This window comes from Ranitomeya variabilis, chromosome 6 (genome assembly GCF_051348905.1).
Source record: "Ranitomeya variabilis isolate aRanVar5 chromosome 6, aRanVar5.hap1, whole genome shotgun sequence".
NCBI lineage: Eukaryota > Metazoa > Chordata > Amphibia > Anura > Dendrobatidae > Ranitomeya > Ranitomeya variabilis.
The window spans coordinates 261,350,038-261,494,216 of NC_135237.1; positions in this window are offsets into that span (position 1 = coordinate 261,350,038).

Below are 144,179 nucleotides of genomic sequence, written 5' to 3' on the forward strand. Positions count from 1 at the left end.
GCTTGAATGGCATTTTGGCATTCAAGTCTCCCTGAATAATGACCTTGACCATAGAACTTGATCGTAGAATAGTTCAACGCCCTCCTCCTCACCATCTGTTGTTGGTGAGTAGACATGTACTGTATAACTGTGAAATTGATTGGTACTCTACTCCTTGCAGTCCTATCAAAATGACTATATCACTGACTGCTTTGTACTTCAGGGCAGTGGCTGCCAATTTTTGGTTAAGAATAAAAGCAGCAACGTCTTCATCTTCAGTTATTGATGCCAGAATACTTAACCCAATGTTTGACTGACTAGAAATATCTGAATTTTAATTTTCTAATTCCGTTTTGTCCATTTCAGCTCTGACCATTTCGAGTTTGCCTTACTTCATGGCTCGTACATTACAAGTTACAAACTAGCATTGTAGAGCAAAATACACTTCTGATGGCATGGCTTTCAACATCACTGATGCATGCAAATACACAATACACATAATAAGTTCAGCATTACTATATAGTAGTAATGCAAATTAAATTTCACAAATGTAATGTTTGTATATATCTTTGCGCATTCAGTGTGCTATAATCTTTGGCTTGCTTGTGTTATGTATGTGAAGTGAATAATAGGTATATGCATGTGTGTTATGTATGCGTAATGTTTATATTTATTTGTGTGTGTACATTTTACATATGCGCAAAGGATAAATTAGTGCATAATGTGCATTAAAAATGCAGGTGTTTATAAATACTTTTTATATGTATGCAAAATATGTATTTCCTTTTGTATCTTCGCGCAATTTGTGCGAGAATGTTATTTTGTGTATTTTATGAAAGTGTGAATATTGCGTGTATGCATGTGTATTGGTCCACTTTATATATGTATGTGTATATACAGTACTTGCGTAATATGCGCGTGCATATACTGTAGATGAGTATGTCAGTGTCTTCCAGGAATCCAGTGTTTGCAGTGTAAATTTTTAGTGTGTTGAATTTAATATAGATAATTGTGATATATTCTCTAGTGTGATTTCAGAATGAGAGGCTAGTATTTGATTTTTTGACAAGTATGTGTTTGTGTTGTTTCCTTTCATCACACTGTCAAGTTGTTAAAAAGACACCATTATAATTTTAAGTTGGTTTATTAAATGGTTCCTAATAAGATGTAATATATGAAAACAATTATTGAAAAGTGAAAGTCATTCTTCCTTGGTGTAACTCTATACCAGCAAATGTTGAAAGTCTTTATAACGGAAATATGAAAATCATAAAAAAACGGCTTTCATATCTCGCTTGAAGTCAGATTCCCATTATTTATAAATATAGAACTGTGCATCAAGGAGTTTTTCATCAAACTATTGTTTACCTTCAGCGTGTAGCATGTTGAATTCCCTGTTTATAAGTTACGACAAAGAAAAAAGGAGCTTCAGATGGTCAGAAATGGAAAAAAGAAGCAAGGTGTCTTGGTAAGTTTATGTCTCTGTCATCACCATCTCTGCATCTGACAATATATCCTTTTGATCTTGATGAGTGCATTCCACAGTGAGGAATTTTACACAGAAGTGCACCAGCAGAAGCTTTCTCATGTGAAGATGTCAAATCCAATGAATTTCCATCTATGTGCTGATAGAAAAACTTTGGTAATTGTTGCAGCTCTTTTCCCTACGGCTACATAAATTTTAGTGGCAACATTTCTTGTATCTAGTAATTTCAATAGTTTAGCATTAAAGTTGGTCTAATACACATAAAGAAATGTGTCTGAGAAAGTAATTGACATGATAAATATTATATATACTGTACATACAGCTCTGGCAAAAATTTTGAGACCACCACATCAAAACCCTGTCACGGGCAGCCCAATCTCCAGACCTGAATCCTGTTGTAAACCTCTGGAAAGTAATCAAGAGGATGATGGATAGTCACACGCTATCAAACAAAGAAGAGCTGCTTACATTTTTGTGCCAGAAGCAGAAGACTGGGAGAAAGCATGCCAAGACACATGAAAGCTGTGATTAAAAATCATGGTTATTCAACAAAATATTGATTTCTGAACTCTTCCTTGGTTAAAACATTAGTATTGTTGTTTCTAAATGATTATGAACTTGTTTTCTTTGCATTATTTGAGGTCCGAAAGCACTGGGCTTTTTTTTTTATTTTGACCATTTCTCCTTTTCAGAAAAAAATACAACATTCATTGCTTGGAAATTCGGAGACACGTCAGAAGTTTACAGAATAAAAGAACAATTTACATTTTACTCAAAAATATACCTATAAAGAGAAAAATCAGACAAGCTGAACATTTTGCAGCAGTCTCTTAATTTCTGTCAGAGCTGTATATATATATATATATATATATATATATATATATATATATATATATATATATACTAGCTGTTTCCAGCCAGCAAACGCTCGGCACGCTCATTGCTATCTAATGTGGTGGGGGGCGGGATTATGAGAAGTAATGTGGTGGGGGTGGGATTATGTGTGGTGATGTGGTGGGGGCAGGATTATGTGTGGTGATGTAGTGGGGGCAGGATTATCTGTGGTAATGTGGTGAGGGGCGGGATTATGTGTGGTAATGTGGTGGGGGGCAGGATTATGTGTGGTGATGGGGTGGGGGGTGGGATTATGTGTGGTGATGGAGTGGGGGGGTGGGATTATGTGTGGTGATGGGGTGGGGGGGTGGGATTATGTGTGGTGATTGGGTGGGGGGTGGGATTATATGTGGTGATGGGGTGGGGGGTGGGATTATGTGTGGTGATGGTTTGGGGGGCGGGATTATGTATGGTGATGGGGTGGGGGGCTGAATTATGTGTGGTGATGTGGTGGGCAGGCGGGATTATGTGTGGTGATGGGGTGGGGGGGTGGGATTATGTGTGGTGATGGGGTGGGGGGGTGGGATTATGTGTGGTGATGTGTTGGGGGGCGGAATTATGTGTGGTGATGTGTTGGGGGGCGGGATTATGTGTGATGATGTGGTGGGGGGCGGGATTATGTGTGGTAATGTGGTGGGAGGAGGGATTAAGTGTGGTAATGTGGTGGGGGCGGGATTATGTGTGGTAATGTGGGGGGGCAGGATTATGTGTGGTGATGTGTTGGGGAGCGGGATTATGTGTGGTGATGTTGGGGGAGGGATTATGTGTGGTGATGTGGTGGAGAGGCAGGATTATGTGTGGTACTGTGGTGGAGGGGCGGGATTATGTGTGGTAATGTGGGGGGGCAGGATGATGTGTGGTAATGTGGTGGGGGACAGGATTATGTGTGATAATGTGGTGGGGGGCGGGATTATGTGTGGTGATATGTTGGGGGAGCGGGATTATGTGTGGTGTTGGGGTGGAATTATGTGTGGTAAGGTGGTGGGGGGTAGAATTATGTGTGGTAATGTGGTTGGGGGGCGGGATTATGTGTGGTGATGGGGTGGGGGGGTGGGATTATGTGTGGTGATGGGGTGGGGGGGTGGGATTATGTGTGGTGATGGGGTGGGGGGTGGGATTATGTATGGTGATGGGGTGGGGGGTGGGATTATGTGTGGTGATGGAGTGGGGGGGTGGGATTATGTGTGGTGATGGGGTGGGGGGTAGAATTATGTGTGGTAATGTGGTGGGGGGCGGGATTATGTGTGGTGATGGGGTGGGGGGGTGGGATTATGTGTGGTGATGGGGTGGGGGGGTGGGATTATGTGTGGTGATGGGGTGGGGGTGGGATTATATGTGGTGATGGGGTGGGGGGTGGGATTATGTGTGGGGTGATGGTTTGGGGGGCGGGATTATGTATGGTGATGGGGTGGGGGCCTGAATTATGTGTGGTGATGTGGTGGGCAGGTGGGATTATGTGTGGTGATGGGGTGGGGGTTGGGATTATGTGTGGTGATGTGTTGGGGGGCGGAATTATGTGTGCTGATGTGTTGGGGGGCGGGATTATGTGTGATGATGTGGTGGGGGGCGGGATTATGTGTGGTAATGTGGTGGGGGGAGGGATTAAGTGTGGTAATGTGGTGGGGGCGGGATTATGTGTGGTAATGTGGGGGGCAGGATTATGTGTGGTGATGTGTTGGGGAGCGGGATTATGTGTGGTGATGTTGGGGGAGGGATTATGTGTGGTGATGTGGTGGAGAGGCAGGATTATGTGTGGTACTGTGGTGGAGGGGCGGGATTATGTGTGGCAATGTGGGGGGGCAGGATGATGTGTGGTAATGTGGTGGGGGACAGGATTATGTGTGATAATGTGGTGGGGGGCGGGATTATGTGTGGTGATATGTTGGGGGAGCGGGATTATGTGTGGTGTTGGGGTGGAATTATGTGTGGTAAGGTGGTGGGGGGTAGAATTATGTGTGGTAATGTGGTGGGGGGGCGGGATTATGTGTGGTGATGTGGTGGGGGTGGGATTATGTGTGGTGATGTGGTGGGGGGCAGGATTATGTGTGGTAATGGGGTGGGGAGCGGGATTATGTGAGGTAATGTAGTGGGGGGCGGGATTATGTGTGGTGATGTGGTGGGGGCGGGATTTTGTGTTGTAATGTGGTGGGGGGCGGGATTATGTGTGGTGATGTGGTGGGGGCGGGATTATGTGTGGTGATGTGGTGGGGGTGGGATTGTGTGTGGTAATGGGGTGGGGGGCGGGATTATGTGTGGTGATGTGTTGGGTTCGGGATTGTGTGTGATAATGGGGTGGGGGGCGGGATTATGTGTGGTGATGTGGTGGGGGCAGGATTGTGTGTGGTGATGTGGCGGGGGGCGGGATTATGTGTGGTGATGTGTTGGGGGATTGGGGGAGCGGGATTATGTGTGCTGATGTTGGGGGGTGGGATTATGTGTGGTGATGTGTTGGGGAGGCAGGATTATGTGTGGTACTGTGAGGGGCAGGAAGATGTGTGGTAATGTGGTGTGGGGCAGGAATATGTGTAGTAATGTGGTGGGGGGCAGGATTATGTGTGGTGATGTGGTGGGGGGCTGGATTATGTGTGGTAATGGGGTGGGGGGGCGGGATTTTTTGTGGCAATGGGGTGGGGTGGGATTATGTGTGGTAATGGGGTGGGGGGGGCGGGATTATGTGTGGTGATGTGTTGGGAAGAGGGATTATGTTTGGTGATGTGATGAGTGTTCGGGATTGTGTGGTAATGTGGTGGGGAGGCAGGATTATGTGTGGTAATGTGGGGGGGCCGAATTATGTGTAGTAATGTGGTGGAGGGCGGGACTATGTGTGGTGATGTGGTAGGGGGTGGGATTATGTGTAGTGATGTGGTGGGGGCAGGATTATGTGTGGTGATGTGGTGGGGTTATGTGTGGTAATGGAGTGGGGGGGCGGGATTATGTGTGGTGATGTGTTGGGGGCAGGATTATGTGTGGTAATGGGGTGGGTGAGCGGGTATAATGTGTGGTGATGTGGTGGGGGGCAGGATTATGTGTGATGATGTGGTGGGAGCATGATTATGTGTGGTAATGTGGTGGGGGGCGGGATTATGTGTGGTAATGTGGGGGGGCAGGATTATGTGTAGTAATGTGGTGGGGAGTGGAATTATGTGTGGTGATGTGTTGGGGGGATGGGATTATGTGTGGTGATGTGGTGGGGGCGGGATTATGTGTGGTGTTGGGGGTCGGGATTATGTGTGGTGATAGGGTGCGGGGCAGGATTGTGTGTGATAATGGGGTGGGGGGGCAGGTTTATGTGTGGTGATGTGGTGGGGGGCATGATTATGTGTGGTAATTTGGGGGGCGGGATTATGTGTGGTAATGTGGGGGGGCAGGATTATGTGTAGTAATGTGGTGGGGAGTGGAATTATGTGTGGTGATGTGGTGGGGGTGGGATTATGTGTGGTGATGTGGTGGGGGGCGGGATTATGTTTGGTGTTGGGGGTCGGGATTATGTATGGTAATGGGGTGCGGGGCAGGATTGTGTGTGGTAATGGGGTGGGGGGCAGGATTGTGTGTGGTAATGTGATGGGGGCGGGATTATGTGTGGTGATGTGGTGGAGGCAGGATTATGTGTGGTAATGTGGTGGGGGGCGGGATTATGTTTGGTGATGTGTTGGGGGTGGGATTATGTGTGGTGATGTGGGGGTCGGGATTGTGTGTGGTAATGGGGTGGGGGGTGGGATTATGTGTGGTGATGTGGTGGGGGCGGGATTGTGTGTGGTAATGGGGTGAGGGGTGGGATTATGTGTGGTGATGTGGTGGGGGCGGGATTGTGTGTGGTGATGTGGTGGGGGGCGGGATTATGTGTGGTGATGGGGTGGAGGCGAGATTATGTGTGGTAATGTGGGGGGCGGGATTATGTGTGGTAATGTGGTGGGGGGCGGGATTATGTGTGGTAATGTGGTGTGGGGGTTGGATTATGTGTGGTAATGTGGTGGGGGGCGGGATTATGTGTGGTGATGTGGTGGGGGGTGGGATTATGTGTGGTGATGTGGTGGGGGCAGGATTATGTGTGGTGTTGGGGGCTGCATTATGTGTGGTGATGGGGTGCGGGTCAGGATTGTGTGTGGTAATGTGTTGGGGGGCGGGATTATGTGTGGTGATGTGGTGGAGGCAGGATTATGTGTGGTAATGTGGTGGGGGCGGGATTATTTTGGTGATGTGTTGGGGGGGCGGGATTATGTGTGGAGATGTGGGGGGCGGGATTGTGTGTGTTAATGGGGTGGGGGGCAGGATTATGTGTGGTGATGTGGTGGGGGGTGGGATTGTGTGTGGTAATGGGGTGGGGGGCAGGATTGTGTGTGGTAATGTGATGGGGGGCGGGATTATGTGTGGTGATGTGGAGGCAGGATTATGTGTGGTAATGTGGTGGGGGGGCGGGATTATGTTTGGTGATGTGTTGGGGGGTGGGATTATGTGTGGTGATGTGGGGGTCGGGATTGTGTGTGGTAATGGGGTGGGGGTCGGGATTATGTGTGGTGATGTGGTGGGGGCGGGATTGTGTGTGGTAATGTGGTGGGGGCGGGATTATGTGTGGTGATGTGGTGGGGGTGGGATTATGTGTGGTGATGTGGTGGGGGCGGGATTATGTGTGGTGTTGGGGGGCGGGATTATGTGTGGTGATGGGGTGCGGGTCAGGATTGTGTGTGGTAATGTGGTGGGGGGCGGGATTATGTGTGGTGATGTGGTGGGGGCAGGATTATGTGTGGTAATGTGGTGGGGGCGGGATTATGTGTGGAGATGTGGGGGGCGGGATTGTGTGTGTTAATGGGGTGGGGGGCAGGATTATGTGTGGTGATGTGGTGGGGGGTGGGATTGTGTGTGGTAATGGGGTTGGGGGTGGGATTGTGTGTGGTAATGGGGTTGGGGGTGGGATTATGTGTGGTGATGTGGTGGGGGCGGGATTGTGTGTGGTGATGTGGGGGGGCAGGATTATTTGTGGTGATGTGGTGGAGCGAGATTATGTGTGGTAATGTGGGGGGCGGGATTATGTGTGGTAATGTGGTGGGGGGCAGGATTGTGTGTGGTAATGTGGTGGGGGGCGGGATTATGTGTGGTAATGGGGTGGAGAGCGGGATTGTGTGTGTTGATGTGGTGGGGGCCGGATTGTGTGTGGTGATGTGGTTGGGGGTGTGATTGTGTGTGGTGATGTGGTGGGGCGGAGCTACTGTGCAGGGGGCGGGATTAGCGAGTAATCACGATGCCTCTTATATATATATGTAGATATATATATATACTAGCTGTACTACCCGGCTTCGCCCGGGTTAATGACTGCTGTTAGCAAAATAGAATGTGTTAACAAAAATTTATTCTGCACACAAAAACCACAAAACAAATAGATAGAAATGTAATTATTAAAAGGCAAAAACTAAGCAAATAGAAGCATTTCACAACATATATTAGCTTTGTTATACTGAGAATGTCTTTGTTGCCTATATTAACCAATCAGAGCTCAGGTTAATTAACTGTAGCAAAATAGAAGCTGAGCTGTGATTGGTTGCTATTGGCAGCCTGATAAATCCCCAGCCAACAGGAAGCCCTCCCCCCTGGCAGTATATATTAGCTCACACATACACATAATAGACAGGTCATGTGACTGACAGCTGCCGTATTTCCTATATGGTACATTTGTTGCTCTTGTAGTTTGCTTATTAATCAGATTTTTATTTTTGAAGGACAATACCAGACTTGTGTGTGTTTTAGGGCGAGTTTTATGTGTCAAGTTGTGTGTGTTGAGTTGCGTGTGGCGACATGCATGTAGCGACTTTTGTGAGATGAGTTTTGTGTGGCGACATGCGTGTAGCAACATTTTGTGTGTTGAGTTGCATGTGACAGGTTAGTGTAGCAAGTTGTGTGCAGCAAGATTTGTGCATGGCGAGTTTTGCGCGTGGCGAGTTTTATGTGTGGTGCATTTTGAGTATGTGCAAGTTTTGTGTGAGGCAACTTTTGCATGTGGTGCAACTTTTGTACATGTGGCAATTTTTCTGTGTGTGCAAGTTTTGCATGAGGTGAGTTTTCCATGAGGTGAGTTTTGCACGTGTGGCGAGTTTTGCGTGAGCCTAGTTTTGCATATGGCGAGTTTTGCATGTAGCGAGTTTTGAGTGGTGACTTTTGTGTTTCGACTTTTATGTGGCGAGGTTGGTGTGTGTGTGTGGTGAAATGTGTGCTGAGGGTGGTATATGTGTTCAAGCACGTGGTAGTGTGTGGCGCATTTTGTGTTTGTGTTCATATCCCCGTGTGTGGTGAGTATCCCATGTCGGGGCCCCACCTTAGCAACTGTACGGTATATACTCTTTGTCGCCATCGCTCTCATTCTTTAAGTCCTCATTGTTCACATCTGGCAGCTGTCAATTTTCCTCCAACACTTTTCCCTTCACTTTTTCCCCATTATGTAGATAGGAGCAAAATTGTTTGGTGAATTGGAACGCGCGGGGTTAAAATTTCACCTCACAACATAGCCTATGACGCTCTCGGGGTCCAGACGTGTGACTGTGCAAAATTTTGTGGCTGTAGCTGCGACGGTACAGATGCCAATCCCGGACATACACACATACATACATACACACATTCAGCTTTATATATTAGATATACCTGTATGTAATCTCCTGTATATAGTATATACCTGTGTGTCATCTCACCTATATATAGTATATATCTGTGTGTCATCTCCTGTATATAGTATATACCTGTATGTCATCTCCTCCTATACATAGCATATACCTGTGTCATCTCCTCCTGTATATACTATATACCTGTAGGTAATCTGCTCCTGTATATAGTATATACCTGTGTGTCATCTCCTCCTGTATATAGTATATACCTGTATGTCATCTCCTCCTGTATGTAGTATGTACCTGTATGTCATCTCCTCCTCTATATAGTATATACCTGTGTGTCATCTCTCCTGTATATAGTATATATCTGTGTGTCATCTCCTCCTGTATATAGTATATACCTGTGTGTCATCTCCCCTGTAAATAGTATATACCTGTGTGTCATCTCCTGTATATAGTATATAGCTGTATGCCATCTCCTCCTGTATTAGCCCTCGTTCACACGTTATTTGGTCAGTATTTTTACCTCAGTATTTGTAAGCTAAAATGGCAGCCTGATAAATCCCCAGCCAACAGTAAGCCCACCCCCTGGCAGTATATATTAGCTCACACATACACATAATAGACTGGTCATGTGACTGACAGCTGCCGGATTCCTATATGGTACATTTGTTGCTCTTGTAGTTTGTCTGCTTATTAATCAGATTTTTATTTTTGAAGGATACCAGACTTGTGTGTGTTTTAGGGCGAGTTTCGTGTGTCAAGTTGTGTGTGTTGAGTTGCGTGTGGCGACATGCATGTAGGGACTTTTGTGAGATGAGTTTTGTGTGGCGACATGCGTGTAGCAACTTTTTGTGTGTCGAGTTGCATGTGACAGGTTAGTGTAGCAAGTTGTGTGCAGCAAGTTTTGCGCATGGCGAGTTTTGCGCGTGGCGAGTTTTATGTGTGGTGCCTTTTGAGTATGTGCAAGTTTTGTGTGAGGCAACTTTTGCATGTGTTGCAACTTTTGTGCATGTGGCAATTTTTCTGCGTGTGGCAATTTTTCTGCGTGTGCAAGTTTTGCGTGTGGCGAGTTTTGCACGTGTGGCGAGTTTTGCATGTGGAGAGTTTTGCGCGTGGCGAGTTTTGAGCGGCGACTTTTGTGTTTCGACTTTTATGTGGCGAGGTTGGTGTATGTGTGGTGAAATGTGCACTGAGGGTGGTATATGTGTTCGAGCACGTGGTAGTGTGTGGCGCATTTTGTGTGTGTGTTCATATCCCCGTGGTGGTGTGATTATCCCATGTTGGGGCCCCACCTTAGCAACTGTACAGTATATACTCTTTGGTGCCATCGCTGTCATTCTTTAAGTCCCCCTTGTTCACATCTGGCAGCTGTTAATTTGCCTCCAACACTTTTCCTTTCATTTTTTCCCCATTATGTAGATAGGGGCAAAATTGTTTGGTGACTTGGAAAGCGCGGGGTTAAAATTTCACCTCACAATATAGCTTTGACGCTCTCAGGGTCCAGACGTGTGACTGTGCAAAATTTTGTGCCTGTAGCTGCGACGCCTCCAACACTTTTCCTTTCACTTTTTCCCCATTATGTAGATAGGGGCAAAATTGTTTGGTGACTTGGAAAGCGCGGGGTTAAAATTTCACCTCACAATATAGCTTTGACGCTCTCAGGGTCCAGACGTGTGACTGTGCAAAATTTTGTGCCTGTAGCTGCGACGCCTCCAACACTTTTCCTTTCACTTTTTCCCCATTATGTAGATAGGGGCAAAATTGTTTGGTGAATTGGAAAGCGCGGGGTTAAAATTTCACCTCACAACATAGCCTATGACGCTCTCGGGGTCCAGACGTGTGACTGTGCAAAATTTTGTGGCTGTAGCTGCTACGGTTCAGATGCCAATCCCGGACATACATACATACATACATACATACACACACACACACATTCAGCTTTATATATTAGATATATATATATATACTGTATATATATATTTGTAAGAGATGATCTGCGGAGGATAGAGTTCAAGTTGAATGTCCTGAATCTTGTGGCTTCATACGAATTCAAACATTTTTGAGTTTTGATGTATACTTAAAAAAAAGAAACTTGCTTGACACCATTTCCCACACTGCTGAAAAAACGGATAGCATAGAGCTGGCTAGGATAATTTTATGCTGGTGCACTGGCCTCCCCGTAATGTCCTTCAGCTATGACATCTTACTGATTATCATACCTTTAACAGTGGTGGTCACACTGGCCAGTACTTTGGCCATCTGAGATCACTAGTTCCCAGTGGAGAACAGTATCGCAGACTCGCGTTCCATCTCACGTGTCACTGGTTAAGTCTTTCTCTCCTGTAGAGGGTAAATTCTTAAGGTTAACATGCTTTTTTATTATTATTATTATTATTATTATCATTTATTAAATAGCACCATTAATTCCTTGGTGCTGTACATGAGAAAGGGGTTACATACAGGGTTATAAATATTGTTTACAGTAAACAAGTTTACAGTGACAGACTGGTACAGAGGGGAGAGGACCCTGTCCTTGCAGACTTACATTCTAAAATACATTCTATTTTCTCTTTCTTTCTCCTGTAAGAGTGTAAGCTGTTATGGTTAACGAGGTTCTCTCTCCTGCCTGTAAAGTGTTAGCTCTTATAGTCAGGCTGGTTGTCTCTCTCTTTCATTCTCATCTCCCCATGTGTATTTTTCAAGCATATATACTGTATGATTTCTAGTATTGAGATTTTGCGCAACTCAATTTTTTTGAGAAAATTTGGCAGTCAATGATTTTGAATTTAAAAAAATCCACCTTTGTGTATATCTAAAAGTAAAAAAAAGGAGCAGCACAAAAAAGGTGTGGGTGCAAAGCCTCCCTGTCAAGAACCAAACAATCCAGATGAACGTTAACAACTAGAGGCAGCACTCTAAAATTTGTGGGGAAAAAGAGTAATTTATTTGGCTCATAGTAGTGACATTTACACTCCCTGACAGAAGTTATGTCGCTTATCCATGTTATGTAAATAAAAGCTTATAACCTGACGTTAAATTCATACATTGGTTGTATAAATTATTCTTTTGAAAGCTGAAACTCTCTGAAGTGTGGTTTAGGTTAAGAAAATAAATTGGCATCAATGCAGAAGTATTGTTCAGTTAATGGACACAGAATGGTCAGATTTTGGCAAGACAAAAGTTTTGTCGTCTTGTCATATAATGCACCCAATTGTAGCTTACATCCTCACCTGTGCTCAGTAAATGATCGGTTAATTAGTGTGTGTGTATAAAAAGAAACCCAGCACCCCAGACCTTCACTTGAACTGCAATTTGAGCCCTCACAACATGCCAAAAATCCACCCTGTGAACAAAGCCTGGATTATCAAGAGGCTGAAGACTAGATCCGCTGCAGAGGTGGCTGGCACCTTTAATGTGTCTCAGCGTCAAGTACAAAGAATTTAAAAAATGTTTGAAGAGACTGGAGATGTGTTTGACAAGCCCAGGTCCGGCAGACCCCGCAAGACAACTGCTCAGGAGGAACGTTTGCTGGTTAGAAAATCCAAAGCAAGCCCCTCTTCCACTGCAGCAGAGCTCCAACAGGCCTGGTCACCTCAAATCCCTGTGTCAACTAGAACAGTTTGTAGGATTCTGTCTCAAAATGGCCTCCATGCTCGAATCAGAGCCCAGGAGCCAGCACTAAACAAAAGGCAAATAAAAAACTGTGTGGCATTTGCAAAGTCCCACAGCCTGCTAAACAGATGGACGCTGGAAAAGTGGCAGAAGGTGGATTTCTCTGATGAATCTTCAGTATAATTACACCACAGCAGCCGCAAATACTGCAGGAGACCTACTGGAGCCCTTATGGATCAAAAATACACCCAGAAACAGTTAAATTTGGTAGTGGAAAGATAATGGTCTGGGGTTACATTTAGTATGGGGGTGTGCAAAACATTTGCAAGGTGGAAGGCAATGTCAATATCCTAAAATATCAAGAAGTATTAGCTACCTCTTATATTCCAAATCATAAAAGGGGTCAAATTCTGCAGCAGGATGGTGCTCCATCTCATACATCCATCTCTACAACAAAGTTCCTCCAGGCCAAAAAGTTCAAGGTGCTCAAGGACTGGCCAACCCATTCACCAGACATGAACATCATTCAGCATGTTTGAGGTAGGATGAAAGAGGAAGCTTGGAAGACTAAACCAAAGAATCTAGATGAACTCTGGGAGGCATGTAAGACTGTATTCTTTGCTAGGGTTGAGCGACTTTTATTTTTATAGGATCGGGTCGGGTTTCACGAAACCCGACTTTCTCAAAAGTCGGGTCGAGTGAAATCGGCCAATCCTATAAAAAAGTTGGGGTCGGCCGAAACACGAAACCCAATGCAGTGCAATGGGATACTATGGTTCCCAGGGTCTGAAGGAGAGGAAACTCTCCTTCAGGCCCTGGGATCCATATTAAAGTGTAAAATAAAGAATCAAAATAAAAAATATTGATATACTCACCCTCGGACGCGCCCTGGTACTAACTGGCAGCCTTCCTTCCTAAGAATGAGCGCATGAATGACCTGCGGTGACGTCACGGCTTGTGATTGGTCGCGTGAGCAGTCACATGGGCGGCCGCGACCAATCACAAGCCGTGACGTCATCTAAGGCCCTTCACGCGCTCATTCTTAAGAAGGAAGGCTGCCGGAAAGAAGCAGGGCGCGTCCGAGGGTGAGTATATACCTAATAGGAATATACTCACCCTCGGCTTATTTCCGGCAGCCTTCCTTCCTAAGAATGAGCGCGTGAAGGGCCTTAGATGACATCACGGCTTGTGATTGGTCGCGGCCGCCCATGTGACCGCTCAGGCGACCAATCACAAGCCGCGACGTCACCGCAGGTCATTCACGCGCTCATTCTTAGGAAGGAAGGCTGCCAGTTAGTACCAGGGCGCGCCCGAGGGTGAGTATATCAATATTTTTTATTTTGATTCTATATTTTACACTTAGATATGGATTCCGATACCCATTTCCGATATCGCAAACATATCGGAACTCGGTATCGGAATTCCGATACCAGATTCAGAAGATCGCCGACCTCATGTCCGACCCCACACAGGGGTCGGGTCGGGTTTCATGAAACCCGACTTTGCCAAAAGTCGGCGACTTCTGAAAATGGCCGACCCGTTTCGCTCAACCCTATTCTTTGCTACTCCTGATGACTTCATTAATAAATTGTATGAATCATTGTCAAACAGCATGGATGCAGTCCCTCAAGCTCATGGAAGTCACATAAAATATTAAATATGACTCTAATAGCACCACAACTTCATTCATCAATGTTATGCAACATATATTTGTATTTTAAGTTAATTATTTGTTTGAATATCACATTACTTTATGTGGGCGACAAAACTTTTGTCGTGCCAAAATCTGACCATTCTGCGTCCATTAACTGATCAATATTTCTGCATTGATGCCAATTTATTTTCTTAACCTAAACCACATTTCAGAGGGTTTCAGCTTTCAAAAGAATAAGTTATACAACCAATGGATGAATTTAACTTCAGGTTATAAACTTTTATTTACATAACATGGATATCGACATAACTTTTGTCAGGGAGTGTATGTGCAGAAGTCTGTGGCAACTGTCCTGGAAGTACCATATTTTTCACTTTATAAGAAGGTCCAGATTATAAGACGCACCCCAAATTTTGAGGAGAAAAATAGGATTTTTTTTAATAAAATGGTGGTGGTGCTACTTAAAACACATGCGTCTTATTGCTTACCTTGGGTGGTGGCTGCGGTGAAGCGGGGACCCAGGGTTGCTTCTGGAGGAGGCAAGAGTGGGATGATGCTGCAGGCCACAGGCTGGGATGTCTGGGGGTGCTACTGTGGGTGTTCGGCACTGCTGCCTGGTGCTTTGCTGGTGTCTCCGGTGCTGAGGGTGCCAGGACGGTGCTGCCCGGTGCTGATGCAGCAGTCTCTGGTGCTGCCGGGGCTTTGCAGAGATTTTGTGAAAGGCCAGAGCCCCGGCATTCCCATGATTTCCTGTGTGGTGGACTCCGGGAAAATGGCGGCGGGGCGAGCAACCCATGAGCAGATGGAAATCCTGGCACCAAGATCTCAGGAGATGAGATTTCAGCACTGAAATTTCATCTCCCGAGATCTCAGTGCCGAGATCTCCATCTGCTCATACGCTGCCCCGCCCAGCAGACCGGGCAGAACGGAGACTGCCGCAGCAGCATCGGGAAGCACCGTCCATGCACCCACAGCACTAGATACACCAACTGAGCACCGGGTAGCAAAGCCAGACACCCGCAGTAGCACCACCTGACACCTCTGCAGCGCCGTGGGGCACCAGAGACACGCACAGAGCACTGGGTAGCAATGCTGGACACCCGCAGCACTGCCGCACACCCCTTAATCCCAGCCTGCGGCCTGCGACCTCAAGCAATGGTACTGGTAAGGTATATTCGCATTAAAGATACACCCCCATTTTACTCCCAAATTTAGGGGAAAAAAGTGCATCTTATAATCTGAAAAATATGGTAGTTGTACAACACACAGGTTAAAGTTGGCCTACTTTGCCTCTTACCAACTTTAATTGTGGGGAAAAATCGGATGGCTTAGTGTACTTTGTACAATTTCCCTTGTCTCAGTCAAAAGATGATTGCCTCTGACAGTGACACTATCAGATTGTCCACAATAAAAAAGAAAGAACTGCACCCGGCACAGGATCAGCTGTCTACCAAAATACAATCCAACGTGTGATCTTGCTTGGAATGGATGCTCTTGGCCTCTGATAAGAATCAGGTGGTGCTCTGCGTACAATATTCAGAAGTCATACATTCAGTCAATATAAGAAAGAATTGCGGCACTCACCATCCATCTTCAGCTAAAAATCATCCTTTATTTAGCACTTAACATCTTTTCAGACATATTACAGCATCGGCAGGAATACACGAGGGAGCGGGGGAGTAAAAAGGAGGATGACGGCCGTTTCGCGCACAGGCGCTTCTACGGGTCCATGTGGGCCTGTGCGCGAAACGGCCGTCGTCCTCCTTTTCACTGCCCCGCTCCCTCGTGTATTCCTGCCGATGCCGTAATATGTCTGAGAAGATGTTAAGTGCTAAATAAAGGATAATTTTTAGCTGAAGATGGATGGTGAGTGCCGCAATTTTTTCTTATATTGACTATCAGATTGTGTCAGTGTTCTGCTCAGGACAGCTTCTGAGCTGCCACAACACTAACAATCTGTTAATTACATCTGTTTTTGTTCTGTTCCTTTAGTTACCTAGCCCACAGCACCCAAGGGTTAAGGAGAATAATACACCAACTTTATTTGTTGGGCAACAGGATATGGCGGAATCAATTCTAATGCCAAGCTGTCTTGCGAACTCTGCTAATCAATTATGATAGTAGTGACACTGCCAGTGGTAGTAGCACTCACAGCCATGAAAAATCATGTGATGGTAAATGGATGGGGAAAAAGAAGCTCATGCCATTTCCAACACAGGGGCAACTATCAGCTGAATTTGAGATAATGGTGATGATATTGTGCTGAGCAAGACCTGGCAACTAGTCAGTGATGCTGAGGAGATGAAAAAATCAGAAGAGGTGGGTGCTAGCCTGGGCAATTCACAGGCATATGAAGAAGCCTTAGCAGAGCCTGAAAATCTGTTGGTGCTATGGTTGTGTCGTACTTGTAGGCATTTCATTTAGGAAAATTAAAATGTTTAAAATGTTGCTGCCAGACAATTACTTGTTAGTAGTGTTGAGCGATACCTTCCGATATTTGAAAGTATCGGTATCGGATTGGATCAGCCAATATCCAAAAAATATCGGATATCGCCAATACCGATACCCGATACCAATACAAGTCAATGGGACACAAATATCGGAAGTGATCCTGGATGGTTCCCAGGGTCTGAAGGAGAGGAAACTCTCCTTCAGGCCCTGGGATCCATATTCATGTAAAAAATAAAGAATAAAAATAAAAAATATGGATATACTCACCCTCGGACGAGCCCTGGACCTCACCGCTGCAAGTGTATGCCTCCGTTCCTAAGAATGCAGAGTGAAGGACCTTCGATGACGTCGCGGCTTGTGATTGGTCGCATGACCGCTCATGTGACCGCTCACGCGACCAATCACAAGCCGCAACGTCATCGCAGGTCCTACACTCACTGCATTCTTAGGAACGGAGGCTGCCGGTTGCACCGCTGAGGTCCAGGGTCTGTCGGAGGGGTGAGTATATTCATATTTTTTATTTTTATTCTTTACATGAATATGGATCCCAGGGCCTGAAGGAGAGTCTCATCTCCTCCAGACCCTGGGAACCATACGCACCGCACACGCCTGGTAACTTATAGGAACTTCCGATTCCGATTTCCGATATCACAAAAATATCTGAACTTGGTATCGGAATTCCGATATAGTGAATATCGGCCGATACCCGATATTTGCAGTATCGGAATGCTCAACACTACTTGTTAGGCTTCAGAATATTCAGGAGGAGGAGAAAGAGCAGGAAGAGGATGATGATTAGTATGAGCAGCATCAGGTGGATGTGGAGGGGGACGTAGAGTTTGCTCAGGCAGGTGATGAGACTGACAGAGTGAAAATAGTGACAACATTGAAGAAGCTGGTCAGTCATTACAACCTATTGTCTCAGTGATGTGATGCACATTAACCAATAGGGCCCACACTAGTTCTCGTCAGCATGGCAATATGTATGCTGGTAAGTTGAGGATTCAAAAAGATGTAAATAAACTGGAGCTGTGGGCAGCAACTAACAGAATGGTTTTTAAAAGGGAAAAATGTAAAGTACTACATCTGGGTAGTGATGAGCGAGTATACTCGGTTTTCCCGAGCACGCTAGGGTGATCTCCGAGTATTTGTTATTGCTCGGAGATATAGTTTTCATCGTCTCAGTTGCATGATTTATGGCTGCCAGATATGCTGAATACATGTGAGGAATGCCTGTTTGTTAGGGAATTCCCACATGTATTCAGCCTGTCCAGCAGTCGTAAATCATGCTGCTGAGGTGATGAAAACTAAATCTCCGAACAGTAACAAATACTCAGAGATTACCCGAGTGTGCTCGGGAAAACCCGAGCAACGAGTATACTTGCTCATCACTACATCTGGGCAAGAAAAATGAAAAAAGCATATACAGAATGGGAGGAATAGTGCTAAGCAACAGCACATGTGAAAAAGACTTCGGTATATTAATAGATCATAAACTGAGCAGGAGCCAACAGTGTAATGCTGCAGCAAAAAAGGCAAATGCAATTCTGGGATGTATTAACAGAAGGATACAGTCTAGATCACATGAAGTAATTAATGCCCTCTACTCCTCTTTGGTCATACCTCATCTGGAATACTGTGTCCAGTTTTGGGCACCACATTTTAAAGAAAGACATCAAGAAACTCGAGCAAGTTCAGAGAAGAGTGGCCAGAATGGTGACCGGTCTGCAAACCATGTCCTATGAGGAACGGTTACAGGATTTGGGAATGTTTAGCTTGCAAAAAAGAAGACAGAGAGGAGACTTAATAGCTGTCTACAAATATCTCAAGGGCTGCCACATTGTAGAAGAATAATCTTTATTCTCATTTGCACAAGGAAAGACTAGAACCAATGGGGTGAAACTGAATGGGAGGAGACACAGATTAAATATTAGAAATAACTTTTTGACAGTTAGGGTGATCAATGGGTGTAACAGGCTGCTACAAGAGGTGGTGAGTTCTCCTTCAATGGAAGTCGTCAAACAGAGGCTGGACAGACATCTGTCTGGGATGATTTAGTGAATCCTGCTTTGAGAAGGGGGTTGGACCAGATGACCCAGGAGCACGGCCGGCTCCAGGTTTTTGAGGGCCCCGGGCAAAAGAGTCTCAGTGGCCCTCTCCTTTAACACACACCACGATTCATGATGCCCAGATACAGCAGAGAAATATAGGTATGGTACAATGCCAGATTTCACTTCTTACATGAGTGATAGCTATTGTAAATTCTGCAGTGTATATATACAGGACAGGAGGAGTGGTACTGTACAGTGTATATATACAGGGGAGTGGTACTGTGCAGTGTATATATACAGGGGAGTGGTACTGTGCAGTGTATATATACAGGGGAGAGGTACTGTGCAGTGTATATATAGAGGGGAGTGGTACTGTGCAGTGTATATATACAGGGGAGTAGTACTGTGCAGTGTATATATACAGGGGAGAGGTACTGTGCAGTGTATATATACAGGGGAGAGGTACTGTGAGGTGTATATATACAGGGGAGAGGTACTGTGCAGTGTATATATAGAGGGGAGTGGTACTGTGCAGTGTATATACAGGGGAGAGGTACTGTGCGGTGTATATATACAGGGGAGAGGTACTGTGCGGTGTATATATATAGGGGAGAGGTACTATGCAGTGTATATATACAGGGGAGAGGTACTATGCGGTGTATATATACAGGGGGAGGTACTGTGCAGTGTATATATAGAGGGGAGTGGTACTTTGCAGTGTATATATACAGGGGAGAGGTACTGTGCAGTGTATATATACAGGGGAGAGGTACTGTGCGGTGTATATATAGAGGGGAGAGGTACTGTACAGTGTATATATACAGGGGAGAGGTACTGTGCAGTGTATATATACAGGGGAGTGGTACTGTGCAGTGTATATATACAGGGGAGAGGTACTGTGCGGTGTATATATACAGGAGAGTGGTACTGTGCAGTGTATATATACAGGGGAGAGGTACTGTGCGGTGTATATATACAGGGGAGTGGTACTGTGCGGTGTATATATACAGGGGAGAGGTACTGTGCAGTGTATATATACAGGGGAGAGGTACTGTGCAGTGTATATATACAGGGGAGAGGTACTGTGCGGTGTATATATACAGGGGAGTGGTACTGTGCTGTGTATATTCTTCAACAGCCACCCAGCCCAGGCCCCCAGCACCTGTCCTGTATATATATTATTATATACACTGTATCTATACAGGCTGTGCTGGGGGCCTGGGCTGGGCGGCTGCTGTAGTATATATATATATATATATATATATATATATATATATATATATGTCAGCTGCAGCCGCCCAGCCCATGGCCACCCCAGGTCACCCAGACTGTCAGAATATACAGCAATAGCATGGCACTCACTCAGGCGCCGGTAGGAGCTCCTCCGGAATCTGCCTGTGCCTGAGAAGTTCAGCACCGCATGCAGCCAGGGGCGGGAGAGCAGAGCAGGAGAACGTGCTCTCTCCGCCCACAATATCACGCTGGCAGTGTCCTTAACCCCTATGTGCCTGGCCCTGCACTGACTGAGAAGATGCTTGTACCAGCGCAAATTGAAAGGATAAGCGGCCAGATGGATCTATGACTGCGTGAGTGGGCCCCCCGTCTCGTCAGGTCCCCGGCACTTGCCCGGGTGCGCCGGGTGCTGACGCCGGTCCTGCCCAGGAGGTCACTTTCAACTCTACTATTCTATGATTCTATGATTCTATAAGCAAAGTGATGATTATTAAATTTTGATACATTTAAAATCTTGCTATAAAAGATGCACTGGAGATTGTTTCTAGATTTTAGAGGGTAGTACAAATTGGTGTATTTCTAGGATAAGTTGTATTCCTGATTGGTAAACCTTTATCTGAATAGACGCTTGCTGACCACGTGACGAAACAGCAGACACCTTCTGCGATACTTGCTGATCTACCTTTCCCCAGCCTGTGCCAGAATAAGCCCTTCAACAAGTAGCCAAGTCAACAACAGCTACAGTATAATACACCAGATATTGTATCTGTCATTTCAACAGCCACGTCAGCAAACAGTTGAACCATCTGAACAGCCAGATTTAGCTATGCCTATGTAGATTGCATCCTTTCTCATAGGCCAGGGTCACACTTGCGAGTGTGATGTGAGAATCTCACGCGAGTCTCTCGCATAAATACCTGGCACTGCCGCCGGCACTCAGACTGGAGCATGAGGCTGCATTTATTTCTATGCAGCCGCACACTCCAGTCCTGAGTGCCGGTGGCAGTGACATGTATTGATGCAAGAGACTTGCGCGAGTTTCTCGCATCACACTCGCAAGTGTGACCCCAGCCATACCCTAAAGCCCAGATCTCCTTGACTTTTGGATTAGCATATTACACAACTGACAACAACTGTCCCAGTTTACTATCTGTGTACTGTAATGTTCAGCCTTCATTGTAGTGTTATGGAGCTTACTTGGCATGGCCAGTGGCTTTGCCACATCCAAGTAGATCAAGTATGTAAAACAATACATTTGTCAGAATGAATAAAACATGGATCATTGAGGACTTTCACTTACTGTTGATGCCAATGATTACATCAGCAATAGCATCTACCTGTCTGACTAGTGCTCCCAGAGTCTGTTAATGTCCCCTAAAAAATTGATACCGTTTGGATGGCTTAATAGAAAGTCTTTGTAATCGTTTTGAGAAAAAGAAAATCTGTTGGAGATCTGCATAAAATTATAGATTTTTCACTAAAGGTACCTTCACACGAAACGACATCGCTAGCGATCCGTGACGTTGCAGCGTCCTCGCTAGCGATATCGTTTCGTTTGACACGCAGCAGCGATCAGGATCCTGCTGTGATGTCGCTGGTCGCTGAATAAAGTCCAGAACTTTATTTGGTCGTCCGATCGCTGTGTATCGTTGTGTTTGAAAGCAAAAGCAACGATACCAGCGATGTTTTACGCTGGTAACCAGGGTAAACATCGGGTTACCAAGCGCAGGGCCGCGCTTAGTAACCCGATGTTTACCCTGGTTACCAGCGTAAAAGTAAAAAAACCAAACAGCACATACTTACATGCGTCCCCCAGCGTCTGCTTCCTGACACTTACTGAGCGCCGGCCCTAAAAGTGAAAGTGAAAGCACAGCGGTGACGTCACCGCTGTGATGTTAGGGCCGGAGCTCAGTCAGTGTCAGGAAGCAGACGCTGGGGGACGCATGTAAGTATGTGCTGTTTGTTTTTTTTACTTTTACGCTGGTAACCAGGATAAACATCGGGTTACTAAGCGCGGCCCTGCGCTTAGCAACCCGTTGTTTACCCTGGTTACCCGGGGACCTCGGCATCGTTGGTCGCTGGAGAGCAGTCTGTGTGACAGCTCTCCAGCGATCAAACAGCGACGCTGCAGCGATCGGCATCGTTGTCGCTATCGCTGCAGCGTCGCTTCGTGTGAAGGTACCTTAATACCAATTACTTTTTCTCTTTCGAAAGTGCTGAGGACAACTGTTTTTCTTTGAAATAAAGGAATAATTTTTGAATTTCAGGCATAAAAAAAGTTTGTTTTTTTCATTTATTAAAGAAAACAGTTATTGAAACTCCCCAAATAGGGTTCATTATTGTGCTACAAAAAAAACATGGCTTCTTCCATTTGCATCACCTGTGAATAAACATCAGGAAGACTGGTAACTTCCCCCACCAAGGAAAAATTTTGAGATCAATTTTATAATTTAATCCCTTCATGACATGTGCTGTGCTAGTATGGCGCATGTCGTGTCTCATCCCTTTGATGAGGGCTCCGGCAGTGAGCCAACATCTTTCCTGGCACATGTCAGCTGTTTTGAACAGCTGACATGTGCCCGGAACAGCCGCATGTGGAATCGCCCTCACCAAACCCGAGATCACAAAGAAAATGGAGACTCTACGGGTCTCGGAAAAAGGCACATTTTTTTTGTTTTAACAAACTTTGGAGTTTTTTTTCACCACTTAAATAAAAAAGAACCTAAACATGTTTGGTGTTTATGAACTCGAAATGACCTGGAGAATCATAATGGCAGGTCAGTTTTAGCATTTGGTGAGCATGGTAGAAAAAAAAAATCCCCAAAAAGTTGTGGAATTGCACTTTTTTTTGCAATTACACAGCGCTTGGAATTTTTTCCCCATTTTGAGTACACAACATGGTAAAAGCAATGGTGTCATTCAAATTACAATTTGTTCTGTAAAAATCAAGCCTTAACATGGCCATATTGATGAAAAAGTAAAAAAGTTATGGCTCTGGGAAGAAGAGGAGCTTAGAACAGAAATGCAAAAACGAAAATGGGCTGCTGTGTGAGGGGTTAAAGGGTACATGTCATGTCACATAATGCTATTTATCTGCAGATATTTCAGATGTAAGAATCTGCTGGTAAATAGAAATGTTCCCAGACATCAGACTAATGGCTCATTTCCACTTGCGAGAGAAAAAACGGTCCGTAATCTGGACCAAAAAAAGGGATGAAAAGTATGCGTTTGTAATGTGAGTTCAAAGCGATTTTTTAATCGCACCATCCGTTTTACATCCGTATGACATCCGTATGTAATCCGTTTTTTTTCTCTGCAACTATTTTTATACAGTCATTTACAGGACCATTTACAGAGTTCTATGCCACAGAATGGTAATGTATCCATAAAAAAATGGACGTCATACGCAGGGTGCGAGTGCTGTGCATTTTTTTTCTCCCACCCATTGACTTGCATTGGCGAGTCTCGTCCGAGAATGACAGCAATACGCAGCATGCTGCGATTTTTTTCTCAGTCCGATTTCGGCTGAGAAAAAAATAGCAAATGAAAAGACACCTATTGAATAACATTGGTCCGAGTGCAATCTGATTTTTGTATCGGATTGCACTCGCCCGTTTTCCTCACAAGTGGAAATGAGCCCTAAAGTGCAGTTCCCAGGAGAAAGAGAACTTTTTTCCTCCAGGGAGCCACTGGCTCTCAGTCATACATACAGCACTGTGAGTGGCAGCTGTAAGCAGGCTTTGGGACTTTGACAGCAGACTCTGCACTGATGCTCTCTCAGTAGAAATATAGCTCATTCTCTTCTGGAAGCCACACTATCACTACAGTGGCCAATAACCTTTCTTATGCTAGTTTTAATTTCCAGCTATTTTTACTGCTATTTACCTGCAGATTACTTCTATATCTGAAGGTAAATAGTATTATCCAACATCACAGGTTCCCTTTTAAGTAGTCTATCAAATCAGATACTGCAGTGTGTTGTTAAATAGCCTGTTTTTTATACCGGCTACAATACGTTTTCAAAAAGACAGATGGGTGGAGGTCACTTGGATATTAATAAGTCTGTGTTTGCATTAAGAGCTCAAAATGGGTTCAACACTGTCCCAGGAAACCTGGAATTTAAAATTTGTCGGCATTGCAGAATTTTTCTCCAAAATTCTACTAGTGTTGAATAAAGTTGATACAAATCACTAAACTGGAAAATTTCTAATGGAAAATACATGCAGAATTCTCTTAGTTTTTGTAATAGGTAGTGAAAAGAAAAGAGAGAGAGAGATAGATAAATTTCATTTTAATATGATTTGAATAATACACTTACCCAATGAACCTGGAGTCAGAATCCAACTCTGCCAAGCAATTGCCAGACCAGCACCTGGCTATGTACCACTTGTACTCACTGACCTCTGAAAAGCAAGGTACTGACCACCACCATACAAGGTATGATAATCAGCTAAATAATCTAATCAACCATGGGATTTCATAGCTTCAGAGATGGTAGTATGGCCACGCAAACATCATGACGTTATGAATAACTTCTCTGCAAATTGAATTTTCCTTAAATTTTACAGGGTTGAATAGTTAAATAAATTGTCAAAAGTACATATGATGTACCAGCCTGCCTCCAACTTGCTGAAATTCACAAAGAGTGAAGAACAAAAAAAATTGTATTCTGGAGAATTTTGCAAAATTTGAGTAGAATTAAATTCCATTCAAATAAATTTGCCTGACTCTAATAATTTCTAATAAGTGTGTGGTTTTCCAATAGGCATTACAATTTCAATAAAGGCGCAACATAACAGGAAATAATTAGCGAAGACTGTATAGAGAAAGATGAATAATCATAAAATGTTAATCATGATAATAATAACTGGAAGTGTGGATAATACTAATTGTTTTGATATGCAAATGAAGAAAGGATTGTAAATTAGGGAGGCAGCTGAGCTTCTTGAGAATACAATTCTGCTCAGAGCATCTGTAGATTTTCAACAGGTAGCCAAGCATAGCTCAAAGCACAAATAAAGCACTTGGGATATAGATGCAGTTGGGGAGCCTTTATGGCTTTAAGGCAGTGGAGTAGCAATATGATTATAAACAGGAACAATCATACCCAGTCTAAGGACTTTGGAGAGACATTCCCCAGCAAGCTACACTAAACCCTTTTGTTTTTTCCTAGTCTTCACAAATATTTCATTTAGCATTTGATCACCATATTATGCTTTGCCATAATGAGATTAGGTCCTTATTCTTTTAACTTTCCAAATTGATATTATTAATATAATTAATAATAATAATAGTCATAATAATATTAACACCTCAACATCCAATGACGGACACAGTCACTGGATGCCTCCCCCTTTTGGCGCGGATTCCAGCGGTGAGCCCTCACCTTTTCCAGTACATGACAGCTGATCTAATCAGCTAACATGTGCCCGGTACAGCCACGGGTGAAATCGCGATTTAACATGTTAAATGCCGTTGTCAAACTCTGACAGCTGCATTTAACAAGAACACGCAGGAAGTGCGTCCTTTCCTCCCCCCATCGGTGCCCGTGTCACACGAACGCGGGTCGCTGATGGGTTGGCATGACACCGTGGGGTCAGGAGAAGACCCCTGTGGTTGTCGTTGCTGAATTGCTATGAGCGCAATCTAGTGGTCGGTGTTCATAGCAAGTGAGCATTTCTGATACATAGATCAGGGCTGCAAGCCTGCTCTATGTATCAGAGGCGATCAGACAACTGCAGCTTCTAGCCTCCCATGGAGGCTATTGAAGCATGCAAAAAGTTAAAAAAAAGTTAAAAAAATATTAAAAAAATGAAAAAAAAATAAAAGTTCAAATCACCCCCCTTTTGCCCCATTCAAAATAAAACATTTTTTTAAAACATCAAATATACACATATTTGGTATCACTGCATTCAGAATCGCCCAATTTATCAATATAAAAAAATTATAATCAAATCGGTAAATGGCGCAGTGAGAAAAAAATTCAAAACGCCAGAATAATGTTTTTTTGGTTGCTGCAACATTGCAATAAAATGCAATAACAGGAGATCAAAACAACGTATCTGCACCAAAATGGTATCATTGAAAATGTCAGCTCGGCATACAAAAAATAAGCCCTCACTTGGCCTCAGATCCTGAAAATGGAGAAGCTACAGATCTCAGAATATGGCAACTTTTTTTTTACAATCTTTGGAAAATTTTTTCACCACTTAGACAAAAAAGAACCTAGACATGTTTGGTGTCTATGAACTGGTTTCACCAGTTTTACCATTTAGTGAACCTAGCAAAAAAGCCAACCAAAAAACAAATGTGGGATTGCACTTTTTTTGCAATTTTATCGCACTTGGAACTTTTTTTTTTCTGTTACATGACATGGTAAAACCAATGGTGTCGTTCAAAAGTACAACTCGTCCCATAAAAATAATCATGGCCATTTTGACCAAAAATAAAATAGTTATGGCTCTGGGAAGAACGAAAGCCAAAAAAGAAAATGCAAAATCAAAAATACCCCTGGTCATTAAGGGATTAATAATAATAATAATAATAATAATAATAATAATGGTAGTTTACTATACAGAGAAAGTAATGGGACCCACTTCTTGATCACTTAATTTAGGTCTTTCATTATTATTTGTTCATGAACCTAGCCATGCAGTGCTTACAGGAGTAATGTGTAGCCATCCCAATACTATTATCTATACATCATTAACATTTCCTTTACTATTGACTTGTTTTACTTGCCAAAATAATAATTCTGAATTTTCAAAGATCTCAATTTATTTTCTACAAGTGGTAAAGGCATTAAAGTGTTAGGATAAATTTACATGTAGGAAATTTGTAGCAGAATTTTTGGTCTGAAAACATCAGTTAGGCCCATTTCACGCATCAGTTGGCTTGATAGATCGACGGATCCGTCGCAGATTGTGAAAAACTGATGCGACGGATTCGGTTTTTTGACCGATCCAACTAGCGGATCTGGCTAATTGGATCCTAAATAAATCGGAGCATGCTCAGTTAAAAAAAAAGGAATCCATCGGTGGATTCCATCATTTGATGGATCCAGCTCCCATAGGCTTCTATTCGAGCAAACGATGGACGGCGACGGATCTGTCGCTGTCCGATTTTTCGAAGTACACAAAAAACGTTACTTTATCCGTCGTCTTCGGCTGCTGGACAAACACTTTTTGACATGTCCGGCGAACGACTGATGAAACGTGAGGCCATCTGTCTCAATTTGTCACTAATACAAGTCTATGAGAAAAAAACGGATCTGGCGGCATCAGTTGCCAGATTTGTTTTTTTTCAAAATTCGATGGATTGCGACTGATAGCAAAAAACTGATGTGTGAAATGGGCCTTACATTCATAATAATAATCTTTATTTTTATGTAGCGCTAACATATTCCGCAGCGCTTTACAGACTTTATCATCGCTGTCCCCAATGGGGCTCACAATCTAAATTCCCTATCAGTATGTCTTTGGAATGTGGCAAGACCGGAGACCCCGGAGAAAACACACGCAAACATGGAGAGAACATACAAACTCTTTGCAGATGCTGTCCTTGGTGGGAACCTAACACAATATGATGCCCTAACTGTGACCCCAGCACATACCTCCACACAATGTGGTGACCCCACACTGCCCTCCATGCAGTAAAGTGGTTACCACAAAGTATAATGGCTCCCACATAGCCCTCCACACAGTAGAATAGCCCCAATATAGCCCTCCAAACAGTATAACAGCCCCACATAGCCCTGTAGACAGAATACTTGCCTCCATATAGCTCTCCAAACAGTATAATGCCCCCACATAGCCCTTCAAACAGTATAATGGCCTCTACATAGCTTTTATATAATATAAGGAGCCACACATAGTTTTCTGTATAATATAATATGTCCTACATAGCCTTCCATATATTATAAAGGGCACCACATAGCCTTATATGTAATATAATGGCCCTACCTAACCCTCCATGTAGTATGATGGGCCCCATATAGCACTTCATGTAGTATAGTCAGCCCCACGTAGATCTCCATACAATATAATGGGCTCCACATAGCCTTTCATGTAATATAATGGGTCTCACATAGCCCTCCATATGATATAATGGGCCCCACATGTATTAAAGGCACTAAAATATTATAATACAGTCATATGAAGTCGATTTATTACAGAAATTGTGACAAAAAATCAAATACATTCTTATGGAATGTGGGGTGGGGGCGGAGATAGAGCACATGGATTTACAAATTTTGAATCTTATTCAGGCATAAGAGTGACCTGTCTGTCACAATTGTGAATATTTATTGGTACCCAGAATATAGGTGCTTGCACTATTTTTAATTTTGTTGTTTTGTTGTTATAATGGAGTAGAACAAGGAAAACAATAAGCGCTGATGTTAACAGAAGTAACTAATTTATAACTTCATTACATGGGGAGATGCATTTCCTTGGCATATAATATATTTATTTTTTAAATCAAATAATATGCTTTTTTTATAATAATACAACTTGTGAAAGCGTCTGATTGAACTACATTCAATGTCACTCAGTGAGAACTATAAATTATGCTTACCCAACAGAGTTAATAATAAGTAAATAATTTAATACAAAATTTTATGTGCCAAATATTAATATAGTTTTAGCATTGGAACCAATACAAAAATAATTTTAATTTTTTAAGTGACTTCCTATGTAAACACTAGCCAACACTTTTCTGTGGCAATACTAAATATATTTCAGGTTACAAGACATAAAAGTCAATTTGTATTTAGTGTGTGTGCCTATTCCCAGATACCAAAGGAGATGAAAGAGGTTCATAATGGAAATCACTGTTTGTTCTGCGTAAAACAAATAACTTTCTTGGTCCAGTCTGTATGAACAGGGAGTATTGTGCGACAACTCTTTAGATAAATGTAATAGTCATCTGTTGATCAATGCTTGAAGCATGGCACTGTGTAAAGATGTTATCAATTTTCAAACAGGCCGTCAACAAGTCGTATTAATTCACTACACTTCTACGTGCCATATTATTTTTCTCTTCTCCAGGGCTTAATGTGGTTGCTGGACAACATGATGCATTTCTGTAGTATTTCTCTTACCAACACAAAGACTAAAAACACATATGTTATAAAACCAACAAGCCTTTCTATATACTACACATAATGTCACATATTAAAAAGCTTCTAGCACTTTACGCATTTAAACAATTATTTCTGACTGCAAATATTAACTTATTGGATAAAGCAAATATCACTAGAAAAGCAAAATTAAAACGGAAAAAATCCCTTTTCTTATGTGTGTTTGCACAAGTTATCCTATAGGTGCAGTACTTCTATTTAGCACTTTTTAATATTGATGGTAAGTAGAAAAATATTAGCTTCCACGCTGATGATATGGAATATAGTTAAACAGGAAATAAATACTTATTTCTAACTAAACACTATTTAATTAAAGAAATGAATCTATCATTTTTCAAATATTACTTAATATTTGTATTCCAAGCACTGTTTGGGTATGTTATACATACATATGTCTTAAAAGTTTTTGATATTTTATGAATAAAGCAAGCATTTATAAAACATGTTTCAGAAGCACTGAAAGGTTATCTATAGCAAAGACGTTTTTAATTTGGAATAATAATTGGGAGCTTTGCGCAATGCTTAAAGAGGTTTTTCCAAAAGTGACAAGCATTTCCTATCCCCATCAATACAAAGGCGGTGTCCCGAGCCCCGGTGTTTCAACTTTGTACACAGAGATTAAATGGTGCGGCATTGAGAGTAAAGTAATGCAAGAAGGAACAGGAAGAGAAGTGCTAGACCCCTGAAAAATGTGGTTTAGCAGGCCACTAACATCCATGTGTCTGCCCAAACTGTCAGAAACAGACACCTTGAGGATGGTATGAGGGTCCGACGTCCACAAGTGGGTGTTGTGCTTACAGCCCAATGCTGTGCAAGGTGATTGGCATTTGCCAGAGAACACCAAGATTGGCAGATTCAATATTGGTGCCCTGTGTTTTTCATGGATGAGAGCTGGTTCACACTGATCACATGTGACAGATGAGATGAGTCTGGAGATCTTGTGAAGAACATTCTACTGCCTGCAACATCCTCCTGCATGATCGGTTTGGCAGTGGGTCAGTAATGGTGTGGGGAGGCATTTCTTTGGAGGGCCTACATGTGCTAGCCAGGGGTACCCTGACTGCTATTAGGTACTGGGATGAGAACCTCAGACCCATTGAGACACTATATGTAGGTGCACTGGGCCCTGGGTTCCTTTTGATGCATGACAATGCTAGGTCTCATGTGACAGAAGTGTGTCAGCAGTTCCTAGATGATGAAGGCTTTGATGCTATGAACAGGCCTGCCCGGTCCCCAGACCTGAATCCAATTGAGCACATCTGGGACATCACGTCTAATTCCATCCACAAGTAGTACAAAAAAAAAACGGCAGTCAACTTTGTATTGAGAAGGAGTGGATAATTTATTGTTTCCCAAGTCAGTAAACATTTCGGTCACATAAAGGGACCTTCATCAGTAACTGTAAAGAGTACATATACATATACCATAATCAATTACATGGTCAGGATACTATGACAAACAAAAAGAAAAAAATAAACAAAGTATATACAAAACATACGCAAAAAATCCTATGCATATGTGTATGGCAGCAAAAGCATATTGTGGAGAGTGTTGGTGCTGAAGAGAAATACTTATAGTGACACAGTAACTGTAGATTAGTGAAAAGCTACACACCGTATACTGGGATAAAGAGTGGATACAGGTGGCTATAAAGCCTGCCTAAGGGTAAAATGAGAAAGTCTAGTAAGAGTGAAGGTCAGGGTAATATAGTAAATAGAGAGATACTGGTGAATGTGCACCTACCAGAAATTCCTCCAGTATCACACTGGATATTATAGAAGATAGATTGCAGCCTAAAGAGAGTAAAAAATGCTGTAAAGGTACCGTCACACTAAGCAACGTCGCAGCGATATAGCCAGCGATCTGTGACGTTGCAGCGTCCTAGGTAGCGATATCGCTGTATTTGACACGCAGCAGCGATCTGGATCCCGCTGTGAAATTGCTGGTCGCTGCTAGAAGGTCTGAACTTTATTTGGTCGCTAGGTCGCCGTGTATCGCCGTGTTTGACAGCAAAAGCAATGATACCAGCGATATTTTACACTGGTAACCAGGGTAAACATCGGGTTACTAAGCGCAGGGCCGCGCTTAGTAACCCGATGTTTACCCTGGTTACCAGCGTAAAATGTAAAAAAAACAAACAGTACATACTTACATGCGTCCCCCGGCGTCCGCTTCCCACACTGACTGAGCGCCGTAAAGTGAAAGTGAAAGCACACGTCACCACTGTGCCCTGCTTCTGCCGGCGCTCAGTCATTGCAGGAAGCGGACGCCGGGGGACGCATGTAAGTATGTACTGTTTTTTTTTTTTACATTTTACGCTGGTAACCAGGGTAAACATCGGGTTACTAAGCGCGGCCCTGCGCTTAGCAACCCGATGTTTACCCTGGTTACCCGGGGACCTCGGCATCGTTGGTCGCTGGAGAGTGGTCTGTGTGACAGCTCTCCAGCGACCAAACAGCGACGCTGCAGCGATCGGCATCGCTGTCGCTATCGCTGCAGCGTCGCTTAGTGTGACGGTACCTTAATGAACCTTGGTATGGGAGTATATATGATAAGATAATAAGGAAGAACAGACTGAGTGAGTGGTTAGCTGTGGGGTGGCTGTTATCATGGTGTCCACCGCTGTAGTGCCGTTATGTCTAAAAGGAACCCCATCTTATAGTGGTAGAGGACGGGAGGGAGTAATCAGCCAGAAACAGCTGAGCTCCAGTAGCGCGTGTTTACCAGCGTTTGGCCGCAATGAATTATGGGCAGAAGTGATGTGCCGGACTTAGCCGTGCATGTCACAAGGGAACAAGCGTTCCACTGCTGTGTGAGGGAGGGGCGGAGACTGCCAGTGGGAGTGACAAGCCGGAAATGGCTGTATGTGTTACAGGAGCACGTACATTCGACCGCCATGTTGAAGGCGGCAAAATATAGAAGTCACTAAGGTGCACATCTTAGCTATTGTAGAATGAGAAAGTACAGCGATGCTGTGAGCGATGCGATGACATGCAAATGTGCGGGAATAAAGGCAAAATTAGCAGGCTAGTGTTTGCTGAGTATTTACCGGCAACAGTAGTACCGCCGCCATGTTGGGAAGGGCAAGCATGTAGGAATCCCTGTAATATACTAACTTACTCTGTAACAAGGAAACTATGTGGACATAAAGGAAAACCACATATTACAACATTGTAAAGCTGTGAAAAGTGGAACAAAGGACTTATATATGGATGAAAAGACCACAGCAAGTGGATGTGACTATCCAGAGCAAGGTGATAGCAGGCGGATAAGGTGGTGCTCGTGATCCGTTGTGCTGATAGATCAGTAAAGACGACTCTAGAAGAACAGAAAACGACACATTAGTAGCAATACAGGATAATGTCAACGTTTATCATACAAATGCCATCAATTCAAAATCACGATTAAGACCTTTGGGGGTGAGAGTTTCCAGGGTGTGAATCCAGAAGGCCTCTCTCTTTTTCAGTAGATTGATTCTATCACAGCCTCTCCTTGGTGGCGGTACGCTTTCTATAACCTGATATTTTAATTGGGAAACCATATGGCCCTGTATGTGGAAATGGTATGGAATTGGCAGGAGTAGATTCTTGCAACGAATAGTAGATTTGTGTTTGGAGATTCTATCTCTAACCGATTGAGTGGTTTCCCCTACGTAGAGTAGCCCACATGGGCATTTGTAAGAGTACTCACAGGTAAAGAAGTTATTGATGTGAAATGTTTTACCGGATCTGGGGTGTTGAAAGGTACTCCCTTTCTGTATGTTGTTACATTGTGCACAATGAAGGCACGGAAATGTACCTGGTTTTGGTCGTGATAGAAAAACTTGTTTTCGTTGGTTCTTAGACCCATTGTCTGCCTTCACTAAGTTGTCTCTTAAGTTAGGTGGTCTTTTGAAGCATGGCAAGAATGGTTCCTTAAGTTCGGATATATCAGGATGGGCTGTGGATAAAAGGTGCCAATGTTTCCTGATAGCTCTATGTAAGATGAAGGAGAGGGGGTGATACGAGTGTACAAAGGGAATCCATTTGCCTGGGTCCCTTTTAGAGGTTCTGGGTGGGGGTATTTGGATTGTGTCAAAACTGTGGGGGGATAACCTCTCTCCAGAAATTTAGTGGTCATACTCTGAAGACGTATATCGCACAATGATTTGTCAGGAACTATGCGCTTGACCCGTTAGAATTGCGATATGGGATATAGGGATATAGGTCTATCTTTTTGTCCATCTTACCAGTGCAAAACGTTTGATTTAGAGATGGACTTGCAATGCTTTTTTTGCCTACTTAGGCTAAAAGCTAATTTTTCTGCCTCTCCCACTATTTCCCTACCCCCCTTTAAAAAACCCCGTGTCCATCACCAAATTAGGCCTCCGTACTAAGAGCACTTTCCGCCCACCCCAGAGCTCCCATGCCATGGAGACCTTCATCAGCTTTATTCAGGAGTCCTTTCATACCATACGGGATGACATAGAGAAAGGTAGGCTGCATTATCCCTCCAATCTCTCCCCTGCAGAACACCAGGCATTAGTCACATTGCAGAAGGATACTAACCTGGTCATCAAACCGGCGGATAAGGGGGGCGCACTCATTGTAATGGATAAGGCACAATATATATCGGAGATACATTGACAATAAAATGATACATCAATCTATAACCAACTCCCGAGGGACCCTTCAGCAGACGTCAGGAGCAAAATAGAAACCATCATAACCAAATACTCACACTTGGGAATCATAGATCTCAAAACTAGTGATTTCCTTAGAAAGAAAAATACTATCACACCAGTATTCTACACCTTACCGAAAATACACAAAAATTTGTCAAACCCCCCAGGAAGGCTGATAGTGGCTTCTACTGACTCCATTCTTTCCCCACTATCAATATACCTCGAAAAGATCCTGACACCGATCACTCAAACATCACCTTCCTTTATCCTGGATACCGGTGAATTTCTACAATGTATTAGGAATCTGCATAGGGTACCCCCCGATACCTTTCTGGTAACATTCGATGTTAAGGACCTGTATACCTCTATTCCCCACCTTAATGGCATCAACTCGGTACATCACTCCCTTACCATCGCAGGTCTTGAAACCGATCAAATCAACCTATGTGTGGAATTATTGTCTACTGTACTTTACAACAACTTTTTTCTTTTCCAGGATACCTTCTATCTGCAGTCACGGGGGACCGCAATGGGCTCCAATGTAGCACCCCCTTCCCCAATACATACATGGCAGAGTTTGAAACCTCCATCATCTATAAACATTCCCTATTTATTAATAATGTCTCCCTGTGGAAACGATACATACATGATATATTCTGCGTCTGGGGTGGCTCATTGGAGCCCTTGCAGGAGTTCTTTCTCTTTCTTAATGAGGCCTGGCCCGGTTAAATTCACTATTAATCATGACCAACATGCCATCAATTTCCTGGACACCATGGTACTCAAAGACTCACAGGGATTACTGACTACTGACCTCTTTTCTAAGCCTACAGATAAAAACAGCCTGCTACATTATCAGAGCTTTCACCCCCCCTCCACTAAACGGACCATTCCCATATCGCAATTCCAACGGGTCAAGCGCATAGTTCCTGACAAATCATTGTGCGATATATGTCTTCAGAGTATGACCACTAAATTTCTGGAGAGGGGTTATCCCCCACAGTTTTGACACAATCCAAAGACCCCCCCACCCAGAACCTCTAAAAGGGACCCAGGCAAACGGATTCCCTTTGTACACTCGTATCACCCCCTCTCCTTCATCTTACATAGAGCTATCAGGAAACATTGGCACCTTTTATCCACAGCCCATCCTGATATACCCAAATTTAAGGAACCATTCTTGCCATGCTTCAAAAGACCACCTAACTTAAGAGACAACTTAGTGAAGGCAGACATTGGGTCTAAGGACCAACGAAAACAAGTTTTTCTATCACGACCAAAACCAGGTACATTTCTGTGCCTTCATTGTGCACAATGTAACAACAGACAGAAAGGGAGTACCTTTCAACACCCCAGATCCGGTAAAACATTTCACATCAATAACTTCTTTACCTGTGAGTCCTCTTACATTATGTATCTTATCAAATGCCCATGTGGGCTACTCTACGTAGGGGAAACCACTCAATCGGTTAGAGATATAATCTCCAAACACAAATCTACCATTCGTTGCAAGAATCTACTCCTGCCAATTCCATACCATTTCCACATACAGGACCATACGGTTTCCCAATTAAAATATCAGGTTACAGATAGCGTACTGCCACCAAGGAAAGGCGGTGATAGAATCAATCTACTGTAAAAGAGAGAGGCATTCTGGATTCACACCCTGGAAACTCTCGCCCCCAAAGGTCTTAATCGTGATTATGAATTGATGGCATTTGCATGATAAACATTGACATTATCCTGTATTGCTACTAATGTGTCTTTTTCTGTTCTTCTAGAGTCGTCTTTACTCGTGTAACATATTATCCCTTTAAAAATTTTTTAAATTTTTATTTCAAAATGTATTAAAAAACACCACTTCCCAGTGAGAACGAAAAAAGAAACTGATAATAGACAGATCTACTGGGTGCACCTGCCCTAGACCAATGACACTACGCTCCCCTACTTGTTGTGAATTTGGATTCTGGGCTCCCCCGGTGGCTACTGGTGGAATTGAACTGGTGTTGTCATCTTCTCTGTTCACCTGTTCCCATCAAGATGTGGGAGTCGCTATATAACCTTGCTGCTCTGTTAGTTGCTTGCCGGTCAACAATGTTATCAGAAGCCTCTCTGTGCTTGTTCCTGCTCCTAGACAACTACTAGATAAGTTGGACTCTTGTCCATGTTTGTTTTTGCATTTTTGTTCCAGTTCACAGCTGTAGTTTCGTTACTGTGTCTGGAAAGCTCTTGTGAACAGGAATTGCCTCTCTGGTGTTATGAGTTAATGCCAGAGTTTTAAAGTAATTTCTGGATGGTGTTTTGATAGGGTTTTCAGCTGACCATGAAAGTGCCCTTTCTGTCTTCTGCTATGTAGTAAGTGGACCTCAAATTTGCTAAACCTATTTTCATACTACGTTTGTTATTTCGTCTTGATTCACCGCCAATACATGTGGGGGGCCTCTGTCTCCTTTCGGGGTGTTTCTCTAGAGGTGAGCTGGGACTAATATTTCCCTCTGCTGGCATTATTTAGTCCTCCGGCTGGTGCTGGGCATCTAGAATCAACGTAGGCATGCTACCCGGCCACTGCTAGTTGTGTGTTAGGTTTAGTTCATGGTCAGCTCAGTTCCCATCTTCCAAGAGCTAGTTCCTATATATGCTTATGCTATGTTCTCTGGCCATTGAGAACATGACAGTTTGACCGGCCCACTAAAGGGTTAAAATCCTTGGCTGAGAAAGGAGAGAAATAAGAAGTCTGCTGAGAATTTTTTTTTTTTTTTTTTCTCCTTCTAATCTTTGAATGGCTCTGTGTCCACCTGTTTGTAATGGATCTTCAGAGTGTAACTGCAGGTTTGAATAATCTCGCCACGAAGGTACAAAATTTGCAGGACTTTGTTTGTCATGCACCTATATCTGAGCCGAGAATTCCTTTGCCGGAATTTTTCTCGGGGAATAGATCTGGGTTTCAGAATTTTCGAAATAATTGCAAATTATTTTTGTCCCTGAAATTTCGCTCTGCCGGAGACCCTGCACAGCAGGTCAGGATTGTGATTTCCTTGCTCCGGGGCGACCCTCAAGACTGGGCTTTTTCATTGACACCAGGGGATCCTGCGTTGCTCAATGTGGATGCGTTTTTTCTGGCCTTGGGGTTGCTTTATGACGAACCTCATTTGGAGCTTCAGGCAGAAAAAACTTTGATGTCCCTATCTCAGGGGCAAGATGAAGCGGAAATTTACTGTCAAAGATTCCGTAAATGGTCTGTGCTTACTCAGTGGAATGAGTGCGCCCTGGCGGCGACTTTCAGAGAGGGTCTCTCTGATGCCATTAAGGATGTTATGGTGGGGTTCCCTGTGCCTGCGGGTCTGAATGAGTCCATGACAATGGCTATTCAGATCGATAGGCGTTTGCGGGAGCGCAAACCAGTGCACCATCTGGCGGTGTCCACTGAGAAGTCGCCAGAGAGTATGCAGTGTGATAGAATTCTGCCCCGAAGCGAGCGGCAGAATTTTAGACGGAAAAATGGGTTGTGTTTCTATTGTGGTGATTCTACTCATGTTATATCAGCATGCTCTAAGCGCACTAAAAAGCTTGATAAATCTGTTTCCATTTGTACCTTACCGTCTAAGTTTATTCTATCTGTGACCCTGATTTGCTCTTTGTCATCTATTACCACGGACGCCTATGTCGACTCTGGCGCCGCTTTGAGTCTTATGGATTGGTCCTTTGCCAAACGCTGTGGGTATGATTTAGAGCCTTTGGAGACTCTTATTCCTCTGAAGGGGATTGACTCCACCCCATTGGCTATTAATAAACCACAATACTGGACACAAGTAACTATGCGTATTAATCCGGATCACCAGGAGATTATTCGCTTTCTGGTGCTGCATAATCTACATGATGATTTGGTGCTAGGATTGCCTTGGCTGCAATCTCACAACCCAGTCCTCGACTGGAAAGTCATGTCTGTGTTGAGCTGGGGATGTAAGGGGGCTCATGGGGATGTACCTGTGGTTTCCATTTCATCATCTATTCCCTCTGAAATTCCTGAGTTCCTGTCTGACTATCGTGACGTCTTTGAAGAATCCAAGCTTGGTTCATTACCTCCGCACCGAGAGTGCGATTGTGCCATAGATTTAATCCCGGGTAGTAAATACCCAAAGGGTCGTTTATTTAATCTGTCTGTGCCTGAACATGCTGCTATGCGAGAATATATAAAGGAGTCCTTGGAAAAGGGACATATTCGTCCATCGTCATCTCCCTTAGGAGCCGGTTTTTTCTTTGTGTCAAAAAAAGACGGCTCTTTGAGACCATGTATCGATTATCGGCTTTTGAATAAAATCACTGTAAAATATCAATACCCATTGCCGTTGCTGACTGATTTGTTTGCTCGCATAAAGGGGACCAAGTGGTTCTCTAAGATTGACCTTCGTGGGGCGTATAATTTGGTGCGAATCAGGCAGGGGGATGAGTGGAAAACCGCATTTAATACGCCCGAGGGCCACTTTGAGTATTTAGTGATGCCTTTTGGTCTTTCAAATGCTCCGTCAGTTTTCCAGTCCTTTATGCATGATATTTTTCGCGATTATTTGGATAAATTTATGATTGTGTATCTGGATGATATTCTGATTTTTTCGGATGACTGGGACTCTCATGTCCAGCAAGTCAGGAGGGTTTTCCAGGTTTTGCGGTCTAATTCTTTGTGTGTGAAGGGTTCTAAGTGTGTTTTTGGGGTACAGAGGATTTCCTTTTTGGGATATATTTTTTCTCCCTCTTCCATTGAAATGGATCCTGTCAAGGTTCAAGCTATTTGTGATTGGACGCAGCCCTCTTCTCTTAAGAGTCTTCAGAAATTTTTGGGCTTTGCTAACTTTTATCGTCGATTTATTGCTGGTTTTTCGGATATTGCTAAGCCATTGACCGATTTGACTAAGAAGGGTGCTGATGTTGCTGATTGGTCCCCTGATGCTGTGGAGGCCTTTCGGGAGCTTAAGCGCCGTTTTTCCTCTGCCCCTGTGTTGCGTCAGCCTGATGTTGCTCTACCTTTTCAGGTTGAGGTCGACGCTTCTGAGATCGGAGCTGGGGCAGTGTTGTCGCAGAAAAGTTCTGACTGCTCCGTGATGAGGCCTTGTGCCTTCTTTTCCCGTAAATTTTCGCCCGCTGAGCGGAATTATGATGTTGGGAATCGGGAGCTTTTGGCCATGAAGTGGGCTTTTGAGGAGTGGCGCCATTGGCTTGAGGGGGCCAGACATCAGGTGGTGGTATTGACTGACCACAAAAACTTGATTTATCTTGAGACCGCCAGGCGCCTGAATCCTAGACAGGCGCGCTGGTCATTATTTTTCTCTCGGTTTAATTTTGTGGTGTCATACCTACCGGGTTCTAAGAATGTTAAGGCGGATGCCCTTTCTAGGAGTTTTGAGCCTGACTCGCCTGGTAACTCTGAGCCCACAGGTATCCTTAAGGATGGAGTGGTATTGTCAGCCGTTTCTCCAGACCTGCGGCGGGCCTTGCAGGAGTTTCAGGCGGATAGACCGGATCGTTGCCCACCTGATAAACTATTTGTTCCTGATGATTGGACCAGTAGAGTCATCTCTGAGGTTCATTCTTCTGCGTTGGCAGGTCATCCTGGCATTTTTGGTACCAGGGATTTGGTGGCAAGGTCCTTCTGGTGGCCTTCCCTGTCACGAGATGTGCGAGGCTTTGTGCAGTCTTGTGACGTTTGTGCTCGGGCCAAGCCTTGTTGCTCTCGGGCTAGTGGATTATTGTTGCCCTTGCCTATTCCTAAGAGGCCTTGGACGCACATCTCGATGGATTTTATTTCAGATCTGCCTGTTTCTCAGAAGATGTCTGTCATCTGGGTGGTGTGTGACCGTTTCTCTAAGATGGTCCATTTGGTTCCTCTGCCCAAGTTGCCTTCTTCTTCCGAGTTGGTTCCTCTGTTTTTTCAAAATGTTGTTCGTTTGCATGGTATTCCTGAGAATATCATTTCTGACAGAGGGACCCAATTCGTGTCTAGATTTTGGCGGGCATTCTGTGCTAGGATGGGCATAGATTTATCTTTTTCGTCCGCTTTCCATCCTCAGACGAATGGCCAGACCGAGCGGACTAATCAGACCCTGGAGACATATCTGAGGTGTTTTGTGTCTGCTGACCAGGATGATTGGGTTGCTTTTTTGCCATTGGCGGAGTTCGCTCTCAATAATCGGGCCAGCTCTGCCACTTTGGTGTCCCCGTTTTTCTGTAATTCGGGGTTTCATCCTCGATTTTCCTCTGGTCAGGTGGAAACTTCGGATTGTCCTGGAGTGGATGCTGTGGTGGAGAGATTGCATCAGATCTGGGGGCAGGTGGTGGACAATTTGAGGTGGTCCCAGGAGAAGACTCAGCTTTTTGCCAACCGCCACCGTCGTGTTGGTCCTCGGCTTTGTGTTGGGGATTTGGTGTGGTTGTCTTCTCGTTTTGTCCCTATGAGGGTCTCTTCTCCTAAGTTTAAGCCTCGGTTCATCGGCCCGTATAAGATATTGGAGATTCTTAACCCTGTTTCCTTCCGTTTGGACCTCCCTGCATCCTTTTCTATTCATAACGTTTTTCATCGGTCATTATTGCGCAGATATGAGGTACCGGTTGTGCCTTCCGTTGAGCCTCCTGCTCCGGTGTTGGTTGAGGGTGAGTTGGAGTACGTTGTGGAGAAAATCTTGGACTCTCGTGTTTCCAGACGGAGACTCCAGTATCTGGTCAAGTGGAAGGGATACGGCCAGGAGGATAATTCTTGGGTGAATGCATCTGATGTTCATGCCTCTGATCTGGTTCGTGCCTTTCATAGGGCCCATCCTGATCGCCCTGGTGGTTCTGGTGAGGGTTCGGTGCCCCCTCCTTGAGGGGGGGGTACTGTTGTGAATTTGGATTCTGGGCTCCCCCGGTGGCTACTGGTGGAATTGAACTGGTGTTGTCATCTTCTCTGTTCACCTGTTCCCATCAAGATGTGGGAGTCGCTATATAACCTTGCTGCTCTGTTAGTTGCTTGCCGGTCAACAATGTTATCAGAAGCCTCTCTGTGCTTGTTCCTGCTCCTAGACAACTACTAGATAAGTTGGACTCTTGTCCATGTTTGTTTTTGCATTTTTGTTCCAGTTCACAGCTGTAGTTTCGTTACTGTGTCTGGAAAGCTCTTGTGAACAGGAATTGCCTCTCTGGTGTTATGAGTTAATGCCAGAGTTTTAAAGTAATTTCTGGATGGTGTTTTGATAGGGTTTTCAGCTGACCATGAAAGTGCCCTTTCTGTCTTCTGCTATGTAGTAAGTGGACCTCAAATTTGCTAAACCTATTTTCATACTACGTTTGTTATTTCGTCTTGATTCACCGCCAATACATGTGGGGGGCCTCTGTCTCCTTTCGGGGTGTTTCTCTAGAGGTGAGCTGGGACTAATATTTCCCTCTGCTGGCATTATTTAGTCCTCCGGCTGGTGCTGGGCATCTAGAATCAACGTAGGCATGCTACCCGGCCACTGCTAGTTGTGTGTTAGGTTTAGTTCATGGTCAGCTCAGTTCCCATCTTCCAAGAGCTAGTTCCTATATATGCTTATGCTATGTTCTCTGGCCATTGAGAACATGACACCTACTATCCCTTCCTGACAGTGGAGGTTGGCACCCTGATAGATAATTTGGCGCCCCCACTCAACGGCGGCTGATACCTACTGGCCCTATAAAGGCCCTAGCCGACTATAGGAGGGAAAACATAGAGCAATCAGTAGAAATGAAGAAAGCGTAGGAGAGCTAAACTACGGTGCACACCGGTAATATAAACTTTCCTAATAAAAGCCCAAATTTGGGGCAATAACACTACCATAGACATATAATAAAACATATACCACATTACACTCCAAAATGAATAATGTTTTTCTTTAGATAGATATGTCAATTCCATTGCACAGCCTGAACAAATAAACAGCTATGTGCATAGAGGGTAGATATTGAAAAAGGAAAGATATAAATCTCAAATGACCTGGTTCGGTCCAAATTCAAGCCTGTGTATAACAACACCTCCCTGTCAGCAGTGGGTTGGGATTAGAATAAATAAATAAGACCATGTCTCAACATTGTAACCATTTTCCATTACCCATACACACAATAATGGCCAGGGATAGGTATCTAAGTTAACACACAATGCCGGTGGACCATTAAATGATCTTATCTATCAGCACAACGGATCACGAGCACCACCTTATCCGCCTGCTATCACCTTGCTCTGGATAGTCACGTTCACTTGCTGTGGTCTTTTCATCTATATATAATTCCTTTGTTCCACTTTTCACAGCTTTACCATGTTGTAATATGTGGTTTTCCTTTATGTCCACATAGTTTCCTTGTTACAGAGTAAGTTAGTATATTACAGGGATTCCTACATGCTTGCCCTCCCCAACATGGCGGCGGTACTACTGTTGCCGGTAAACACTCAGCAAACACTAGCCTGCTAATTTCGCCTTTATTCCCGCACATTTGCATGCCAACACATCGCTCACAGCATCGCTGTACTTTTTCATTCTACAATAGCTAAGATGTGCACCTTAGTGACTTCTATATTTTGCCGCCTTCAACATGGCGGTCGAATGTACGTGCTCCTGTAACACATACAGCCATTTCCGGCTTGTCACTCCCACTGGCAGTCTCCACCCCTCCCTCACACAGCAGTGGAACGCTTGTTCCCTTGTGACATGCACGGCTAAGTCCGGCACATCACTTCCGCCCATAATTCATTGCGGCCAGACGCTGGTAAACACGCTGCTACTGGAGCTCAGCTGTTTCCGGCTGATTACTACCTCCCACCCTCTACCACTATAAGATGGGGTTCCTTTTAGACATAACGGCACTACAGCGGTGGATGCCGCGATAACAGCCACCTCACAGGTAACCACTCGCCCAGTCCATTCTTTCTTTATCTTATCATATATACTCCCATACCAGGGTTCATTACAGCATTTTTTACTCTTTTTAGGCTGCAATCTATCTTCTATAATATCCAGTGTGATACTGGAGGAATTTCTGGTAGGTGCACATTCACCAGTATCTCTCTATTTACTATATTACCCTGACCTTCACTCTTACTAGACTTTCTCATTTTACCCTTAGGCAGGCTTTATAGCCACCTGTATCCACTCTTTATCCCAGTTTACGGTATGTAGCTTTTCACTAATCTACAGTTACTGTGCCACTATAAGTATTTCTCTTCAGCACCAGCACTTTCCACACTATGCTTTTGATGCTATACACATATGCATAGGATTTTTTGCGTATGTTTTGTATATACTTTGTTTATTTTTTTCATTTTTTTTTTCTTTTTGTTTGTCATATTATCCTGACCATGTAATTAATTATGGTATTTGTACTCTTTACAGTTACTGATGAAGGTCCCTTTATGTGATCAAAATGTTTACTGACTTGGGATACAATAAATTATCCACTCCTTCTCATTACAAAGTTGAGTGCCTGTTTTTTTGTACTACTTGTGATTACGGTTTGGGAACCTCCCCTTGCACCTTCTCAGGTTGTGCACACGTTAATCTGTTATAATTCCATCCACAAACGCCACTTTGCACCACAGACTGCCAAGGATTTGACTGATGCTTTAATCCATGACTGGGTGTAGATACCTTAGGAGAACATCCAACGCTTCATCAGAACCATGCCCAGGTGATGTAGGGAGGTCATACAGACAAGTGGAGGTCACACACACTCACACACTACTGAGCATCATTTCCTTGTCTTTAGGCATTATTTCTGAAGTTAGATCAGCCTGTAATTTGATTTTTCACTTTGATTTTGAGTATCAAAATCCAGACCTCCATGGGTTATTAATTTTGATATACATTGAACATTTTATGTTGTATTGTTCTCAACCCATTCCAATATGTAATAAATAAATAAAAATTTGCAACTGGAATATTTAATTCAGTAATATCTAGGATATGGAATTTTAGTGTTCACTTTTTTTGAGCAGTGTATATCTGATTTCTTCTGTAACTGGGGCTGGTATATCAACCTCTTTCAAAGGGCAAGTTCAGCCTTCTGGCTGCACAGCAAAGCTGATCTGGGTCTCTTGGATCTCAGCAGCTCTTGCTTCCTCCTGGCACCTGGTGATCAGAGAGGCAAAAATGGTAATAATTCTCATCTGCCTTCTCTGTGGGGTGTCTGGCTATGTGTGACACCCAACTCACTGCTCTTGAAGCTGCATAGTTTTATTGAAGCTGCCTACTTTGCAGTGATATTTTAGAATGCCCAGACAATTAAACTCTATGGGCTGTCCAGAAATACCGTAGTTAAAGAAAACCTGTCAGCAGGATTTAGCCCTATAAACTAAAGACATGGCCATAATGATGCTGTGATGTTGATTAATATGATACCTGATGTAAAGAGATCCTCTCAGTGGCTGTAAATACTGACTTTGTGAAGTTTTCATAAAATTACATCTTCTGTGCTTTGGGGTGAGATTTTGGGGCAGGGTCTTCTTCATGTTCTCTGATCCCCCCCCAAGCCTCTGCTTTTTATACAGATCACTGACTATTTAGTAACCTGCCTACTTTTTAAAATTCTGCCCCATCACCGCCATCATTGTAAAGGAATTTTGTCAGGTTAAACTGATGGGTTAAAGTAAACCTTTGACCTTGAAAGGGATATTGTTCCTTTAAAAACATACCGTTTAGTTTATCTTTTTATTATACAGATAATGTTGTTTTGTCAAAATACTAATTAGGGTGCTTGGTGTGACCTTGGTGTAGCCCAGAGCCTCAGTGCTCAAGTAGGTTTCGCTTGAGCCTTCCTTCTTCCCTGCTGATAGACAGCACTAGTCTGAGCTTTTTTGCAGACTGCACTTACTCTCGGTAACCATAACATGTCAACCAAAAGATAGGGAGTAGGACACATGCAAATCTATGGGAAGAACAGTAAACTGAACATCCTAACTACGCTGTTATGGACTGGTAATTTAGGAGCGACATGCGACTAGCTCTGAGCAGGTGGTAACTATACAGACCACAGTTCCTGATCTTAACACAACACTAGAAGTAGCCGTGGGATGTTCCTGTCACTTCCTGGACACCTCGTCACAGCCGGAGCTGGCAGCACTCATACATCTATTTTGAAAAGACAACCTCTGCTGAGTACATTCACTCAACCTCTTTGGTCGACCATGGCTAGGCCTGCTCTGAGTAAAACCTGTCTTGTTAAACCGCTACATGGTTTTGGCCAACATGCTGCAGCTCAGTTTCATGTATTGGCAATCTTATAGCCTATGCCACCTTTCTTTAGAGTAACAATTATTTTTTTCAGACTCTCAGAGAGTTCTTTGCCATGAGGTGCCATGTTGAACGTCTAGTGACCAGTATGAGAGTGTGAGAGTGATAACACCAAAAGTTACACATCTGCTCCTCACTCACACCTGAGACCTTGTAGAACTAATGAGTCACATAGGGAAAACTGTAAACTTGGCACAATTTGGCCATTTTCACTTAAGGGTATACTCATTTTTTTTTGTCAGTGGTTTAGACATTAATTGCTGTGTGTTGAGCTATTTAGAGTGCACACCAAATTTACAGTGTTCTAAAAGCTGTACATTGACTACTTTTTATCAAAGGGTCATATCTTCTGTGTTGTCCCATGAAAAGATACAATAAAATATTTACAAAAATGTGAGAAGTGTACTCACTTTTCTGATATACTGTATGCGTGTGTGTGTTTTACTCCTTCTTTGAATTGCAAAACACTTATATTCTGGCAAATCTGGGAATTTTGATTTATCTTGAATTGATTTGTTCACCTCCAGTGATAATAAGACCTGCGGTTGAACTAAAGACCGCTGTCAAAATGCACTTGTTTTACACTCAAGTGTAATTTGCAAAAGGCATAAAGTGATGAAAATGACTAAATTTGAATGTTCTGGTAAAACTCATGTTAGCATCAAGATTGATGTTTTTGAGGGATATTTTGTTGGAGTAGAGAACTTTTACTGTTGTGTGGATACTGCAAAATGATAGTAAAATAATTGTGATGCCTTCATTTAGGGCCATGGCAGTAAAGCATGGGAAGATGTGGGTGGGATCAGCATGTGAATTGTCCAAGTTTTCCATAAGAAATAGGAATATAACCAGAAACGTTATTTTGAAACAATGTTTTGCCCAATTTTGGGTTCTATATTATTCCTGCCTTATTTATAAAAATGTATTGATAAGTAACAGCTATGTTTGCCATTATCCATCTCACTGAAACATATTACTAGACATAAGGTCACAGTCTCACTACCGTATAACACAGCTGAGTGCTATGCAATAAAATATTGCACGCATAGTACCCGGCCCAGTGTTATTTTATGGGGCAGCTTAGATCTGAGATTATTTTCTCATGTCGATTTGGCATGAGAAAACTGTCACAGCATGCTGCGATTGACAGCGAAATTCAGCTCACACGCACCCATACACGTCTATGGGTGTGAGCGAAAAATCGCACTGCACTCAGATATCACCTGAGTGCGGTGTGATATACACCGACGTTGGCAGCAGTGGCGATGGACAACTTACTTTCTCCGTCTCCTCCGCAGCTGTGCTCCGATCATGTCATGCAAGAGAATCGGAGCACAGACGCATGACACTCAGCTCCCGCTCGCAGCAGAACAGGAGGTGAGGGTCATTAGCATCAGATGCCATACGCTGGTGTGTCTCTGGCCAAAGAAGAATGGTAACTCCTACTTGTCAATTTATTTTTACATTTAGAGGAGGAATGACATACTATAGTTGTGGAAAAATACTGCTGAATTAATTTGAATTGTGTTTTTCCATTTTTTTAAATGGTAGATATACTGTAAGTATTTATTGAAACAGGCATGAAAGGAAAACTGACAAGATTTATTTAGGCTCCAGAGGAGTGAAGAGTGCATGGAAACAAGTCCTGCGTTGCCCATCTCTGTTTTAGATGTATTAACCTGACAGGCAGGCCTTCCAATGTGTCAGAAAGTTTTATTGTGTTTGGATCACCAAAGTTTGACTTATCTATTTCCATCATGTTGTATGTACAATAAATGCTTCACGTTGCTGTGATTACATATATGCTTTCATTATGCAAAAGAAAAATAGATACTAAAGGTAAAGCAGAACAATTATCCACCTTCCTTAAATATCCTGAATATCAAATACTCCAAAATTATAGTCTTTCCTTTCCATGTCCTATATGATAGCTGTCTGCTATTCTGGAACTGTTTAGTCACTTCATTACCTTGCCATAAGTAGATATATCGGAGCAGTATTTGATGTTTTCTAGAATCCCAATATGTTAGCAATCAATAAACATGGAATTTGTCTATATATTAGTTCTCTTACTGTTAATGAGATTGTATTGTGCGCTCGAAAGTGATAGTTGATTAATTTCACAAGTTCCAGAAAGGACTGTTTGATTTCTTTTTTAAATATAATATCACGTTATAGTTATAAGATTTATGCAAATGATTACTGATCTACAGATCTCACATGACTGTCATATATGGAGTCAGGAAGGAATTCCCCCATAACTTGAGTCAGTTATCATCTGCCACACTGGCTTTATGCCTTCTTGTCAAGCAACACATTAGGATTATATATATATAGAGGGACAGGGAATAGGAAAGTCAGCTCACTGTGTATATCACTTCTGCAGAAGAAGATGAAGTCCACGCAGGGAGTTGCCCGGGCTTTAGATGTGCAGAAGCCAACAATGTGAAACAGGTTCTCCAGCATGATCAGGAATAAAACTTCACGTTATTGTAGAAACATTAAAAGGACATATAGTGGATACACTTGTAAGCCCAGGATGGCTAGCGACCGACGCGTTTTGACCGTGAGGTCTTAATCATGATCTGTCTTTTACCCCTATGCAGTGATTTATATATCTAATGGACACCAGTAAGGTGTAACATAATCAGTCAATTACTACCAAGGGAGGAAACAAAGTATCCCTGCAGCATGATTGGTAGATAATATATAAAACAGACATCCTAGAAAGCATATATAGAATGGCAAAGAACATGCAATCACAATATAAAATATTGGAGAACATTTGAAAAATATAAATAAAACAAAAAAGTGGATGAGCAAGTCAGAAAAATCATACTATATTCAGCATTAATTATATTGTAGTATAGGACCCTCTCGTATGTTAAGTTCCTTCTGGGTTCTTGTCTGCAATTTAAAGATCCAATATGTTTCCCTGTTTAAGATTTTTCTCCTCATATCACCACCTGTGAACGGTTTGAAAACCTTTTCTATCCCTATAACTGTGAGTGTACCGCTATTTCCACCATGTGTAACTTTGCAGTGTTTGGAAACCGCTGAGATGTTTTGCGCAGTGGAACTACTCGTATCTGACAGGTGCCTTCTAATTCATTTTTTCAATTGACTTGTAGTCCATCCTATGTATTGCAAGGTGCACAATGTACACTCTGTCAAATAAACTAAACCTTCAGTGTTCCAATCAATAACACTCTCAATAGGAAACACCTGTCCTGTGGATTTTGAAGAAAAAGTTGTGGTTTTGTTTATGTGTAAACATGTTTTAGTGGGCAGCACCAGTAGCCACTTTATTGCTCAAAGAACAGCCAAAAAGTTCAGTGCATTGGTGATTAAATAAAACAAAAAATATTTGCTCATTTTGGTTTATCCACTCATCAATGGATATTTAACTCTATATTAACTTAAATACGCAGGTATAGTTATATTGCAATCCAATGAAAAACCTTACATAAGTTGAGTTGTCATTATATATAAATTGAGTTATTTAGTGTCCAGTAAGTTCAATGAAAGCAGAAAAATGTCAATCCTTTAGTATAAATGTGCGTTAACTTTGGGAATAGTCTTTCTTTTGTTGATCATTATTAAGAAAGTCTAAAATCTAATTTTTACATAAAAAAGAATAGGTCATTTGAATACTTTTGAAAATAACTATATAAATTGAGATTAAACTGAAAATGTCAATAAAACATTACTTTGGTCTTCGTTTGTACTCAGAATGACCCCTGATTTTATTAGTAATGGAATCTAATGACATCATTTTCTGACAGCCTTGATCTTTAACCTAGTTTGATCTAAACCAGACTCTTTTGGAATGATATCATTAAGGTAAATCCCTAAAAGACAGGATAGACCATTCTAGAATGAACAGTTTAATGATATTAAGTTACTGAGAATTATTTCACTAACCAAAGTTAACCTTATAGAGGAAAACATCAAATACTCTCTTAATAGCTGAACATCTTTTTTTAGTAATATGTTAAAAATCTCAGTGGATAAAATCGATTAATCTGTGTGGTGGCACAGACCCTTGACCTTTTAAAATAAGACCATATTTATCATACAAATAGTATGCTCATTGTAACAATGTTTGAGAGAATACCCCAAAAAAATTTTTAATCATATTGTAAAAAAAACATACAACTTCAGTGATGCTGTTGCCGTAAAAAACAGAACTTAGCACAGATAAACAAATTAGTAATCTATTTTATTAATAGACGTGCTAATTTTTGTTGAATTGTTTTTTTAAGTTTTAATTGAATTGTTGAAAAAAAAAATCTAAAAATTTAGAAGCAAAAAAATATTGTAGTGTACTTTTTTTTATAATGGTGGAGCGCACTGCTCTCGCAAGTGATTTGCAGGAAGTCTCTGACAGTGAAGTGCCCTAATCTCTCTGCATTGAGTTACAGCTGTGTAGGACTACTGGTTGGAAACTAAAGCCTTCACTCTAGAGCAAAGGGAAAGTCTTGAAGAGCCTTTTAGGCATATAGGAAAAAGCACATGAGCCTTAAGAGCCACCTTTTAATTTTACTTAGTTTAAAAAATAATATGTCAAAAAAAATTTAGACATTGGAGAAATTCAGGGAAAGGGGGCTCTCCTGTAACACTTCACAACTGCAGCAGATACACTACTGCTACCCCTGCTAATAGTAACTCCATTAATTTAACACTATTGGGTTCTACAAGGAAGGAAAAAAGGACATTTCTACAAAGATTTCTACCAGTGCCAAAATAAAGGACTAGGTACGTCTCCCCTGTTCAAGTGCTGTCATGATTCTGTCTAGTATTACAGCCTACAGATAAGTTCTATGAAGAATTACAGAGCTTGTCAGAGCTGAGCAGAGCAGAGAGGCCGCTGCATCTTCCCAATGCCTGGAAACTTGTATAAAAACACACATGTACCATGAATCTCTACTCCTACCATTTCTCATAGCCAAAGCTAGATTTTACTGCAATTGGGGCAAAAATTCAGTTTGGCACCCCCTTCTATACACTGCGTAAACGTTTTGAGTAGTTGTCATGTGTCCTTTTATATGTCATCTGTCTGCTTACAGTCACATGCCATCTTGCTTCTTTACTGATTCTCTCAGTGAAAAACTACAGCTACTGCTTCATTGAGAGAAGACGAATGAGAAGCTCGTTGGCACAAGACCAAAAGAATGAAAATTGCACATGAGTGGTCATGTGGTGCTCACAGAGCTGAATTCCTATAGTGAGTATATTTACTCACTGTTAGGATTGTGCATGCTATAGTACTTACAGAAAGTTTGTTCTGACACGGAAAACCCCTTTAACTTATATGTCCTGGATATACAGTATACAGAGGTCAGAAACTCCAATTAAACACAGGATTTCCCAGAGTTTGTTTTATTCAATTGGCTCACAGACATGAAGTATAAAACTCAGTTACACTCATTGTCTGCAGGTCTGACTCACAATTGCTGTTATAGTATTGCCGCCATGACTACAGCCCAGTTTGAGTGCTGAACCCAATCAAACAATATGTTTACACATACAAACTCAGTAAAAGCCACCCCATATAATACAGAAACACTGATACACACAATAACTACGTATTATTATTAGCATACATTTTTATAGCGCCATTTATTCTATGGCGCTTTACACGTGGAAGGGGCAAATATAGTCAAGTGCAATATACATGAGCAAAACAAGGCACACACAAGTATAGAGGGAGAGACGACCCTGCCCGTGAGGGCTTACAGTCTACAGGGGATGGGTGAGGATACACTAGGAGAGGGTAGAGCTTGTTGTGCGGCGGTTAAGCAGGCTAATGATCAGTGCAGGTTGTAGGCTTGTCGGAAGAGGTGGGTCTTCAGGTTTCCAATATACAACATATACATTAACACACACAATCACTGTGTTCCCCACCTCTCTACAGCAGGAGAATCTACAACTTGTAGTTTATCCTTAACAATGGTAACGATTTACTGACAGCTGTTGTTAATAGCCATCATCAGACTGTGGACTATATTGAAACAACAGTATTGATAAGACAAAATCTGTATAACAAATAAACAATTACACTCAGGTATCTTATAGGTGACATCTTTTCTGATTAGAGTCAATCTCATTCCTGTTGTCTCTATCTAGTCTAGACACCATGATGACCTTTCACATCCACAATTAATCTCTGCAGACCTTTGTCTTCTTCAGCCTTCTGCAGTATATCATGACAAAGTGCCAATAAAAAATAACATTGTCTTAATATAGTCCCTGAATAAAAATATTTGTCTGACAATATGCCTCTGAATAAATAATTGACTTTCACTGTACTTTTTGGAAAACATATATCCCCACACTGTTTTTCTCATGGTACATTGTTCTACACTGCTCTCTCCTTTAAAATATTTCCTCCACACCATCCCCCTTCTAAACTATAGCCACCACACTGTTTACTGTTCTGAACTATGACCACCATAATGTTTTGCTTTATTAGCTATAACCTTCACACTTTTCAACCTTTTGAACTATAACCACCACACTGTTACTTAACCCCTTAACCTCCAAGGGTGGTTTGCATGTTAATGACCAGGTTCAATCAGGCAGTCATTGTCAACAAAGGGTTTTCAACCAAGTACTAAAAATGAACTTTTTATTGAAAATTATTGAATCTGTCCAATTAATTTTGGTCCCTTTAAAAACAGGGTGGCACATGTTAAGGAGCTGAAACGCCTAAACCCTACATCCAATTTTAATGTGGATACCCTCAGCTGAAAGTCTGAACTTCAACTGCATCTGAATTGTTTTGTTTAAAATTCATTGTGGTAATGTCTATAACCAAAATTAGAAAAATGTTGTCTCTGTCCAAATATATATGGACCTAACTGTATGTCACACAAAATACTTAATAAGTAACATTTCCCACATGTCTACTGTACATCAGCACAATTTTGGAACTAAATTTTTTTTTGTTAGGAAGTTATAAGGGTTAAAAGTTGACCAGCAATTTCTCTTTTTTACAATACCATTTTCTTTTAGCGACCACATCACATTTGAAGTCATTTTGAGGGATCTATATGAAAGAAAATTACCAAAATTGACAACAGTCTAAAAACTACACCCCTCAAGGTTCTCAAAACCTCATTCAAGAAGTATTTTAACCCTTCAAGTGCTTCACAGGAATTTTTGGAATGTTTAATAAAAAATGAACATTTAACTTTTTTCACAATTTTTTTTAATTCAGATCCAATTTGTTTCATTTTACCAAGAGTGACAGGAGAAATTGGACCCCAAAAATTGTTGTCCATTTTGTCCTAAGTACACGGATATCCCATATGTTCTGTTAAGCTACTGTTTGGGCACATGGCAGAGCACGGAAGGGAACGAGCACTGTTTGAATTTTCAATGCAAAATTGGCTGGAATTGAGATAGGACGCCATGTCGCGTTTGGAGAGCCCCTGGTGTGCGTAAACAGTGGAAACTTCCCACAAGTGACACAATTTTGGAATGTAGACCCCCTAAGGAACTTCTATCGATGTGTGGTGAGTACTTTGAACCCCCAAGTGCTTCACAGAAGTTTATAATGTAGAGCGGTAAAAATAAAAAAATCATATTTTTTTCACAAAAATGATAGTTTTGACCTCAATTTTTTATTTTTCCAAGGGTAACAGGAGAAATTGGACTCCAAAGGTTGTTGTGCAATTTGCGCTGAGTATGCTGATACCCCATATGTGGGGGTAAACCACTGTTTGGGTGCTCGGAAGGGAAGGAACACCATTTGACATTTTCAAAGCAAAATTAGCTGGAAGTGAGATCAGACGTCGTTCCGCATTTGGAGAGCCCCTGATGTGCCTAAACAGTGGAAACCCCCCACAAGTTACTCCTTTTTGGAAAGTAGACCCCCTACTGAACTTATCTAGATGTGTGGTGAGCACTTTGAACAACAAAAAGGCTTCACAGAAGTTTATAGTGTAGAGCTGTAAAAATGAAAAATCATATTTTTTTCAAATGTTATTTTTGCCCCCAATTTTTTATTTTCCCAAGCTTAACAGGAGAAATTGGTGTTAGGAGTCAAGTTCCCGCCGCTGCACAGGGAGAATCTCAAACCATGTCTGCTGCAGTCTCCCATTCTGCATCAGCCGCAGTGGAGCCTGCTCAGTGGAGACGTCGGTCCCAGCGTGTCACTGAATCTGATACTGTGCAAAGGGTTACTGCTGCCTCTCGAGGCTCTGCTATTGTACCCTGCACTGGTCTGCGGCGAGCAGGCTTTTCTGGGACTAAGCCCTGCTTTGCACACACGGAGCATGCCCAGGGTAAGATCTCTCAATGGAGATCAAGGGTCACATGCTCAGGTACTGCAGCAACTTCAAGTTCTGTGGCAGCCTTCCATTGGTCCTTCTAGGAAAGTCCTGAAGTTGCTGCAGCTATAAAAGGTTCTCATGACCACACGGCTATGCACTAGTATCAAATATGTATCAGCTCAGCACCAGTGTGGTCGTGTGTGTGGTCAGGGACCCGGCTGAAATAAGCCCCTAGAATGCTGGCACCTCCGGTGAGGAGTTTTGTGTGTATGCAGTAAGGGACCCGGCTGAAATAAGCCCTTAGAATTCCGGCTCCACCGGAGAGGAGCTGCGTGTTTGGATTGGACTGTATGACCACTGTCAGCTCTACTCAGTAACTGTGTCCCCTGTGAGCTAAACAGGGCACATCATTTTATTTACTACGGGCTCTGTGAAGTAACAGAGTTAGTTTATACTAATTTACTTCACCGCCTTACTTAGCAGCAGTTTCTTCCCTGCACTGTGGATCCCGGGTTTCGAACGCACCTATCTCGCCTAATAAATATATTCGGTGCGTTCCGCCAACCCCAACAGTATACTAGCACCAGGATATGGCTAAGTAATGGTGGATGAACAGCGATTGCAGGGGTACATCCAGCTGCTGGAGGGCCGGTTGGCGTCTCTCGAGCATGCAACCTCGGCGGTGGATGTTACCACAATAGCTGTTCAGGCTGCTAGCATGGCTGCAGCATCTTTACCCACTGCCACCTCTGTTCTGACCTTATCTCACCTCTCGTTGCCTGAAAAATACTCTGGGGACAGTAAGTCCTGTGGGGGTTTCGTGAGCCAGTGTGGTATACATCTCGAGCTCCTGGCTGCACGTTTTCCCACAGAGCGGGCAAAAGTGGGATTCATAATCTCTCCTGTCAGACAGAGCTTTGGAGTGGGCTACACCGCTGTGGGAGAGCAGCGATCATGTGGTGCGGAGTGTTCCTCGCTTTCTGGGCACTCTGAAACAGGTCTTTGTAGGACCTCAAGTCACCCATGATACAGCGCTCCAACTGCTGGCATTGACTCAGGGTTCGACCATGGTCAGCCATTTTGCCGTCCACTTCTGGACATTAGCATCTGAGTTGGAGTGGCCAGATAAAGCCCTCATCCCTGTATTTTGGAGGGGGCTGGCTGACCATGTGAAGGACGCTTTGGCCACTAGGGAGATTCCCGCCACACTGGAGGAGCTCATAGCTGTATCAACTCACATAGACCTTCGTTTTCACGAGCAAAGGTTGGAGCGAGCCCAGTGTAGGCAGAGGTTTCGGCTGGCTCCCACCTTTGCCAGACCTTTGGAATCTCCAGGCCAGGTGCCCGAGTCACATGAGGCCATAGAGGTGTCACAAGCGGGGTCCAAGTCCCGGTCCGCTTGTGCACTTAAGGTCTGTCATGTTTGCCGGCAGTCAGGACATCTTGCCTCCAAGTGTCCTCAGCGGTCGGGGAAATGTCAGCGTCTAGTTGTTGTGAATTTGCTTTTTGCTCCCTCTAGTGGTTACTAGTTTTTTGACTCTGGTTTTTCTGTCATTCCTTTTATCCGCACCTGGGTCGTTAGTTAGGGGTGTTGCTATATAAGCTCCCTGGACCTTCAGTTCAATGCCTGGCAACGTAGTTATCAGAGCTAGTCTGCTGTGCTCTTGTCTACTGATCCTGGTTCCAGTTATATCAGCTAAGTCTGCCTTTTGCTTTTTGCTATTTGTTTTGGTTTTGTATTTTTGTCCAGCTTGTTCCAAATCTATATCCTGACCTTTGCTGGAAGCTCTAGGGGGCTGGTGTTCTCCCCCCGGACCGTTAGACGGTTCGGGGGTTCTTGAATTTCCAGTGTGGATTTTGATAGGGTTTTTGTTGACCATATAAGTTACCTTTCTTTATTCTGCTATCAGTAAGCGGGCCTCTCTGTGCTAAACCTGGTTCATTTCTGTGTTTGTCATTTCCTCTTACCTCACCGTCATTATTTGTGGGGGGCTTCTATCCAGCTTTGGGGTCCCCTTCTCTGGAGGCAAGAAAGGTCTTTGTTTTCCTCTACTAGGGGTAGCTAGATTCTCCGGCTGGCGCGTGTCATCTAGAATCAACGTAGGAATGATCCCCGGCTACTTCTAGTGTTGGCGTTAGGAGTAGATATATGGTCAACCCAGTTACCACTGCCCTATGAGCTGGATTTTTGTATTCTGCAGACTTCCACGTTCCTCTGAGACCCTCGCCATTGGGGTCATAACAGTTTGCCAGGCCAGTATTAAATGTTTAATGCATTGCAGAAGAGGGATTATAAGAAAGAAGATTCTGAGTTTTTTTTTTTTTCTTCTCCTTCCCCTTTACCTCAGAGTGGCTATGCTTGCTGCAGACATGAATGTCCAGACCTTGATTACAAGTGTGGACCAGCTGGCTACTCGTGTGCAGGGCATACAAGACTATGTTATCAGAAATCCTAGGTCAGAACCTAAAATACCGATTCCTGAACTGTTTTCCGGAGACAGGTTTAAGTTTAGGAATTTCGTGAATAATTGTAAATTGTTTTTGTCCCTGAGACCCTGTTCATCAGGAGATTCTGCTCAGCAAGTAAAAATTGTTATTTCGTTCTTATGGGGCGACCCTCAGGATTGGGCTTTTTCACTGGCGCCAGGAGATCCGGCATTGGCTGATCTTGATGCGTTTTTTCTGGCGCTCGGTTTACTTTATGAGGAACCCAATCTTGAGATTCAGGCAGAAAAGGCCTTGCTGTCTATGTCTCAGGGGCAGGACGAGGCTGAAGTGTATTGCCAAAAATTTCGGAAATGGTCCGTGCTGACACATTGGAACGAGTGTGCACTGGCCGCTAATTTTAGAAATGGCCTTTCTGAAGCCATTAAGAATGTTATGGTGGGTTTTCCCATTCCCACAGGTCTGAATGATACTATGGCACTGGCTATTCAAATTGACCGGCGGTTGCGGGAGCGCAAAACCGCAAATTCCCTCATGGTGTTGTCTGAACAGACACCTAATTCGGTGCAATGTGATAGAAAAACCGCAAATTCCCTCATGGTGTTGTCTGAACAGACACCTGATTTAATGCAATGTGATAGAATCCTGACTAGAAATGAGCGGAAAATTCATAGACGCCGGAATGGCTTGTGCTACTACTGTGGTGATTCTACACATGTTATCTCAGCATGCTCTAAACGTATAGCTAAGGTTGTTAGTCCTGTCACCGTTGGTAATTTGCAACCTAAATTTATTCTGTCTGTAACTTTGATTTGCTCACTGTCATCTTATCCTGTCATGGCGTTTGTAGATTCAGGTGCTGCCCTGAGTCTCATGGATCTCTCATTTGCTAAGCGCTGTGGATTTACTCTTGAACCATTAGAAAATCCTATTCCTCTTAGGGGTATTGATGCTACACCATTGGCAGCAAATAAACCGCAGTATTGGACTCAGGTTACCATGTGCATGACTCCTGAACACCGCGAGGTGATACGTTTCCTGGTTTTACATAAAATGCATGATTTGGTCGTTTTAGGGCTGCCATGGTTACAGACCCATAATCCAGTCCTGGACTGGAAGGCTATGTCAGTCTCAAGTTGGGGCTGTCGTGGTATTCATGAGGATTCCCTGCCTGTGTCTATTGCTTCTTCTACGCCTTCGGAAGTTCCGGAGTATTTGTCTGATTATCAGGATGTCTTCAGTGAGTCTGAGTCCAGTGCACTGCCTCCTCATAGGGACTGTGACTGTGCTATAGATTTGATCCCAGGCAGTAAATTTCCTAAGGGAAGACTGTTTAATCTGTCGGTACCTGAACATACCGCTATGCGTTCATATATCAAGGAGTCTCTGGAAAAAGGACATATCCGTCCGTCTTCTTCCCCTCTTGGTGCGGGATTCTTTTTTGTGGCAAAAAAGGACGGATCTTTGAGACCTTGTATTGATTATCGGCTTTTAAATAAGATCACTGTCAAATTTCAGTATCCTTTACCGCTGTTGTCTGACTTGTTTGCCCGGATTAAGGGTGCCAAGTGGTTCACCAAGATAGACCTTCGTGGTGCGTACAACCTTGTGCGCATTAAGCAAGGTGATGAATGGAAAACCGCATTCAATACGCCCGAAGGTCATTTTGAGTACTTGGTGATGCCTTTTGGGCTCTCCAATGCGCCTTCAGTTTTTCAGTCCTTTATGCATGACATTTTCCGGAAGTATCTGGATAAATTTTTGATTGTTTATCTGGATGATATTTTGGTTTTTTCTGATAATTGGGATTCGCATGTGGAGCAGGTCAGGTTGGTCTTTAAAATTTTGCGTGAAAATTCTTTGTTTGTCAAGGGCTCAAAGTGTCTCTTTGGTGTACAGAAGGTTCCCTTTTTGGGGTTCATTTTTTCCCCTTCTGCTGTGGAGATGGACCCAGTCAAGGTCCGAGCTATTCTTGATTGGACTCAGCCCTCGTCAGTTAAGAGTCTTCAGAAGTTCTTGGGCTTCGCTAACTTCTACCGTCATTTTATCGCTAATTTTTCTAGCATTGTGAAACCTTTGACGGATATGACCAAGAAGGGCTCCGATGTAGCTAACTGGGCTCCTGCTGCCGTGGAGGCTTTCCAGGAGTTGAAACGCCGGTTTACTTCGGCGCCTGTTTTGTGCCAGCCTGACGTCTCACTTCCCTTTCAGGTTGAGGTGGATGCTTCGGAGATTGGGGCAGGGGCCGTTTTGTCGCAGAGAGGCCCTGGTTGCTCTGTTATGAAGCCTTGTGCCTTTTTCTCTAGGAAATTTTCGCCTGCCGAGCGAAATTATGATGTGGGCAATCGGGAGTTGTTGGCCATGAAATGGGCATTTGAGGAGTGGCGTCATTGGCTCGAGGGTGCTAAGCATCGTGTGGTGGTCTTGACTGATCACAAAAATCTGATGTATCTCGAGTCTGCTAAACGCCTTAATCCGAGACAGGCCCGCTGGTCATTGTTTTTCTCCCGCTTTGATTTTGTTGTCTCGTATTTACCAGGTTCAAAGAATGTGAAGGCCGATGCTCTTTCTAGGAGCTTTGTGCCTGATGCTCCTGGAGTCGCTGATCCTGTTGGTATTCTTAAAGATGGAGTTATCTTGTCAGCTATTTCTCCGGATCTGCGACGTGTGTTGCAGAGATTTCAGGCTGATAGGCCTGAGTCTTGTCCACCTGACAGACTGTTTGTCCCGGATAAGTGGACCAGCAGAGTCATTTCCGAGGTTCATTCCTCGGTGTTGGCAGGTCACCCGGGAATTTTTGGCACCAGAGATCTGGTGGCCAGGTCCTTTTGGTGGCCTTCCTTGTCAAGGGATGTGCGGTCATTTGTGCAGTCCTGTGGGACTTGTGCTCGAGCTAAGCCTTGCTGTTCTCGTGCCAGCGGTTTGCTCTTGCCCTTGCCTGTCCCGAAGAGACCTTGGACACATATCTCCATGGATTTCATTTCTGATCTTCCGCTATCTCAGGGCATGTCTGTTATCTGGGTGATATGTGATCGCTTCTCCAAGATGGTCCATTTGGTTCCTTTGCCTAAGCTGCCTTCCTCTTCCGATCTGGTTCCTGTGTTTTTCCAGAACGTGGTTCGTTTGCACGGCATCCCTGAGAATATTGTGTCAGACAGAGGATCCCAGTTCGTTTCCAGGTTCTGGCGATCCTTTTGTAGTAGGATGGGCATTGATTTGTCGTTTTCGTCTGCTTTCCATCCTCAGACTAATGGACAGACGGAGCGAACCAATCAGACTTTGGAGGCTTATTTGAGGTGTTTTGTCTCTGCTGATCAGGACGATTGGGTGACATTCTTGCCGTTGGCTGAGTTTGCCCTTAATAATCGGGCTAGTTCCGCCACCTTGGTTTCGCCTTTTTTCTGCAACTCTGGTTTCCATCCTCGCTTTTCTTCGGGTCATGTGGAGCCTTCTGACTGTCCTGGGGTGGATTCTGTGGTGGATAGGTTGCAGCAGATCTGGAATCATGTGGTGGACAACTTGAAGTTGTCACAGGAGAAGGCTCAGCGTTTTGCCAACCGCCGCCGCGGTGTGGGTCCCCGACTACGCGTTGGGGATTTGGTGTGGCTTTCTTCCCGCTTTGTTCCTATGAAGGTCTCCTCTCCCAAATTTAAACCTCGTTTTATTGGGCCTTACAAGATATTGGAAATCCTTAATCCTGTATCTTTTCGTCTGGATCTTCCTGTGTCGTTTGCTATTCACAATGTATTTCATAGGTCCTTGTTGCGGCGGTACATTGTGCCTGTAGTTCCTTCTGCTGAGCCTCCTGCTCCGGTGTTGGTTGAGGGCGAGTTGGAGTACGTGGTGGAGAAGATCTTGGATTCTCGCCTCTCCAGGCGGAGGCTTCAGTACCTGGTCAAGTGGAAGGGCTATGGTCAGGAGGATAATTCCTGGGTGGTCGCCTCTGATGTTCATGCGGCCGATTTAGTTCGTGCCTTTCATGCCGCTCATCCTGATCGCCCTGGTGGTCGTGGTGAGGGTTCGGTGACCCCTCACTAAGGGGGGGGGTACTGTTGTGAATTTGCTTTTTGCTCCCTCTAGTGGTTACTAGTTTTTTGACTCTGGTTTTTCTGTCATTCCTTTTATCCGCACCTGGGTCGTTAGTTAGGGGTGTTGCTATATAAGCTCCCTGGACCTTCAGTTCAATGCCTGGCAACGTAGTTATCAGAGCTAGTCTGCTGTGCTCTTGTCTACTGATCCTGGTTCCAGTTATATCAGCTAAGTCTGCCTTTTGCTTTTTGCTATTTGTTTTGGTTTTGTATTTTTGTCCAGCTTGTTCCAAATCTATATCCTGACCTTTGCTGGAAGCTCTAGGGGGCTGGTGTTCTCCCCCCGGACCGTTAGACGGTTCGGGGGTTCTTGAATTTCCAGTGTGGATTTTGATAGGGTTTTTGTTGACCATATAAGTTACCTTTCTTTATTCTGCTATCAGTAAGCGGGCCTCTCTGTGCTAAACCTGGTTCATTTCTGTGTTTGTCATTTCCTCTTACCTCACCGTCATTATTTGTGGGGGGCTTCTATCCAGCTTTGGGGTCCCCTTCTCTGGAGGCAAGAAAGGTCTTTGTTTTCCTCTACTAGGGGTAGCTAGATTCTCCGGCTGGCGCGTGTCATCTAGAATCAACGTAGGAATGATCCCCGGCTACTTCTAGTGTTGGAGTTAGGAGTAGATATATGGTCAACCCAGTTACCACTGCCCTATGAGCTGGATTTTTGTATTCTGCAGACTTCCACGTTCCTCTGAGACCCTCGCCATTGGGGTCATAACACTAGTGGCAGTTGGAGAAGGCACACTAGACACGGCGACGTTTGCCTCTAAGTTGTCCTTCAAGGGGACAATTACCATAGGCCCATCCACTCTTATGGTAGAGCTATGCGTGGACTCTGGGGCAGAGGGTAATTTATGTCATCCGCTTTCGCCCAGCAACACGTAATACCCCTGGTGATGCTCGCCAAACCAGTAACAGTTCGAGTGGTAAATGGGTCGACACTACCCTCACAGATTACACACCAAACCATTCCTTTCACTCTTTCTGTGTCTCCATCAGATCAGGAGTTTATCTCTCTATTAGTCATTCCTGAGGGAATTGATGAGGTCCTGTTGGGGATACCATGGCTACTTGTTGTGAACTCTGTTTTTAGGCTCCCTCTTGTGGTCACAAGTGGTACTGTGTGAGTGCTGGCTTTGGGCTCCCTCTGGTGGCTCTTTGTGTCATTCTGCAGGTCTGAGGCTGGATCAGCTGTCTCGTTATCTGTTAGCTGGTTTCCTATTTAGCTCACCTGGACTATTAGTTGTTGCCTGCTGTCGATGTATTCAGTGCTATTTTGATCTCTCCTGAATTCCCTCGCTATCAGTCTCGCCAAGAGAAGCTAAGTTTCTCTTTGGTTATTTTTTGCTCATCAGAGTTCAATATGTTTCTTGGTTATTTATTTGTCCTTGTCCAGCTTGCTAATATGTGATTTCCTTGCTTGCTGGTAGCTCTAGGGGGCTGAGTTTCTCCCCTCACACCGTTAGTTGGTGTGGGGGTTCTTGTATTCTCAGCGTGGATATTTTGTATAGGGTTTTTTACTGACCGCACAGTTCCCTGTCTGTCTTCTGCTATCTAGTATTTGTGGGCCTCGTTTGCTGAATCTGTTTTCATTTCCGCGTTTGTAATTTCCCCTTACCTCACCGTTATTATTTGTTGGGGGCTTCCTATATCTTTGGGGTCATTTCTCTGAGGCAAGTGAGGTCTTACTTTCTCTATAGGGGTAGCAAGTTTCTTAGGCTGCGTCGAGACATCCAGGTATTTAGGCACGTTCACCGGCTACCTTTAGTGTGTTTGGTTAGGATCAGGTTTTGCGGTCAGTCCAGTTACCACCTCCCTAGAACTTGTTCTATGTTCAGTAACTTAGCTAGTCCAATCTGTGATCCTCAGCCACTAAGGATCATAACAGCTACTGTTGTGAATTCCATTTCTCGGACTCCCTCCTGCACCTGAATGGTACTTTGGTTAGTTCTGCTCTTGGGCTCCCTCTGGTGGCTTTGAGCGGAACTGCTGGTCTCTGAGGTTTGCTTTATCAGCTGCCCTCGTTTATTGTTATGCTGGCTTCCCTATTTAACTCTACTCAGATCGTTACTTCATGCCAGCTGTCAATGTTTCAGTATTGGTTCTGATCTCTCTTGGACTTCTCTGAGGACCTGTCTACTCCAGCAGAAGCTAAGTCCCTGCTAGTTCATTTGTTGTTACTGCTGCCTGAATATATTTCTTAGTACTGCTAATTTCTAGTTCAGCTTGCTATCATGATATTTCCTTGCTAGCTGGAAGCTCTGGGGGTGCAGTGTTGCACCTCCACATCGTGAGTCGGTGTGGGGGTCTTTTTGCATACTCTGTGTGGTTTTTGTAGTTTTTTGTGCTGACCGCATAGTTTCCTTTTCTATCCTCTGACTATTTAGTGAAGTCTGGCCTCTTTTGCTAAAACCTGTTTCATTCCTGTGTTTGTGACTTTCCTCTTAACTCACAGTCAATATATGTGGGGGGCTGCCTTTACCTTTGGGGAATTTCTCTGAGGCAAGAGTAGGCTGCTATTTCTATCTTAAGGGGTAGTTAGCTCTTAGGCTGTGAAGAGGCATCTAGGGAGAGTTAGGTACGCTCCACGGCTATTTCTAGTGTGTGTAATAGGAGTAGGGTTTGCAGTCAGCAGAGTTCCCACTTTCCCAGAGCTTGTTCCGATTACTAGTTTACTCATCAGGTCATTCCGGGTGCTCCTAACCACCAGGTCCATAACAGTAAAGCTGGCCACAAAGTGTTAATGCATCTCAAAAGAGGGATAAGAGAAGTTCTGAACCCATTTTTTTTTCTTTGCAGTGTGTTTTGTCTCTCTTTTCCCCTTAATCTCTGGGTGGTTCAGGACTCAGGTGTAGATATGGATATTCAAGGTCTGTCCTCTTGTGTGGATCAACTCGCTGCAAGGGTCCAGAGCATTCAGGATTATGTAGTTCAGAATCCGATGTTAGAGCCTAGAATTCCTATTCCTGATTTGTTTTCTGGGGATAGATCTAGGTTTTTGAATTTCAAAAATAATTGTAGACTGTTTCTTGCTTTGAAACCCCGCTCCTCTGGTGACCCCATTCAGCAAGTAAAAATTATTATTTCTTTGTTACGTGGCGACCCTCAAGACTGGGCATTCTCCCTTGCGCCAGGAGATCCTGCATTGCTTATTGCTGCATTGGGGAGGGCGCACGGACCCTGGATACATTTTCACCCGCTTTTCCCACTAGAGGTAATGTACACTTGTTATAACTATTTGAACTCGGACCTATGGCCTTGTTATGTGGATGTTGGGGTTAGTATTTTACCAGCATAGCAGGATGGGATTGAAGCTATTTTTACCCCTTGCTTATTACTACTTTCTGAATGGGTGTATATTCTTGTTCCCGGCTCCGTGCGGCCTTGGTATGCTCTTTAGTGGTGTCTATGCACACCCTGCAGTATTGTGCCTCACCTGTTTCTTATATGTGATGTATATGTACATTTTTTTAATAAATGTTGTGCAATAAAATTTAACATTTTTATATACATTATTATTTGGATTTTTTGGTCGTTTTTTTGGGTCCTTGTGAACCATAATTCTCTTTGTATATTTGATAGCGACTAATCCTGATATACAGGTCCTTCTCAAAAAATTAGCATATAGTGTTAAATTTCATTATTTACCATAATGTAATGATTACAATTAAACTTTCATATATTATAGATTCATTATCCACCAACTGAAATTTGTCAGGTCTTTTATTGTTTTAATACTGATGATTTTGGCATACAACTCCTGAAAACCCAAAAAACCTGTCTCAATAAATTAGCATATCAAGAAAAGGTTCTCTAAACGACCTATTACCCTAATCTTCTGAATCAACTAATTAACTCTAAACACATGCAAAAGATACCTGAGGCTTTTAAAAACTCCCTGCCTGGTTCATTACTCAAAACCCCCATCATGGGTAAGACTAGCGACCTGACAGATGTCAAGAAGGCCATCATTGACACCCTCAAGCAAGAGGGTAAGACCCAGAAAGAAATTTCTCAACAAATAGGCTGTTCCCAGAGTGCTGTATCAAGGCACCTCAATGGTAAGTCTGTTGGAAGGAAACGATGTGGCAGAAAACGCTGTACAACGAGAAGAGGTGACCGGACCCTGAGGAAGATTGTGGACTGAGTCTGGTGTGGAAACATCCAGAGCCACCGTGCACAGGCGTGTGCAGGAAATGGGCTACAGGTGCCGCATTCCCCAGGTAAAGCCACTTTTGAACCATAAACAGCGGCAGAAGCGCCTGACCTGGGCTACAGAGAAGCAGCACTGGACTGTTGCTAAGTGGTCCCAAGTACTTTTTTCTGATGAAAGCAAATTTTGCATGTCATTCGGAAATCAAGGTGCCAGAGTCTGGAGGAAGACTGGGGAGAAGGAAATGCCAAAATGCCTGAAGTCCAGTGTCAAGTACCCACAGTCAGTGATGGTGTGGGGTGCCATGTCAGCTGCTGGTGTTGGTCCACTGTGTTTCATCAAGGGCAGGGTCAATGCAGCTAGCTATCAGGAGATTTTGGAGCACTTCATGCTTCCATTGGCTGAAATGCTTTATGGAGATGAAAATTTCATTTTTCAGCACGACCTGGCACCTGCTCACAGTGCCAAAACCACTGGTAAATGGTTTACTGACCATGGTATTACTGTGCTCAATTGGCCTGCCAACTCTCCTGACCTGAACCCCATAGAGAATCTGTGGGATATTGTGAAGAGAAAGTTGAGAGACGCAAGACCCAACACTCTGGATGAGCTTAAGGCCGCTATTGAAGCATCCTGGGCCTCCATAACATCTCAGCAGTGTCACAGGCTGATTGCCTCCATGCCACGCCGCATTGAAGCAGTCATTTCTGCCAAAGGATTCCCGACCAAGTATTGAGTGCATAACTGAACATTATTATTTGATGGTTTTTTTGTTTGTTATTAAAAAACACTTTTATTTGATTGGACGGGTGAAATATGCTAATTTATTGAGACAGGTTTTTTGGGTTTTCAGGAGTTGTATGCCAAAATCATCAGTATTAAAACAATAAAAGACCTGACAAATTTCAGTTGGTGGATAATGAATCTATAATATATGAAAGTTTCATTGTAATCATTACATTATGGTAAATAATGAAATTTAACACTATATGCTAATTTTTTGAGAAGGACCTGTATAGTCCTTTTTTTGTATTATTTTCGGCATAGACAGTCTGATTATTTCTGATTATTGCGTTGGTAATACTTACCATCGGCTATGCTGCTCTTTGTTGTGTGGTTGGTTATTCACTGCATTGCTTAATGTAGATGCGTTTTTTCTGGCACTTGGATTGCTTTATGATGAACCGAATTCAGTGGATCAGGCAGAGAAAACCTTGCTGGCTTTGTGTCAGGGTCAGGATGAAGCGGAGGTATATTGTCAGAAGTTTAGAAAGTGGTCTGTGCTTACTCAATGGAATGAGTGTGCCCTGGCAGCAATTTTTAGAAAGGGTCTCTCTGAGGCCCTTAAGGATGTTATGGTGGGTTTCCCCACGCCTGCTGGTCTGAGTGAATCAATGTCCTTGGCCATTCAAATTGATCGGCGTTTGCGCGTGCGCAAAGTTGTGCACCATTTGGCGGTGTCCTCTGAGCAGAGGCCTGAGCTTATGCAATGTGATTGAACTTTGACCAGAACTGAACGGCAAGAACACAGATGTCAGAATCGGCTGTGTTTTTGCTGTGGTGACCCTACTCATGCTATCTCTGATTGTCCTAAGCGCACTAAGCAGTTCGCTAGGTCTGTCACCATTGCTACTGTACAGCCTAAATTTCTTTTGTCTGTTACTTTGATTTGCTCTCTGTCGTCCTACTCGGTTATGGCATTTGTGGATTCGGACGCTGCCCTGAATTTGATGGACTTGGAGTTTTCCAGGCGTTGTGGTTTTTTCCTGGAGCCTTTGCAGTATCCTATTCCATTAAGGGGAATTGATGCTACGCCTTTGGCCAGGAATAAACCTCAGTACTGGACTCAGTTGACCATGTGCATGGCTCCTGCACATCAGGAAGATATTCGCTTTTTGGTGTTGCATAATTTGCATGATGTGGTCGTGTTGGGTTTGCCATGGCTACAGGTTCATAATCCAGTATTGGATTGGAAATCAATGTCTGTGTCTAGTTGGGGTTGTCACGGGGTACATGGCGATGTTCAGATGATGTCAATTTCTTCAGCCACTCCTTCTGATGTCCCTGAGTTTCTGTCGTATTACCGGGATGTATTTGATGAGCCCAGATCCAGTATCTTACCCCCTCATAGGGATTGTGATTATGCTGTAAATTTGATCCCTGGTAGTAAGTTTCCTAAGGGCCGACTTTTCAATTTATCCGTGCCAGAACACGCCGCTATGCGGAATTATATAAAGGAGTGCTTGGAGAAAGGGCATATTCGCCCGTCTTCATCACCGTTGGGAGCAGGGTTCTTTTTTGTGGCCAAGAAGGATGGTTCTCTGAGACCCTGTATAGACTACCGCCTTCTCAATAAAATCACGGTCAAATTTCAGTACCCTTTGCCTCTGCTGTCTGATTTGTTTGCTCGGATTAAGGGGGCTAGTTGGTTCACCAAGATAGATCTTCGAGGGGCGTATAACCTTGTGCGTATTAAACAGGGCGATGAATGGAAAACAGCATTTAATACGCCCGAGGGCCATTTTGAGTACCTGGTGATGCCATTCGGGCTTTCTAATGCTCCATCTGTGTTTCAGTCCTTTATGCATGACATCTTCCGAAAATATCTGGATAGATTCATGATTGTATATTTGGATGATATTTTGGTCTTTTCAGATGATTGGGAGTCTCATGTGAAGCAGGTCAGAATGGTATTCCAGGTCCTTCGTGCTAATTCCTTGTTTGTGAAGGGGTCTAAATGTCTCTTCGGAGTTCAGAAGGTTTCCTTTTTGGGCTTCATTTTTTCCCCTTCTACTATCGAGATGGATCCTGTTAAAGTTCAGGCCATTTATGATTGGACTCAACCTACATCTGTGAAGAGTCTTCAGAAATTCCTGGGCTTTGCTAATTTTTACCGTCGCTTCATCGCTAATTTTTCTAGTGTGGTTAAGCCTTTGACTGATTTGACAAAGAAAGGTGCTGATGTGGTGAATTGGTCCTCTGCGGCCATGGAGGCTTTTCAGGAGCTGAAACGTCGTTTTTCTTCAGCCCCTGTGTTGCGTCAGCCAGATGTTTCGCTTCCTTTTCAGGTTGAGGTTGATGCTTCTGAGATTGGAGCAGGGGCTGTTTTGTCTCAAAGAAGTTCTGATGGCTCTGTGATGAAGCCATGTGCCTTCTTTTCTAGAAAGTTTTCGCCTGCTGAGCGTAATTATGATGTTGGCAATCGGGAGCTGCTGGCTATGAAGTGGGCATTCAAGGAGTGGCGACATTGGCTTGAGGGAGCCAAGCACCGCGTTGTGGTCTTGACGGATCACAAGAATTTGACTTATCTTGAGTCTGCCAAGCGGTTGAATCCTAGACAGGCTCGATGGTCACTGTTTTTCTCCCGTTTCGATTTTGTGGTCTCATACCTTCCGGGTTCTAAGAATGAGAAGGCTGATGCCCTTTCTAGGAGTTTTGTGCCTGATTCTCCGGGAGTCCCTGAGCCGGCTGGTATTCTCAAAGAGGGGGTAATTCTGTCTGCCATCTCCCCTGATTTGCGGCGGGTGCTGCAGGAGTTTCAGGCTGATAGACCTGACCGTTGTCCAGCGGAGAAACTGTTTGTCCCTGATAGATGGACTAGCAGAGTTATTTCTGAGGTGCATTGCTCGGTGTTGGCTGGTCATCCTGGGATTTTTGGTACCAGGGATTTGGAGGCTAGGTCCTTTTGGTGGCCTTCTTTGTCACGGGATGTGCGTTCTTTTGTCCAGTCTTGTGGGACTTGTGCTCGGACCAAACCCTGCTGTTCTCGTGCCAGTGGGTTGCTTTTGCCCTTGCCGGTCCCGAAAAGGCCCTGGACGCATGTTTCCATGGATTTTATTTCAGATCTTCCTGTCTCTCAAAGGATGTCTGTCATCTGGGTGGTTTGTGATCGCTTTTCTAAGATGGTCCATTTGGTACCCTTGCCTAAATTGCATTCCTCCTCTGATTTGGTACCATTATTCTTTCAGCATGTGGTTCGTTTGCATGGCATTCCGGAGAACATTGTGTCGGACAGAGGGTCCCAGTTTGTCTCTAGGTTTTGGCCGTCCTTTTGTGCTAGGATGGGCATTGATTTGTCTTTTTCTTCGGCTTTCCATCCTCAGACAAATGGCCAAACCGAACGAACCAACCAGACTTTGGAAACCTATCTGAGATGCTTTGTTTCTGATGATCAGGATGATTGGGTGACCTTTTTGCCATTGGCTGAGTTCGCCCTTAATAATCGGGCTAGTTCGGCTACTTTGGTTTCGCCTTTTTTTTGCAATTCTGGTTTTCATCCTCGTTTTTCTTCAGGGCAGGTTGAGCCTTCTGACTGTCCTGGTGTGGATTCTGTGGTGGACAGATTGCAGCAAATTTGGACTCATGTAGTGGACAATCTGACGTTGTCCCAGGAGAAGGCTCAACGTTTCGCTAACCGCCGTCGTTGTGTTGGTCCTCGACTTCGTGTTGGGGATTTGGTTTGGTTATCTTCTCGTTATGTTCCTATGAAGGTTTCTTCTCCTAAGTTTAAGCCTCGTTTCATTGGTCCTTATAGGATTTCTGAAATTCTCAACCCTGTGTCATTTTGTTTGGTCCTTCCAGCTTCCTTTGCCATCCATAATGTGTTCCATAGGTCGTTGTTGCGGAGGTATGTTGCGCCTATGGTTCCCTCCGTTGATCCTCCTGCTCCGGTGTTGGTTGAGGGGGAGTTGGAGTATGTGGTTGAAAAAATATTGGATTCTCGTATATCGAGACGGAAACTCCAGTACCTGGTTAAGTGGAAGGGCTATGGTCAGGAGGATAATTCCTGGGTTGTTGCCTCCGATGTCCATGCTGCTGATTTAGTTCGTGCCTTTCATTTGGCTCGTCCTGATCGGCCTGGGGGCCCTGGTGAGGGTTCGGTGACCCCTCCTCAAGGGAGGGTACTGTTGTGAATTCCATTTCTCGGACTCCCTCCTGTGGTCATGAATGGTGCTTTGGTTAGTTCTGCTCTTGGACTCCCTCTGGTGGCTTTGAGCGGAACTGCTGGTCTCTGAGGTTTGCTTTATCAGCTGCTCTCGTTTATTGTTATGCTGGCTTCCCTATTTAACTCTACTCAGATCGTTACTTCATGCCAGCTGTCAATGTTTCAGTATTGGTTCAGATCTCTCTTGGACTTCTCTGAGGACCTGTCTACTCCAGCAGAAGCTAAGTCCCTGCTAGTTCATTTGTTGTTACTGCTGCCTGAATATATTTCTTAGTACTGCTAATTTCTAGTCCAGCTTGCTATCAAGATATTTCCTTGCTAGCTGGAAGCTCTGGGGGTGCAGTGTTGCACCTCCACATCGTGAGTCGGTGTGGGGGTCTTTTTGCATACTCTGTGTGGTTTTTGTATTTTTTTGTGCTGACCGCATAGTTTCCTTTTCTATCCTCTGACTATTTAGTGAAGTCTGGCCTCTTTTGCTAAAACCTGTTTCATTCCTGTGTTTGTGACTTTCCTCTTAACTCACAGTCAATATATGTGGGGGGATGCCTTTACCTTTGGGGAATTTCTCTGAGGCAAGAGTAGGCTTCTATTTCTATCTTAAGGGGTAGTTAGCTCTTAGGCTGTGAAGAGGCATCTAGGGAGAGTTAGGTATGCTCCACGGCTATTTCTAGTGTGTGTGATAGGAGTAGGGTTTGCGGTCAGCAGAGTTCCCACTTTCCCAGAGCTTGTTCCGATTACTAGTTTACCCATCAGGTCATTCCGGGTGCTCCTAACCACCAGGTCCATAACAGGCTACGCTATCATTCTCCTCATATAGAGTGGTCCTCAGGGAGAATTTTGGGATGGAGTAAATCCTGTGAGGGTAGATGTCAGAGGGAGTGCATTCAGGTTGCTACAACAGAGGTACCCGCAGATCTTTCCTCTCTCCCCAAGCACTATAGGCCCTATGCGGACGTGTTCTCCAAAAGGGCTGCGGAGACCCTTCTGCCTCACCGACCCTATGACTGTCCTTTTGACCTCTTGCCTGGTGCTGAGCCTCCCCGGGGTCTAGTCTATCAGTTGTCTCTCCCGGAGAAGGAGGCAATGTCTCAGTACATCCAAGAGAATCTGGCAAGAGGATTCATTAGGAAGTCAGTGTCAACTGCAGGGGCTGGGTTCTTCTTTGTGCAGAAGAAGAGTAGAGAATTACGTCCATGCATAGACTACAGGGGTCTTAACGCCATCACTGTTAAGAACAAGTACCCACTACACCTGATATCTGAGCTATTTGAAAGGCTACGGGGAGCAAGGGTATTTACTAAATTAGATCTGCGGGGTGCTTACAACCTGATTCGCATCCGTGAGGGGGACGAATGGAAGACGGCTTTTAACACCAGGGATGGGCACTATGAATATCTGGTGATGCCCTTCGGGCTCTGTAATGCCCCAGCCGTTTTCCAAGACTTTGTGATTGACATCTTCCGGGATATGCTCACCACCTCGGTCATAGTCTATCTGGATGATATTCTCATCTATTATCCAGATATTGACTCCCATAGGAGAGATGTTCGCAAAGTCTTCGACCTCTTACGGGCAAACTCCCTCTACGCCAAGTTGGAGAAGAGTGTGTTTGAGCAGGAGTCCTTGCCTTTCCTTGGTTATATCATCTCTGCCCAGAGTTTGGCTATGGATCCTGCCAAGCTATAGGCTGTGATGGACTGGCAGGAACCCCATTCACTTAAAGCGGTGCAGCGCTTTATGGGGTTCATTAATTACTATTGCCAGTTCATTCCACACTTCTCAACTTTGGTAGCTCCCTTGGTTGCCCTCACCAAGAAGGGAGCAAATCCCAAGTTGTGGTCAGGGGATGTCTCCAAGGCCTTTCTCTTGATTAAGTCACACTTCGCTAGCAGTCCCATTCTTCATTGCCCCGATGTAGATAAGCCATTTATCATGGAGGTGGATGCCTCATCCGTTGGTGCTGGAGCAGTCATTTTCCAAAAGGATGCTCAAGATCGGAAGCATCCTTGCTTCTTCTTCTCCAAGACCTTCACACCAGTGGAGAGGAATTATTCCATCGGGGACAGGGAGTTGCTAGCCATGAAGTTGTCTTTCTCAGAGTGGAGACATCTCTTGGAGGGAGCTCACTTTCCCTTCCAGGTATTCACTGACCACAAGAACTTGGTATATCTACAGATGGCAGAGAGGCTGAATTCTCGCCAGGCTAGATGGTCCCTGTTCTTCTCCCGGTTTCATTTTACTCTCCATTTTCTCTCTGGGGAGAAGAACATTTGTGCGGATGCTCTCTCCCGCTCCGTAGTGTCTTCTGAGGAGGAGGAGGAGCGTCGGCTTATTGTCCCTTCTGAGAGCCTGAGAATTGTGGCTCCGGTTTCGCTAGAGTCCGTGCCCCCGAGCAAGACTTTTGTGCCAGCGAATTTGTGACTGGAGGTTCTCTCTTGGGCTCACTTGTCCAGAGTGGGTGGACATTTTGGGACCCAAAGGACATCTGAGCTTTTGGCGAGGACGTACTGGTGGCCGCATATGGCTTGTGACATCGGGGACTATATTCGGGCATGCGTTCCCTGCGCCCAGAATCGGTCTCCTTGGCAATGGCCTGCTGGGTTGCTTTACCCCCTGCCGGTGGCAGACAGGCCCTGGGAGATGGCCGGAATGGACTTTGTGGTGGGCTTACCCAAGTCTCGTAGCTGCACTGTTATCTGGGTTGTCACCGATCATTTCTCTAAGATGGTGCACTTGGTGCCGCTTCCACGGTTACCTTCTGCACGGGCCTTGGTGGCATTATTCATAAAGCATATTTTCTGTTTACATGGAATGCCTGATAAAATTGTCAGCAACCGGGGTCCCCAGTTTGCTTCTCGGTTTTGGAGAGAGCTCTGCTGTTTACTCAGCATAGAGTTGAATCTCTCCTCTGCATGTCATCCCGAGATGAATGGGTTGGTAGAGAGGACCAACCAGGCTCTGGTGACATACTTGCAACATTTTGTCTCAGCTAGGCAGGATGACTGGGCATCTTTGCTACCTTGGGTGGAATTTGCCTTGAACAATGCCGTAGCCGATTCCACTGGGCAGACTCCTTTTCTCCTTAACCCTTTCACCCCCAAGGGTGGTTTGCACGTTAATGACCGGGCCAATTTTTGTAATTCTGACTACTGTCTCTTTATGAGGTTATAACTCTGGAACGCTTCAACGGATCTTGCCGATTCTGACACTGTTTTCTCGAGACATATTGTACTTCATGATAGTGGTAAAATTTCTTCGATATAACTTGCGTTTATTTGTGAAAAAAACTAATATTTGGCGAAAATTTTGAAAATTTCGCAATTTTCCAAATTTGAATTTTTATGCCCTTAAATCACAGACATATGTCACGCAAAATACTTAATAAGTAACATTTCCCACATGTCTACTTTACATCAGCACAATTTTGGAACCAAAATTTTTTTTTGTTAGGGAGTTATAAGGGTTAAATTTGACCAGCAATTTCTCATTTTAACAACACCATTTTTTTTTTAGGGACCAGATCTCATTTGAAGTCATTTTGAGGGGTCTATATGATAGAAAATACCCAAGTCTGACACCATTCTAAAAACTGCACCCCTCAAGGTACTCAAAACCACTTTCAAGAAGTTTATTAACCCTTCAGGTGTTTCACAGGAATTTTTGGAATGTTTAAATAAAAATGAACATTTAACTTTTTTTCACACAAAATTTATTTCAGCTCCAATTTGTTTTAATTTACCAAGGGTAACAGGAGAAAATAGACCCCAAAATTTGTTGTACAATTTGTCCTGAGTACGCTGATACCCCATATGTGGGGGTAAACCACTGTTTGGGCGCATGGCAGAGCTCGGAAGGAAAGGAGCGCCATTTGACTTTTGAATGCAAAATTGACTGGAATTGAGATGGGACGCCATGTTGCATTTGGAGAGCCCCTGATGTGCCTAAACATTGAAACCCCCCACAATTGACACCATTTTGGAAAGTAGACCCCCTGAGGAACTTATCTAAATGTGTGGTGAGCACTTTGACCTAACAAGTGCTTCACAGAAGTTTATAATGCAGAGCCATAAAAATAAAAAATCATATTTTTTCACAAAAATGATTTTCGCCCCCAATTTTTTATTTTCCCAAGGGTAAGAGAAAAAATTGGACCCCTAAAATTGTTGTGCAATTTGTCCTGAGTACGCTGATACCCATATGTGGGTGTAAACCATTGTTTGGGCGCAGGGCAGAGCTCGGAAGGGAAGGAGCGCCATTTGACTTTTCAATGCAAAATTGACTGGAATTGAGATGGGACGCCAGGTTGCATTTGGAGAGCCCCTGATGTGCCTAAACATTGAAACCCCCCACAAGTTACACCATTTTGGAAAGTAAACCCCTTAAAGAACTTATCTAGATGTGTGTTGAGCACTTTGACCCAACAAGTGCTTCACAGAAGTTTATAATGCAGAGCCGTAAAAATAAAAAATCATATTTTTTCACAAAAATGATCTTTTCGCCCCCATTTTTTTATTTCCCCAAGGGTAAGAGAAGAAATTAGACCACAAAAGTTGTTGTGCAATTTGTCCTGAGTACGACGATACCCGATATGTGGGGGTAAACCACTGTTTGGGCGCATAGCAGAGCTCGGAAGGGAAGGAGCGCTATTTTACTTTTCAATGCAAAATTGACTGGAATTAAGATGGGATGCCATGTTGCGTTTGGAGAGCCCCTGATGTGCCTAAACATTAAAAAAACCCACAAGTGACACCATTTTGGAAAGTAGACCCCCTAAGGAACTTATCTAGATGTGTTTTGAGAGCTTTGAACCCCCAAGTGTTTCACTACAGTTTATAACGCAGAGCCGTGAAAATAAAAATTCTTTTTTTTTTCACAAAAATGATTTTTTAGCCCCCAGTTTTGTATTTTCACAAGGGTATCAGGATAAATTGGACCCCAAAAGTTGTTGTCCAATTTTTTCTGAGTACGCTGATACCCCATATGTGGGGGGGAACCACTGTTTGGGCGCATGACAGAGCTTGGAAGGGAAGGAGCGCCATTTGGAATGCAGACTTAAATGGATTGGTCTGCAGGCGTCACGTTGCATTTGCAGAGCCCCTGATGTACCCAAACAGTACAAACCCCCCACAAGTGACCCCATATCGGAAACTAGACCCCCCAAGGAACTTATCTAGATGTGTTGTGAGAACTTTAAACCCCCAAGTGTCTCACTACAGTTTACAACGCAGAGCCGTGAAAATAAAAAAATCCTTTTTTTCCCACAAAACTTATTTTTTGGCCCCCAGTTTTGTATTTTCCCAAGGGTAGCAGGAGAAATTGGACCCCAACAGATGATGTCCAATTTGTCCTGAGTACGCTGATACCCCATATGTTGGGGTAAACCCCTGTTTGGGCACACGGGAGAGCTCTGAAGGGAAGGAGCACTGTTTTCCTTTTTCAACGCAGAATTGGCTGGAATTCAGATCAGATGCCATGTCCCGTTTGGAGAGCCCCTGATGTGCCTAAACAATGGAAACCTCCCAATTATAACTGAAACCCTAATCCAAACACACCCCTTACCCTAATCCCAACAGTAACCCTAACCACTCCTCTAACCCAGACACACCCAACCCTATTCCCAACCGTAAATGTAATCCAAACCCTAACCCTATCTTTAGCCCCAACCCTAACTGTAGCCCCAACCCTAGCCCCAACCCTAGCCCTAACCCTAGCCCTAACCCTAGCAATAACCCTAGCCCTATCACTAGCCCCATCACTAGCCCTAACACTAGCCGTAACACTAGCCCTAAACCTAGCCCTAACCCTAGCCCCAACCCTAGCCCTAACCCTAGCCCTAACACTAGCCCCAACCCTAGCCCCAACCCTAGCCCCAACCCTAGCCCTAACCCTAGCCCTAACCCTAACCCTAGCCCTAACCCTTGCCCTAACCCTAACCCTAGCCCTAACTCTAGTCCTAACTCTAGCCCTAACCCTAACCCTAATGGGAAAATGGAAATAAATACATTTTTTAATTTTTTTATTTTTCCCTAACTAAGGGGGTGATGAAGGGGGGTTTGATTTACTTTTATAGCGGGTTATTTAGCGGATTTTTATGATTGGCAGCCGTCACACACTGAAAGAAGCTTTTCATTGCAAAAAATATTTTTTGCGTTACCACATTTTGAGAGCTGTAATTTTTCCATATTTGAGTCCACAGAGTCATGTGAGATCTTGTTTTTTGCGGGACGAGTTGACGTTTTTATTGGTAACATTTTCGGGCACGTGACATTTTTTGATCGCTTTTTATTCCGATTTTTGTGAGGCAGAGTGATCAAAAACCAGCTATTCATGAATTTCTTTTAGGGGAGGCGTTTATACCGTTCCGAGTTTGGTAAAATTGATAAAGCAGTTTTATTCGTCGGGTCAGTACGATTACAGCGATATCTCATTTATATCATTTTTTTATGTTTTGGCGCTTTTATACGATAAAAACTATTTTATAGAAAAAATAATTATTTTGGTATCGCTTTATTCTCAGGACTATAACTTTTTTATTTTTTTGCTGATGATGCTATATGGTGGCTCGTTTTTTGCGGGACAAGATGACGTTTTCAGGGGTACCATGGTTATTTATATCAGTCTTTTTGATCGCGTGTTATTCCACTTTTTGTTCGGTGGTATGATAATAAAGCGTTGTTTTTTGACTCGTTTTTTTTTTTTTCTTACGGTGTTTACTGAAGGGGTTAACTAGTGGGGCAGTTTTATAGGTTGGGTCGTTATGGACGCGGCGATACTAAATATGTGTACTTTTATTTTTTTTTTATTTTATTTAGCTAAAGAAATGTATTTATGGGAATAATATATATATTTTTTCTTTATTTAGGATATTTTTTTTTTTTTTTACACACATGTGGGGAATTTTTTTAAAACTTTTTTACTTTGTCCCAGGGGGGGACATTACAGATCATTGATCTGACAGTGTGCACAGCACTCTGTCAGATCTGCGATCTGCTGTGCAGGGCTGCAGGCTTACCAGCGCCTGCTCTGAGCAGGCACTCGGTAAGCCACCTCCCTCCCTGCAGGACCCGGATGCCACGGCCATCTTGGATCCGGGACCTGCAGCGAGGAGGGAGATAGGAGACCCTCAGAGCAACGCGATCACATCGCGTTGCTCCGGGGGTCTCAGGGAAGCCCGCAGGGAGCCCCCTCCCTGTGCGATGCTTCCCTATACCACCGGTACACCGCGATCATGTTTGATCGCGGTGTGCCGGGGGTTATTGTGCCGGGGGCGGTCCGTGACCGCTCCTGGCACATAGTGCCGGATGTCAGCTGCGATATGAAGCTGACACCCGGCCGCGATCAGCCGCGCTCCCCCCGTGAGCGCCGCTGATCGGTGATGACGTACTATCCCGTCGGTGGTCATACGGGCCCACCCCACCTCGACGGGATAGTACGTCAGATGTCAGAAACGGGTTAATTACAACCAGCATCAGCGTGTCCCTGTGCCCATGCCCCTGTCATCCTCCGATTCTAGGGTGGCAGACTGGGCGGTGGAGGCACATGACATTTGGGACCACACACAGGATGCCATCCGGGCCTCCAAGGAGAGAATGAGGGTTTCTGCTGATACACACCGGCGCCCCGCTCCGACCTTTGCTCCTGGTGACCTAGTATGGCTCTCCGCCCATAACATCAGGCTGCGAGTTGAGTCCACTAAGTTTGCGACTCACTATATTGGCCCGTTCAAGGTTCTGGAACAGGTCAACCCTGTGGTCTACCGTTTGGCCATTCCTCCACACCTTGGTATCACCGACACTTTCCATGTCTCTCTCTTAAAGCCCGTCCATTTGTCCCGGTTTTCCAAGTCATCTGCCGGGACGTCAGGTTCATCCACGGATGAGTTTGAGGTGAATGCTATCATGGGGTGCAAGGTGGTACGTGGCAAGAAATGTTATCTGGTGGACTGGAAGGGTCACGGCCCAGAGGACAGAACCTGGGAACCTGTGGATCACATTCAGGTTCTGCTGCTCAATGCAGCTTTTGAGCCTAGCGAGGCTCAAGGAGGGGGGCCCTAGGGGGGTAATGATAGGAGTCGAGTTCCCACCGCATCACAGGGGGAATCTCGAACCATGTCTGCTGCGGTCTCCCATTCTGCATCAGCCCCAGTGGAGCCTGCTCAGCGGAGACGTCAGTCCCAGCTTCTCACTGAATCTGATACTGTGCAAAGGGTTACTGCTGCCTCTCCAGGCTCTGCTATTGTACCCTGCACTGGTCTGCTGCAAGCAGGCTTTTCTGGGACTAAGTCCTGCTTTGCACACACTGAGCATGCCCAGGGTAAGATCTCTCAATAGAGATTATGGGTCACATGCTCAGGTACTGCAGCAACTCCCATTGGTCCTCCAGGAAAGTCTTGTACCTGATCAAGTTCTGAGGCAGCCTTCCATTGGTCCTTCTAGGAAGGTCCTGAAGTTGCTGCAGCTATAAAAGGTTCTCAAGACTGCACAGCCATGCACTAGTATCAAATATGTACGAGCTCAGCACCAGTGTGATCGTGTGTGTGGTCAGGGACCCGGCTGAAATAATCCCCTAGAATGTTGGCACCTCCGGCGAGGAGTTTTGTGTGTATGCAGTCAGGGACCCGGCTGAAATAAGCCCTTAGAATTCCGGCTCCACCGGAGAGGAGCTGCGTGTTTGGTTTGGACTGCATGACCACTGTCGGCTCTACTCAGTAGCTGTGTCCCCTGTGAGCTAAACAGGGCACAGCGTTCTCTTTACTATGGGCTCTGTGAAGTAACAGAGTTTGTTTATACTAATGTACTTCACCGCCTTACTTAGCAGCAGGTTCTTCCCTGCACGGTGGATCCCGGGTTGCGAACGCACCTATTTCACCTAATAAATATATTTGGTGCGTTCCGCCATCCCTAACATTTGGATGCCAAAAGTTGTTGTCCAATTTGTCCTGAGCATGTTGATACCCCATATGTGGGAGAAATCTACTGTTTGGGCACATGTTGGGGCTCGGAAGGGAAGTAGTGGTGTTTTGGAATGCAAATTTTGATGGAATGGTCTGCAGGCGTCATGTTGGTTTGCAGAGCCACTGATGTGCCAAAACAGTAGAAACCCCCCACAAGTGACCCCATTTTGGAAAATAACCCCCCCCAAGGAGCTTATCTAGATGTATTGTGAGAACTTTGAACCCTCAAGTGTGTCACTAATAGTGTTGAGCATTCCGATACCGCAAGTATCGGGTATCGGCCGATACTTGCCGGTATCGGAATTCCGATACCGAGATCCGATACTTTTGTTGTATCAGGAATCGGTATCGGGATTAATATCAATGTGTAAAAGAAAGAATTAAAATAAAAAATAGGGATATACTCACCTCTCCGGCGCAGCCTGGACTTTACCGCCGTAACCGGGAGCCGTTGTACCTAAGAATGCGCGCTTGAAGGGCCTTAGATGAGGTCACTGCGCTCTGATTGGTCCGTAGCGGTCGCGTGACCGCTACGCAACCAATCACAAAGCCGTGACGTCACCTAAGGTCTTTCAAGCGCTTGAAATACCTTAGAAGACGTCACGGCTTTGTGATTGGTCGCGTAGCGGTCACGCGACCGCTACGGACCAATCAGAGCGCAGTGACCTCATCTAAGGCCCTTCAAGCGTGCATTCTTAGGTACAACGGCTCCCGGTTATGGCGGTAAAGTCCAGGCTGCGCCGGAGAGGTGAGTATATCCCTATTTTTTATTTTAATTCTTTCTTTTACACATTGATATGGATCCCAGGGCCTGAAGGAGAGTTTCCTCTCCTTCAGACCCTGGGAACCATACAGGATACCGTCCGATACTTGGTGTCCCATTGACTTGTATTGGTATCGGGTATCGGTATCGGATTAGATCCGATACTTTGCCGGTATCGGCCGATACTTTCCGATACCGATACTTTCAAGTATCGGACGGTATCGCTCAACACTAGTCACTAAAGTTTATAACGCAGAGCCGTGAAAATAAAAAATATTTTTTTCCCACAAAAATGATATTTTTGCCCCCAATTTTTTATTTTTCCAAGGGTAACAGGAGAAATTGGACCAAGGAGTGCCATTTTGGAATACAAACTTACAGTAGATGGAATGGTCTGTGGATGTCACATTGCAATTGCAGAGCCCTTGATGTACTTCAACAGTAGAAACTCCCCCACAAGTGACCCCAAATTGAAAACTAGACCCCCCAAGTAATTTATCTAGAACTTTGAACCCCAAAATGTTTCAATAAAGTTTATGACACAGAGCCGTGAAGATAAAAAATCATTTTTTTCCACAAAAATGATTTTTAGCCCCCAGTTTTGTATTTTCCCAAGGGTAACAGGAGAAATTGGACCAGAAAAGTTGTCTAATTTGTCCTGAGTATGCTGATACCCCATATGTGCGGGTAAACCACTGTTTGGGCACATCTTAGAGCTCGGAAGGGTAGGAGCACGATTTTACTTTTTCAAAGCAGAATTGGCTGGAATTGAGATCGGACGTCATGTCACATTTGAAGAGCCCCTGATGTGCTGAAACAGTGGAAACCCCCCAATACTACCTCCAACCCTAACCTGAACACACCCTTAACCCTAATCCCAACCTTAATGATTACCCTAACCACACCCCTAACCAGAACATGCCCCTAACCCTATTCCCAACCCTAACCACACCCCTAACCCCAACTCACACCCCTAACCCTAATCCCAACCCTAACCCTAACCACACCCCTAACCCTGACACACCCCTAACCCTAATCATCCCAACCGTACACATAACCCAAACCCTAGTGTCATCTCCAGCCCCAACCCTAACCCTTACTTTAGCTCCAACCCTAACCCTAACTTTAGCCCCAACCATAACTTTAACCCCAAACTTAACCCTAACCTTAGCCCCAACCCTAACTTTAGCCCAAACTCTAACCCTAATGGGAAAATGAAAATAATTTTTTTTTATTTTATTATCTTTCCCTATCTAATGGGGTGATAAAGGGGGGCTTGATTTACTATTTATAGCGGGGTTTTATAGCGGGTTTTTGTTTGGCAGCTGTCACACACTAAAAGACACTTTTTATTGCAAAAAATAGTTTTTGCATCACCACATTTTGAGAGCTATAATTTTTCCATATTTGGGCCTACAGAGTCATGTGAGGTCTTGTTTTTTGCGGGATGAGTTGACATATTTATTAGTACCATTTTTGGGAACATGACAATTTTTGATCACTTTTTATTATGATTTTTGGGAGGCAGAATGAACAAAAACCAGCAATTCATTAATTTCTTTTGGGTGGGGCAATTATACCATTCTGCGTGTCGTAAAATTGATAAAGCAGTTTTATTCTTCAGGTTAGTATGATTACAGCAATACCGCATTTATATATTTTTTTTATGCTTTGGCGCTTTTATACAATAAAAACTGTTTTATATAAGAAATAGTTCTTTTTGCATCACTTTATTCTGAGGGCTATACATTTTTTACTTTTTGCTGATGATGCTGTATGGCAGCTTGTTTTTTTGTGGGACAAGATGACGTTTTCAGTGGTACCATGTTTATTGATATCCGTCTTTTTGATCTTGTGTTATCCCACTTTTTGTTCAACGGTATGATGGTAAAGCATTGTTTTTTGCCTAATTTTTATTTATTTTTTATGGTGCTCACTGAAGGGGTTAACTATTGGAACAGTTTTATAGGTCGGGTCGTTATGGATGCAGCAATACTAAATATGTGTACTTTTATTGTTTATTTTTTTATTCACATAAAGAAATGTATTTTTTGGAAAAAAAATGTTTTCTTTATTTAGGATTTTTGAAAAAAATATTTTTACACAGTATATATATATATATATATATATATATATATATATATATATATATATATATATTTTTTCACATTGTTCCAGGGTGGGACATCACTGTATAAAGTCAGATCGCTAATCTGACACTTTGCACAGTACTGTGTCAGATCAGTGATCTGGCAGGCAGTGTAGGAGGCTTCTCAGCACCTGCTCTCAGCAGTCACTGACAAGCCACCTCCCTGCAGGACCCGGATGGACCCCACAGCCATCTTGGATCCAGGGGCCTGCAGGGAGGAGTCCCTCGGAGCAACGCAATCACATAGCGTTGTTCTTTGGGTCTCAGGGAAGCAGGCAGGGAGCCCCCTCCCTGCGCGATGCTTCCCTATGCCACTGGAACGCTGCAATCTTGTTTGATTGCAGTGTTCCAGGGGTTAAAGTGCCACACATAGTGCTGTGTGTTAGCTGTGATAATCAGCTGACACCCAGCCATGATCGGCCATGCTCCCCCCGTGAGCGTGGCTGATCGCATATGACGTACTATCCCGTCCATGGGAATTAAGTCCCAGATCACATGGATGGGATAGTACGTCCGATGGCAGAAAGGGGTTAAAAGGTATAACCACAAAACTCTTATTTGCTGTAACTTCTATATGGTCTTCCCTTATGAACTACAATTGCCACATTTTTACCCTTATGAGCTATAACTGCCACACTGTCCACCCTTATGAACTGCAACTGAGACACTGTCTACTTATTAACAACAACCATCATACTGTCCATTCTTATTACCTATAACTTTAATACTGCCCTTATCATTTATAATATCCACACAGTGTGTCCTAATTAACTATAACTGCCATGCTGTTTGTCCTTATTAGCTTTAACTGTCATACTGTTCACCCTTATTAACTATAACTACCCCATTATCCAACCTTTTGTCAACTATTCATTTAGTAGATAAAAAGGAACATTTTCTCTGGGAGAGGTTTGGTTCGCATCACCACATTATTCCTCTACTGACATACAGTGGAAGTCCCAGCCATGTCCCTCCGACGCGTTTCGTCCCTTCTGACTCATCAGGGGAGCCGCACAAACGGCTTGCATCTGCAAAGTTGCTACTAAATTTGACTAAAGGATTAAGCAGTCACATTTGGTAGGTTATATGCATTATTCCCTGCTGCATGTTTATGAGAGGGTACCAGTTAAATGATTGCTCTGGATGCCCTATGTTTGGTGTCATTAAGGTTTACAGCACAATGAGAATGGCAGTGATTTGTTGAGGTTTACCTTTTTCATTGCATTTTTGGCAGGACCTGCAGTTGAATCACCTTAAGTTAGGCATGTCTAAGGTGACATTATGTAATTTTCTACTCAGCAGGATTTCCTATACTGAGAACTGTTCATAGATTCGCTATAGGATGATCTAGAACAGAGATTGTGAATGAGGCCTTCTTATCCTTCTTCAGTGTCTGACCTCACAAATGCTCCTATGAATAAAAGGAAACAAATCTCAAAGACATGTCTTCACTTCCAGGACTTCTTGGTCTGCTTTATAATGATGATAATTTTTATAGGAAATCTGTCCGTAGGATAAGCCCTCCTAAGCTATCTATATGAGTATACAGGTCATGGAAATTTGAATAAAATGATATCTTGATCTGTGATCTCATCTTTGGTTCCAGAGAAAACCAAATTTTCCTAATATTTAAATGAGCTGTTGAGATCCATGGGTGAAACATAGATCTCTCTGAGAATCTGCTTCCAGAGCTGATTTTAAATGGAAGGGAGTTTTACCAGTGTGAGGTATGTAGATCAGGAGAACAGACTGTCATTCATTGTCATGTCATGTCTCACACTGGTAGTACTTTCATTTAAAATAAGCTCTGGAAGCACATTCTCAGGGAGATATATGTTGGTTCCATAGATCTTAAGAGCTAATTTACATATTATGAAAAATATGGATTTTTCTAAAATAAAACATTATATCTCAGATATCAAGGTATCGTTTTATTCAACTCTCTATGACCTACATGCCACGATGCCCATGTCTTACGAAGATTGATCCTACTGACAGATTCTTTACAATTATGTCAGCTTTATGTTTAAGATCATTGTCCTTCTGCACAATAAATGTAAATCCAATTAGATGCCAACCTTATAGCATTGCATAATAGTTAAATATCTACCTATATTTCTTAGCAATGAGGGCACCAAAAAATGAGCAACATTGAGTAAACTTAGTGCAGCAAATGACATGGTTAAATCCTTTCAACATCAGATGTCCAGCAAACTATGGGATTTTCTCAGAAATAGAACTTCTAGCAGCGAAACGGGTACCCTGATGAAGGACTGAGTTCCTTCGAAACGCGTCGGATACCTTTTTGCCCCAGCATCCCTCCGTAGCTCTTGTGACGTCACACTCTGAGCACTTTCGTCACCCATTTTTTTCCTTTCTGTATCCACCGGCCGAGGCGTTCTCTGGCTCAACGCCGACCACCGCCACGCTGTTTCGCTGCGGCTGCGGTCATCCCCACTCCACTGCCCATTTCCCGCTTAGCAGGATCTCCACCAGGTAACCTGACAGCCATTCATGCTTCTCAAGCCCTGTACATCCACGACACCTCAGGATCCTGGTGAGTCAGATCGTAGCTACTGGTGTAATACACCATACAGTGCCGTGCTGGCTCGTATTGCATTTCCATATTGCACGTTGCACTGCATTTATAAAGATGTACTTCAATTGGGTATGTCTATGAGTGGTAGCCGGTAGTTTCTTTGTATTTTGCCATCACATTTGTCTATTGGTAGTCCACCCTGAAGTGCGGTATTTATTCTCTTAGTATTTTTATTAGTAGACAGTTTCTTCCCATTACGCCACCACATTTGTTGATTGGAAGTCTATCCTGAAGCGTGGTATCAATTCTTTTTCAGCATTATTGTTTACTTTTATGTCAGCCTTGGCACCTGGCTGTCTGATTCCAGCTGCTAAGGACAGTATTCACACAAGGGAGCGCTGGTGTTTATCTCTTTACAAGAACTTCTATATATTCCCTTACATATGTGAACAGTTTTTTTTATACAATAGCCTTCATTATTATGATCCTTAAATTAGTGTACACATCATAATGCTCTCTATCTTATATAGTCTGCATTCAATATGTGATAATCTTTTTCATATTTGTTAAATCTGCCAATCTGTGAATGTTGATACAAGCCAATTTCTCCCATTTAGTGTCTGGAAGTAATTTTTTACATCCGCCCCTTTGAGTGTGAGGTCCGTTAAGGGTTTCACCACCTGCGGAAATCGTTTAATGAACTACCTATAATAGTTAGTGAAGCCCAGAAATCATTGCAACCCCTTCAGGACATGAGGCTGCACCCAATCAGAAATGGCCTGAACCTTCCCCGGATCCATGTGGAATCCCTCCCCTGATAAAATTAAACCCAGAAAAGATAGTTCTTGCATAAAGAATGAACACTTCTCCAGCTTAGCATAAAAATGGTTCTCCCTGAGTCTCACAAGAACCGTATAAAGATGGTGTAGGTGTGACTGACTGTCCTCTGAGTATATCAAGATGTCATCTAGATAAATGACAACATAGCACCCAATCAGGTCAGAAAAAACAACATTAATGAAACTCTGGAAAACAGCAGGGGTGTTAGTGAGACCGAAGGGGATAACCAAATTTTCAAACAAGCCCTCGGTCGTTAGAAATGCTGTTTTCCATTCATCTCCCTCCTGCATCCTGATAAGGTTTTAAGCCCCTCGTAAGTCAAGTTTAGAAAACCACTTGGCCCCAGTGAGTTGATTACATAAATCAGGAATCAGATTAAGAGGATATGTGTTTTTTACAGTAATCTTATTTAGTTCCCGAAAATCGAGGCACGGTCACAAACCACCATCTTTTTTTTCACAAGGAAAAACCTGCCATGAGTGACACAGAAGGCCGAATATGCCCCTTGCGGAGACTCTCTGTGATGTATTCTTTCATGGCTTGGCGCTCAGGCCCAGACAAATTTCACAGCCAAGCCTTGGGTAATTTGGCTCATGGGATTTAACCCCTTAACGACCGCCGATACGCCTTTTAACGGCGGCCGCTAAGGGTACTTAAACCACAGCGCCGTTAATTAACGGCGCTGTGGAAAAAGTGAATAGCGCCCCCCAGAGTCGGATTTTCTCTGGGGTCTCGGTTGCCGAGGGTAGCCGAGACCCCAGAGAACATGATTCGGGGGGTTTTTACCGACCCCCGAGTTGCGATCGCCGGTAATTAACCGTTTACCGGCGGTCGCAACAAAAAAAAAAAAAACGCGATTTGCCGTTTAATTTCTCTGTCCTCCGATGTGATCGCACATCGGAGGACAGAGAAATGTGGTCCCCGATGGCCCCCAATAGCCCCCCAATACTTACCTACCTCCCCCGGTGCTCCTCGTGTCTCCCCATGGGCGCCGCCATCTTTTTTCCGGGAAAAAATGGCGGGCGCACGCGCAGTGCGCCCGCCGCCCGGCACCCGGATGTTCTTTGGGGTCTCGGCTGCCGGGGGTAGCCGAGACCCCAAAGAACATGATCGGGGTCGATTTGCACCGACCCCTGCTTTGCGATCGCCGGTAATTAACAGTTTACCGGCGACCGCAAAAAAAAAAAAAAAAAAAAAAAGCGATCAGTTATTTCTCTGTCCTCTGATGTGATCGCACATCAGAGGACAGAGAAATAGGGGGATTCGGGGACCCTAACATACTCACCCGGGGTCCCTGGGTCCTCTTCTGTCTTCTCCTGCCAGCCGGCTTTTTCCTTATGGCGGGCGCATGCGCAGTGCGCCCGCCATCTGCTGCCATCTGCCGGCCGGCAGGAGAAGACAAGTTGGGGCTAAAATTAGGGTTAGGGTTAGGGTTAGGGTTAGAGTTAGGGTTAGGGTTAGGGTTGGGGCTAAATTTAGGGTTAGGGCTAGGGTTAGGGTTAGGCTACTTTCACACTAGCGTTTTTTGGCTTCCGTCGCAATGCGTCGTTGGAGAAAAAACGCATCCTGCAAAAGTGCTTGCAGGATGCGTTTTTTCTCCATTGGCTTGCATTAGCGACGCATTGCGACGGATTGCCACATGTCGCATCCGTCGTGCGACGGATGCGTCGTGCTTCGGCGGACCGTCGACACAAAAAAAACTACATGTAACTTTTTTGTGCGACGTGTCCCACATTTCAGTGCCACGTGCCACGTATTTAAGTGACACGTGCCACGTATCAAAGTGCCACGTGCCACATATTTCAGTGCCACGTATCAAAGTGCCACGTGCCACGTATCAAAGTGCCACGTGCCACGTATCAAAGTGCCACGTGCCACGTATCAAAGTGCCACGTGCCACATATTTCAGTGCCACGTGCCACGTATCAAAGTGCCACGTGCCACGTATCAAAGTGCCACATCTTTCAGTGCCACGTGCCACGTATTTAAGTGACACGTGCCACGTATCAAAGTGCCACGTGCCACATATTTCAGTGCCACGTATCAAAGTGCCACGTGCCACGTGCCACGTATCAAAGTGCCACGTGCCACGTATCAAAGTGCCACGTGCCACGTATTTCAGTGCCACATATTTAAGTGACACGTATCACGTATAAGTGCCACGTGTCACGTATTTAATTGCCACATATTTAAGTGCCACGTATCAAGATTTTCCATGGAGAACAGACACATCCAGAGATATGTCTGCTCTCCACGGCTGCAGCAACACACTGACAGGAGCCATAGTTCCTGTCGGTGTGTCACTGCGCATGCGCGAGCGAGTTTACCGGCGGTCATTGACCCCGGCACTCTCGCTTAACGGCAGTGCTGCGTGGGAAAGTTCAACGCAGCTGTACTGCTGTTAACCGAGACGCCGGAGTCATTGAACTCCGGAACAGTACGCGATACACTGCTAGGAGCTTCGCTCCTGGCAGTGTATCGCCGGAGAGCAGCCGATCGGCGTGGGACACTCGTTTTATGGATTCTGCGGACAGGGAGTATGAATTTGGTTTATTATTTTTGGATTTTTTCCTGGAGGATCGAGGGCTTCGCCTACAAGTGTGCTGTTGGTGAGTATATACTCTGTGTTATATGTTGTATGTACTGTGTGTCATGTATGTGTATTGTGTGTAGGTGTTTTGTGTAACTTTACAATTGTGCTAAGTCGCCGGACACAGGGACAACTCTCCCATCCTAATACCGGATGGGAGTAGTAGTCCCATACGGCGACTTAGCACAATGGTGGCACTAGCGTCGCATGGGGACACACACACGCACACACACGCACACACACACACACAGAAGGACTCCATGCTGCTTCACTGGGGGGCGGGGGCTTCCCTCTTCCTGTCCGACGTCACGTCCGGTCCTGGGTGTCAACCCCTCCGTACAAAGACGCCGACACCCAGGACAAAGGCGCTGTGTGTGGAAGGTAATATGGGGCCCTAGGGGGATACGCAGACACGCCGCTGCGTAAAGAATTGACATGTCAATTCTTTTTACGCCGGCGTGTTTGCAGACAAAAGCGCCGCGTTTTTTTGCGGTGTGTCTGAACGGCAAAGTGAATTTCTCATTCACTTTGCCGGCAGACGAAAATGACATTGCGCATTTTTGAAAAGCGCCCGCAAAATAGCGCTCAAAAATGCGCTATGTCTGAAAGTAGCCTAAGGCTTCTTTCACACTTGCGTCGGTACGGGGCGGTCGCAATGCGTCGGCCCGATGTACCGACGCACGTTGTGAAAATTGTGCACAACGTGGGCAGCGGATGCAGTTTTTCAACGCATCCGCTGCCCAGTCTATGTCCTGGGGAGGAGGGGGCAGAGTTACGGCCACGCATCCACGGAAATGGCGGACGCGACGTACAAAAAAAAGGTTACATTGAACTTTTTTTGTGACGACGGGGGCTAAAGTTATGGTTAGGGTTGGGGCTAAAGTTAGGGTTGGGGCTAAAGTTAGGGTTAGAGTTGGGATTAGGGTTAGGGTTTGGATTAGGGTTGGGATTAGTGTTACGTTTGGGATTAGGGTTGGGATTAGGGTTAGGATTAGGGTTAGGGGTGTGTTGGATTTAGGGTTTTGATTAGGGTTATGGTTAGGGTTGAGATTAGGGCTGTTTTGGGGTTAGGGTTGTGATTATCGTTAGGGTTGTGATTAGGATTATGGATCGGGTTGAGATTAGGGTTAGGGCTGTGTTGGGGTTAGGGTTGGAGTTAGAATTGGGGGGTTTTCACTGTTTAGGTACATCAGGGGGTCTCCAAACACGACAGCCAATTTTGCGCTAAAAAAGTCAAATGGTACTCCCTCCCTTCTGAGCTCTGCCGTGCGCCCAAACAGTGGTTTACCCCCACATATGGGGCATCAGCGTACTCGGGATAAATTGTACAACAACTTTTGGGGTCCAATTTCTCTTGTTACCCTTGTGAAAATAAAAATTTGGGGGCTAAAAAAATCTTTTTTGTGGGAAAAAAAATATTTTTTATTTTCACTACTCTGCATTATAAATTTCTGTGAAGCACTTGAGCTTTCAAAGTTCTCACCACATATCTAGATAAGTTCCTTAGGGGGTCTATTTTCCAAAATGGGGTCACTTGTTGGGGGTTTCTACTGTTTAGGTACATTAGGGGTCTGCAAAGGCAACATAACGCCCGCAGACAATTCTATCAAAGTCTGCATTCCAAAATGGCACTCCTTCCCTTCCGAGCTCTGCCATGCGCCCAAACAGTGGTTTACCCCCACATATGGGGTACCAGCATACTCAGGACAAATTGGACAACAACTTTTGGGGTCCAATTTCTCTTGTTACCCTTGTGAAAATAAAAACTTGGGGGCTAAAAAATCTTTATTGTTAAAAAATATATATTTTTTATTTTCACGACTCTGCATTATAAACTTCTGTGATGCACTTGGGCATTCAAAGTTCTCACTACACATCTAGATAAGTTCCATGGGGGGTCTAGTTTCCAAAATGGGGTCACTTTTGGGGGGTTTCTGCTGTTTAGGCACATCAGGGGCTCTCCAAACGCGACATGGCGTCCGATCTCAATTCCAGTCAATTTTGCATTGAAAAGTCAAATGGCACTCCTTTGCTTCCGAGCTCAGCCATGCGCCCAAACAGTGGTTTACCCCCACATATGGGGTGTCGGCGTACTCAAGACAAATTGTACAACAGCTTCTGGGGTCCATTTTCTCCTGTTACCCTTGGTAAAATAAAAATTTGGAGGCAAAAAGATCATTTTTGTAGAAAAAATGCGATTTTTTTATTTTCACGGCTCTACGTTATAAACTTCTGTGAAGCACCTGGGGGTTTAAAGTGCTCACCACACATCTAGATAAGTTCCTTAAGGGGTCTAGTTTCCAAAATGGTGTCATATGTGGGGGGTCTCTACTGTTTAGGCACATCAGCGGCTCTCCAAACGTGACATGGCGTCCGATCTCAATTCCAGCCAATTCTACATTGAAAAAGTAAAACGACACTCCTTCTCTTCCAAGCTCTGCGGTGCGCCCAAACAGTGGTTTACCCCCATATATGGGGTATCGACGTACTCAGGAGAAATTGCACAACAACTTTTGTGGTCTAATTTCTCCTGTTACCCTTGTGAAAATAAAAATTTGGGGGCAAAAAGATCATTTTTGTAGAAAAAATGAGATTTTTTATTTTCACGGCTCTACGTTATAAACTTCTGTGAAGCACTTGGGGGTTCAAAGTGCTCACCACACATCTAGATAAGTTCCTTGGGGGGTCTAGTTTCCAAAATGGTATCACTTGTGGGGGGTTTCCACTGTTTAGGCACATCAGGGACTCTCCAAACGCGACATGGCATCCGATCTCAATTCCAGCCAATTCTGCATTGAAAAAGTCAAACGGTGCTCCTTCACTTCCAAGCTCTGCGGTGCGCCCAAACAGTGGTTTACCTCCACATATGGGGTATCGACGTACTCAGGAGAAATTGAACAACAACTTTTGTGGTCTAATTTCTCCTGTTACCCTTGTGAAAATAAAAATTTTGGGGCAAAAAGATCATTTTTGTAGAAAAAATGAGATTTTTTATTTTCACGGCTCTACGTTATAAACTTCTGTGAAGCACTTGGGGGTTCAAAGTGCTCACCACACATCTAGATAAGTTCCTTGGGGGGTCTAGTTTCCAAAATGGTGTCACTTGTGGGGGGTTTCCACTGTTTAGGCACATCAGGGACTCTCCAAACGCGACATGGCATCCGATCTCAATTCCAGCCAATTCTGCATTGAAAAAGTCAAACGGTGCTCCTTCACTTCCAAGCTCTGCGGTGCGCCCAAACAGTGGTTTACCTCCACATATGGGGTATCGACGTACTCAGGAGAAATTGCACAACAACTTTTGTGGTCTAATTTCTCCTGTTACCCTTGTGAAAATAAGAATTTGTGGGCGAAAAAATCATTTTTGTGAAAACAAATGCGATTTTTTATTTTCACGGCTCTACGTTATAAACTTCTGTGAAGCACTTGGGGGTTCAAAGTGCTCACCACACATCTAGATAAGTTCCTTGGGGGGTCTAGTTTCCAAAATGGTGTCACTTGTGGGGGGTTTCCACTGTTTAGGCACATTAGGGGCTCTCCAAACGCGACATGGCGTCCGATCTCAATTCCAGCCAATTCTGCATTGAAACAGTCAAACGGTGCTCCTTCACTTCCAAGCTCTGCGGTGCGCCCAAACAGTGGTTTACCTCCACATATGGGGTATCGGCGTACTCAGGAAAAATTGCACAACAAAATTTGTGGTTAAATTTCTGTTTTTACACTTGTGAAAATTAAAAAAAATGGTTCTGAAGTAAAATGTTTGCAAAAAAAAGTAAAATGTTAATTTTTTTCTTCCACATTATTTTAGTTCCTGTGAAGTACGTAAAGGGTTAATAAACTTCTTGAATGTGGTTTTGAGCAGCTTGAGGGGTGCAGTTTTTAGAATGGTGTCACACTTGGTTATTTTCTATCATATAGACCCCTCAAAATCACTTCAAAGGTGATGTGGTCCCTAAAAAAAACATGGTGTTGTAAAAATGAGAAATTGCTGGTCAACTTTTAACCCTTATAACTCCCTAACAAAAAAAAAAATTGTTTCCAAAATTGTGCTGATGTAAAGTAGACATGTGAGAAATGTTATTTATTAACTATTTTTTGTGACATATCTCTCTGATTTAAGGGCATAAAAATACAAAGTTTGAAAATTGCAAAATTTTAAAAATTTTCGCCATATTTCCATTTTTTTCATAAATAATCGCAAGTAATATCGAAGAAATGTTACCACTAACTTGAAGTACAACATGTCACGAAAAAACAATCTCAGAATCAGCGGGATCCGATAAAGCGTTCCAGAGTTATAACCTCATAAAGTGACACTGGTCAGAATTGTAAAAATTGGCTCGGTCATTAAGTACCAAATTGGCTCTGTCACTAAGGGGTTAAGGTACCGTCACATTAAGCGACGCTGCAGCGATAGCGACAACGATGACGATCGCTGCAGCGTCGCTGTTTGATCGCTGGAGAGCTGTCACACAGACCGCTCTCCAGCGACCAACGATGCCGAGGTCCCCGGGTAACCAGGGTAAACATCGGGTTGCTAAGTGCAGGGCCGCGCTTAGTAACCCGATGTTTACCCTGGTTACCAGCGTAAAAGTAAAAAAAACAAACAGTACATGCTCACCTGCGCGTCCCCCAGCGTCTGCTTCCTGACACTGACTGAGCTCCGGCCCTAACAGCACAGCGGTGACGTCACCGCTGTGCTTTCACTTTCACTTTAGGGCCGGATCTCAGTCAGAGCAGGAAGCAGACGCGCAGGTGAGCATGTACTGTTTGTTTTTTTTACTTTTACGCTGGTAACCAGGGTAAACATCGGGTTACTAAGCGCGGCCCTGCGCTTAGTAACCCGATGTTTACCCTGGTTACCAGTGTAAAACATCGCTGGTATCGTTGCTTTTGGTGTCAAACACAACGATACACGGCGATCGGACGACCAAATAAAGTTCTGGACTTTATTCAGCGACCAGCGACATCACAGCAGGATCCTGATCGCTGCTGCGTGTCAAACTAAACGATATCGCTAGCGAGGACGCTGCAACGTCACGGATCGCTAGCGATATCGTTTAGTGTGACGGTACCTTAAATCAATAGCACAATCACCGGGTTGATGTGGTGGAAGCGCCTCAGGCTCACTTTCTGAAAACACGTCTTAGAAGTCTTTCAGGTACTCCGGAATACCCTCCAGACTGACAGACGACACAGATACAGACTTTACAGGGTAAACAAAAGGTCCCTGGTTACAGCATGGACCATTACCCTTACATCCCCATTGAGTGATCTCCCCTGCTAGCCAATCAATGACAGAATTGTGACGTTGCAGCCAGGGCATTCCCAGTACCAGTACTGCAGGAAGATTATTCATCACAAAAAATAATAATTTTTCTACGTGAGTGGAACCTATTTTCAGAGAAAAGACATCAGTCCTGAAACAAATTCCATCCCGGGTAAGAGGGGACGAATCAACAGCCACATTTTTTTTTTTTTTGCAAATTCTTTATTTTTGATAAAATAATAGATTACAGCCATTTCAGAATTACAATAATGACAATTTGCAGTATAATAATTATAAAAATGAAAAGAGGAAGGGAATAGGGAGAGAGGGAGGGAAAAGGGGTTAAGGGGTAGGTAAAGCTGGATTGGAAGGAAAGAATAGGTATGAGGGAGAGGGAATAACAACCAGGTAATCAAGAATCAACTCAGGTTAGCACCACAATAGTTCAGTTAATTAAATAATAAGAACTATATGAAAGGACAGATACAATCAGAGAGCTTTATTAATCATTGTCTACTTGTAAGCTCTTCCAGGGCAGCCACATTTTCAAGTAAGAATCATGGTTATGGATTTCCCAGCTTGAGAGTTCCTCAAGGCGAGAAATTTAGCTTATCTTAGAGATCCATTCACGCAAAGTAGGAGGAGACTCATTTTTCCAATGTATAGTTATTAAATGTTTCACAGCACTGAGCAATAAAGGAAGAAGTCCATGTTTTACTGGTTTAAATTTTTTCGTCGTGCATGAAAGAATAGCTTCAGAGGCCTACAGATCAGTTTGAATTAGCTTTAATATTTTAAGAGTGAGATTGACCTCATCCCAAAAATCTCTTATTATTGAGCATTCCCAAAAGATATGTGTATGGTGGCCCTTTTGATTATGGCACCTCCAGCATATATCAGTATCTGCTAGACCTAGATGATGAAGTTTAACCGGGGCCATATGCCATCTGGTTAGAATGTTATATGAATTTTCATAAAGTAGAATACAGCTTGAAAAATCTCGAGCATAGAGCAATATTTTGGCGATCTGGTCATCTGAAAAGTTAACAATTAATTCTGATTTCCAAGAATAAATAAAACAAGGTATAAAATTTAGAGGAGGAGCAATAAGGCGGGAATATAAGCGTGATATGAGTTTTGTTTTTGGAGATGGCAATTTAGACATGAGGTCCAACCAAGACCAAGTAGATTTAAATGGATATTGTTGCCTGAATTGCGAAAGAATTTGCTTAACATGTTGCTCTTGAAGAAATTTTTTTAGTTGGGCCAGCGTATTTCCAGGCCAAACATTATCCTTTAAGATTTTGTTATCATAAAAGTTATTTAACCCCTTAGTGACAGAGCCAATTTGGAACTTAATGACCGAGCCAATTTTTTAAATTCTGACCACTGTCACTTCATGAGGTTATAATTCTGGAACGCTTTAACAGATCCCACTGATTCAGAGACAGTTTTTTCATGACATATCGTACTTCATGTTAGTGGTAACATTTCTTTGATATTACTTGCGATTATTTATGAAAAAAATGGAAATATGGTGAAAATTGTTAAAATTTTGCAATTTTCAAACTTTGCATTTTTATGCCATTAAATCAGAGAGATATGTCACAAAAATAGTTAATAAATAACATTTCCCACATGTCTACTTTACATCAGCACAATTTTGGAAACAAAACTTTTTTGTTAGGGAGTTATAAGGGTTAAAAGTTGACCAGCAATTTCTCATTTTTCCAACACCTTTTTGTTTAGGGACCACATCACATTTGAAGTCATTTTGAGGGGTCTATATGATAGAAAATAACCAAGTGTGACACAATTCTAAAAACTGAACCCCTCAAGGTGCTCAAAACCACATTCAAGAAGTTTATTAACCCTTTACGTGCTTCACAGGAACTGAAACAATGTGGAAGGAAAAAAGAAAAATGTAACTTTTTTTTGCAAACATTTTAATTCAGAACCTTTTTTTTTATTTTCTCAAGTGTAAAAACAGCAATTTAACCATAAATATTGTTGTGCAATTTCTCCTGAATACGCCGATACCCCATATGTGGGGGTAAACCACTGTTTGGGCGCACCGCAGAGCTTGGAAGAGAAGGAGTGCCGTTTTACTTTTTCAATGTAGAATTGGCTGGAATTGAGATCGGACGCCATGTCGCGTTTGGAGAGCCCCTGATGTGCTTAAACAGTGGAAACCCCCCACAAGTGACACCATTTTGGAAACTAGACCCCTTAAGGAACTTATCTTGATGTGTGGTGAGCACTTTAAACCCCCAAGTGCTTCACAGAAGTTTATTACGTAGAGCCGTGAAAATAAAAAATCTAATTTTTTCTACAAAAATGATAATTTTGCCCACAAATTTTTATTTTTATGAGGGTAACAGGAGAAATTAGACCACAGAAGTTGTTGTGCAATTTCTCCTGAGTACGTCGATACCCAATATGTGGGGGTAAACCACTGTTTGGGTGCACCGCAGAGCTTGGAAGAGAAGGAGCATGGTTTGACTTTTTCAATTCAGAATTGGCTGGAATTGAGATCGGACGCCATGTCGCGTTTGGAGAGCCCCTGATGTGTCTAAACAGTAGAAAACCCCCACATTTGACCCCATTTTGGAAAGTAGACCCCTTGAGAAACTTATCTAGATGTGCGGTGAGCACTTTAAACCCCCAAGTGCTTCACAGAAATTTATAAAGTAGAGCCATGAAAATAAAAAATCCTTTTTTTTCCCTCAAAAATGATTTTTTTAGCCTGCAATTTTTTATTTTCTCAAGGGTATCAAGAGACATTGGACCCTGAAATCTGTTAACCAGATTGTCCTGAGTATGCTGATACTCCACATGGGGGGGCTCCTCTGGGCTCGGAAGAAAAAGGGGCGCCTCTTGAAATGCAGACTTTAATGGGATGGTCTGCGGGCGTCATGTTGCATTTGCAGAGCTCCTGATGTACCTAAACAGTAGAAACCCCCCACAAGTGACCCCAATCTTCGAAACTAGACCCCCCAAAGAGCTTATCTAGATGTGTGGTGAGTACTATGAACCCCCAACTGCTTCACAGAAGTTTATGATGTAGAGCCATGAAAATAAAAAAATCATATTTTTTCCACAAAAATGATCTTTTCACCCCCAAATTTTTACTTTCACAAGGGTAAATGTAGAAATTGGACCCCAAAATTTATTGCGCAATTTATGCTGAGTAGGCTGATACCCCATATGTGGGGGGACCACTGTTTGGGCGCATGGCAGAGCTCGGAATGGAAGGAGCGCTGTTTTGGAATGCAGATGTCATGCCGTTCTGTCTGTTTCTGGTTTTTGGCATGACAATGCATATGTTTGCTTTAACCCTTTACTCTTTCCCCCCTAATGTGAGCTGGGATACTGTTGGCTGTTACCTGGATGGAGCCTTCTCAGTTCCCTGCTCTGCTGCGCAGCCATACATAGTGGTTAGGTCTTTTCTGCTGTAGGACCATCTGCATGTGGGTTGTCCCTGGTTGCTGCTGTGAAGCTGTCCGCGGATTGTGAGGTCATTTGCAGCTGGTGCATGACTTTCCACGTGGGTCAGTGCATGCAGTCTCGGTCAGGTGCCCTGAGCCTCAGATCCTGCACTGATTGTGCTGTAATGGTTTCTGTGTGTGCTAAGGGTGTGCGTGGCCACACCTCCCCTGCTTTTATCAGGGTTTGGGTGTGTACTTGAAATGCTGTCCCCAGCCAATTGCTGAGGAGCAGCTCCTATATAAAGCATTCCTAGGTCTGATGCCCGGAGCCTGACGACCGCAGTCTGGAACCTGATGACCGCTGCCTGGAGCTTGGAGCCTGATGTCTGGTGGTGCCTGTAGGTCGTGTCGGATGTACGGAACCGAATGACTCCTGTCTGATGTCTGCCGGTGACCCTGGGTCCAGATGTCCTGATGTCCTGTCTGTACCCTGATGTCCTACTTGTGTCCTGATGACCTCGTGTTCTCTGATGTCCTAATGTCCTTCCTGTGTTTGATGTCCTGATGTAACTGATGACCTGGGCTGCAACGCCAGTGTCCCAGCTGATGGCCTGGGCTGCCATGCCAGTGTCCCAGATGTCTATCCTGTATTCCTGTGTCCTGATGGCCTGCCTTTGTCCTGATGTCCTGCGGTCTTTCCTGAGTCCAGATGTCCTGATGTCCTGTCTGTATCCTGATGTCTTGCCTGCATCCTGATGTCCCGCCTATATGTGCCTCGGTGATCCGTTGGTGCCTTGGGGTCCACTGGGTGGTACCCTTCTGGAGGTGTGGAATCGGGAGCCTGACATCATCATATTTTGTTTATGTACTGTGTGACTTTACTTTAGTAAAACTTTACTTTCTCTAGACCTGAAGTTGTGCGGTGTAATCAAGTCCTACGTGTCTCTTTCCTTGTCCACATGCTCAGCTGCCACACAACCCCGGTCGCTGCCCTCCCCTAGTTTGGGTAGGCCTGGGTCCCCCTCTGCTGTACAAAGGGTCCATATTGCATCCCCGGGGGACGCGCGCCCCATACCTTCTGAGGTTGGTCGGCTTGGGGGCGTCTACGGGCTGGGTCGCATCTGCAGCTGATCGTGACAGAAGCTCAGGCCCCGTCCATAGGACAGGGGAACTTTATATAGGAGCTGCCCCTCAGCAATAGGCTGGGGACAGCATTTCAAGTACACAATCAAACCCTGATAAAAGCAGGGGAGGTGTGGCCACACACACCCTTAGCACACACAGTGTTAGGGGTCGAGTTCCCACCTCTGCACAGGGGGAATCTCGGGCCATCTCTGCTGCGGTCTCCCATTCTTCTCCTGCCGTAGTGGAGCCTGCTCAGCGGAGACGTCAGTCCCAGCGTCTCGCTCAGTCTGACTCTGTACAAAGGGTTACTGCTGCTTTTCCAGCTTCTGCCATTGAAGTCAGTGCTGGGCAGCGGCGAGCAGACGCTTCTGGGAAAAAGTCCTGCTTTTCTCGTTCTGAGCATGCCCAGAGTAAGATCTCTCAGTGGAGATCGAGGGTCACATGTTCAGATACTGCAGCTTAATCCATTGGTCCTCCAGGAAGGTCCTGAAGGTGCTCAGGCTCTGTAGCAGCCTCTCATTGATCCTTCTAGGAAGGTCCTGTACTTGCTGCAGCTATTTAAGGCTCTCATGACTGCACGGCCATACGCTAGTATTGAATCTGTTACGTGTATTGACCTCCGTTTTAATGAGCGGCGGTTAGAGCGAGCCCAGTGTAGGCAGAGGTTTCGGCTGGCTCCACCCTTTGTCAAACCTCTGGAATCTCCGGTCCTGGTCCCTGAGTCACATGAGGCCATGGAAGTGTCACGAGCGGGATCTAAGTCCCGGACCGCTTGTGCACACAAGGTCCATCATGTTTGCCAGCAGTCAGGACATCTTGCCACCAGATGTTCCCAGCGGTCGAGGAAATGTCAGCGTCTAGTGGTAGTAGGTGGAGGTACACTAGACACGGCGACGTTTGCCTCCAAATTGTCCTTTAAGGGGACAATTACTATAGGCTCATCCACCCACTCGGTGGAGCTCTACGTGGATTCGGGGCGGAGGGCAATTTTATGTCTTCAGCCTTCGCCCAACTTCATGCAATACCCCTGGTGATGCTAGCTCAGCCATTGACAGTACGAGTGGTGAATGGGTCGACACTGCCCTCACAGATAACGCACCAGACAATCCCTTTTACTCTGTCCATGTCGCCATCCCATCAGGAAAGTATATCTCTGCTTGTCATTCCTGAGGAAATTGATGAGGTCCTGTTGGGGATACCTTGGCTACGGTACCATTTCCCCCCTTACGAGTGGTCCTCAGGCAGAATTCCGGGATGGGGTGAATCTTGTGGGGGTAGGTGTCAGAGGGAATGCGTTCAGGTTGCTACTACTGAGGTACCCGCAGATCTATCATCTCTCCCCAAGCAATATTGGTCCTATGCGGACGTGTTCTCCAAAAAGGTGGTGGAGACCCTTCCGCCCCACCACCCCTATGACTGTCCTATTGATCTCTTGCCTGGTGCTGACCCTCCCCGGGGTCGAGTCTATCCGTTATCTCTCCCGGAGATGGAGGCAATGTCTCAGTACTTTCAAGAGAATCTGGCAAGAGGGTTCATCAGGAAGTCAGTGTCACCTGCAGGGGCTGGGTTCTTCTTCGTACAGAAGAAGAACGGGGAACTACGTCCATGCATAGATTACAGGGGTCTTAACGCCATCACCGTTAAGAATAAGTATCCTCTGCCCCTGATATCGGAGCTCTTTGATAGGCTTCGGGGAGCAAGGGCATTCACAAAATTAGATCTGCGGGGTGCTTACAACCTGATTCGCATCCGTGAGGGGGACGAATGGAAGACGGCTTTTAACACCAGGGATGGGCACTATGAATATCTGGTGATGCCCTTCGGGCTCTGTAATGCCCCAGCCATTTTCCAAGACTTTGTTAATGATATTTTCCAGGATATGCTCTCCACTTCGGTCGTTGTCTATCTGGATGATATTCTCATCTACTCTCCAGATATTGACTCCCACCGGAGAGATGTTGGCAGAGTCTTCGACCTCTTACGGGCAAATTCCCTCTATGCAAAGTTGGAGCAGTGTATATTTGAGCAGTCTTTACCTTTCCTGGGCTATATCATCTTTGCCCAGGGATTGGCTATGGATCCTGCCAAACTACAGGCTGTGATCGACTGGCAAGAACCCCATTCTCTTAAAGCGGTGCAGCGCTTTATGGGGTTCATTAATTACTATCGCAAGTTCATTCCCCACTTCTCCACTTTGGTAGCTCCCTTGGTAGCCCTCACCAAGAAGGGAGCAAATCCCAAATTGAGGTCTGAAGAGGTCTCCAAGACCTTCTCTTCTACTAAGTCGCATTTTGGTAGCGCTCCCATCCTACATCGCCCCGATGTAGATAAGCCATTTATGATGGAAGTGGATGCCTCATCCGTTGGTGCTGGAGCAGTCCTTTTCCAAAAGGATGCTCAAGGTCGGAAGCATCCTTGCTTCTTCTCCAAGACCTTCACACCAGCGGAGAGGAATTATTCCATTGGGGACAGGGAGTTGCTAGCCATGAAGTTGGCTTTCTCTGAGTGGAGACATCTCTTGGAGGGGGCTCGCTTTCCCTTTCAAGTATTCACAGACCACAAGAATTTGGTTTATTTACAGACCGCCCAGCGGCTAAATTCTTGCCAGTCCAGATGGTCCTTGTTCTTCTCTCGGTTTCATTTCACCCTCCATTTTCTTTCTGGGGAGAAGAACATTCGTGCCGACACTCTCTCTCGCTCCGTGGTATCATCTGAGGAGGAGGAAGAGGAGCCTCGGCTTATTGTCCCTTCCGAGAGCCTGAGAACTGTGGCCCCGGTTTCCCCCATTTTTTTGCCTCTGGGCAAGACTTTTGTACCATCCAATTTGCATCCGGAGGTTCTCTCTTGGGCTCACTCGTCTAGGGTGGGTGGATATTTCGGGACCAAAAGGACATCTGAGTTACTGGCGAGGACATATTGGTGGCCTCATATGGTCCATGACGTTGCAGATTATGTTCGGGCATGTGTCTCCTGCGCCAAGAAAAGTCTCCTCGTCTACGGCCAGCTGGGTTGCTTTACCCTTTGCCAGTGGCAGATAGGCCCTGGGAGATGGTCGGGATGGATTTTGTGGTGGGCTTACCCAAGTCTCGTAGCTGCACCATTATTTGGGTGATCACCAACCATTTTTCCAAAATGGTGCACTTGGTGCCTCTTCCACGGCTACCTTCTGTTCGGGCTCTGGCGGCGTTGTTTATCAAACACATATTTCATCTACATGGTATGCCGGACAAAATTGTCAGTGACCGGGGTCCCCAGTTTGTGTCTTGATTCTGGAGAGAGCTTTGTTGTCTACTCAGCATTGAGTTGAATCTCTCCTCAGCATATCATCTGAAGACGAATGGGTTGGTAGAGAGGGCCAACCAGACCCTGGTCACATATCTGCGACATTTTGTCTCTGCCAGGCAGGATGACTGGGCATCCTTGCTTCTGTGGGCGGAGTTTGCGTTTAACAACACTGTAGCTGACTCCACCGGTCAAACTCCTTTCCTCCATAATTATGGCCAGCATCCGCGGGTTCCTGTGCCTATGCCCATGTCTTCTGCTGACTCCAGGGTGGCACACTGGGCAGTGGTGGCACGTGACATTTGGGACTGCACTCAGGATGCCATCCGGGCCTCCAAGGAGAGAATGAGGTCCTCTGCCGATGCACATCGGCGCCCTGCTCCGACCTTTACTCCTGGCGACTTAGTGTGGCTCTCCGCCCGTAACATCAGGCTGCGTGTTGAGTCCACTAAGTTTGCACCTCGCTACTTGGGTCCCTTCAAGGTCCTCGAACAGGTTAACCCTGTGGTCTACCGTCTGGCCCTTCCTCCATGCCTAGGTATCACCGACACCTTTCATGTGTCCCTCCTTAAGCTCGTATACATGTCCCGGTTTTCGAAGTCATCTGGCGGGACATTGGGTTCGTCTACGGACGATTACAAGGTGAACGCTATTTTGGGGTGCAAGGTGGTACGTGGCAAAAAATTTTATTTGGTGGACTGGAAGGGTTATGGTTCTGAGGACAGGTCCTGGGAGCCTGCTGAGCACATTCAGGCTCCGCAGCTCATTGCTGCCTTCGAGCATAGCGAGGACCAAGGAAGGTGGGGCCCTAGGGGGGGGTAATGTTAGGGGTCGAGTTCCCACCTCTGCACAGGGGGAATCTCGTGGTATCTGCGCTGCGGTCTCCCATTCTTCTCCTGCCGCAGTGGAGCCTGCTTAGCGGAGATGTCAATCCCAGCATTTCGCTCCGTCTGACTCAGTACAAAGGGTTACTGCTGCTTTTCCAGCTTCTGCCATTGAAGTCAGTGCTGGGCAGCGGCGAGCAGACGCTTCTGGGACTAAGTCCTGCTTTTCTCGTTCTGAGCATGCCCAGAGTAAGATCTCTCAGTGGAGATCAAGGGTCACATGTTCAGATACTGCAGCTAAATCCATTGGTCCTCCAGGAAGGTCCTGAAGGTGCTCAGGCTCTGTAGCAGCCTCTCATTGGTCCTTCTAGGAAGGTCCTGTACTTGCTGCAGCTATTTAAGGCTCTCATGACTGCACGGCCATGCGCTAGTATTGAATCTGTTACGTGCATGCGCCCGTGTGGTCATTTATGTGTGTTCAGGGACTCAGCTGGAATAAGCCCCTAGAATGCCGGCACCTCCGGCGAGGAGATTGTGTGCGTGGATTTAGGGCCCCGGCTGAAATAAGCCCCTAGAATACCGGCTCCTCCGGTGAGGAGATTGTATGTTTGCATGACCACTGACTGCTCTCTGATGGGCAGTTAACCTGTGCTCCTGTGAAGTCTAACAGGGCACAGAGCTTTCCTTTCTTGGCTACTCTGTGAGGTAATAGAGCTAGTCTATACCGCCAAATAGTGTCACCATTTACTAGCAGCAGGTTCCCCTGCACGATGGACCCTGGGCTGCGAACGCATCAATAATAATAAACATCTTTATTTACTCGGTGCGTTCTGCTAGCCCTAACACACAGAAACCATTACAGCACAATCAGTGTAGGATCTGAGGCTCAGGGCACCTGACTGAGACTGCATGCACTGACCCACGTGGAAAGTCATTCACCAGCTGCAAATGTCCTCACAACCCGCGGACAGCTTCACAGCAGCAACCAGGGACCGCACATGTGGATGTTCCTGCAGCAGAAAAAACCTAACCACCATGTACAGCTGCGCAGCAGAGCAAGGAACTGAGAAGGCTCCATCCAGATAACAGCCAACAGTATCCCATCTCAAATTAGGGGGAAAAGAGTAAAGGGTTAAAGCAAACATATGCATTGTCATGCCAAAAACCAGAAACAGACAGAATGGCATGACAGGTAACAGGAGAAACTGGACCCCAAAAGTTGTTGTCCAATTTATCCTGAGTATGCTGATGCCCCATATGTGGGGGTAAACCACTGTTTGGGCGCACGGCAGAGCTCAGAAAGGAGGGAGCACCCTTTGACTTTTTGAGCGCAAAATTGGCTTTCATGTTTGGAGACTCCCTGATATACCAAAACAGTGGAAACCCCCCAATTCTAACTCCAACCCTCACCCCAACACCCCCTAACCCTAATTCCAACCCGATCCATAATCCTAATCACAACCCTAACGATAATCACAGCCCTAACCCCAAAACAACCCTAATCTCAACCCTAACCATAACCCTAATCAAAACCCTAAATCCAACACACCCCTAATCCTAATCTCAACCCTAACCTCAAACCTAACCCTAATCCCAATACAACCCTAGCCCTAATACCAACCCTAACCTTAACCCCAATCTCAAACCTAACCCTAATCCCAAATGTAACCCTAATGCCAACCCTAACCCTAACCCTAGCCCTAACCTTAACTCTAGCCCTAACCCTAAATTTAGCCCAAACCCTATCCCTAGCCCTAACTTTAGCCCCAATCCTAACCCTAGCCCTAACCCTAGCCCAACCCTAACCCTAGCCCTAACTTTAGCCCCAACCTTAACCCTAGCCCTAAGACTACTTTCACACTTCTTTCGTGTGGCATCCGTTGCAATCCGTCGTTTTGGACAAAAAACAGATCCTGCAAATGTGCCCGCAGGATGCGTTTTTTGCCCATAGACTTGTATTGGCGACGGATGGCCACGCGTCGCATCCGTCGTGCACTGGATCCATTGTGTTTTGGCAGACCGTCTTCACAAAAAAGTTCAATGTAACGTTTTCTTGAATGTCTCATTCGCCATTTCCGACTGCGCATGCGCGGCTGTAACTCCCCCCCAGGACATAGACTGGGCAGCGGATGCATTGAAAAACTGCATCCGCTGCCCATGTTGTGCACAATTTTCACAACGTGCGTTGGCCGACGCAAGAGTGAAAGAAGCCTAACCCTAGCCCTAACCCTAGCCCTAACCCTAAATTTACCCCCAACCTGAACCCTAACCCTAAATTTAACCCCAACTCCTCTAGCTGTCGGCCGGCAGATCATGGCGGGCGCACTGTGCATGCGCCCACCATTTTCTTACTGGATGAAGAAGCTGGCAGGCAGGAGGGGACGCAGGAAGACCTAGGGACACATGTAAGTATAACAGGGTCCCCGAATCCCCCTATTTATCTGTCCTCTGATGTGCGATCACGTCAGAGGACAGAGAATCACACATCGCTTTTTTTTTTTGCGGCCGCCGGTAAACAGTTAATTACCGGTGATCACAAAACAGGGGTTGGTAAAAACCGACCCCAATCATGTTCTTTGGGGTCTAAGCTACCCCCCGGCAGCAAAGACCCCAAAGATCTTACAAATGCCTGCCGGCGGGCGCACTGCGCATGCGCCCGCCATTTTTTGGCCGGAACAAGATGGCGGCGCCCATCGGGAGCCACGAGGAGCACCGGGGGAGACAGGTGAGAATCGGGGGGCGATCGGGGACCCCATTTCTCTGTCCTCTGATGTGCGATCACATCGGAGGACAGAGAAACTAAATGGGAAATTGCGTTGGTTTTTTTTTGCGACCGCCGGTAAAAGGTTAATTACCGGCGATCGCAACCCAGGGGTCGGTAAAAACCCCCTGAATCATGTTCTCTGGGGTCTCGGCTACCCCCGGCAACCGAGACCCCAGAGAAAATCCGACTCTGGGGGGCTCTATTTGCTATTCACTTTTTTCACAGCGCTGTTAATTAACGGCACTGTGGTTTAAGTACCCTTAACTGCCGCCGTTAAAAGGCGTATCGGCGGTCGTTAAGGGGTTAAAGATTCATTAGGTAACATAGACCATAGGTTGTATGGGTCATTAAAGACAGAATCAACCAGGTGTGGTATAGCTACAGTAGGTGTCAATGTAGATGGGAATGAATCTGGTGGAAGGTCATTGAGCATTAAACGTCTAAATCATAGGGTAGCCAGGATAATTTCATCCAATCTAAGCAAATTGGGTGGTTTCGTTCGGGACCACAAAAATGGAATTCAATTGATACCTAATAAAGCTGAGTCTCCTGTATGTTGTCTTGAGTTCCTTTTTCGTGACTAAGCACAATTTTCAACCATCTACTTAAATGTATAGCCTTATAAATAAATGTAAATGTATGGGTCAGGAACCCCTAAACACCCTGAAGAATTGGGGTATGAGAGGAGTTTGTAGGGCAAACTTGCTGTTTTCTGTTTCCATATGAATCTAGATATTAGGGATTTTAAGTTTTTGAAAAAGGCGAGGGGAAGGTGAATAGGGATCATATTCATACAATACAAGATTATTGGCATCGTGTATGTTTTGAAAACATTAATACATCCTATCCAAGATAAAGTGGGAAAGTCATATGATTTCATTAATGTTTCTATTTTCTTTAACCCCTTAAGCCCCGAGGGTGGTTTGCACGTTAATGACCGGGCCAATTTTTACAATTCTGACCACTGTCCCTTTATGAGGTTATAACTCTAGAACGCTTCAACGGATCTTGACGATTCTGACACTGTTTTCTCGAGAGATATTGTACTTCATGATAGTGGTAAAATTTATTCGATATAACTTGTGTTTATTTGTGAAAAAAAACGGAAATTTGGCAAAAATTTTGAAAATTTCACAATTTTCCAAATTTGAATTTTTATGCCCTTAAATCACAGAGATACGTCATGCAAAGTACTTAATAAGTAACATTTCCCACATGTCTACTTTACATCAGCACGATTTTGGAACCAAAATTTATTTTGTTAGGGAGTTATAAGGGTTAAAAGTTGACCAGCAATTTCTCATTTTTACAACACCATTTTTTTTAGGGACCACATCTCATTTGAAGTCATTTTGAGGGGTCTATATGATAGAAAATAACCAAGTGTGACACCATTCTAAAAACTGTACCCCTCAAGGTGCTCAAAACCACATTCAAGAAGTTTATTAACCCTTCAGGTGTTTCACAGGAATTTTTGGAATGTTTAAATAAAAATGAACATTTAACTTTTTTTCACACCAAATTTAATTCAGCTCCAATTTGTTTTATTTTACCAAGGGTAACAGGAGAAAATGGACCCCAAAAGATGTTGTAAAATTTGTCCTGAGCACGACGATACCCCATATGTGGGTATAAACCACTTTTTGGGCACATGACAGAGCTCGGAAGCGAAGGAGCGCCATTTGACTTTTCAATGCAAAATTGACTGGAATTGAGATGGGACGCCATGTTGCGTTTGGAGAGCCCCTGATGTGCCTAAACATTGAAACCCCCCACAAGTGACACCATTTTGGAAAGTAGACCCCTTAAGTAACTTATCTAGATGTGTGATGAGCACTTTGACCCACCAAGTGCTTCACAGAAGTTTATAATGCAGAGCCGTAAAAATAAAAAATCATATTTTTTCACAAAAATGATCTTTTCGCCACAATTTTTTGTTTTCCCAAGGGTAAGAGAAGAAATTGGACTGCAAATGTTGTTGTGCAATTTGTCCTGACTACGATGATACCCCATATGTGGGCATAAACCATTGTTTGGGTGCATGGCAGAGCTCGGAAGGGAAGGAGCGCCATTTGACTTTTCAATGCAAAATTGACTGGAATTGAGATGGGACGCCATGTTGCATTTGGAGAGCCCCTAATGTGCCTAAACATTGAAACCCCCCACAAGTGACACCATTTTGGAAAGTAGACCCCTTAAGGAACTTATCTGGATGTGTGATGAGCACTTTGACCCAACAAGTGCTTCACAGAAGTTTATAATGCAGAGCCGTAAAAATACAAAATCATTTTTTTTCACAAAAATGATCTTTTCACCCACAAATTTTATTTTCCCAAGGGTAAGAGAAGAAATTAGACCACAAAAGTTGTTGTGCAATTTGTCCTGAGTACAATGATACCCCATATGTGGGGGTAAACCACTGTTTGGGCGCATAGCAGAGCTCGGAAGGGAAGGAGCGCCATTTGACTTTTCAATGCAAAATTGACTGGAATTGAGATGGGACACCATGTCGCATTTGGAGAGCCCCTGATGTGCCTAAACATTAAAACTCCCCACAAGTGACACCATTTTGGAAAGTAGACCCCCTAAGGAACTTATCTTTATGTGTTTTGAGAGCTTTGAACTCCCAAGTGTTTCACTACAGTTTATAACGCAGAGCCGTGAAACTAAAAATTCTTTTTTTTTTCAGAAAAATGATTTTTTAGCCCCCAGTTTTGTATTTTCTCGAGGGTAACAGGATAAATTGGACCCCAAAAATTGTTGTACAATTTGTCCTGAGTACGCTGATACCCCATATGTGGGGGGGAACCACTGTTTGGGCGCATGACAGAGCTCGGAAGGGAAGGAGCGCCATTTGGAAAGCAGACTTAGATGGATTGGTCTGCAAGCGTCATGTTGCATTTGCAGAGCCCCTGATGTACCCAAACAGTATAAACCCCTCATAAGTGACCCCATATTGGAAACTAGACCTCCCAAGGAACTTATCTAGATTTGTTGGGAGAACTTTGAACCCCCAAGTGTTTCACTACAGTTTACAACGCAGTGCCGTGAAAATAAAAATCCTTTTTTTCCCACAAAAAATGATTTTTAGCCTCCCAAAATTTTATTTTGCCAGAGATAACAAGAAAACTTGGACCCCAAAAGTTATTCTCCAATTTGCCCCGAGTACGCTGATGCCCCATATGTTGGGGTAAACCCCTGTTTGGGCGCACGGGAGAGCTCGGAAGGGAAGGAGCACTGTTTTACTTTTTCAACGCAGAATTGTCTGGAATTGATATCGGACGCCATGTCGCGTTTGGAGAGCCCCTGATGTGCCTGAACAGTGGAAACTCCCCAATTCTACCTGAAACTAATCCAAACACACCCCTAACCCTAATCCCAACTGTAACCCTAACCACACCCCTAACCCTGACACACCCCTAATTCTAATCCCACCCCTAATCCCAACTGTAAATGTAATCCAAACCCTAACCCTAACTTTAGCCCTAACCCTAACCCTAACTTTATCCCCAACCCTAACTTTAGCCCCAACCCTATCCCTAACTTTAGCCCCAACCCTAACTTTAGCTCCAACCCTAGCCCCAACCCTAACCCTAACCCTAGCCCTAACCCTAACCCTAGCCCTAACCCTAGCCCTAACCCTAGCCCTAGCCCTAACCCTAGCCCTAACCCTAGCCCTAACCCTAACCCTAGCCCTAACCCTAGCCCTAATGGGAAAATGGAAATAAATACATTTTTTTAATTTTATTATTTTTCCCTAACTAAGGGGGTGATGAAGGGGGGTTTGATTTACTTTTATAGCATTTTTTATATCGGATTTTTATGATTGGCAGCTGTCACAAACTAAAAGACGCTTTTTATAGCAAAAAAGTTTTTGCGTCTGCACATTTTGAGACCTATAATTTTTCCGTATTTTGGTCCACAGAGTCATGTGAGGACTTGTTTTTTGTGGGACGAGTTGACGTTTTTATTGGTAACATTTTAGGACATGTGACAGTTTTTGATCACTTTTTATTCCGATTTTTGTGAGGCAGAATGACCAAAAACCAGCTATTCATGAATTTCTTTTGGGGGAGGCGTTTATACCGTTCCACGTTTGGTAAAATTGATAAAGCAGTTTTATTCGTCGGGTCAGTACGATTACAGCGATATCTCATTTATATAATTTTTTTATGTTTTGGCGCTTTTATACGATAAAAGCTATTTTATGGAAAAAATTATTATTTTGGCATCGCTTTATTCTGAGGACTATAACTTTTTAATTTTTTTGGTTATAATTAGTGTTGAGCATTCCGATACCGCAAGTATCGGGTATCGGCCGATACTTGCGGGTATCGGAATTCCGATACCGAGATCCGATACTTTTGTGGTATCGGGTATCGGTATCGAAACAACATTAATGTGTAAAATAAAGAATTAAAATAAAAAATATTGCTATACTCACCTCTCCGACGCAGCCTGGACCTCACCGAGGGAACCGGCAGCGTTGTTTGCTTAAAATTCGCGCTTTAACTTCCTTACGTGAAGTCCCGGCTTGTGATTGGTCGCGTGCCGCCCATGTGGCCGCGACGCGACCAATCACAGCAAGCCGTGACGTAATTTCAGGTCCTTCAGGATTTTAAAATTACGTTCCGGCTTTGTGATTGGTCGCGTCGTGGTCACATGGGCGACGCGACCAATCACAAGCCGTGACGTCACGGGAGGCTGGACACGCGCGCATTTTAAAATGCGCGCGTGTCCTGCCTCCCGTGACGTCCCGGCTTGTGATTGGTTGCGTCGCCCATGTGGCCGCGACGCGACCAATCACAGCAAGCCGTGACGTAATTTTAGGTCCTTCAGGATTTTAAAATTACGTTCTGGCTTGTGATTGGTCGCGTCGCGGTCACATGGGCGACGCAACCAATCACAAGCTGTGACGTCACGGGAGGCAGGACACGCGCGCATTTTAAAATTAAATTAATTTTAAAATCCTGAAGGACCTGAAATTACGTCACGGCTTGCTGTGATTGGTCGCGTCGCGGCCACATGGGCGGCACGCGACCAATCACAAGCCGGGACTTCACGTAAGGAAGTTAAAGCGCAAATTTTAAGCAAACAACGCTGCCGGTTCCCTCGGTGAGGTCCAGGCTGCGTCGGAGAGGTGAGTATAACAATATTTTTTATTTTAATTCTTTATTTTACACATTAATATGGTTCCCAGGGCCTGAAGGAGAGTTTCCTCTCCTTCAGACCCTGGGAACCCTCAGGAATACCGTCCGATACATGAGTCCCATTGACTTGTATTGGTATTGGGTATCGGTATCGGATTAGATCCGATACTTTGCCGGTATCGGCGATACTTTCCGATACCGATACTTTCAAGTATCAGACGGTATCGCTCAACACTAGTTATAATGCTATGTGGCAGCTCGTTTTTTGCGGGACAAGATGACTTTTTCAGTGGTACCATGGTTATTTATATCCGTCTTTTTAATCGCGCGTTATTTCACTTTTTGTTCGGTGGTATGATAATAAAGCGTTGTTTTTTAGCTCGTTTTTTTTTTTTCTTACGGTGTTCACTGAAGGGGTTAACTAGTGGGACAGTTTTATAAGTTGGGTCGTTACAGACGCGGTGATACTAAATATGTGTACTTTTATTGTTTTTTGGGGGTTTTTTTTAGATAAAGAAATGTATTTATGGGAATAATATATATATTTTTTTCTTCTTTATTTAGGATTTTTTTTTTTTTTTTTTTACACACGTTGAAATTTTTTTAAAAACTTTTTTACTTTGTCCCAGGGGGGGACATCACAGATCGCTGATCTGACAGTTTGCATAGCACTCTATCAGATCGTCGATCTCACTCACATCGCCGCAGGCTTACCAGCGCCTGCACGGCACCCGGAAGTACTCCCTGCAGGACCCGGATGCAGCCCCGCGGCCATTTTGGATCCGGGGCCTGCAGGGAGGAGACGCTCGGTACAAGGTGAGTACATTCCCTTGTACCGATCGTCTCAGGGAAGCCCACAGGGAGCCCCCTCCCTGCGCGATGCTTCCCTGTACCGCTGGTACACCGTGATCATGTTTGATCATGGTGTGCCAGGGGTTAATGTGCTGGGGGCGGTCCGTGACAGCTCCTGGCACATAGTGCCGGATGTCAGCTGCGATAGGCAGCTGACACCCGGCCGCGATCGGCCGCGCTCCCCCCGTGAGCGCGGCCGATCGCTATGACGTACTATCTCAGCACTGGGAATTAAGTCCCAGGTAACCTTGATGGGATAGTACGTCATATGGGATTAAGGGGTTAATAAAAGGGATTAATTGGTTCAAAATAAGTCGACAGGATCTCTAGTAATCCATATTCCCAAGTACTTTAAAGAGGTTGTGAACCAAAAAAAAGGGGTTAGTTTACGAAGAATAGTTAGTTGAGTATTTGACAAGGTTATGTTAAGAGCGTCTGATTTTGCAGTGTTAATTTTTAAATTAGATAGCAGGCTAAATTGGTCAAGTATATTAAGGATAGTAAGAAATGCCTTAAGGGGATTAGTAATAATGAAAATTAAGTCATACGCGAACACTAGTGTTTTCAATTCCAGCTTTCCTATTTTTAGCCACTAGATGTACTCATCTTGTCTGACTCTTTGAATCAACATCTCTACGATTAATATAAATAGAGACAGAGACAGAGACAGTGGGCATCCCTGCCTAGCACCATTATTGATATTGAAGCTAGCCGACAGAGTGCCGTTGATCCTGATCCTAGCTGTGGGAGAAGAGTAAAGAGAGAAAATCGCTGAGATAGACTGTGGAGGAAAACTGCATTTAATCAATACTTTCTCCACGTATCTCCAGCTCACCCTATCGAAAGCTTTCTCAGCATCTGTAGATAGGAGCGTTAAAGGGACACCCCGATTCTTAGCGTACATTATGGTTTGGATAATTTTTGCCGAGTTATCCCTACCTTCTCGTCCCCTCACAAATTCCGCAAAATTTTTGCCCATAGCTTTGTGTCCGAGTTGAGTAAAGATATCGGCCTATAACTTGCACAGAAATTGGGGTCTTTCACCTCTTTCGGCAGGATTGTGATAAAAGCTTCCAAAGCTTGTTGCGGTGGGAATTGGCCTTCAAAATAAGAGTTAAATAAAGCTAACAAGTGGGGTAACAGCGGTTTAATTAGTTTTTTATAATAAATGATAGAGAGACCATCAGGACCCGGGGCCTTCCCATTGGGGATAGTCGATAGAACATCTAGTACTTCTTTGGGGGTAACAGGGAGTGTTAATGACGTTAATCCCATAGGCAATATAGGGAGATTTAAGGGAGATAGGAAGTTATCTATTTTTTCTGCAGCCACTGCAGGATCTCGGATGTCCACTGGCATATCTAGATTATAGATTAAAGACATTCATAGAAATTCTTAAACTCCCTGGCAATATCAGCAGTCTCAGATATAGTTGATCCGTCTAGAGCTTTTAATTGTGTAATAAAAGTTTTCTCGTTATGTTTCTTCAGAAGGGAAGTCATAAGCTTTCTGCCTCTATTAAAATGGAGATAGAACCTCTGTCAGCTTCTCATATAAACCGTAGCTGATTGGACATTCAAGAGGTCTTTCAGAGCTTGTCTATGTGCAATCAGCTCTCTCTGAATTTTTTCTGCCTGAGATCTTTTATGTAATTTTTCAATACAGCCACAATTTTAACATGGTCTTTCAGCCTGACACAACTTGGGCATCTTCTCTTGTCTCTTTGTTTTTTGCTTTTAAGTATGTTTTAATATATTGTGTGGTGTGCCAATAAAAACCTCTTTTTTCTATAAATTTGTCTATATATGATATATATTATTTTCTTTTGCTGCGCATAATTGCATAATTGCAGTGGTGCTTTTTCTTTGTTGGTCATATTGCATTTACCACTGATCCTGCACCCCTACTTACTTATAATTATTGTTATGGTTGTGCTCTCGGTTCTCTCTCTTTTTTATTTCGAAGAAACTTTGGCTGCCCATTGCCTAAACTCTGAACAGAACCATTCAGCGGAGTGCCTCCACTGTGTCACGCTCATCACCATATCCTCTGCCAGACGCACTCCATCAGGCTCATCATAAATGTGCACCAGAGCCTCAAAGAACAGGTTCACAGACATGCACTCAGGAGCAGAGGAAAAGATAGAGAGAAAGCCCATGCCTGCAGAGACTGCCTTAACAAGGACATGACTACCTGGGACATAATTAAAAAATCAACTTGCATCCCTCCTTAAAGACCCTGAACAATTTTTTATCCCCAGAAAAAGTATCCAGTAACTTTACCGGTGGTTCGGGGTCTGCTAGGGATACATCAGAGGGGCCCCCCTCCCGAAACTTGCATGGAGCAAGCATCTGTAAAGCACCTGCCACATCTCTCTGCACCTGTTGGTGCAAGCTGACCAGGGCTTGCTGCTCCACAGACAACTTCTAAAACACACGGGAGAGCTCATTAATCTGCCCTGTGAGAGCCTGTTCCGGATCCATGGCATACCAACCTACACCCCACCACCAGGGAGGAAGACTGTACAGTCAGCTATGTCACGGATATCGGGTATTAATGCTGCAGGGAGACCTGATCACAGCAGCAAAGGAGCTGAGCTAAACACTGTGTTACTAACCTGGAAACAAACAGGACCTTAGACATGTGTCAGAGTGGGAGGAGGTCAGGGGGCAGAGCCAGATGCCGGGAAACAGAGAAGGGACAAGCACTAGAAAATTATGAAACAAGCAGAGATCGGAGCCAGGTGATCACGAGGTACCAAAAGGGAGAGACAGGGGATAGTCAGAAGCAAAGCCAGAGTTCAGTAATCCAGAAAAACGAACAGAGTAACGCACGGAAAGCAAGATAAACACGATGCAAGCCAGGCACACACTCCAGGGGTGAAGAAAACAGACTGAAGCAGAGCGTATAGCTGACACTGAAACCCAGCTAGGAGTGAGTATAAATACCCCTCCCATCTTGAAAGAGAGGCCAACAATATTAACCCTGACATTAGCCATGTCCTAACCATGACACCTGACCAGACACATTTTCAGTCTTTTTGGTACATGGGATTTCGTGTATAGCTATACAGGCCTAATCTTTATCTGCTTTTAATACTCTTGCAGTTTTGCTGATATTGGGCAATATGAGTGTCAAACAGTTATAGTGGATATAAAAATTCTACATATACAGTGCCTACAAGTAGTATTCAACCCCCTGCAGATTTAGCAGGTTTAATAAGATGCAAATAAGTTAGAGCCTTCAAACTTCAAACAAAAGCAGGATTTATTAACAGATGCATAAATCTTACAAACCAAAAAGTTTTGTTGCTCAGTTAAATTTTTATAAATTTTAAACATAAAAGTGTGGGTCAATTATTATTCAACCCCTAGGTTTAATATTTTGTGGAATAACCTTTGTTTGCAATTACAGCTAATAATCATCTTTTATAAGACCTGATCAGGCCGGCACAGGTCTCTGGAGTTATCTTGGCCCACTCCTCCATGCAGATCTTCTCCAAGTTATCTAGGTTCTTTGGGTGTCTCATGTGGACTTTAATCTTGAGCTCCTTCCACAAGTTTTCAATTGGGTTAAGGTCAGGAGACTGACTAGGCCCCTGCAACACCTTGATTTTTTGCCTCTTGAACCAGGCCTTGGTTTTCTTGGCTGTGTGCTTTGGGTCGTTGTCTTGTTGGAAGATGAAATGACGACCCATCTTAAGATCCTTGATGGAGGAGCAGAGGTTCTTGGCCAAAATCTCCAGGTAGGCCGTGCTATCCATCTTCCCATAGATTCGGACCAGATGGCCAGGCCCCTTGGCTGAGAAACAGCCCCACAGCATGATGCTGCCACCACCATGCTTGACTGTAGGGATGGTATTCTTGGGGTCGTATGCAGTGCCATCCAGTCTCCAAACGTCACGTGTGTGGTTGGCACCAAAGATCTCGATATTGGTCTCATCAGACCAGAGAACTTGGAACCAGTCAGTCTCAGAGTCCTCCAAGTGATCATGAGCAAACTGTAGACGAGCCTTGACATGATGCTTTGAAAGTAAAGGTACCTTACGGGCTCGTCTGGAACGGAGACCATTGCGGTGGAGTACGTTACTTATGGTATTGACTGAAACCAATGTCCCCACTGCCATGAGATCTTCCCGGAGCTCCTTCCTTGTTGTCCTTGGGTTAGCCTTGACTCTTCGGACAAGCCTGGCCTCGGGACGGGAGGAAACTTTCAAAGGCTGTCCAGGCCGTGGAAGGCTAACAGTAGTTCCATAAGCCTTCCACTTCCGGATGATGCTCCCAACAGTGGAGACAGGTAGGCCCAACTCCTTGGAAAGGGTTTTGTACCCCTTGCCAGCCTTGTGACCCTCCACGATCTTGTCTCTGATGGCCTTGGAATGCTCCTTTGTCTTTCCCATGTTGACCATGTTTGAGTGCTGTTCACAAGTTTGTGGAGGGTCTTAAATAGTCAGAAAAGGCTGGAAAAAGAGATAATTAATCCCAACATGTGAAGCTCATTGTTCTTTGTGCCTGAACTACTTCTTAATACTTTAGGGGAACCAAACAGAATTCTGGTGGGTTGAGGGGTTGAATAATAAATGACCCTCTGAAAAGACTTTTCACTATTTAAAAAAAAAAAAATAAACAAAGAAATAACATTCTTTTTTGCTGCAGTGCATTTCACACTTCCAGGCTGATCTACAGTCCAAATGTCACAATGCCAAGTTAATTCCAAATGTGTAAACCTGCTAAATCTGCAGGGGGTTGAATACTACTTGTAGGCACTGTAAAAAGAAAAATAATATCAATGAGAATAATTTAAGAACTTTTCACCAATAATCTGTACTAGGGTTGAGCGAAACGGGTCGATCATTTTCAAAAGTCGCCGACTTTTGGCTAAGTCGGCGTCTCATGAAACCCGATCTGACCCCTGTGCTTGTCGGCCATGCGGTACGCGACTTTCGCGCCAAAGTCGCGTTTCAATGACGCGAAAAGCGCCATTTCTCAGCCAATGAAGGTGAACGCAGAGTGTGGGCAGCGTGATGACATAGGTCCTGGTCCCCACCATCTTAGAGAAGGGCATTGCAGTGATTGGCTTGCTGTCTGCGGCGTCACAGGGGCTATAAAGGGGCGTTCCCGCCGACCGCCATCTCACTGCTGCTGATCTGAGCTTAGGGAGAGGTTGCTGCCGCTTCGTCAGAAGCAGGGAGAGCGTTAGGCAGGGTCCACTAACCACCAAACCGCTTGTGCTGTAGCGATTTCCACTGTCCAACACCACCTTCGGTGTGCAGGAACAGTGGAAGCTATTTTTTATTTTTTTTTCCTCAGCGCTGTAGCTCATTGGGCTGCCCTAGAAGGCTCCGTGATAGCTGTATTGCTGTGTGTACGCCACTGTGGAAACCAACTGCTTTTTTCAAAGCACATATCCTCTTGTTCCTTTCTGCACAGCTATCTTTTTTGTTTGTCCACACTTTTTATTTAATTTGTGCATCAGTCCACTCCTATTGCTGCCTGCCATACCTGGCTTAGATTACTGCAGGGAGATAGTAATTGTAGGACAGTCCCTGTTTTTTTTTTTTTTTTTTGTGGGAGATTAAGATTGGCATTTCTGCTACAGTGCCATCCCTGTGTGTGCCATCTCTCACTGAGTGGGCCATAGAAAGCCTATTTATTTTTTCCGTGATTTGTGTTCTAAATTCTACCTCAACACAAAAACACTACATCAATCAGTGGTAGAAAAATATTGGTCTCAGTCAGGGCTTGTGTGCCACTGCTGTGTGTGCTATCTCTCATTCAGTGGGCTATAGAAAGCCTATTTATTTATTTATTTTTTTTTCTTATTATTTGGTTTCTAAAGTCTCCCTGAAAAAAAAAAAAAAAAAAAAAAACAGTGGGAGAGTAATATTGCCCTTTCAGCTTGTGTGCCAGTCTTGACTCCTGGGTGTGCCACCTCTCTCTCATTCAGTGGGCCATAGAAAGGCTATTTATTTTTTTGGTTTTTTTAATATTATTTGGTTTCTAAAGTCTCCCTGAAAATAAAAGAAAAAAAACTTAAGAAAACAGTGGGAGAGTAATATTGCCCTTTCAGCTTGTGCGCCAGTCTTGACTCCTGGGTGTGCCACCTCTCTCTCTCTAATTGTGGGCCATAGAAAGCCTTTTTTTTTTTTGTTTGTTTTTTAATATTATTTGGTTTCTAAAGTCTCCCTTAAAAAACAAAAAATACATAAAAAAACAGTGGGAGAGTAATATTGCCCTTTCAGCTTGTGTGCCAGTCTTGACTCCTGGGTGTGCCACCTCTCTCTCTCATTCAGTGGGCCATAGAAAGGCTATTTATTTTTTTGGTTTTTTTAATATTATTTGGTTTCTAAAGTCTCCCTGAAAAAAAAAAAAACATAAAAAAACAGTGGGAGAGTAATATTGCCCTTTCAGCTTGTGTGCCAGTCTTGACTCCTGGGTGTGCCACCTCTCTCTCTCATTCAGTGGGCCATAGAAAGGCTATTTATTTTTTTGGTTTTTTTAATATTATTTGGTTTCTAAAGTCTCCCTTAAAAAACAAAAAATACATAAAAAAACAGTGGGAGAGTAATATTGCCCTTTCAGCTTGTGTGCCAGTCTTGACTCCTGGGTGTGCCACCTCTCTCATTCAGTGGGCCATAGAAAGCATTTTTTTTTTTTCCTTGATTTGTGTTCTAAAATCTACCTCAACACAAAAACACTACATCAATCAGTGGGAGAAAAATATTGGCCTCAGTCAGGGCTTGTGTGCCACTGCTGTGTGTGCTATCTCTCATTCAGTGGGCTATAGAAAGCCTATTTATTTATTTATTTTTTTTCTTATTATTTGGTTTCTAAAGTCTCCCTGAAAAAAAATTAAAAAATAAAAAAACAGTGGGAGAGTAATATTGCCCTTTCAGCTTGTGTGCCAGTCTTGACTCCTGGGTGTGCCACCTCTCTCTCTCATTCAGTGGGCCATAGAAAGCCTATTTATTTTTTTGGTTTTTTTAATATTATTTGGTTTCTAAAGTCTCCCTGAAAAAAAAAAAAACATAAAAAAACAGTGGGAGAGTAATATTGCCCTTTCAGCTTGTGTGCCAGTCTTGACTCCTGGGTGTGCCACCTCTCTCATTCAGTGGGCCATAGAAAGCCTATTTATTTTTTTTTTTTAAATATTATTGGGTTTCTAAAGTCTCCCTTAAAAAACAAAAAATACATAAAAAAACAGTGGGAGAGTAATATTGCCCTTTCAGCTTGTGTGCCAGTCTTGACTCCTGGGTGTGCCACCTCTCTCATTCAGTGGGCCATAGAAAGCCTATTTATTTTTTTTAAAAAATATTATTGGGTTTCTAAAGTCTCCCTTAAAAAACAAAAAATACATAAAAAAACAGTGGGAGAGTAATATTGCCCTTTCAGCTTGTGTGCCAGTCTTGACTCCTGGGTGTGCCACCTCTCTCTCTCATTCAGTGGGCCATAGAAAGCCTATTTATTTTTTTGGTTTTTTTAATATTATTTGGTTTCTAAAGTCTCCCTTAAAAAACAAAAAAAACATAAAAAAACAGTGGGAGAGTAATATTGCCCTTTCAGCTTGTGTGCCAGTCTTGACTCCTGGGTGTGCCACCTCTCTCATTCAGTGGGCCATAGAAAGCCTATTTATTTATTTTTTAAAATATTATTGGGTTTCTAAAGTCTCCCTTAAAAAACAAAAAATACATAAAAAAACAGTGGGAGAGTAATATTGCCCTTTCAGCTTGTGTGCCAGTCTTGACTCCTGGGTGTGCCACCTCTCTCTCTCATTCAGTGGGCCATAGAAAGGCTATTTATTTTTTTGGTTTTTTTAATATTATTTGGTTTCTAAAGTCTCCCTGAAAAAAAAAAAAACATAAAAAAACAGTGGGAGAGTAATATTGCCCTTTCAGCTTGTGTGCCAGTCTTGACTCCTGGGTGTGCCACCTCTCTCTCTCATTCAGTGGGCCATAGAAAGGCTATTTATTTTTTTGGTTTTTTTAATATTATTTGGTTTCTAAAGTCTCCCTTAAAAAACAAAAAATACATAAAAAAACAGTGGGAGAGTAATATTGCCCTTTCAGCTTGTGTGCCAGTCTTGACTCCTGGGTGTGCCACCTCTCTCTCTCATTCAGTGGGCCATAGAAAGCCTATTTATTTTTTTGGTTTTTATAATATTATTTGGTTTCTAAAGTCTCCCTGAGAAAAATAAATAAATAAATTAGGTGGGAGATTAATATTGACATTAGTGCTTGAGTGACAGTCCTGCGTGTGTGTCATCTCTGTGATTTTGTGCCACAGAAAACAGAGTGTGTAACATTGTGCCTGATTTTCCTTGTGGTCTCACCAACCTGTTAAGGGATATTGAAATCATACTGAAGTTATAGCTCACCGTGTAAGTTGTTTGACAGCAACAAATAAAGTTACTTTGGTTAAGATTTTAAAACAATGAGGAAGTCTGGTGCGAGAGGTCGTCGTGGGCGTTCATTGTCAGCTGGTAATGATGGTAGTGGTAGTGGAGCATCAGGTGGTCGTGGGGATAAAAATATTCCACCTAAGTCTGGAGCTGTGGAGCCAGTTTCGTCGTCAGGCTACACAAGGCCTCGAACGCTCTCTTTTCTGGGAGTAGGAAAACCGCTTTTAAAGGCGGAGCAGCAACAGCAAGTTTTGGCTTACATTGCAGACTCAGCCTCTAGCTCTTTTGCCTCCTCTTCCGAAACTGGTAAATGTAAAAGCAGCGCGTCGCTTGTGGATGTTCACGGTCAGGGACAAGTCGCTTCCTTGTCCTCCTCAGCAAAAACTACAACAAGAGAGAAGGATGCAGCAGGCGACACAACGGGTCACTCCATGGAGCTCTTTACACTTGCCGTCCCTGGCTTAGAAAGTGAAACATTTAACAGGCCATGCCCATTACAAGTAGATTCTGACATGGAGTGCACTGATGCACAGCCACAGCCAGAGTACTATGCTGCTCCTTTGACTCAGACCACCACATTGCCCTCTCAGGGTACAGATCCACAATCAGACCCTGATGAGACTATGTTGCCCCGCCACGAACGCTATACCACCGACCGACACAGTGACACAGATGAAGTTGCACACGAGCTCGAAGAGGAGGTAATAGATGACTCAGTTATTGACCCCGATTGGCAGCCATTGGGGGAACAGGGTGCAGGCGGCAGTAGTTCAGAAGCGGAGGTGGAGGAGGGGCCGCAGCAGGCATCAACATCGCAACAGGTTCCATCTGCCGGGCCCGTATCTGGCCCAAAACGCGTGTCAAAGCCAAAACCTGTTGGAGGACAGCGTGGCCATCCGGTTAAAGCTCAGTCTGCAATCCCTGAAAAGGGATCCGAGTCTAGGAAGAGTGCAGTCTGGCATTTTTTTAAACAACATCCAACTGATCAGCGCAAAGTCATCTGTCAAAAATGTTCAACTAGCTTAAGCAGAGGTCAGAATCTGAAAAGTCTAAATAATAGTTGCATGCATAGACACTTAACCACCATGCATTTTCAAGCCTGGACTAACTACCAAACGTCCCTTAAGGTTGTAGCACCCTCGGCCAATGAAGCTAGTCAGCAACGCAACATCCCTTCCGTCACTGTAAGGCCACCATTTTCCGCACCACCGGCAGTATCTGTGCAGGTTTCTTTGCCAGCCAAAAGCAGTCAGGGTCAGGGAACCACCAGTTTTGTAGGAGGAAATATTGCATCTAGGGCACCGGCGGAAACAATACCGTCTCCAACCGTCTCTCAGTCTGCCATGTACACCGGCACACCCGAAAGTTCCACGATCTCCAGCTCTCCAGTCCAGCTCACCCTACATGAGACTCTGGTTAGAAAAAGGAAGTACTTATCCTCGCATCCGCGTACACAGGGTTTTAACGCCCACATAGCTAGACTAATCTCGTTAGAGATGATGCCCTACCGGTTAGTTGAAAGCGAAGCTTTCAAAGCCCTGATGGAGTACGCTGAACCACGATACGAGCTACCCAGTCGACACTTTTTTTCCAGAAAAGCCATCCCAGCCCTGCACCAGCATGTTAAACAGCGCATCGTCCATGCACTCAGGCAATCTGTGAGTACAAAGGTGCACCTGACTATAGATGCATGGACCAGTAGGCATGGCCAGGGACGTTATGTGTCCATCACGGCACACTGGGTGAATGTGGTGGATGCAGGGTCCACAGGCGACATCAATTTAGGGACAGTTGTGCCTAGCCCACGGTCTAGGAAACAGTTGGCTGTAGGCGTTCGCACCCCCTCCTCCTCCTCGTCTTCCTGCAGAAGCTACAGCTCTTCCACAGAACGCAGTCTGCCAACCACTCCATCGGCAGATGACACTGTTGCACACCAGTTGTCCCATTATGGGCCAGCTACTGCCAAGCGTCAGCAGGCTGTATTGGCTATGAAGTGTTTGGGCGACAACAGACACACCGCGGAAGTTCTATCCGAGTTCTTGCAACAAGAAATGCAGTCGTGGCTGGGCACAGTAGATCTTGAGGCAGGCAAGGTAGTGAGTGATAACGGAAGGAATTTCATGGCTGCCATCTCCCTTTCCCAACTGAAACACATTCCTTGCCTGGCTCACACCTTAAACCTGGTGGTGCAGTGCTTATTGAAAACTTATCCTGGGTTCTCCGACCTGCTCCTCAAAGTGCGTGCACTTTGCTCACATATCCGACATTCGCCTGTACACGCCAGCCGTATGCAGACCTATCAGCGGTCTTTGAACCTTCCCCAGCATCGCCTAATCATAGACGTTGCAACAAGGTGGAACTCAACACTGCACATGCTTCAGAGACTGTGCGAACAGAGGCGTGCTGTTATTTATTTGTGGGAGGATACACGGGCAGGCAGTAGGATGGCAGACATGGAGTTGTCAGGTGTGCAGTGGTCTAAGATACAAGACATGTGTCAAGTCCTTCAGTGTTTTGAGGAATGCACACGGCTGGTTAGTGCAGACAACGCCGTAATAAGCATGAGCATCCCCCTAATGCGTCTGCTGATGCAAAGTTTGACGCACATAAAGGAGCAGGCGTCTGCACCAGAGGAAGAGGAAAGCCTTGATGACAGTCAGCCATTGTCTGGTCAGGGCAGTGTACAGGACGAGGTAGCGGGCGAAGAGGAGGTGGAGGACGAGGAGGATGATGGGGATGAGTATATTTTTAATGCCGAACCTTTCCCGGGGGCACAGGAAATTGGTTGCGTGTCACGGCCGGGTTCTGTTTTTTTGAGGGACACAAGTGACGTAGATTTGCCTGCAACTGCCCCTCAACCAATCACAACCGGAGATTTGACAACTGGAACTTTGGCCCACATGGCGGATTATGCCTTACGTATCCTAAAAAGGGACACACGCATTACGAAAATGATGAACGATGACGATTACTGGTTGGCCTGCCTCCTTGATCCACGCTATAAAGGCAAATTGCAAAATATTATGCCACATGAGAACTTGGAACTAATATTAGCAACCAAACAATCAACTCTTGTTGACCGTTTGCTTCAGGCATTCCCAGCACACAGCGCACGTGATCGTTCTCACACGAGCTCCAGGGGGCAGCAGACTAGGAGTGTTAGGGGTGCACACATCAGAAGTGGCGTTGGACAGAGGGGTTTTCTGACCAGGTTGTGGAGTGATTTTGCTATGACCGCAGACAGGACAGGTACTGCTGCATCAATTGAAAGTGACAGGAGACAACATTTGTCCAGTATGGTTACTAACTATTTTTCATCCCTTATCGATGTTCTCCCTCAACCGTCATTCCCATTTGATTACTGGGCCTCCAAATTAGACACCTGGCCAGAATTGGCAGAATATGCATTGCAGGAGCTTGCTTGCCCGGCAGCAAGTGTCCTATCAGAAAGAGTATTCAGTGCTGCAGGTTCAATATTAACCGAAAAAAGGACTCGTCTGGCTACCCAAAATGTTGACGATCTAACATTCATTAAAATGAACCACAACTGGATTTCGAAATCTTTTGCCCCACCTTGCCCGGCCGACACCTAGCTTTCCTATGAAAAGCTCTTGCCTGTGAATTACTTTTCTAATGTCTAATTTGCTGCAGCTGATTGTACAGCATACGACATGATTACACCTCCCTAAATGGCAAAACTCCCCACACGGGGCCGTGGTATCGCGACTTGGCGCAAGCACCCGTGAGACTGCTGTTTGTCTGAAGAGGTGGGTGTGCTCGCTTTTGGTTGACGGCATTGCTACTGGGTCCCTCATAGTACAATGTAGTGTCTCTGGCGGTGGTGGTGCGCACCCAACGTCAGACACACCGTTGTAACATGAGGGGCCCTGGGGCGGTCCCGCCGGCCTCAAGAGAGTTCCCCCCTACCCCAGCTCAAAATGTGCTCTACCACATGCAAAATTATGTCGCACAGCTCCACCAATCTTTAGTCTATTCGCTGACATCATTCAATGTCTGGCACTGACAATACAAATTTGTAGACATCTATGATGCAACTTAAAGTAGTCTGTGTCTGTGTCCTATATTGGCACCATTAAATAGTTACTGCCAAATTACTATGTCAGAAACTCAGTAGATGAGCCCACCCCTGTACCTAAGTATGCCACCTTTTTTTTTGTTTTGGTTGTTTTGCGAGACATTAACATCTATTTATATTTTGGGAGTACTGGGACAGACACTCCTTGCACTACTCCTCCACTCACCACCAAGCTGCCTGTGTATCCATGTAACCGCTGTAAAGCTGCCATGAGCCTATTGTTTGTTATTTTAGGCCTTTGATAGCCTGTCTGCGGTCCCTACTTTAAATACTCCTCCACTGACCACCAAGCTGCCTGTGTATCCATGTAACCGATGTAAAACTGCCATGAGCCTATTGTTTGTTATTTTAGGCCTTTGATAGCCTGTCTGCGGTCCCTACTTTAAATACTCCTCCACTCACCACCAAGCTGCCTGTGTATCCATATAACCGATGTAAAACAGCCATGAGCCTATTGTTTGTTATTTTAGGCCTTTGATAGCCTGTCTGCGGTCCCTACTTTAAATACTCCTCCACTCATCACCAGCTGCCTGCCCGTGTATCCATGTAACCGCTGTAAAACTGCCATGAGCCTATTGTTTGTTATTTTAGGCCTTTGATAGCCTGTCTGCGGTCCCTACTTTAAATACTCCTCCACTCATCACCAGCTGCCTGCCCGTGTATCCATGTAACCGCTGTAAAACTGCCATGAGCCTATTGTTTGTTATTTTAGGCCTTTGATAGCCTGTCTGCGGTCCCTACTTTAAATACTCCTCCACTCACCACCAAGCTGCCTGCCCGTGTATCCATGTAACCGCTGTAAAGCTGCCATGAGCCTATTGTTTGTTATTTTAGGCCTTTGATAGCCTGTCTGCGGTCCCTACTTTAAATACTCCTCCACTCACCACCAAGCTGCCTGTGTATCCATGTAACCGATGTAAAACTGCAGTATTTTGCTTATAAAAAAGAAAATACTGGAGAGATATCAAATGCAGACATTTTAACATTAAAAACAAAAACACATACAACAAAAAACTGGTACAGTACAAAAATTGGCCACCAGCTACAAAAACTTGCTCCTGCAAGTAGTTAACTGAAAGGTTTTTTTCCATTGAAAACACAGATATGGCATCCACCGAGTGTTGTCCTGTCGCGTCTTCTTTATATTATTGCCAAGAAGCTGCAACTGAATAAAGCTGAGCTTCTACCTTCTGCCTCTTATTAACTGCTTTTTTTAAAAAAAATTGTCCACCAGCTACAAAAACTTGCTCCTGCAAGTAGTTAACTGAAAGGTTTTTTTCCATTGAAAACACAGATATGGCATCCACCGAGTGTTGTCCTGTCGCGTCTTCTTTATATTATTGCCAAGAAGCTGCAACTGAATAAAGCTGAGCTTCTACCTTCTGCCTCTTATTAACTGCTTTTTTTTAAAAAAATTGTCCACCAGCTACAAAAACTTGCTCCTGCAAGTAGTTAACTGAAAGGTTTTTTTCCATTGAAAACACAGATATGGCATCCACCGAGTGTTGTCCTGTCGCGTCTTCTTTATATTATTGCCAAGAAGCTGCAACTGAATAAAGCTGAGCTTCTACCTTCTGCCTCTTATTAACTGCTTTTTTTAAAAAAAATTGTCCACCAGCTACAAAAACTTGCTCCTGCAAGTAGTTAACTGAAAGGTTTTTTCCATTGAAAACACAGATATGGCATCCACCGAGTGTTGTCCTGTCGCGTCTTCTTTATATTATTGCCAAGAAGCTGCAACTGAATAAAGCTGAGCTTCTACCTTCTGCCTCTTACTAACTGCTGTTTTTTTTAAAAATTGGCTGTTCCGGCCTACTAAAGGTGTCTGTCTGCCCCTGCCTGGTGTTGTCCTCAACTGAATAAAGCTGAGCTTCAACCTTCAGTTCCAAATTACCATTTTTAAAAATGCAATTGGCTGTTCCGGCCTACTAAAGGTGTCTGTCTGCCCCTGCCTGGTGTTGTCCTCAACTGAATAAAGCTGAGCTTCAACCTTCAGTTCCAAATTACCATTTTTAAAAATGCAATTGGCTGTTCCGGCCTACTAAAGGTGAATGTCTGCCCCTGCCTGGTGTTGTCCTCAACTGAATAAAGCTGAGCTTCTACCTTCTGTTCCAAATTACCATTTTTAAAAATGCAATTGGCTGTTCCGGCCTACTAAAGGTGAATGTCTGCCCCTGCCTGGTGTTGTCCTCAACTGAATAAAGCTGAGCTTCTACCTTCTGTTCCAAATTACCATTTTTAAAAATGCCATTGGCTGTTCCGGCCTACTAAAGGTGTCTGTCTGCCCCTGCCTGGTGTTGTCCTCAACTGAATAAAGCTGAGCTTCAACCTTCAGTTCCAAATTACCATTTTTAAAAATGCAATTGGCTGTTCCGGCCTACTAAAGGTGTCTTCGGACTTCCGCCCGGCGGTGATGGCGGCTGCATTCGTGAGGAGCGGCGTCATGTACTATGACGTCTGCTGATTATAATAATTTTTTCAGCTGATATTTCCCCTATATTAGATTCACTGACCTCTGCCACATCACTCCCTGACGAAGCGGAAGCGAAACGCGCGTAGGAGTGGTGTGTGCGGGGGACAGCTTGAATCTCAGACTGGTTGGTATAAAGTTACTTTCATTACAAACGGCAGCAGTAAAACTCTTACTCACGTTGGTGCACCTCAGATGGTTAATTTTATTTCAGATTTATATTTGTGTGCACTATTTTAGCAGTGTTATTAACTGGTTATCTGTTTGCAAATATATTTTGAAGATTTATGTATGATTAATTGCACATTTAGCACATTATTTATGTTTTGGGATTTGTTTTGGCACCAATATTAGCAACTTGCTCATTATTGCAATTATATATTTTTGTAGCAGTTTTTTTCACTTCTTGTAAGCACTAGCTTTTTCACTTATTGCTAACTATGCACACTTACTTAGGTGTGTATATGGGTGTATATATACACATATGTGTATGCATTTGAAATATTTATATTCAGATATAGCATTACTTTTCTGCCGGTGCATGTGCACATCCTGATAACAGGATTTTTGTATATACATTCTAGTGCCTTTCAGTCTGTTATTCTCTGTCCCCTGCCACATTTGGATTTTATTTGATTTTATTTATATATTAAATGTAAAAATAGGTTTTCTTGTCCATTAATTTTATATATATTTTTTATTCTCTGATAAATAATATATGTGTGTAACTGTGGTCTGGTTTCATTATTTTAAATAAAATCTACATTTTATGAAGTTTTGGCTTTGAATATATTTTTTTGGGCAATATATGAATAATATGTATTCTTAGTCTTTTTTATTCTATATTATTGTGGTATTTCTTTTCTATATAGGTATTATACTAAAGGTGTCTGTCTGCCCCTGCCTGGTGTTGTCCTCAACTGAATAAAGCTGAGCTTCTACCTTCTGCCTCTTACTAACTGCTGTTTTTTTAAAAAATTGGCTGTTCCGGCCTACTAAAGGTGAATGTCTGCCCCTGCCTGGTGTTGTCCTCAACTGAATAAAGCTGAGCTTCTACCTTCTGCCTCTTACTAACTGCTGTTTTTTTTAAAAATTGGCTGTTCCGGCCTACTAAAGGTGTCTGTCTGCCCTGCCTGGTGTTGTCCTCAACTGAATAAAGCTGAGCTTCTACCTTCTGCCTCTTACTAACTGCTGTTTTTTAAAAAAATTGGCTGTTCCGGCCTACTAAAGGTGTCTGTCTGCCCCTGCCTGGTGTTGTCCTCAACTGAATAAAGCTGAGCTTCAACCTTCAGTTCCAAATTACCATTTTTAAAAATGCAATTGGCTGTTCCGGCCTACTAAAGGTGTCTGTCTGCCCCTGCCTGGTGTTGTCCTCAACTGAATAAAGCTGAGCTTCAACCTTCAGTTCCAAATTACCATTTTTAAAAATGCAATTGGCTGTTCCGGCCTACTAAAGGTGAATGTCTGCCCCTGCCTGGTGTTGTCCTCAACTGAATAAAGCTGAGCTTCTACCTTCTGTTCCAAATTACCATTTTTAAAAATGCAATTGGCTGTTCCGGCCTACTAAAGGTGAATGTCTGCCCCTGCCTGGTGTTGTCCTCAACTGAATAAAGCTGAGCTTCTACCTTCTGTTCCAAATTACCATTTTTAAAAATGCCATTGGCTGTTCCGGCCTACTAAAGGTGTCTGTCTGCCCCTGCCTGGTGTTGTCCTCAACTGAATAAAGCTGAGCTTCAACCTTCAGTTCCAAATTACCATTTTTAAAAATGCAATTGGCTGTTCCGGCCTACTAAAGGTGTCTGTCTGCCCCTGCCTGGTGTTGTCCTCAACTGAATAAAGCTGAGCTTCTACCTTCTGCCTCTTACTAACTGCTGTTTTTTTAAAAAATTGGCTGTTCCGGCCTACTAAAGGTGAATGTCTGCCCCTGCCTGGTGTTGTCCTCAACTGAATAAAGCTGAGCTTCTACCTTCTGCCTCTTACTAACTGCTGTTTTTTTAAAAAATTGGCTGTTCCGGCCTACTAAAGGTGTCTGTCTGCCCCTGCCTGGTGTTGTCCTCAACTGAATAAAGCTGAGCTTCTACCTTCTGCCTCTTACTAACTGCTGTTTTTTTAAAAAATTGGCTGTTCCGGCCTACTAAAGATGAATGTCTGCCCCTGCCTGGTGTTGTCCTCAACTGAATAAAGCTGAGCTTCAACCTTCAGTTCCAAATTACCATTTTTAAAAATGCAATTGGCTGTTCCGGCCTACTAAAGGTGTCTGTCTGCCCCTGCCTGGTGTTGTCCTCAACTGAATAAAGCTGAGCTTCTACCTTCTGCCTCTTACTAACTGCTGTTTTTTTAAAAAATTGGCTGTTCCGGCCTACTAAAGGTGAATGTCTGCCCCTGCCTGGTGTTGTCCTCAACTGAATAAAGCTGAGCTTCTACCTTCTGCCTCTTACTAACTGCTGTTTTTTAAAAAAATTGGCTGTTCCGGCCTACTAAAGGTGTCTGTCTGCCCCTGCCTGGTGTTGTCCTCAACTGAATAAAGCTGAGCTTCTACCTTCTGCCTCTTACTAACTGCTGTTTTTTTAAAAAATTGGCTGTTCCGGCCTACTAAAGGTGTCTGTCTGCCCCTGCCTGGTGTTGTCCTCAACTGAACAAAGCTGAGCTTCCACATTCTGGCTTTCGCCCTATACTATCAGATATTAAACTGCATTTGGCCTACTAGTGTGGTTAGGCCCTTGAAACAGTGTCTGCTGCTCTTGGGTTTGCTACTCCACTGAACAAAGCAATGCCGCCTGTTTAGTCCTGTTACCAATTTTGAACTGCATTTAGCCTACTTTATTCTTTGGCCCTATATCTGTTTCCTCCTCATCCTGCCCATTGCCCAGCCACTGCTAGATGAGTCTGCTGGTACATTGACCTAGACCACTACATTCCCCTTATACTCTACACAGCCAGAATCTGACCCTGCTGAAAGTAAGGTTCCCCTTCCCGCATGTTATACCACCTTACACAGGGACAGAGAGGAAGGTGCAGATGAAAGTGCAGGTTCCTTCATCAGGTGGGGGGGCATACTCGTTGGCGACGTCACTGGCACAGGGCCCCTCAGAGTACGCAAAAGTGTCGCTGCTGGTGGGAGGCGCCCCCGCCATGCAAACACACATCGCTGTACTTTGAGGGGCCCTGTGCCAGTGCCAATGCGAACGAGTGGGCCCCCCCTGCTTGCTCAGGATCACAGCACTTGCAACGTTGAAATACTTACCTTTCCCTGCCACACCGCCGTGACGTAGTCCGCATTTCCTGGGCCCACGAAAAACTTGAGCCGGCCCTACTCCCCCCACAACTTTTGCCAAATGACCCCCAATTCCCTATGCCCAACTATTATTATAAAGTTAATTAAGATTGACAAGCTTCAGAAACAAGAATGGATGTTTTTGGCATTAAAATGGGCACTGTAGGTGTTTTCCTGGCCTCCACTCACTGCCGACTATGCTTCCCCATTGACTTGCATTGGGTTTCGTGTTTCGGTCGATCCCCGACTTTTAGCGATAATCGGCCGACTGCACTCGACTCGACTCTGGACAAAATCGGGTTTCACAAAACCCGACTCGATCTTAAAAAAATGAAAGTCGCTCAACTCTAATCTGTACCATTCATTTGAAAAAATCAAATCTTTTTGGGTGAAAAAATAAAAAATTAAGAGCTTAAATAAATATTAATACCCTCAGGGTAGTTTCACAAGCGTGTATAAAAGATTGTTCAGAATTTCATCCACAAAAGTGGGAATTTTTTTTCTCACTTGTCATCCTTGTTCAGCCGTATGCAATCTTTTTTTTAAAAAAAGCAGCAGCAGCGATTAATCATTTACAGTTTCCAGTGTTATAGAATGTCAATGTATCCATACAAATCAGATGTTATACTGTGTTTGTTTTTTTATGAACCCATAGACTTGAATGGCTGAGTCTCAGCCAATAAATGGAAGAAACTAGTGCATGCCGCAATTTTTTAACATGTAGATTTGCAGATTTGGTCAGAGAAAAAAATCTTTCATTTGCACTGATCCATTGGATAACACTGGTCCAAGTGCTGTCCACTTTTTTCATAAATATGGTCATATGAACGAGCACTTCAACAAATACTTTTCTGATGTACCCGTTAAATTTAAGACAGAATTCAGATACAGAAGAGATATATATTTGTACCGTTTTAGCCAGTAGATAGAAAAATATTTAGATTTGAGAGTCTTCAGTGGTTGATACCTTTTGATGGCTAACTGAAAAGATGGTAAAAAAATTTAGTAATTTTAGGATTCTATTGGCATGGCACATCTAGAATTGGCAATTTTCTATCAGACTGCAAGGGCATCTCCTGTGTACAGCCCTCTTCATGTCAACCTACAGATCTTTTTATTTTTTATTCAGATCTGAGCTTTGGCAAGGCCAATCTAAAACTTTGATTTTCTTTATTGTCGTGCTGAAAGGCGAAAAGATTCTTCATCTTCAACTGTTTAGCAGAGGCCTGAAGATTTTGCTGCATGATTGATTTATGTTTGCAACTGTCCTTCCACATTGACTAAAACATGTTAGCTGGAGAATGTGTGTTCCCCAATCTGTTTTGTACAGTGAAAGGTTGTCAACTGTATGTCTGACCAGTAGAACTCTTTCCACTCCCTGCAAAATCTATACTTCTCCATGTACATGTGTCCTCAAAAGTTTACATACCCCATCAGAATGTTTGCTTTCTTGGCCTTTTTTCAGTCAATATGATTGATAGCTCAAAAACCATTTCTCCACTCATGGTTAGTGGTTGGGTGAAGCCATTTATTGTCAAACTACTGTGTTTTCTCTTTTTAAATCATAATGACAAAAAAACATACAAATAACCCAAATGGGTTTGAATGGCTACTAAAGGTAACATCCTCACATGTAACCTGTTTTTCTTTTAGTCAGTATGTGTGCATAGAAGCTGAGTGATTTTCTGGGATCCAGACAGATTCTTGCATCTTTCATCCAGCCACTGATGTTTCTGGATTGTGAGTCATACTTGCGGGCATTATCAATTCCTAATTCCTTGGATATCATTTTGTATCTCTTTCCTGTTTTACACAGTTCAACTACCTTTTCCCGTAGATCTCTTGACAATTATTTTGCTTTCCCCATGACTCACAATCCAGAAATGTTAGTGGCTGGATGAAAGATGCAAGAGTCTGTCTGGATCTCAGAAAATCACTAAGCTTTTATGCACACACACTGATTGCAAGCAAAACAAGTCACATGTGAGGATGTTACCTTTAGTAGCCATTCAAACCCATTTGGGTCACCTTCTGTGCATGTTATCAGGCCAAAATCACCATGGTATATGAACTTTTGATCAGGGTCATTTGGATGTTTTGGGTTGTCATTATGATTTAAAAAGAGAAAACACAGTAGTTTGACAAAAAATGGTTTCACCCAACCACTAACCATGAGTGCAGAAATGGTCTTGGTGTTATTATTTATATTCTCAAAAAAAATGACAAGAAAGCAAAAATTCTGACGGGGTATGTAAACTTTTGAGCACTACTGTATGTATCCCCTGCGCAGAGCAGGTCAGAAATTGAAAGATTGCTTTTAACATTATTAAGCCAAAATTCTTTGAATTCTTTAAACTAAATTTTATATACACAACATCTATTTTTCCAAAAATATTAAAACATTTATTTTTAGGGGTGAATTGGCATATATTACAAGGATATATGAGTTCACTGATTGGTGAAGATTTTTCACAGTGAACGGTTGACGACAGCATGTGTGGCCAGTTGATAACTTTGAGATTTCTGCAGGGTCAACAATTTCCTGAGTATATGGGTCCTGCAAAGGGCAAGACAGGAAGGGAAGAATTATCAGAGTGTGACAAATTGTTGAAAAGTTACATTTTCGCCTCAAAATTAACAATTTTAGAATTATCACAAAATGACAAAATGTTTAACATTTTCAAAACTAATTTCAATGTGATAAGTTATTTTTTTTTACAAAATATGTGACACAAATGACCAGATGGTTTATTCGCCAATGCAAAAATTTATTGAAAATACGTTATGGTCTGAAGAGAGAGTGGTTGAACTTCTTGGCTATAATTCCAAAAGGTATGTTTGGCATGAAGTCAACACTGAGCATTACCAAAAACCACCATATTGACAATGAAACACGGTGGAGGAAGCAATGTGCTTTGGGGCTGTTTTTTAATAATTGGAAGTGAGGTTTAAAATCAAGGTGAAAAGAATTAAGAACAGTTGCAAATATCAGGTAATATGTTTTACAAAACCTACAGACCTCTGCAGAGGAATTTCACCATTCAGCACAATGATGACCTTAAGTAGACCTACAAATCAACAAAAGAATGTTTTTTTCCAAGGAAAAGATCAAAGTTGTGTAATAGCCCAGCCAGAGCCCATACCTGAATGTAATTGAAAATCTGTTGGTGGACCGAAAGAGGACTGTACATAGGAGATGCCCTCTCAATCATACAGATTTGCAAAGTTACTGCAGGGAAGAATGGGCAAAGATTGATAATTTTGATAATTTTAAATGTGCCATGCTGGTAGACTCACACCCAAAAAAATGAATTCTGTCATAAATTCAAAGGGTACTTGAAAAACATACTAGTATTAGTGGTGTGCATATTTATGCAACTGCATTGTTTTTTGTTTGTTTTTTCTACCTGAAAATATTTCAATTTTTTTCAATTGAATTGTACAGATTATAGGTGTTAATAATGTTCCAAAAAGTTTTGAAATTATTCTCCTTAGTATTATTATTTTATATGACAAGAACATTGCATTTTAACGGGGATGTGTAGCCTTGTTATATATACACATATATACACTCACCGGCCACTTTATTAGGTACACCATGCTAGTAACGGGTTGGACCCCCTTTTGCCTTCAGAACTGCCTCAATTCTTCGTGGCATAGATTCAACAAGGTGCTGGAAGCATTCCTCAGAGATTTTGGTCCATATTGACATGATGGCATCACACAGTTGCCGCAGATTTGTCGGCTGCACATCCCAAAGATGCTCCATACAAGGCAGGATGGATCCATGCTTTCATGTTGTTTACGCCAAATTCTGACCCTACCATCCGAATGTCGCAGCAGAAATCGAGACTCATCAGACCAAGCAACGTTTTTCCAATCTTCTACTGTCCAATTTCGATGAGCTTGTACAAATTGTAGCCTCAGTTTCCTGTTCTTAGCTGAAAGGAGTGGTACCCGGTGTGGTCTTCTGCTGCTGTAGCCCATCTGCCTCAAAGTTCGACGCACTGTGCGTTCAGAGATGCTCTTAGGCCTACCTTGGTTGTAACGGGTGGCGATTTGAGTCACTGTTGCCTTTCTATCAGCTCGAACCAGTCTGCCCATTCTCCTCTGACCTCTGGCATCAACAAGGCATTTCCGCCCACAGAACTGCCGCTCACTGGATTTTTTTTCTTTTTCGGACCATTCTCTGTAAACCCTAGAGATGGTTGTGCGTGAAAATCCCAGTAGATCAGCAGTTTCTGAAATACTCAGACCAGCCCTTCTGGCACCAACAATCATGCCACGTTCAAAGGCACTCAAATCACCTTTCTTCCCCATACTGATGCTCGGTTTGAACTGCAGGAGATTGTCTTGACCATGTCTACATGCCTAAATGCACTGAGTTGCCGCCATGTGATTGGCTGATTAGAAATTAAGTGTTAACAAGAAGTTGGACAGGTGTACCTAATAAAGTGGCCGGTGAGTGTATATATATATATATATATATAGAGAGAGAGAGAGAGAGAGAGAGAGAGAGAGAGAGAGAAAGGTTATTTTTTTAGTATTATATGAAACATGTGTGTTACACTTTCACTTTTGGACCTCAGGATCACATGTATAACATCAGTTTTAAATTATTTCTGTGGTACGGAGACATTAAAACTTCTGAAGTTCAAACATATTTCATTGAGAAATCTGAGTCAACTAGGTTTCAATTAATTACCTTTAAAATGGTAACTAGATGTGACTATAGACTTCCCTCTAATATTCTCCCCGAGCTCGTGTGACCAGTGCCTCCTAATGCCAAAGGAATCACCATCATATTTTCACTCATTCAAATAATATATTGAGTTACAAAGTTCAGGTATAAGCATGCGTTTGTAGTGTCACAAGTAATGTCTTCCTTTTCACTAACTTTAATTTGCTTTAAAGAAACAGGTGGTACCAATTCTTTTAAAATGTAATAGGGTATAATCTAATAATGGAAGATTTATGTAGCCAGTGGATATAACCTAAACATTTCTAAATCAAATCTTTGCTTTAGGTAGGAACACTAATTGCTTTTAACAAGTGCAAAAAGGAGGTGAGATGAAAAACATGGATCAGATATTTTTGTTTGCCAGAAAGTTGTTCCTTGTCTAATACCATAATAACCAGCTATGAAGAGGACACAGGAGTCACTCAGTGAACAGGAAATATCACAAAACAGGCCATGTCAGCTCTCTAGTAATTGGTCCTTTGAAGTTTTCAATGTGAGAAGAGATGAACATTTATCCTTTAAGTGTGCATCGTCCATGGGCTTGCTTTTAGTTGAACTAAGAATGTGCAGATATTTGAAACTTGACCCAGAGGTCTCTAAAAAGTTTGCCTTACATTGTGCTAAAAGTGACCTTGTAAATTTAGACAGCTGCAACATCACTGATGGAAGCAAATTATTGCAGATATTGTGTTTTTGTTCACTAACTGGAGGCAACAGGCAACTTCAGTTGGTTGGATTAGTTTTCCATTTGAGATGTGTTAGCTAATAGGGGAAATCATAGTTAATAATTTGATTTTATATCTGTTTAAATGCTGTCTTTTTGGTAGTAAAATCATTTCAAGGAATATGTAATCTGATTCATGGTGCCCAAATTACAGGCAACACAAATTGTAGTATAGCAATAGCAGCACAAATCCAGACTATCCAGACGAATCCAGAAACTATATATACCTTCAAGATCTGGCCAGGGACCATTGCAAGAGACCAGACTAGTCCCACACTGCCCTCAGCCTGCTCTTGACAGGTCTCTCTCTATGTGCATATGAGGAATCTTCCAAGTATGTTCAAAGTATATTTTCTCTGATATGCCTGAGCTTTTCAGAGGGAAATACATCTGACTGAAATTGTGCTGTCAGGTTGTAATTCATGCTCCCCGCTGTTTGGACACCATGAACAGCCTTACAGGTTCCTTTTTATGAAGTATAATTCAGGCAAAAGACAGGCTTTTTCTAATGGGTACACAGGTGCCAAATAATCTTATAATAATCTCTATAAAGTTACTAAATTTACTTGAACCTTTTAAAATTGATCAGTAATAATAACAATTAGAGATGAATGGATCTTTTGAAATTCAAATTTGCCGATTTAGCTGAATTTTTCTAATAAATGTGATTTATGGCAAATAAGTTAGTGAACATCTCACTACTGGAAAGCTTGTAATTGCTTGGAAAATATGCGAGGAGTAGGAGGAGAGAGGGAGAACCCAGCTGACTCCAAGAGTGTACACTTTGCAAGTGATAGAAAAGACCCCGATGACTATAAGTGTGTACGCTCTACAGGAGATAAGAGGACCCAGCTGTTCGTAAGAGCTTACACTCTTAAAGGTACCGTCACACAGTGCCATTTTGATCGCTACGACGGCACGATCCGTGACGTCGCAGCGATCGTATGATTATCGCTCCAGCGTCGTAGACTGCGGTCACACATTGCAATCACGGCGCTGGAGCGATGCCGAAGTCCCCGGGTAACCAGGGTAAACATCGGGTTACTAAGTGCAGGGCCGCGCTTAGTAACCCGATGTTTACCCTGGTTACCAGCGTAAACGTAAAAAAAACAAACAGTACATACTCACATTCCGGTGTCTGTCCTCCGGCGTCTCAGCTTCTCTGCACTGCGTAAGCACAGCGGCCGGAAAGCACAGCGGTGACGTCTGACGTCAGACGTCACCGCTGTGCTCGCTTTCTGGCTGGCAGGCGCTCACAGTGCAGAGAAGCTGAGACGCCGGAGGACAGACACCGGAATGTGAGTATGTACTGTTTGTTTTTTTTACTTTTACGCTGGTAACCAGGGTAAACATCGGGTTACTAAGCGAGGCCCTGCGCTTAGTTACCCGATGTTTACCCTGGTTACAAGCGAACACATCGCTGGATCGCTGTCACACACAACGATCCAGCGATGTCAGCGGGTGATCAAGCGACGAAAGAAAGTTCCAAATGATCTGCTACGACGTACGATTCTCAGCAGGGTCCCTGATCGCTGCTGCGTGTCAGACACTGCGATATCGTAACGATATCGCTAGAACGTCACGAATCGTACCGTCGTAGCGATCAAAATGGCAGTGTGTGACGGTACCTTACAAAAGAGAATGAGAGAGAGTCCGCCTAACCATAAGATTATACACTGCAGGAGAGAGAGGGCCCCACAGACCATAAGAGCTTACACTCTACAGAAGAGAGACATATCCAATGACTCTGGAGATGGATAACAACTTTGCTATACAGACTATGCTCCTCTGTGAACCGCTGATATGTGATGACCCAAGTACTGACACCACTGTACAATGTATAATAACGTTGCCATTGCTGCTGGGCATTATGGAGATGTCCGTGTGGCAATGCAAAATGACATTAGTTTGCTCACTGATTAATCAGCAGTGTGGGAAATGATGCAGAGCAAGTGTTTTTCAATTTGCGAACCACAAATTAAATCTCACAATATTTGAACTTCTGAGAAACTGTAAATTTCTGGAAATTCGACTCGAACTTGATCTTCCACAGATCAATCCACTCATCTTTAATAATAATAGATGAAAAAGTACATTTCTATTTGTTTGGTGATTTAAAAGAAAATGAGGATACTTTGAAATATATATTCAATATATATATTGTACTGAAATGTTATAAATAAACTGATACAGCAAATGTGTGACGCAAGTCACAACAATAATAATAAGTCCCAAAAATGGAGCGAAAGACTGCAATAACAAATAGTAGTATAATACTACTTACTGGATTAGTAAAGGGAGGTCAAATGATCCGAGGTCAGGTCCAGGAAGTGGCGCAGTACAACGGGGACTAGTCAGAGACGAAATTCAATTCACTAACTAGGGGCAAGGAAACTAGAAAGTCTAATATAGTTTACAGGGAGCAGGCAAAAGAGAAGTCAGGTCACAAGCAAAGAGTCAAGTTCAGGAAGGGAATAATGTCAGGCTGGGTCAGGCACGGAGCACAGAGAGATTAGACTTACACAGGCAGCAGCAAGTGTACGATTGACACAGAGTGAAGGAGCTAGAATGGGTAAGTAGTAGACTAATCAAGGAAAGTGAACACAGATGATTCAGCACAAACCCAACAAAAATATTTTTCTATTTACTAGCAGTGTTGAGCATTCCGATACCGCAAGTATCGGGTATCGGCCGATACTTGCGGTATCGGAATTCCGATACTGAGTTCCGATATTTTTGTGATATCGGAAATCGGAATCGGAAGTTCCCAGTGTATGGTTCCCAGGGTCTGGAGGAGAGGAGACTCTCCTTCAGGCCCTGGGATCCATATTCATGTAAAAAATAAAGAATTAAAATAAAAAATGTGGATATACTCACCCCTCCGGCAGACCCTGGACCTTACCGATGTAACCAGCAGCCTCCGTTCCTAAGAATGAGGAGTTTAGGACCTGCGATGATGTCGTGGCTTGTGATTGGTCGCGTGAGCGGTCACATGAGCGGTCACGCGACCAATCACAAGCCGCAACGTCATCGAAGGTCCTAAACTCCTCATTCTTAGGAACGGAGGCTGACGGTTACATCGGTAAGTTCCAGGGGCCTCCGGAGGGGTGAGTATATCCATATTTTTTATTTTAATTCTTTATTTTTTACATGAATATGGATCCCAGGGCCTGAAGGAGAGTTTCCTCTCCTTCAGACCCTGGGAACCATCCAGGATAGCTTCTGATACTTGTGTCCCATTGACTTGTATTGGTATCGGGTATCGGTATCGGCGATATCCGATATTTTTTGGGTATCGGCCGATACTATCCGATACTTATACTTTCAAGTATCGGAAGGTATCGCTCAACACTATTTACTAGCTAACATGGCACAAAGATGAATATTTTTCCTGTATCTCTAGAAAAAGATAGTTAAAGTATATCTGTAATTTTAGTTGAGTTTTTGGAATAAGCTGTCAGTTACTATAAATACTATGCTAAAAATACAATTTTTAAAATCCTTTTATGACTTGTATCTTATATTTTTCACTAATTTCCCTCTCTGCTGGCTGTTTATTAAAGAACTAGATGGTGGCCCAATTCTAACGCATCGGGTATTCTAGAATATGTATTTATGTATATAGCAGCCACATAGTATATAGCACAGGCCACGTAGTATATGGGAGCCGTGTAGTATATAGCAGACAAATACTACGTGGCCTGTGCTATATACTATGTGGCTGCTATATACATACATACATAAATATTGTAGAATACCCGCTGCATTAATACAGGCCATGCAGTATATAGCAGTGGCCACGCAGTATGTAACACAGCCCACGTACTTTATAACACAGCCCACGCAGTATATAGCAGCCACGCAGTATATAACACAGGCGACGTAGCACATAACACTGGCCATGTAATATATACCACAGCCCACACAGTATATAGTAGCCACGCAGTATATAGCACAGCCCCCGCAGTATATAACACTGGCCACATAATATATAACACAGCCCACACAGTATATAGCAGCCACGCAGTACATAACATAGCCACATTAGTATATAGCACAGAGATGTAGTATATAACAGAGCCCATGCAGTATGTAACACAGCCCATGTAGAATATAGCAATGTGGGCGCTATATGGGTGGTTAAAAAAGGCTTAAAATAAAAAATAAACATATACTCACCTTCCGAAGGCCCCTTGAAGTCCTGGCCCTGTGTGTGGTGGACGCAGCAGCTTCCGGTCCCCGGGTTGGTATGAGTGCAGGACCTGTGATAACATCGCGGTCACATGACCGTGACATCATGGAAGGTCCTTCTCGCATAGCCACCTTGGCACCGGAACCTGCCACTTGCACTGCCGAGGACAGCGGGCAACGTCAGGGGGTGAGAATAACCTTTTTGTATTATTCTTATTTGTAACATTAGATCTTTTTACTATTGTTGCTGTATCAATAGTAAAAATTTGGTCACACAGGGTTAAAGGGAACCTGTCACCCCGTTTTTTAAAGATGAGATAAAAATAGCATTAAATAGGGGCAGAGCTGGGCTTTACATTAGTGTCTTTTTTGTGCCTTTATTCCCCAGCTATGCTGCCGAAATACCCTTGTAAAGTCGCCGTTTTGGGCTGTCACTCATGCTGGTCTGGTCAAATGGGCGTGGTGACATTGCTGTTTCTACCCCCAGATCTTGCTTATCTTTCCATTGGTGGAGTAGTGGTTTGCGCATGCCCAAGTCCCGAATCCACTGCAGAGTTGTGAGGAAAAAGAGCGCGATCTGCGCTATTACTCTGGTGATCGGTGGGATCGGCCATCTTCCTGTGGCTGCGTGTGCGCAGATGGAGCGCTCTGCTGCCCGGGGCTTCAGGAAAATGGCCGCGGGATGCCGCGCGTGCGCAGAAAAGATGGCCGCCCCCACCGATCACCAGGGAAATAGCGCAGATCGCGCTCTTTTTCTTCACCGCGCAGTGGATTCGGCAGTTGGACATGCGCAAACCACTACGCCACCAATGGAAAGATAAGCAAGATCTGGGGGAAGAAACAGCGATGTCACCATGCCCATTTGACCAGACCAGCGTGAGTGACAGCCCAAAACGGCGACTTTACAAAGGTATTTCAGCAGCATAGCTGGGGAATAAAGGCACAAAAAAGACACTAATGTAAAGCCCAGCTCTGCCCCTATTTAACGCTATTTTTATCTCATCTTTAAAAAACGGGGTGACAGGTTCCCTTTAATAGCTGCGTAACCGGAGTGTGTTACACCGTGCTCCAGTAACGCTGGCATTAACCCTGTGTGAGGGCTGACTGGAGGGGAGTATGGAGCGGGCACTGACTGCGGGGAGGAAAGAGCGGCCATTTTGCTGCCGGACTGTGCCTGTCGCTGATTGGTCATGGCAATGGTCGTGGGCGTTTTGCCACGACCAATCAGCGACTTGGATTCCATGACAGACAGAGGCCGTGACCAATGAATATCCGTGACAGACAGAAAGACAGACTGAAGGACAGACAGACAGATGTAAGTGACCCTTAGACAATTATATATTAGATTATACATTAGCAATAATGAGCAGAGTAGATGTGATTCCAACTATGTGGTGATGTAATCGCTAGAAAGGGGTCTTTATGTGCCTGTGTCTTTCGCTTTCACTTTGCTTCACACCTCCCTCCATTGACTTTAATAAACAGCTGCATCCTGATAACCTCAGTGACCTAGCCGCTCCTCTTGCTTTTGAGCAACACATATTTTAGGAGATAGTCAGAGTGAATGACCTCTCTAAGGGGCAGGGGAGTTGAGAAGTGTCTTCTAAGTGAAGAAATAAAGCTACATTTCTGATAACATGTATTGAAAAGTTTATTTTGTCACATCTATTACTCATTTATGCAATGTTTGTTACCACTACCACCTTGATGTATACTATAGGAAAAGTTGTGCTTGCATCATCACACACAGGAGGATGCTGTTATTAACAGCCCACGATACAGAAAGAAAACCAAAATCTTTGTGAACCTCAATCATAGCCTTTTAACCATTTAGATGCTATGGGCACTATACTGTATATCCTTATATGATCTAAAAGGCCACCATGGCAAGTAGTTACAAATTAGGCTATGACTAAAGGCCCCGTCTCACTTAGCGATTTACCAACGATCACGACCAGCGATATGACCTGGCCGTGATCGTTGGTAAGTCGCTGTGTGGTCGCTGGGGAGCTGTCACACAGACAGCTCTCCCCAGCGACCAATGATCAGGGGAACGAGTTCGGCATCGTTGAAACTGTCTTCAACGATGCCGAAGTCCCCCTGCAGCACCCGGGTAACCAGGGTAAACATCGGGTTACTAAGCGCAGGGCCGCGCTTAGTAACCCGATGTTTACCCTGGTTACCAAAAAAAACAAACACTACATACTCGCCTTTCGGTGTCCAGGTCCCCTGCCGTCTGCTTCCTGCTCTGACTGAGCCGCCGTACACTGAGAGCAGAGCGCAGCGGTGACGTCACTGCTGCTCTCACTTCTCACTGTACGGCCGGGAGTCAGTGAGAGCAGGAAGCAGACGGCAAGGGACCTGACGGACATCAGAAGGCGAGTATGTAGTGTTTGTTTTTTTTTACATTTACGCTGGTAACCAGGGTAAACATCGGGTTACTAAGCGCGGCCCTGCGCTTAGTAACCCGATGTTTACCCTGGTTACCAGTGAAGACATCGCTGGATCGGTGTCACACACACCGATTCAGCAATGTCAGCGGGGCCTCAACGACCAAAAAAAGGTCCAGGCCATTCCGACACGACCAGCGATCTCGCAGCAGGGGCCTGATCGCTGGTACGTGTCACACATAGCGAGATCGCTATGGAGGTCGCTGTTGCGTCACAAAACTTGTGACTCAGCAGCGATCTCGCTAGCGATCTCGCTATGTGAGACGGGCCCTTAAGGTAAGACCTAAGTGGTATCTGTCAGATTATCATTAACAAGCAGTGATTGCATTGTAATACAAGGCTATATGTTAAAGGGAAATCTATAAATTAAAATCCCCTTTCTAGCAGACAGACAGTTTTTTGTCCACAAAATGGTATTTCTTAAATAAACATGATCAAACACATACAACTATACATATTTGGTATTATTTATTATATTTATTTATTATGCATTGTTTATATAGCGCTATCATATTCCGCAGCTTTCCTTTGCAGACTTTATCATTACTGTCCCCAATGGGGCTACCAGTACATCTTTGGAGCATGGGATAAAACCGGAGTACCCGGAGGAAACCCACGCAAACACAGGGAGAACATACAAACTCCTTGCAGATGTTGTCCTTGGTGGGATTTGAACCTAGGACTACAATGCTGCAAAGCAACAGTGCTAACCATTGAGTCACCGTGCTGCCCATGATATCACCATACTACTTTTAATAAGTATTTACCCTTGTGTTTACCTAATCTCATAAAAATTAGTGTATTGAATATATATCCATACATTGAAGAGATTGGCTTTGTAAAACACCCTCATTTGAGGCTATTGATACCATAAGGCCATATTCACACATTCAGTATTTGTTCAATATTTTAGATCTGTATTGGTAAGCCAAAATCAAGAGTGGGACAATCAGAGGAAAAGTATAATAGAAACTGGTCGCCACTTCTGCATTTTTTACCCACTCCTGGTTTTGGCTTACAAATACTGATGTAAAAGATGGACCAAATAATGAACTTGTGAACTTAGTCTGTAAATTATGAAATGAAGTCAATAAGTAGTTATGCCTCGATATCAACTTTAAGCTATCGTTTTATCCTTTATATGGTTTAGATTTTATTATCTTCTACAGTATTACTGTAGAACTGTGTTAGAATCAGGTTAAAACATTGTGCATGCACCTTGTATTTCATCATGGGGGATGAGGGCTTCTTACTACAGAGTTGTAGCCATAACTGTATATTTAGTCTCATGTTATTGAGATATTACAATACCGTAAAAATCCCATGTGCTCACTTGGCTGTCCTATTACTGCTCTGCACAAAACAGGGCCATGAGTAGTATGATGTGACTAACAGCCCACACAGTAGTGAACAGAGATATGAATAATAATGTAATAGAATAATAGTAGTTAGTTACCCAAAGTCAGTTAGCCAATCAGTCATTTCTCATTTGTATTTGTAGGATATACCTCAGGTCTACCCTGATAAAACTTTACCTGTGCAACTTTTCATTAAAGTCCTCTTAAAAACTTGTACTTGTGTGAATCTTACAGATGTCATTTTTGGATCCATGATTTTAACATATATGTTAACAGATCAGTTTTGTTCAATGGGTCAGTGTGTTGCTGCTTAGGCAGCAAATGGACATTTCACACGGATTCATAAAGGCAGCCTCATGTACAATAAAAAATTTTATTGTGCAACTGTATTAGCTAAAAAAAATATCCACGCAAATACTATGTAAAAGACAAAAAATTATAGGAGTCATCTCTTTATTGGCTAACCAGAAACGTTATAGTTGCAGGATTTCAAAGCACAGGGGCCCCTTCTTCATGCAAGTTTACAAATGAATGAATAATCTAACAACCTTAATAAAAATAATGCTGAATTAAAAGGCACAAGCTTATTTAAAAATCTGATGTAGGCTGCCTTTGGCCTTCCATTATGCCTTCTCCACTTTTTAGGAAGCATGCTGAGGGCCGCAAAAAAGGGTAAAAAGTTGCAAGTTTTCGCACAAATATGGCTTGATCAAGACATTAGGCTTTTAAGTGGCACAATTGTCAGAAATGTCACCTTATCATGTTTTGTATAATTCTTAATTACTTTAAATCACATGAAGTTTGATGTACATTGCACATAGCACGCTTGGTGTGAACAGCCTACAGTTAGTGATCTGTTGGATAGGAATCACCACTTCTAGTACCAAACTGGACTAGACTTGAGCATATTAGTCTTCATCAAACGCCTTACCTTCACCTAAACCCCTACATGTAATATACATGTCATAAAGGTGAATTCTAAATGTAAACTGAAAAGATGGTTGAAGGTCAACTGGAGAAGGTATTTGAACCTTATTGAATTTATGTCTACCTTAGAAAAAGCTCACAGTTCCCCTGCTATTGCAGAAGTGATGGCAGCCACAGAAATAAATAGAGACAGATGTAACCAAAAAGTTATGGATTTATGGCATATGGACATTTTATTGGAGTTCTATAAACTATAATAGAGTTCCAGTCTATGTATATGAAGCCCCTTGTCTGTTTAATGAGCACCATCCATAGATTAATTAGATGACCATTAATCTGTATAGTATGCGCTTTGGGAATAAAATTTAGAGAGTTGAAGCTTTCTTCTTTTGCAAGGGGTTTCAAGACTGGCATCTCCTTAATTCTGAATTGGATTATCTCTTTGGACATACACTTTACATTCTTAAAAAAAAGGCTAATCGGGCTTTATAATTTAATACATTATTTATTGTAGGTGCTTAAAATCATTGTAAAATTGTTGGCATTTGATTTCTTCTTTTTTTTCAAATCAAAATAATATGAACTAGAGCATTATCACACGTTTTACCTAATTTGAGAAAATCAATGACTGCTCCCATTATAAGGTGAGATGCCATAATTTAAGAAGAAAGTCAGCATTTATCATTTTTTTCTTTTGAAAATTTTCTATCTATATTTTTTTAATTAGTTAAAATATTACTCTAATTGAGTTTAATAGATAAACATGATCCAAAAATGCATTTTCATGTTTTATCACTTAGTGTAGTACGTCTGGCATATTTTGACATTGCAAACAGAACTATTTTCTAATAAAAAAGATATACCTGAGAACATTTCCTCTTGGGAGAACATGTCTCTCTTGTCCCTTTCACTTCCAAAGCTATCTTCAATATCTCCTGCGTATTCATTTTAGTTGCTGTATCAAATAACATTTCACATGCTGCTCCCCCTGCTGACAATAGTCTCAGCATAGATTGTTCAACAAGTAGGTAACGTCAGTACGGAAGAGTATATTAGGTGTGATAACAAGTAAAGAAGTTTAGAAATCTTTATAAGAATTTGTAGCAACAATCTTTGAAGCAACTATCTGCTTTGCTAGTAGATTGTTTCTAGAAATGGAATGTCAATATGTGAAAAACAATATACAAAGAATAAAAAAACAAAATAAAAGGGTTTCCCCCATGAAGGTAGTTCTTCACATATGACACCTTATAGAGTTCATAAATCTCAGGGACAATATCCAAACATTTGTTCCTTTTCCTTGTAAAATAATAATAAACCCAATCACATAAGTTTATAATATAGGTAACATTGAGAAGGCACTATCCAGATAGAGTAATCTTTTTAACACATTTTTTTTCATAAATCCATACTACTGGAAAACAAGAATAACTCTACAGTATAATATATCTAGAGAAAGATGTTTCCTTCTAAATTTGTGAACAATTTCTTATCTTTCCACCTACCTTCTAAACTGAGGACAGCATGGACTGATAACTCACTAAGGGACTAGCTTACAGCTAAATAATGTAAAAAAAATAGATGTGCACCATACTTGTCAACTTTATCCTTAATAAATAGTGTTTTAACTGTTCTTTTGAAAAGATGAGTTTGGATAAGTAGTCTTGCTATTGGAAAACATGTATCATCTCAAATTAGTTATGCTTGACAAAAATGTTGTATGTGTCATACAGACTTCATCCTTGTCCTTACACCTCAAGTGATGAACTAACCGTTTTAAATCTAATATACAACAAATTTATGAGATAACACCATTTTAAATAAAGCAAACAGCAAACATGTTATAAAATAGAGAATTTATATAATGTAATTAAGTGTAATATAGTTTGATATCTAACTATCTACATGTAAAAACATTCCAGAAAAAAAATAAGCAAAAGCAAACTCAAGATGGAGATATAATAGTTAAAATATAATAAAATATGTCCAATGCATTAATTGAAAATAAGTGCTTTTTACAATATTCTTTCAACCGAGGAGATTATCCTTCTGAACTGACATTTTATTCCCCATAGTTCATAGTTACAGAACCCACTG